Source organism: Akanthomyces muscarius, assembly GCF_028009165.1.
Source record: "Akanthomyces muscarius strain Ve6 chromosome Unknown contig_10, whole genome shotgun sequence".
Lineage (NCBI taxonomy): Eukaryota > Fungi > Ascomycota > Sordariomycetes > Hypocreales > Cordycipitaceae > Akanthomyces > Akanthomyces muscarius.
This window is the reverse complement of record NW_026611616.1, coordinates 1-119,961: the sequence shown is the minus strand read 5'-3', so window position 1 is coordinate 119,961 and position 119,961 is coordinate 1. Positions and strand designations below refer to the sequence as shown.

The 119,961-nt window shown below is 52.3% G+C and overlaps 13 protein-coding genes across 13 annotated transcripts; 10 read left to right on the top strand and 3 right to left on the bottom strand.

Moving 5' to 3' along the window:
• Positions 1 to 24: 24 nt before the first annotated feature.
• On the top strand, positions 25 to 1,245 carry LMH87_007539 (uncharacterized protein; the record flags this gene model as incomplete). The annotated part of the gene is made up of 1 exon (XM_056194740.1): positions 25 to 1,245. The coding sequence occupies one exon, from the start codon at positions 25 to 27 to the stop codon at positions 1,243 to 1,245; it is 1,221 nt and encodes a 406-aa protein (XP_056057585.1).
• Positions 1,246 to 31,471: 30,226 nt separating this feature from the next.
• On the bottom strand, positions 31,472 to 31,971 carry LMH87_007538 (uncharacterized protein; the record flags this gene model as incomplete). The annotated part of the gene is made up of 3 exons (XM_056194246.1): positions 31,472 to 31,492; positions 31,608 to 31,856; positions 31,933 to 31,971. 3 exons carry the CDS (start codon positions 31,969 to 31,971, stop codon positions 31,472 to 31,474), a joined length of 309 nt encoding a protein of 102 aa, XP_056057584.1.
• A 1,367-nt stretch (positions 31,972 to 33,338) lies between these two features.
• LMH87_007537 (uncharacterized protein) lies at positions 33,339 to 34,490 on the top strand (the record flags this gene model as incomplete). The annotated part of the gene is made up of 3 exons (XM_056193068.1): positions 33,339 to 33,469; positions 33,523 to 33,598; positions 33,882 to 34,490. 3 exons carry the CDS (start codon positions 33,339 to 33,341, stop codon positions 34,488 to 34,490), a joined length of 816 nt encoding a protein of 271 aa, XP_056057583.1.
• Positions 34,491 to 35,376: 886 nt separating this feature from the next.
• Positions 35,377 to 36,310, bottom strand: LMH87_007536 (uncharacterized protein; the record flags this gene model as incomplete). The annotated part of the gene is made up of 3 exons (XM_056191904.1): positions 35,377 to 35,382; positions 35,775 to 36,010; positions 36,067 to 36,310. The coding sequence occupies 3 exons, from the start codon at positions 36,308 to 36,310 to the stop codon at positions 35,377 to 35,379; spliced, it is 486 nt and encodes a 161-aa protein (XP_056057582.1).
• A 9,338-nt stretch (positions 36,311 to 45,648) lies between these two features.
• On the top strand, positions 45,649 to 46,410 carry LMH87_007535 (uncharacterized protein; the record flags this gene model as incomplete). The annotated part of the gene is made up of 4 exons (XM_056203702.1): positions 45,649 to 45,801; positions 45,875 to 45,932; positions 46,065 to 46,097; positions 46,166 to 46,410. 4 exons carry the CDS (start codon positions 45,649 to 45,651, stop codon positions 46,408 to 46,410), a joined length of 489 nt encoding a protein of 162 aa, XP_056057581.1.
• Positions 46,411 to 48,286: 1,876 nt separating this feature from the next.
• On the bottom strand, positions 48,287 to 53,632 carry LMH87_007534 (uncharacterized protein; the record flags this gene model as incomplete). The annotated part of the gene is made up of 1 exon (XM_056202528.1): positions 48,287 to 53,632. The coding sequence occupies one exon, from the start codon at positions 53,630 to 53,632 to the stop codon at positions 48,287 to 48,289; it is 5,346 nt and encodes a 1,781-aa protein (XP_056057580.1).
• A 270-nt stretch (positions 53,633 to 53,902) lies between these two features.
• Positions 53,903 to 56,161, top strand: LMH87_007533 (uncharacterized protein; the record flags this gene model as incomplete). Its single annotated transcript, XM_056201359.1, has 1 exon — positions 53,903 to 56,161. The coding sequence occupies one exon, from the start codon at positions 53,903 to 53,905 to the stop codon at positions 56,159 to 56,161; it is 2,259 nt and encodes a 752-aa protein (XP_056057579.1).
• A 3,922-nt stretch (positions 56,162 to 60,083) lies between these two features.
• Positions 60,084 to 61,221, top strand: LMH87_007532 (uncharacterized protein; the record flags this gene model as incomplete). The annotated part of the gene is made up of 2 exons (XM_056200196.1): positions 60,084 to 61,094; positions 61,192 to 61,221. 2 exons carry the CDS (start codon positions 60,084 to 60,086, stop codon positions 61,219 to 61,221), a joined length of 1,041 nt encoding a protein of 346 aa, XP_056057578.1.
• A 1,361-nt stretch (positions 61,222 to 62,582) lies between these two features.
• Positions 62,583 to 63,509, top strand: LMH87_007531 (uncharacterized protein; the record flags this gene model as incomplete). The annotated part of the gene is made up of 4 exons (XM_056199022.1): positions 62,583 to 62,600; positions 62,671 to 62,770; positions 62,863 to 63,025; positions 63,479 to 63,509. 4 exons carry the CDS (start codon positions 62,583 to 62,585, stop codon positions 63,507 to 63,509), a joined length of 312 nt encoding a protein of 103 aa, XP_056057577.1.
• Positions 63,510 to 65,453: 1,944 nt separating this feature from the next.
• LMH87_007530 (uncharacterized protein) lies at positions 65,454 to 66,024 on the top strand (the record flags this gene model as incomplete). Its single annotated transcript, XM_056197853.1, has 2 exons — positions 65,454 to 65,596; positions 65,691 to 66,024. 2 exons carry the CDS (start codon positions 65,454 to 65,456, stop codon positions 66,022 to 66,024), a joined length of 477 nt encoding a protein of 158 aa, XP_056057576.1.
• Positions 66,025 to 72,602: 6,578 nt separating this feature from the next.
• LMH87_007529 (uncharacterized protein) lies at positions 72,603 to 73,617 on the top strand (the record flags this gene model as incomplete). Its single annotated transcript, XM_056196696.1, has 6 exons — positions 72,603 to 72,665; positions 72,725 to 72,935; positions 72,997 to 73,039; positions 73,100 to 73,113; positions 73,451 to 73,464; positions 73,516 to 73,617. The coding sequence occupies 6 exons, from the start codon at positions 72,603 to 72,605 to the stop codon at positions 73,615 to 73,617; spliced, it is 447 nt and encodes a 148-aa protein (XP_056057575.1).
• Positions 73,618 to 79,326: 5,709 nt separating this feature from the next.
• LMH87_007528 (uncharacterized protein) lies at positions 79,327 to 82,937 on the top strand (the record flags this gene model as incomplete). Its single annotated transcript, XM_056195539.1, has 4 exons — positions 79,327 to 79,618; positions 79,685 to 82,078; positions 82,289 to 82,843; positions 82,900 to 82,937. The coding sequence occupies 4 exons, from the start codon at positions 79,327 to 79,329 to the stop codon at positions 82,935 to 82,937; spliced, it is 3,279 nt and encodes a 1,092-aa protein (XP_056057574.1).
• A 2,490-nt stretch (positions 82,938 to 85,427) lies between these two features.
• On the top strand, positions 85,428 to 88,817 carry LMH87_007527 (uncharacterized protein; the record flags this gene model as incomplete). The annotated part of the gene is made up of 3 exons (XM_056191903.1): positions 85,428 to 86,572; positions 86,621 to 87,501; positions 87,658 to 88,817. 3 exons carry the CDS (start codon positions 85,428 to 85,430, stop codon positions 88,815 to 88,817), a joined length of 3,186 nt encoding a protein of 1,061 aa, XP_056057573.1.
• Positions 88,818 to 119,961: the final 31,144 nt, after the last annotated feature.

The window sequence follows — 119,961 nt, the reverse complement described above, 5'->3', positions numbered from 1 at the left end:
CAACCCGGGTGGGCGGCGCATGTGATGGATTCAGGCGCCGAAATCGTCAACGTCCTGGGCGGCACGAGCGACTATCAGGAGTTTTGGGCGTACTGTTGCTTTAACCAAGCTCCCATCTCCGCAACCAAGACGTCGCTCGAATCGATTGCTGGCACCGCGACACAGTTCAGCCAGTACAATCTAGACCAGAGATTTAGCATGGTCTGCCTTTGTGACGTGGACGCGTATTCCATTGAACGTGATCCTTTGTTCTTTGGCAAGCCGGAGCTGGTCTTGAACTACATCGAGATGTATGTGCAAAAGTTTGGTCTGCAGGAACAAGCCAACGAGGCGCTTCAGATCGCCATGCTTTGGCCTAGCCTGCTAGTCGCCGGTGCGACTATTTCGTTGCCCAAACCACTCCATACCGCCGACTGGCTTGGTGCCGAGGTGGAGCGTACATCAACTGAGACTGGGTACGGCCAACTCACCGCGTGTGGGCCATTCATGGCACTGGCTTCGACGCTCGCTAGTGCATGGGCAATGCAGTCGCAGATGTATGACTTTGTGACGCTGCTCGCGGCCGGACGTAGCACGTGGGCGCTTTCGGCTAACACGGTTGCGTCCGCAACGGCCTGGCTCTCCGCCAACCTTGCGGCGCCAGGACTCGGGTGGGAATTTCTGTTCAACTCACAGTTCAGTACATCGGCCTCGTTTTTGTATCTTACTGGCTTGTCAGTCGATGTCGTGCGATGGGACACGCTACTACAGCCCTTCACGTGGAAAGAAAGCCACTTCCCCGCTCACCTACGACTTTTACAGCCATACTGGGTGGAGTCTTCCGTCTGTTGCTGTCTGCCGTGGGAATCAGAGTGGCTTCCGAAGGTGAGTGTGAGCGGCGCCTTTGCGACAGCAAACCCGTCCACCATCATGCGACTGCTTCGTCTCGGCTTGCTCGACACATCCGCGGAAGGTCTCGAACGATCAGCTACCAGCCACGGCATTTTCCCAATCTTGGAGCGGCCCGGGGATGAGACCATTGCTATCAGTCCAGAGAGTACGATGATGCTCTATGTCCTTTTGCAGCATGGTGTAAGAGTACAAGCACGCTTTGCCAGTTCCGCAGTTACGCCAGCGGTGGAACTTTTCGCGCGCGGCGATCCTCTCGACGCAGATGCTACAAGGAAAAGCTGGTCTCTCGGCGCTGCAGCGAAGACGAAGGCATCAGGCAAAGGCTCACGCGGGAGGGTGACCATCGCGGGCTAAGGCATGAGCGTGCGGACTCTTCCAGTTGCGCTGCCCGCTCTCCACCACAGAAGCCAGTCTGCGCCTTGCCAAGCTGCTCTGTTTACGGTCCTGTATCTGTCTTCGTCAGGCTCGAATGCTTGTTCTCGCTCGCCTTTATTTATGTATTTTTATGCTTCTATCTGCACGTCTAGCTGTAATCTTAATGGTATTACTTTGTATGGCCGCCGTTCCACTTCCTGCAGCGTACTGTTCATTGATTTTGTCACGTTCCACGCCTATCTCGGAGTAGTAAGACCTCCACCGTGTCAATAGTGTATGGGACAAAGCCCCTGAAAGATCTGTATTTTGCCTATCACAGACGGTATGGCTGCCTTGTCTGTAGCTAGGAATCAAGCACTATTCTGACTCAACCCTACTCCTGCATTTTGCTGTGACTGTTGTGACTGTTGTGACTATTGTGACAAAACTACTGTCGACCGTCCGTTGCTGTCGACTGGCTGCTTGCAAACGGATGTTGGCGAATGAACGAGCTAACATTGCCTTGATGTTTCAGGACTTCTAAATACTCAATCAACAGGCCAAGAACCTCATCGCTCTCTGCCATGGCTGAGGTTGCATCAAAAGCACTAATCTGCACGAGATTATATGGTTCGCTGGCGGCTTTGCCTGCGTTGTCGTCCACAAGAACGGTGTTTCGTTGTGTCCACCTCTGACCCGGCTGCTTGTTTCTCATCTGGATAAATTCATCCTGCCACACCCATGAGAGATGCTTGAAGATTTGAATTTTCTGTCCATGTAATGCGGTAGGCAGGCGAAGCTTGTCTCGTGCCCAGCAGGCTATCAGTCGCCCATACAGCTCCTTTGACAAAACTTCTCGGGCTATTGCGTTCACCGTGCGAGGTTCTGCAGAGGCCCAGATCATTACGTCATGATTGCGGAAGGCGTAATCCAAAAATTGGGCAAGCCCAGGCCGTGAAGTATACGCTGTCAGGCTCGTAGACTTTTCGCGACATATGAGTGTGTGATTCAAGTCCAAAACCAGCAGAAGCCGCTGTGGTTCTGCAATCGGTTGGGTATCTTCGTACGCTGATTTAAAGTAGAATGGAGATGGCTGTGGTGACGGCAATGCTACCACTCGTCGTTGTTTCTCGCCACGTCTGTTCATTTGTCTTGAAAACGTATGTGTGATTGCAGCTTCGCGGTTAGATCGTCACGTCTGCCATGGATCTAGAGGCGCAGTCACGCTCACTCACAGAGTGTAGCTTGTAGTCACGTGGATGGCTGTCGTCAGGCGCGCCACGTTGGAGGCTAGTTATCTCAGCAAAGAGGCTGGGAGCAGGCTGGCAGGCAGGATTCTTTTGATGCGTATGTTTCTACACGATATCGGGCGATGTATATAGCCCTTTAATAGACGCGATAGAGGCTCAAGTCCTCATTCAAATTGACTCTCGGATGGAAGCGTCATCTGTCTACGAATTCTCCAATTCAACCTTTATTGCCAATTCATGTCAAGTGGGTGGTGATGGTACTTCCTCTCTACCAAAGAATGGCTGCCTCAGGCACCACTTGGTACCTCCCCTCAACTCGTCAAAGGAGCGTAATTGCTTCTTCAGCATGTTGCCCAAGCCCTGCCAGCAAAAATGTCCGGTTCTCAGCACCTTTTCTCGACTATAGACGAGTTGAGCCAGATAATAGTTCAGATAAGAAATCTAATGTGGAGATAACCGAAGTAGTGACAACCGGCGGGCAACCATCTGCGCATCGCTTCTGAGACTTGGCGTGCCCGAGTTGCAAGCGACAGCAACGGGCTTAACGAAGGCTTCTGCAAAATGCCGCTTTGAAACTGCATCGCACTCAAATAGATCAAGTCTGGGACCCCTCATTAATGGCAGGGGATACACATTGCCACTTACCTCACCATAGCTACGTGCCTAATTACGCGTGGATGTGCATCTGGTTGCGAGTGTTGTCCAACTGCTTCGGAAGCTACGCCATAGCAAACAAACCTCAAGAGCCAAAAGGTACCAAGCTCGCGACGTCATATTAGTAGCACAATCAATTATCATCGACGAAAGACAAAAGGTAATTTAGAGACAGCGCAAAGCCCTGCAAACTCTTCAAGAGCTGAAATCGGTTTACGGCGCGGATGGGCTAAGAATGAGTGCTTAGTGTCAACTGATGTGGAGCTGTACGAGGGTGCCCCCCAGATCCTCGAGGTCGGGATAGCATGGACCTCAGGCTCGAGAACACTGAAGCCTGGACAAAACGTCGCTTCGCGCCACTTGGTAAAAGGAGTGAAGATCAGTACCATCTCAGAAGGGGACGATTCGTTCCGGACAACAAAGACAAGTACAACTTCGGACGAAGCGAGGCCATTGCTTTACAAAATCTTCCACGTTGTCTGCATCAAGCATTTTCCAGACTCGGTGCTCTCTATACGGACCTTGGCATCCTCAAATTGCTTGAACAGCATGTCCATGTTCCACAGCACCCGGTCTGTCGATGCCCACTCCATTCGCTGCTCCACGGTCGCTTGGTAGAACTGCTGCAAACTTCATGCGTCGTTTTGAGCTTCTTCCAGCTCGCCGTGGTGCCGGGAAGGAAGATGGATATGGCGGCGTCTTGGCAGATGGCGGCTTCGAGCAGCATGACCAGAAGTTCCATCGTGCAACGTTGTCAAGCCCCAATGCCTTCCCCGTGATGCCAGCCCACGCGCCACTGTGGATAGTTGAGTTGCGAATGAAGACGGCAATGCTGTGCATTTTGCCTAAAGCCCCCCATGCTCAGCCATCCATCAGCATCCAGCCTCCTCTTGGATTGGCTGCGGGGTCTTTGCTACGCACTTCCCGAATGGATGCCGTCCTGCAGCGCACCGGCAATAGTTGCGTCGTTTACCTCGACTTGCCCCTCCTCCGTGGTCGCTTCCGGGGCCCTTTTGCTGCTTGCGAAGAGGAACGCTTGAAGCGAGAGCTTGATTATGTGGTCGGCCCATCGCGTCCCAGAGGCCACTGGATCAAACACAACGCCATGTTCCCGCAGTAGCTCTTCGGCGAGTTGGCGGAAGGCAGGTGTCGATTTTGACATCATTGTCGCCTGTGAGATAGCCGAGCGGGTGGGTGAGATCGAACTTCTGCATGACACCCATCAAGTGAGGCGTCATAGCCGCGCGGGTACGGGACCGGCGGAGTTTGGAGGCCCGAGCAGCGCCTTGCGAGGCAATTACGCTTCGTCGACCCACTGCGCATGGATGGCAATGGATGACTTGCGCTGAGGAGAAGACCACACGTCCATGGAATTATGGACGAGGCTCTGAGCAGACAGCAGCCGCCTCTTGACCGACTGCTCATGCGCGGTGTGTGCGGCCCCCAGGTCAGCGGCGACGGCACCCCCAGAGCCAACCAGAAACCCATCCACCGCGGTATGGATGGACAACAGTAGAGCCTGGTACTCTGGCTACATCGCAAAATTGAGCGGCAAGTGCCTACGTACAGCCATCAGCATCTGAGCTTCTCGGAACGTGTCAGCATTGACTGCCCCACGCAACGCGTTCGTCGCCCTGTCCCCATCTTGCCGTGCCTGTATTGCTGTCGTCCTTGCGTACGCATTTTCGATAGCCAGCTGGCGTTTGCTCTGCGGCACTGACTCCTCTCTTACTACCACGTGATGTGCGTTCTCAAGGTAGTAGCGGGCATTGTCAGATATATGCGTTGGCCAAGGCAGGTTGTGACAACACTTGTTGTGATGCAGTACCTCGCCGGCTTTCTTGTATGGCTCATCTCCTTTGGCTTCCTGAAAATGATCCCATGTTAGAACGGCCCGCAGCTTTCTCCTCTTGGCTGGATGCTGGCATGGGGAAAACTTGGGCTCGCATAGTGAGCTGGCGACCTGCGAAACGCTGTCGGAAGGCAAGAGGGACAAAATTCAAGACGCGGCTGCGCATAGGGACATCGTTATTGGGATATCTAGGCATCCTTCGACGCCGTGCATGCTAGTAACGCTCGCAATTGCATTAGAGCCACTATCTGATCACCAGGTCACCAAATTGTTAGTAAGGCACGCTTCAATATTAGTGGTTCATCATATAGACCCCTCTTGCCACAAATGTTTCAATCATGTTTTCCAGCATATCTTGAAAGAAACACGTGGCTCTGTGGCCCTGAAGCTCTTCCGGTGCACTCGGGGTGTGACTTACCATCTAACAACAACTCAGAATCGTAAGAAGAGCTCCCGGGTCCATTTGATCCGTCGTTCTCGTAGAGAAAAATGACTGTAACCGGCAAGCCGCTTGCGCGGTAGCTGTGCCGCCGAGCTTCTAGAACCTTCCACATGCTCGAAGCTATAGAAGTGCTGTTCTGCTCTCGTATAGTTGATTCATTTTCTTTCCTTTTCATCTTAATAGTAAACAACACAGGAACTGGATACTTGAATCAACTCACTAGTATCTTTTCACAATAACGCTTACAGGCTTTGACGACGTCGACAAGATTGCTCGCGTATGCATTCTCAGAATAATCTAAAGCGACTGCGGGCGACATTTTGACACCGAGCAGACTTTGGATAGCTACCGCCAAGTCTCTCATACTGACCTCGAAAGCTTCTTTAGCGTAAGGGTCTTGGAACATGGCAAAGCTAACTAGCAGCGCCAATACAAATCTGCGGCTTAAGAGGCGTTTCTGTGGGACAATGCAGGCAAAACAGCATTTGAAACGATATCAATAGTACAAGCCTCGCCCAAATAAAAATAACTTTAGGTTAGAGCTGTACACAGTTCACAACACACTTGTGGTTGAACGGTCAGAGAGGCAGGAAACCGAGCTCCTAAAACCACCAGTGGAAGATTTGCACATAGTTTCGAGAAGCACTTTAAAAGCACCCAAAATGCATAAACCACAGTTTCAGCTAGCATCGATTCGAACAACACTTTCTGGGAAACTTGCGCTGCAATACCATTTTGAGGTACGCTTATTATGAAGAGGGTACACAAAACGATGATTTGGACTCCATTCTGCATCAAATGAGTAACATATCTTTGACATCAACTTCAGAGAAGCAAGGTGGCAGTATCGCTGATTTGAAATCGACGAGAAAGCCAAAAGGAACAAGCTTGTTCGTACCGTAAATCTGGTTCCGTTGTACACCATGACTTATTGCCGGGAATACATGGCAGTAGAACATTGCATGTTCAGCATCTTTTCGAACAATGGAAGCCGCAGCAGCAAATGTCACTACAGAATCTGGTAATGAACCGAACGGAAATTAAAGCCACGCTAAGTTTCAACAATGAGCATAGCTCTGTGGCGGTCCACTGAAATGGGCGGGTGAAAAGTCTACGGTCTTTCCAATCAATAAAACATCGATTGAAGTTGTCTGGGGGGCTCTTGCACATTGCACAATCGTGAAAGTCCCAATGATCGAAGTCAACACTGCGGCTTGCCAAGCTTGGACAGAGAGGATGGCGGGGCGGACCGAGCTGCTTCAAAGACCCTCATCTTCAGGTATTTGATTCAAGGAACCTGAAATGACGTCTTATATGGCTTTTTGTATCGAATAACAATCCATACATCTTATTTGCCGGGTTTTAAGGATGATCGTACTCAGCGAGTTTGCCTGCCTGCATCTCGCCCACAATCGACGTGAGTTCTAAAACGGAATGTATGAGACGATGCTACACAGAGAAATCAACCTATTTTGGCAGAAATGGCGGTGCTAAAATTAGCGTCAGGCAGAGCTCTCCAATTCAGCTACTCAAGAAAGTTTGGCAGACTGCATAAGAAAAGACCCTTTCGCATGGACTTAATTCGACTGATGATCGAAATAACAGAACGAGAGCTTCGCGAAATATGTCGTTCTATGAAAACAGTTCAGCAAGTTTTTGATCAGATATGGCGTGAGTTCGAGCTAAGAGAAAGCAGAATGAACGCCAGTTACAGAAGGAAAAGAAATGGGGACAGTATTAACAACGCTACGTCCAAAGTCATAAAATATGAAAGTATGTCCGACATTGCAAAGGATCAGAATTTACAGGCAAACGATATAATTCCCAAGGATAGCTCGCCTACGACGATTCATTGTGCAAACAAGAACGACCCAATTCAGAGCAGTCCACCCGTCACGATGACCCGTTCGCCTCCGCAAGCTCAAAAATGGGCTGAGTTCACAAATCGACATAAAACATCGGTCAATGACAAGCAGCATCATGTCATTGATCCTAGAGGGCTGAGTCGCGACGAGCTTATAGCAGTGCTCAAGAGCTTCAATGAAACCAATCGCTTTCTGTCAAGCGAGGGTGAAAGTAGTATCTTCGCCGCATGGTTTGAAGCAATATTGCAAGAAAAGTATACTTGGCGGGCCGCCAGAAAGCTGATAAGTTTACACGATGTCAAGAAGTTTACGGGAGATGACACAGCGAGGCAGTCGATCACGACATGCTTCTATACTTTGCAAAAGAATTTCCGGCAATATCTCAAAAACGTCTAGAAGGGTGTACATGATACCTAAGAGTAGAATCTACAGAAATTGACTGATGAAAGTTCACAAGGAAGGTGAATTGCGCCAAGAAAGTGTCAGAGATGACGCGGCCAGCACAACGGGGGTGAAGAAATAGTTCGCAGACAACTAGCAGGTTGCTCGCAATAATAGCTGTGTTGTTCACTGGAGAACCTCCCGCTAGGTTCTCGCTTAGGCTCGCTTCTTATTGTGCTATGGCAAAAACACAATGACGTCTTGCTTTGGCGCAAGCGTTTCTAATCAAACTGAAGTACTTTTCTGAAGAGACAAAACATTATCATTATCAAAAAAAGAATTATACACGGATCTTCTGATTTTCTTGCCATCACAAAGAGTCACACGGCCTACTGTAGGTAACATCTACCTCAGCAGGTGTGGAATGGATTTGAGGCGGGTTTTTCAGGGATGATGTGGCTAGCACGAAGAAAGTGAAGACGTAGATCGCGAATAGATAGCTGATAGCTCGCAATAATGATCATATTGTTCACACTGACTAGAAGAGAGTCCCCTCCCGGCCCTCTCGCGGGCCCCTCGCCGTCTTATTGCGATTGTCTAGCACGTGACACGGGATGTGCAGTGGCAGGGTTGATGTTGTGCAGTCAAAGGTAAACCTGTGAATTGCTTTGTTCAACAAAAGCCTGGTCTGCCTAATATTCGATGCAGCTGAGCAAACGTGGCATATTTGGGCACTTATTCAAGTAGGAGTTTAACTATGGCGCCGGTGGCGTGTTGAGCCTCTAGTTGATGACGGTGGGTCGGCGCCGCTCTACAAACTGGGCTATGCTCGGCAAGGAGCAAGGCCTCCCCGCAGGGCTGCAGCATGATTTTAGATTGATAAACTCCTCGAGCCTTTGCATGTAATTATTGCATCGCCCCTCCAAAAGCTGATCGCAAAATGGGTCCTGACATTGTACTGCGGCGTCAAATCGGAACCAAGCAGCAGCTAGGTCGCATTGCCGGCGGCTCTGCGGGCTCTGCGGGCTCTGCGGGGAGGTCCCGTGCCTTGTGGGGGCCATCAATGGTTGCTCAAACATGAATTTTACGAGAAAAGCTCGCGGCTGGGTGCCAAACTTCCACCTGGAAAATCGTTCTCTACTCGGGGTCAAAAACAATACCGCGTTGCGACTGCAGTGGACTGGACGCATGCATTTTCAGGAACCTTCTGATGTTGCTTGTTTCGAATCGGTTTAGGACATCCGATTCGGTTCGGCGTGCGCAAGCAGACACTGGAATCTTTGCTAGGTCTGCGCGTGTCATACAATGCACACCCCGCTTCGATACGTCTTCAAAGCGAAAGTACCAATGGGAGCGACTAGTAGACGAAATTGTAGCGGTTCTATGGCTCTAGAGTGGCTGTGGTGCAAACGGCAATGCGCGTCCATCTCATTGATAGCCCCGTACTTGTAATATGCATATAGATCATCTGCTGTAGTTTGGGAAGGAGGGGCGGACAGAGAGTGAGCTTCAACGTGATAGACCAATCGCGCTCCTGCTCTTGGTTTTCTTTATGTAAAAAAGACTCTGAGCTTTTCGAGAGACGAGAAAAGCTAGCCCGCTAAACCACAGCCGATGCTGCTCAGCAGCATGCTAGCCAAGCAAAAAGCGCCGCCCGACTTCGATCCAGAGTACAATCTCCGCCGGGTCCTCCGTGTCGCCTCCTGGCTCCAGGAAAGGTAAGGCTGAGAGCGTGTTGAGTGTTCTTGCGAACGAAATTTCCGGCGCCGAGCTAAAAGTAAAAGACTCACTCAGCATAAGGTAACAGAAACTACCAGGTTCTTTTACCAGTTGACAGAGCTTTGCCTATTGCTGACATGGCAGATGCACCGGTCTTGGCTGGTGGTAATCGAGGAGTGAATCTGTGGGTCTCACTTAGTCGGTTCTTCCTTGGCAAGCTGGGTCTGGCAGCGAGCTTTTCGTTTTGCTGCAAGGACGCTTTGCTGGGGTGTAGATAGATGGTGGCAACGCTTCATCGTAGATCCTCCCCTGAATTTTTTTTTTGGCGCTTTGACGCAAAGTCGCCGTTGCTCTTCTGCCCGTACAGACTGACAGCGAGTAAGTTTCCATTGCCACGAAAAAGTGATATATGGAGCCTCAAACTAGCGGCAACGCTCTCCGTCGTCTACGTAGTATGGTAAGACACTGCCAATTTTGAGCTAGTTATGGAGGGGGTGTCTAGCAGGGAAGCGTGGGGTTAGGGGCCTCAGCTTGGCTGGCCTCGTTCTTTTCCGCCCATACGGGCATGGCCCAATGTACACCGTGCTATCAATAGTTTTCCCGCGAGGGTTCCCCAAATCCCTTCTAGATTAACAGAAAATATGGTTGGTACGATATGTACTCTGGACGAAATTACACCTGAGACATTCATTCATTCATTGTTTTATTACGTCCGGTGGCTTCCAGCCAATAGGGCTCACTAGCTAATGCCTCGGTACATGTTTGACTGTTTGCATCATCCCTTCCACTTTATCCCTGTCATTCTTTGATCGCCTCCGCGTAATCTTTCCATCCCATCTGCCCACCATCCGCGTTATTTATTATCGGCGACTAACTAGCTTGAGGGCTATTCCCCAAGTGTTCGGAGTCCTATCTACAGCGACCGAAGCGTCGCTAGTCATGCTTGCTGTGAATGTGGCTTCCTGGTATGATGAAAAGCCTGTTGTAGCTATGTTCGTTGTCAGTTATCGAAGCGCCCTGTGGCAAGTGTAACCTGCATCGTCACCCGAACTGCGCCCATGTTTGCTTTCCATCTCGGTCCGTCTAATGCTAACTTTCCTCCATATCGGAAGGACAAATCATTCCACCTCGGAGTCGTGCATACTCATAACTCTTTTCGCTGTTCATCCCATTGCGAGCATAGTAAAAGAAAATGCTCCACCGTTTCTCTCGCATGCATGCGCATTGCTTGGAGGGCACTGCCTTGATACGGTGGAGATAGCCGTTCACTCTTGCCATGTCTGTCCTTAATTGAGCAAGCGTTGAGCGCTCCGCCAATGACCATTCCTGATAAAGCTCACGTGTGTGGCTCCCGGGCAGCGCCACAACAATTTTGTTGGAGAATCGTCCTACCCTTTCGGGTATTTTTCGTTCACCTCTGAGTTTCATTCGTTCGTTGTTCGGCGTTGTAGCCTCCATGCCTGGGAACGGAGCCTCAGGTAGTGCGCCCTTGCTGAGTTGCAGCCTTTGCTTGTCTTTTGGCCGCTTGCAACATCCTGTTCCTGTCCGGCGAGTCCTATCCTACACCAATAGTGTTTGTTTTGCCGGACAGCTCCACTACCGATTCGTAGATGCATTTGATAAATTATTGTCCCGATTGTTGATAGGGCCGACTCAGCGCTGCCACCGCTCTCCGGTTGCGCGAGAAGATGGCGATGTTTTGTCGATTGCTGTCGGGTAGATTTCGTTACGCATATGCTATGGCGGCCAACTCGCCTGAGTTGGGTTCTGTTCTGTCCTTTTCCCAAGCGTAAAAGAGAAAGCCTTCCGCTTCGGCTAGTTGCGTGCCGTATTCTTGCTCTGAATGACTCCACCAACCCTCACCATGCCGTTCCTCGCCGAGCTGGTCACAGCAACAGCTAGCATCCGCCCTGCGCTAGTGGCATTTGACGGCGCAGGCGCCATGCCGTTGGGCGTATGGTCCAAAGATTCGTGCAATTTTTCTGAGATTTATTCCACCATCTTTCTGATCTAGAATCACAAGGTATGGTAAACCCTGTGGTGTAGATGAAAGATGAGAGCGACGCGGGGAGGGACAAATTTGATTTGATTTGATTGGCGCGTGTTTCCACGTAACAAAGGAAATATTACAGATGGTTTTACAAGCAGTTGGAGCTGCTTAGGCGATTCGTTCGTCTCTTAGTCGCCAGCTAAGAGCGCCTTCCGTACCCTAGTATCGCTTGTTGATCTTCGAATAATAGAAGTCAGCAAGCTTTACGTAGGTTTGGAAGGATCTACCTAGGTATCTCCGTATCGCAGCTGCAGGCTCGGGGGTTAGCCGAGGCCTGAGGCTGTGGGGGATCTTCCTGCAGTAGAAAAGATGAGTTGGAGACTTCCGGCGCCCACATGGGCAGTTGATCACGGCGTCTTCGTGATTGAAGCGCTCGTGGTAGTCGGCGAAGTCTCCGTGGTGTGTCCTCGCGGCTAGGAGATATCCTAGCTGCCGTCGTTGAAGTGTCAGCTCGGGGAGCTTCTTCAGTTCCGCTTTCAGTTGGAGTCCGTGATAACTCTCGCGGTCAACTGTGTCCCACCAGCGCTGAAAAGCAATGGGGAGTAATCTTCGCATTTGGCGCTTGCAGTGGGAGACTGTCGGGAGATTGTCTCCTACCGGCATTTTTGCCCCTTCCTTAGCGAGCTGGTCGGCCAGCTCATTACCTTCGATTCCGGTGTGCCCTGGGCACCATCGTACACGAATCATGCCCGGGTGGGCATCGCCTGTCTTCTGGAACTGGCGGAACGCCAATTGTGACGATGGCGGCGCCGTCGCGCCTATGCAGTCGATCACAGAGGTGTTGTCGATGCAAACTGTGATCCCTTCCCCTGGGCGCTGACGCGCAAGAGCAGCGCGGAGGCCTTCCACGGCGCCTTTGATCTCTGCATCAAACACTTCGCCCTTGCCAATCTGGCCACATCCTTGTGCAATGAGCTGCTGCCGCCGGTAGACAACATATCCAAAGCCTGCTGTATCTTGTTCAGTTTTGGAGCCATCACTATAGACAACCATGCCCGTCTGGGTCTGGCTCCATTCCCGAATTCGTTCCGCTTGGCGTTCCTTTGTTGGGCGACGTTCTCTGTCTTCTGTCCAGATGGCGCTGGAGAAACGCTTGGGAATTAGGCGCGGCCGCTCTGCCGCTGGTGCCAGAGCGGCGTTGCGGAAGAGCCTGATGCTTTTCATCGCTGTTCGCCGTGTCGTGGCCGCATCGGGATGTGTGGCATGCTGGATCTCATGCTCTTGCTGCACGATACGGTGGACAAGCGGATGGTTGACGTCAAGACGTGCCCAGCGGTTCGCATTTCGCATCGCAAGCTGCTCAAGCAGTACTTCTGCTGGCGGGATGCCAGCTTCCTTCCACAGTGTAGTCTTCGGCGTTGTCTTCCACGAGGGTAGGATCATTCGGCAGGCCGCTGTTAGTGTTTTCTGGATTATCCCAAGATGGCCCTTTAACACTCGCTCCGAACCTGGATACCAGACGTCCACTCCGTAGAAAAGAGTTGGCATAACCACTGCTAACACGGCTTTTCTCGCTGCAGCGGCTGAGATGCCACGGATGGTGTTGCTCATGCTTCGAAGGTGGTAGATGATGCTCTTAGCTTTCTGTGCCCACTTCGTAATGTGAACCGTGAAGTTCAGGCGCGCGTCGAACCAGATGCCGAGCCATCGCAATGCTGGTTTTGGTAGGACCGTCCGATCTTGATGCTGGATGGGCGGTAGGTTGCCTCGCTTTTCGTTCGCAAAGTGAATCACTTCTGTCTTCTTAACGTCGAAGGCGAAGCCTTCTCTCCTGCCCCATTCCTCCATCGCGGCAATTGCGGCATTCGCTTGGGTGGTAGTTTCGTCCAGCGTGTCTCCAACGAAGAGCATGGCGGTGTCATCGGCATAGCCATATCGTTGCGTAGCGCCAGGGAGCATGTAGAGTGCCGCTGTCGCTAGCAGATATAGGATCGGCGAGAGAGGGGAGCCTTGCGGGATGCCACAAAGGAGCTCCAGTGCTTCCGCGGTGGCGTCCTCAAAGCGGACGCTTGCTAGTCTGTGTGCGAGGAACATCGCAAGCCAGCGGATGAGGAAATCCGGCCAACCTTGCTTGCGTAGCTGTAGTATGAGCCTATGTCGCAGTATGGCGTCAAAAGCCCCTTCTACATCCATTGTCACTAGCGTGGCGACTTTCTTCTGCTTCCTTCTCCGTCGTGCTTGCTCCACGTCATGTGTTAGCGCAGCAGCAATGTCAGTAGCACTCCGTTGGGGCAGAGCGCCCGCTTGGTTCGGGTGTAGTATCTTGTGCTTGATGGCTAGATAAGACATTCGTTTAGCAATAATGCGTTCCATGCCCTTGCCTAAGCAGGAGAGTAGAGAGATCGGTCGCCATGCCGATGGGTCCGTGAGGTCCCGTTTATTCGGTTTTGGTATCATCACCACCTCAGCTGTGCGCCATGCGCTCGGGCAGTAGCCTTGCTGTAAGCACGCATTGTAGATGTTTGTGACGAGATGTCCTATTGTTGGCCAGAGTGTCTGGAGCATGTTCACTGTGATGCCGTCAGCGCCAGGCGAGGTGTTACCGGTGCTGAGGAGCCCAAAACGGGCTTCCTCGTAGGAGATCTGGCGGTCGAATGGGATTGAGGTTTTTGGTGTGACAGGGTGAGACCAAGGGTCTGCAATATCATCGTTAGCTGTACGACGTGCTAGTTTCGCCTGGCCTAGGGCTCGAGCTTTATCCTTGTTGGTTGAGAAGATCTGCCCGTCCACCTGAATCGGAGGTGGGGAAATCCGCTGCCGAGGCTTCAGCCAGCGTGTGACTTTGTAGACGTCACCCGGCGCTGTAATGTTTGCTATAATTCCACGCCAGAAGTCCCGCTGGACACGGCGAACCGTTCTCTTGAAGCAAACGCGCGCGCGCTGCGTCTCCTCGCCCGTAGGGTTCTCAGTCGTGCGCCAGAGCACTCGGAAGTCTAGTAGTGAATTCGCACACTCTTCGTTCCACCAGGGATTCTTGCCAGCCTTGTGGTTACTTTGTCGATGGCCGCAGGTGCGGATCGCCCTCTCGATAATGTTCGAGAGTGCAGATGCTGTTTGTTCGATGCTCTCGTGGCTATCAAGTGATGGGTGGAGTAGGGTGAACGCTGTCTTGACCTGGGTGACAAAGTTCTCCATTTCTTCGCCCAATGAGACTTTGTATCTGCTTATAACGCGCTGGGGGACCTCTGCTGCCAGTACTTCGATACACACGGTGTAGTGTAGTGAGCCTGTTGTTAGATACTCTTCCACTACTGCGGCGGCTTGGTCGATATTCGAGAATGCTAGGTCTATTGTGGTTGCGCATCTGTGTGGTGTTGACCGGGTTGTGTCTGTGTCCGGTTCGTTGAGAAGGAGAAGACCTTGCTCTTCTGCCCATTCAGCGAGTTTTGTGCCGCATCTTGAGCTCGGTCGGTCTGTTCTCCAGTGGAGGTGATGGGCATTCATGTCCCCAGCGACGATAGTGTTCGTAGGGGCGTTCCATTGTGTGATGGCCGTGATAGTTTCGGTGACTTGAGGATCATTGTATACGTTCAAGATAGTAGTGCCGTTTACTACCACCCACAATAGGTCGCGACTGTGGAATACCGTGAGTTGTTCAGGATGTATGTTATGATGCTTCCGGACGTAGGTGAGCACTCGTGGGCGTGTCGCTCGAGAGTTCCAATACGAGACAGGGGAGAAGCAGAGGAATCCAGGGTGATCTGGTACTCGGCAAAGGTCCTTTTTCTCGTTGTAAGAGGAGTGTGGTTCCTGCAGTAGGACCACGTTGTAGTCTTTTTCGTATGCTAGCTGAAGGGCTGCTTGATGTGCAGGTTCGCTCTTGTCAACGTTCGCCTGGAATAGGCGGAGTGATATGGGTTTCTTATGTCCTGGCATGGTTTGACTATTGACTATTACGTCCGTTGGCGCCCTAGGGTAGGCTTTTGGACATGCTATCGAGCCTTCTACGGACTAATGTACTGGGTACAGTCGTACCCGCTAAGTGGGCCCCTAACAGAACGCGTGCCGCGCCCATGTTCTCACTAGTTGCCCCTGGACTACTCTTCCTGTCATCATCCTCCAGCTGTAGCAGTGTCAGGCCGAATGGCTATTGTCTGTCGGGATCGATACCCGTCAGCGGGATCACGATGATGATGGTGCTGGCTGACGCGACCGCGGTTGCCGCCGCGGTCACATCACGCTAACAACTATTGTCGGCTGGTCTTTGTACGGGGACCAGCAGGAGCTAGAGCCCTGCTGTCGGTGGCGTATATCGCCTAGACAAAGGAAAAGGATGAGGGTTTAACGAGTAGCGCTGACTACTCGGGCTGGATACTGTACAGAGCGCGCCAGGCTTGTATGCCCTACGAGGTTGCTACGTGCGCTTGTTGATCTTCGAGTAGTAGAAGTCAGCATGCCTACGAACACCTCGTAGGATCTACCGAGGAACTTCCCTATTGCCATTTCTGGGTCGGGTGTGAGCCGAACCCGGAGATGGCCAGGGATTTTCCTACAGTAGAGGAGATGGGTGGGAGACTTCTGGCGCCCGCAAGGGCACTCCAGCGTCGCCTGTCCAGGATGGAATCTCTCGTGGTATTCCGCAAAGTCGCCGTGTTGTGATCGTGCTGTCAGTAGATAGCCGAGCACACGGCGGGGGAGGCTGAGTTCCGGGAGTTCCTTCAGTTCAGCGCTAAGTCCACACTGCTGGTACTCCGTTTCTCTCCACCGATACCCACCAGGCTCGGTGATCGATCGCTATCTGCCTTTTCAACTGCCTTTTCCTGTACGAGACAGATGGCAGATGCTTGTTCGTGGGGAGCGTAGCACCATGCTTCGCGAGTTGGTCAGCCAGCTCGTTACCGAAGATGCCAGTTTTACCAGGTGACCATTTGACGGAGATCAGGTACGGATGCCTATCACCAATCTTTTGGAATTCTCGGAAGCAAGCCTGCGAAGAATCTGCCGCTGTTGTGCCGATACAGTCGATCACAGACGTGTTGTCCATACAGACTGTAATCGGCTCACAGCGGCTGTTCTGCAGCATGGCCGCTTTTAGTCCTGCAAGCGCGCCGTGTATCTCGGCGTCGAATACTTCTCGTCGTCCCAGTTGTCCGGATCCCAAGTCTAGAAGTTGTCCATGGTGGAAAACGGCGAAGCCGTATCCTGCCGTATCAGCGTCTGTCTTGGAACCGTCGCTGAAGACTAGATAGCCCGCGGGTCGATGGGCGAGCCACTGCTCGAACTCTATTACAGCGTTCTCTTTGGTCTGCCTCTCCGTGGGCCCTTCTACTTGTATGTTGTCACAAAACCTCTGTGGGATGAGTCGTGGTCGCTCGACCTTAGGTGTGCGGAAGGCAGTCCGAAGGAGCCTTGAATGCCGGAAGGCTATTCGTTCTACAACGAGTGGTGTCTCGTTCAGCTCAATCTCCCTCTGCGATTGTCGTAGTCGCTTGCTGATTGGGTGTGCTTTGTCTAGTGTAGCGTATCTGACCGCTACACGCCCTTGGTTGTGGCGGAGTAGGACACTCGCTGGGGGAATGCCTGCTTCTTTCCACAGGAATTCTAGCGGCGTTGTCCTCCACATAGGCAGAATCATCCTGCAGGCAAGATTCAAAACGCGCTGTATCTTGACTAGGTTTGTTTTCGAGATGTGGTTTCTTTTGAGATGGGAGTTGCCTGTATCTAAGCCGGGCAGCCAGGCGTCTAGTCCGTGGAATAGGATTGGCATAGCCACAGCCCAAACGGCTCGGCGGGCCGCTGTTGCTGCCATACCTCGTACGGTGTTATTCATGACTCGCAGGTGATTGATCACCCTGCGGGCCTTCTGCGTCCACTCGTCGATGTGATGGTTGAATGTAAGCTTCTTGTCGAGATAGATGCCGAGCCAACGCATGGATTTTGCCGCCCGTATCTCCTTATCGCCGTGGTTGACGATAGGGGACTCGCTATGGTCTGCTTTGCGTAGAGAGAAGTGCATGATTTCTGTCTTCTTTGGGTCGAAGTGAATTGCCTCGCCTCTTCCCCACGATTCCATGGCCGCAATCGCTTCATTTGCTTGCCTTGTTGTTTCTTCTAGCGAGTCTCCTATGAAGAGCATCGCTGTGTCATCTGCATATCCATATCTCTGGGTTGCGCCCGTGAGGAAATAGATTGCAGCCGTGATCAAGATGTACAGTATTGGGGAGATTGGAGAACCCTGGGGCAGGCCGCAACGCAGTTTTGCGCTTGGTGTGGTCGTGTCCTGGAAGCGCACGCTGGCTAGCCTGTCTAACAAGAAGCTAGCGATCCAGCGGATTAGGAAGTCTGGCCACCCTTGTTGCCGCAGGCAGAGGACCATGGGGTTACGGAGGATTGCGTCGAAGGCGCCCATAACATCTTCTGTGACTAAAGTTGTCACCTTGCCCGCTGCAAGTGCTTCTTCTACGTCATAGATGAGGGACACCACTATATCTACAGCGGACCTTTTCGGCAGCGCTCCAACCTGGTTCGGATGGAGGATGCCGTATTTGATGGCAGCGTGTGCCATTCTTCTTGCAATCACTCGTTCCAGCCGTTTACTAAGGCACGACAGGAGTGAGATAGGGCGCCATGAGGAAACGTCGCTAAGGTTTCGTTTGTTCAGCTTAGGGATCATGACCACTTCCACAGTCTTAAAAGCCGCCAGGGTGATGGCCGAGCTGTAGGCAGGCATTGTACAGTGTCGTAAGTGGTCCGGCGATCTGCGGCCAAGCTGCTTGTAGCATCTTGGTCGTGACCCCGACTGAGCCGGGGGTTGTGTTTCCAGTATGAAGGACAGCCTTCTCGATCTCTTTTGTTGAAATTGTTTTCGCGAACGGGATCCCCATGGCGGGGCTGACCGCTGGCTGCCATGGGTCGGGGATCTCGTCTGATGCACAACAACGACACGCGGGGGCGCGTGTCGTTGTCGTGCCAGGAGTCCACCGGGCTAAAGCACAGGAAGCCTAGGTGGTACTGAGTCCGGCATAACTTTTTCTGCTTGTTGAAGGACGTGCTCGGTTCTTGTAAGATTACAACATTGTATCCCTCCAGGAAGGCAAGCTGGAGAGCGGCGCTGTGAGCTTCCTTCCCTTTCTCGACGTTTGCTTGAAATATTTTGATTGTCGATGATTGTCGATGATTGGAGGTGTGTGTGTGTTCTATTTATCATCTGCCATATGTGCGCATATTTCGTCGTAGTCGTTTCTTTGGTGATTGATCTCGTCGCCGGGTTTCCTGAGGCGGGCTACTTGGGGGGGAGCGTTCGCGGGATGTCCGGACGTTAATCGCTTCGCATACTAAGGGATCGCTCGAGAGGTTTGTGTCATCTGAGGGTATGGTTTGTCGAGCGGTGTGAGTAGTAAGGAATCTCTTTTTGATCGTTGTCATGTGTTGTGCTGGTCTGTCCCGGATGTTGCCAGAATTTTCGCTCGTGATCGCCTCGATTGCTGGGAGCTGCGTGTTGTTGTCCGATTGAAATCGTTATTCTGTGATGGTGTGGTTCTCGGCTTTTTGTCCTGCGCCCTCTTCTTGGCTACTTTTGTCCGAGCTTTGCTGTGTTTCTAACTCGGCGTTACCGTGACAGGCTTCCCCAATTGCATTGGCGTCCGCTTCCGCATCGGGGAGGGACAAAACTCCTCTTCGATTCGATTCTATAGGGTAAGCATCATCCAGTTTGAAGGTGCTTAGTTTTGGTTGGTTGTGGTGTGGAGGTTCCTGAATCTACTACGATGACGGGCTCAACGGGCCGCGTGGTGTGGTCGGGAGGCCCGCTTTCGATGCCGAGGCGATCCCGACACGTCGTGATGGCGAGCTCGAAAGTCTCGACGGCGGAGGCAAACGAGATCAATGTATAAATGCACGATCCGAATCGGTCGAGTCAAAATTTTAACCAGCGCCGGAGAGCCCAAAGCCGCGGAGCAATGGAGAAATAGGTAGAAGCATGTTCAGAAGCTGATGGAGTTGTTGGAAAGGTCGCACGAGGAGATGAGAGAACTTAAGGAAGAAATGAAAGAGCTAAGCAAAAAGTGACGGAACAGAAATTGGCGATTGCTGAACAGGACGAACTGACTGGAGACCTCGACAACACGGCTACACAGCAAGAAAGTTCGATCAAGGAGCTTCAGCACAAGCTTCGTGAAGCGACGGCCGAGCTGACAGAGGTACGAGTGCAACTTGAGACCTTTACTATAGCTGCATCGCGCACCGCAGGTAGCAGTTCGCTAGCGACCTACGCTAAAATCGCGAGTACGCTACCCGGAAGCGCGCCGAGCAACTTTTGAACGCTATCCTCAGGCATGACAACGCCCTCGACCGCGACCGACATGTTCTACCGCACTATCGATTGCTCCTGAGTAGCGGTTGAAGACAGCCTCAGGGTGACCGCCGGTGGGATCCGCCGGACCACGCTTGAACGAGAAATTGAAACCGACTAGGAAGCCGCAACCTGGCGATGCCGCGCCGTTACGAGAGACCCTAAGGGCCCATCACGCATTCGAGTCATGTGCCGAGACGAGAAGGAACAACAAAGGATAAAGCAACTCGCAGAAGCGAAACTTCCCGAAGGTACACGAGTGCTGCGGGACGACCTACACCAAATTCGAGTAGACAAGGTTGCGCGAGACGCAGTGCTTGTTCAAGCGGGAGTGGAACTTCCGAACAAGACGGAATTGCTATCGAGCCAGAATGACACCAGAGTCGCTAAAGTCGCTTGGCTGAGCGACGGATTTCTGAAACAGCATGGCTCTATTGCGGTCTATCTCGAAACAGCAACCGACGCTAAACGATTCCTCGCAGAGGGATGTTTTCGCGCCTGTGAACTGTCCGGGAGGACTGCGCCCTTCAGACGCAGTGAAAGACCGAGCCAATGCTGCAACTGCCAGCAACTGACGGATCACAATGCATACCAGTGCAAGAAGGCGCAGGTGTGTGGCAAATGCGCACAAGAAGGCCATCATCACAGCAGTGACAGCACATGTGCAACTATGAGCCCAAAATGCGTCCCATGTGGACCTTACGAGTCATTCAGCAAAGACTGCAGGAAGATTTACCCTCGTACAAATGACTAAGCCGCTCCGTCTTATTCAGCTAAATGTGCGGAAACGCGGCGAGGCGCATGACAGTTTGATTAATGATGAAGATATTGGAGACGCGGCGGTGATAGCAATTCAGGAACCACAGGCGCGGTTGATAAAGGGCCGGTTACTGACCACCCCGATGAATCTCCACAAATGGACGCAGATGGTACCGTCAATTTGGAAAGACGAAGTCAAGTGGGCGATAAGAAGCATGCCATGGGTAGCAAAGGATTTAGACGCGGAGCAAGTCGCGGTTGAGTCGTCGGACATGACAGCCGCGCTGGTGCCCATCTCGGAGCGGGTTCCCCTGGTAGCCTTTGTGTACGTGGAGAAGCTTGCTGCGCAAGCACTGGCCGACACGTGCGACACGCTTCGCTGCATGATACGGGAGGTGAGGCGGAAGAGAGGAAGCCTGGTGGATGTGGTGATGATGGCGGACTTCAATCGGCAGGATCAATTATGGGGAGGAGACGACGTATCCATGGCGAGGCAGGGTGAAGGGGATGCAATTGTTGATTTGGCGAACGAGCTATTCTTGCACAGTTTGCTGCCGCGGGGCACAAGAACATGGCAAGGCGGGGAACATGAATCCATTATCGACCTGATATTTGCGTCTGATGAATTAGCCGATGGGGGTAGTCCTGTGTGGGCTCTATGAGATAGACCATGGCTTGGACCACCCCACGAGTGGCACGGTTCTTTGACGCGACGGTTGCTGCCATGGAGCAACCCAGGCGTCTCCTGTTCAAAAACGCATCTTGGAAGAAAATTAACGACGGGAGGATCGAGGAGGAACTGAGGAAGGTGCCAACAGAAGGAACGGTGCAAAACATAGACAGACTAATGACCGTTGTACTGGAAGCGGTACATGCGCTAACACCAAGGGCGAAACCGTCTCCGTACGCAAAACGCTGGTGGTGGACGTTGGATTTCACTCAACTGCGCCGAGTATATACACACTGGCGCAACAAAACGAGGTCAGTGAGGCGAGCAGGTTGCAATGCGGAAGAACTCGAAAGAACGACCAAAGCAGCGCCAAAACAGTATCGCGATGCCAACAGACAGCAGAAGAAGACTCACTGAGATGAATTACTGGCGGATAACGACAACATCTGGAAGGCAGCCAAGTACCTAAAATCGGGCGATAAGTCGGCGTTTGGTAAGGTACCACAACTCGTACGGGCTGACAACACAACCATCACCGTCGAGAAACAAGCCGAAGAGCTTCTTTCGTCCTTTCCCACCCTTGCAAGATGCCATCGAGGAGGAAGCAACAGAGTCACAGCGGGTTCCCGTACCCATGCCGGATAACGCGATGGAAGAGGTGGAGAGGCAGTTGTGTAGAGCCAAGCCGTGGAAAGCGCCAGGCGAGGATGCCCTACCGGTGGCGGTGTGGAAGGAAATTTGGCCGTCGGTCAAGCACAGGGTACTCAGTTTTTTCCAAGCGTCTCTCGACGAAGGAGTCCTGCCAGACCAATGTAGACATGCCAATATTATCCCATCGAAGAAACGAGGGAAAGAGAACTACGCGGCAGCAAAGATATGGAGACCAATCTCACTGTTGTGTACGCTGGGGAAAGTATTGGATGCAGTGATTGCAGAGAGGATTTCGTATGCCGTGGAAACGTTTGGCCTACTACCAACCAACCATTTTGGAGCCTGTAAACAACATTCCGCGGAGCAGGTATTGTTACTTTTGCAAGAGCAGATATATAATGCGCGGAGAGGAAGACGGTTGTCAGCTTGATAAGTTTTGACGTGAAAGGAGCGTATAACGGGGTGTGCAAAGAAGGCTTACTGCAAAGGATGAGGGTTAGAAGAATGCCCGAAAAGTTAGCGCGATGGATTGGCTCATTCTGTTCCAGCCGCACAGCCTCGATTCTGGTCAACGGACACTTGTCTAGAACCCGAACGCTACACCAAGCAGGACTACCTCAAGGGTCGCCGCTTTCACCAATCTGCTACATTTTCTTCGATGCCGATCTGGTACAGAGATGCATTGATGCCAATGGCGGAGCCACAGCTTTCGTAGACGACTTCACGGCCTGGGTCACAGGCCCGACGGCACACAGCAACCGAGACAAGATCAAGGCCATTGTGGAAGAGGCGCTGGCCTGGGAAAAGAGAAGCGGCGCGACGTTAGAAACAGACAAGACGGCTGTTATCCACCTTACCCACAACGCACGAAAAGTCGACTCAACCCAGTTATTATCCGGGGGCAGGCAGTAGTGCCAAGAAATCACGTCAAGATTCTGGGCGTAATTTGGACTCGCGCCTTAAGTACAAGCAACAAATCGCACGAGCATCGACAACAGGGCTTAAAACAGTCAGGACCTGAAACGACTGGGAGGACTTTCTTCTGCGACAGCAAGACAACTATTCACATCCACAGAAATTCCGCTGGTCGACTATGCGTCAAGTGCGTGGATGCACGCATATCAGGACAAATTAGTTCAGCCCATCAACCGGGTTCAGAAAGCGGGCGCGCAAGCGATTGTCTGGACATTCCTTACGGTCGCGACTGCAGTGGTAGAGGCGGAGGCCAGTCTAGTGAGCGCTGAAGAGAGACTTTGGAAGAGGGTGATTAAAATGTGGTTGATTATACACTCGTTGCCCGACACCAACCTGTTGCGCCGAGTAACGGCACGCATAAAGAAATTGTACCCCGCGCTCCGATCACCTCTGTGCCAAGTAACGCGCAAGTTGCGAAGTGTGACGGCGAAGGAGCTAGAAAATATTCAACCGCTTACAATCGAGCCATGGAGAGAGCGTATCGGAGCCGTGTCAAATGGTACAGCGGAAGGAGATCCTTTGGTAAGAGAAGCCATTGTGGCCACGAGCAGCTCCGCGCGTAACGGGGTAGTTGGGGAGGGCGGAGTGATTCAATGTTCAAGTACGACACAATGCAATGTGCAATGAGAGACCTTCTCATTTACGCTCGGGCCAAGAGCAGAGCCCATATTCAGGAGCGTTGGCGGCCATGGCATATGTGCTGCGGCATGTACCGAGTGGTTGCAAGCGCGTATCGATTCTGACAAGACATAAAGCTGCGGTGCAATCATTGAAGAATCCACACCAACAGTCGGGACAAGAATTTATTCGTTGCATACACGACTCGATACAGGATCAACAAGAAAATAGAGTTTCCATTTCGGTTACCTGGAAGCCGACAGAGAGCGACGATGAGCTCCTTAACGTAGCGAAGAGAAAAGCGAAGGATGCTACTGGAGAAGGAGCGCGGCCTGAACAACAACTCCCAAAGATGCTCTCCACCACCTTCAATATCGAGAAGAGAAAGCTCAGGGCAGAAAGGCATATCCCAGAGAACGTGGGAAAATACTCGATAAGCATTGACACAGCTTGCCAGGCGAACACACGAGAGCACTGTACGAAGACTTGCCATGGAATGAAAGGACTGTTCTGGCTCAGCTAAGGACCTACATGATCAGGCCGAATGGATACCTCTATCAGATAAGGGCGGTACCGTCAAGCCAATGTGCTTGCGAACTCGAGAGCGAAACACTTCAACACTTCTTCTTCCGTTATCCGTCGAAAGGAAATGACGTAATGCACCGATACACAGCGAGGCAACATTTCGTTCTACATCGGCGGGAGGTCTCCGCCCGATGGAACAAAATGGAAACCCAACATGACAGCAGTCAGGGCTACGATTTGATTTGCGTTGGCCACTGGCCGATTGAGCAACGACTAAGGACACTCCCACTATGTTTACCTCTGTAGCAAAACCACATACAACAATCGTGTCGCTGATAACAGGCGCCGCTTCAGCCGCTGTAGACAGGACACTGAACACTTGGGGAAAAGCCTTCAAAGCCAGCCAGCTAATACAAGCACCGCACGGGACTCAGTGCTACGAAGAGGAAGGAGGATGAGATCAGAAATGGGAGGATGACCGTTAATGGGCTTGGAGAAGGTCTGGAATACCTAGGACATGTAAAAGTAATTTAGCTAGTGAGCCCTATTGGCTGCACAGTCACCGGGAGTAATAAACTTTATAGTATTGTACACCAACAAGCCATGGAGAGAAATCTATCAATCTTCTTTTAGGAAAACAGGCATTTGACTTTGTATGCCCGGGTTATCGTGGACCAAATACGAGAATTGCACCTGGAAGAATTTGAGGAAAAGGCGGCTCTTTCGGCGCCGCCATGTACACCGATTAAACAGCTTTTCGTTGTCGCCTTTTGAGACGCCATGGAATGTGCGATCTGTCGATGTAGCATTCCGATCTATGGAAAATTCTGCTCAAAGTTGTCTGAAGTAATAGACGATACGGATAAATCACGTGAATTTGAATAACAGCTTGACCAGGTTGAAGCTGGCACCACTATTACCACCGTCGAGAAAACACAATTTTCCCAGCGCCTTGAGGATATTTGAAAACAAATAATGCACAAAAGAGCTCGCGAGGCGCGCAGTGGCAAAGGGTATCGTCTCCAGGTTAGAGGAACTTGAAAAAACCTCCTAGGGCCGAATGATGCTCAGAGACAGGGATGAGAAGGCTGCAGAGGCGGCCCGCCGAAAGGTCGAGAAGGCCACTAAGAAGTCAAAAGAATTGGAAAATGCGCGCAAACAAAAGAAAAGAGGAGAGGAGAGGGGAAATATACGCCAATCGCACAGTGCACAGTCTGATTTGTTTTTGATTTTTTTGTTAGATTAATTATATGGGTTTGAAGTTGCTGTGTTGCCGCGGACCTATGCAACGCTAACCAAAGGTGTACGCGTTCTTTCTGGCGGGGATGAGCGAGCACGCAAGAAACTCGCTCGCGCGGAGACCAAGATGCGCTAGTTGCCCTAGACACTAACGTCGGCCACCCACTTCCTGGCCCTACCCACCTCTTGGCCCGACATGCATCTCGCGCACCACTTTCTAACAGCCACATAACAAGTCCAAATAAAACCAAAATAACATAATATATAAACTATTAGATACAAAATTGACTAAGTAATTATTCCTCCGGTTCAATTATCGGAATATCTCTTGTAGTCCCTATCAGTTGCCTTGTAAGTTGGTTGTAAGTTGGCTACGTGTATTTTCAACGTCTATAATTTGAACAAAGACAGAATTAGGATCAGTATTAACTTTCTTTCGTTTTTGGATTGATATCTGATTTGATGCCTTAAGCTTCATATTCTCCTGGTTTGAAAGGACCAACTGGGCTCGTTGGCTATTAAATTGCTTCTCAATTTTGCGTTGTATTAGCTTGATAGTGCGCCGGCTAGTTGCTGGGTTCGTACTATCCGAAAAAAGGCGTCGGAGCTGGTATTTATTAGATAGTGTTTTGACCTCTGGCAAGCCTTTATCAAGTGCTAATTTCGGCTCTGAAGGTGTTGTTTTTGGTGTTGTTGGGACTGGATTAAGCAGCAACTTGTTCATCAGTGGCTTCGCTGATGTAACTGGCCACAAACCAGACCTTCGCCACCCAGCACGAATATTTGAATCTGATAAACCGGACTCTCTGACGATAGCGTAACATTCAAGAAAAACCCTTTCTCCAACAGGCGTAGAATCGTCGTCGCAAGAGCGATTACCAAGCTCCTTACAATAGAAGGCTTTGATCGAGCTAAACACGGCCACATCAAGAGGTTGAAGAACGTGAGAGCTATGAGCTGGCAGGAATAGAAGGTATATGTTATGGCGATAACATTCATATAGAAATTCCATTGTACAATGGCTTCTGTGGCCGTCAACAACGAGAAGGCGGCGCTGGCCTGTCGCTGGTTTTTGTCTCTAGAATAAAGATAGCCTGCAGCCAATAGATCGCGATTTTGTTATTAGTCTAACCTTGGTCTGTTGCCTCGAACTTCCAGTCTCGGAACGGGCCTAATTCCTCAGGAAACCACTGTTCCTGAACGTTCTTACCGTCAAAAAGAACTAGCGGAGTGAGGCTCTTTCCCGTCGCCGAGATACACTCGAAAACAGCGTAGCTCAGACTGTTTTTTCAAGGCAATTCTCTTCTTCGATGACCCTAGCACCAGTCCGTTCTCTCGGAGGCCTATTGCAAGCCCGGTCTCGTCCATATTGTATCGGTTGCTGGGTAGTATCTCTTTGATAGCGCCGATCGTCAGAAGCTTGAAGAAACTCTGTATAATATGAGTTGAAGCACCATTAATCCTTTTAAAATCAAGTCTCTTGCCTCTTAAGGTCTTGATTTCTGGATTTCTTCGAATAAAACCCTGTATCCAGTTCTTGCCGAGAGGTTCTGTGTCACCGTTGAGCTTGACCAATTCAGCCACCATCTACCGGACCTGCTCATGGGTCGGCGGGTTGCCTAGAGCATCCTGAATTAATATCCAGCCTATTAAATCCTTTTACTGTATCGATGGAAGCCTTTGCATGACCTCAAAAGCGTCTTTGCGCGATGTTGTGCCTTTGAGTCGAGCTTGTATTGTTGACCGCGGTACTCCCCATCGCTCCGCTGCGACATAGAGCATCATGCCGCCAATCACGTCCTGAATGGCGTTTTGAAGGGCCTGCTCGGTGTATTTAGGAGGCATTGTTGTATGTAGAAAATTTGAAGTCAAGATAATAGTAATTGCGCGAGAAAACACGGTTCTAAAAAGGTAGGTTGGGTGTTGAGGTGGCTAGGTTGACTGGGCCAAGAGGTGGGTAGAGCCAAGAAGTGGGTGGCCGACGTTAGATGTTGCATTCGGCCGAGCAGCTGCGTGTATTGTACAAGCACAACACAGCTATACGGGCATGGCTCTAAAATTTGATGACACCACGGTGGTTGACCTATAACTGGCTGGTTACTTTGCTATTGAGGTGCGGTGGTTACAAGAGTGAAGATACAAGTGAAACTGACGTGGCGACGCATAAGAACCTTAGAATTATTCAGTTATCGACCCCGCAACCATTACCATATGCTTCAAAGAGAAAGGTGGACAACACGAATGTGGCTCCCCGAGAAAAAGAGGAAGAAGAATAAGAAGAAAAGGCTTCAGACCACAATGCCAGCAGCAGCGCAAGGCCCCATGACCGATTCTGCCACTCGTAGTTTCAAGTTCTCCCATGTCTTGTCCGAAAGACGAATCAGCTCCTCCTCGGTTATACTGTCTGCCATGCTCTCCAGCAGCTCACCGACTACAGATATGTGATTCCCGTGTTTCTTGTCGTGGCGAAAACAAAGGTTTCCATCTTGGTTCATCTTGGGGCGCCAGCAACCCGCCGCATCAAGAAAGCACTCGAGCACGCTATTGTAAGCAAGGGTGCCGAGAGCCAAGATGGCGTTTGATTCACTGGGCGAGAGCTTGAGCTCGGCGAAATGCTGATATCGCCCAGCGCCAAGATGTACGAGCAAAGAAAACTTGTTGTGGTCCTTTCCCGGCAACCTGAATTGCCTTCCGAGCTTAAAGTCAATCGTGGTCTCTCCAGGTGGCTTCCACTTGAACATCGAGTGGTCTGTGCCCGAGCTGTAGGAGGCATGCCTGCTCACAAAGACCAGCCCATCATTGCCGTGGCGCAGCGTGGGGATGATGGCATGAAGGACTGTTCTTGTGCGGTACGCGGGAAGCGCACGCTTCAGGCAAACCTGCAGACCTGACCTGTGATCAGCCAGAGGGAGAAGTGAAGCGAACAGGGGCTTCATTGCGACTCGGCGAGCTGCATGCGGAAGACCAAGTGTTGCTCTGCCGGCAACGGCGAGGCAGTCAAACGCGACAAAGACGTACTGTGGGCGTTGTCCTTCCGTTTCACGCAGCACAGCAGCCTCCCCGTCCAGCAGTGTGCCTTTCTGCCAGAAGTCCTGCAAGGCAAACACGTTCAGCGCGGCCGAAATGTCTTCACCGCGCTTGAGCTGGTAGTAGTCATTTTTGCGACCGATGAGATAGCAGACCGGCTTCGACAACTCAACATCGGCAGTCACGTAAAGCAGACTGCGCACTCCGTCTGTTTTTTCGTATACCATGTATTCAGTGCTCTCAAGCACGGAAAGATGCTTGCGGCACAACGTGACGGGCTGCGATCCCGGGAAGCCAAGGCCTGGGCGGCCGAGCAGCCGCGACACGTCTCCGCGCAGCGCATCGCCGACGACTCTCTCAACCGGATCACCAAATCGATGTAACAGTGAGGAGTAAACCATGGCGCTATGTAGGACAAAAATTGTCGGTGCTGTGATCTCGTGGCTTGTCAGCGACGCGGCGATGTTTATACTTCCCAGGTCATTTCGCTCGCCAGGGCAGCTCATCACAGTGCGCACCCAAGCTTCCGCAAAGCCCCCAATTCGGCCTGCAATGGCCCGTTCCTCCCAACTCGGGCTCCCAGCTCTTTGCGCCTCCCCTCCTCTCCCCTCTCTCCCATTTCTTTGCCATAAAGCGCTCTCCCGTATATGCAGGCGTCATGCGTCACAAATGTAACCAGTCGCAGCGTAGCCCTGGTCGTTTTCAAACCGGATCAGCGATGAACAACACACCCCGGCAGCCTGCTTTGGGACGGTCCAGGTGGCGCCGCTCAGGTCCAACTAGCCTCCACATCTAATCGCTAGTGTATGCCGTTGGATGCTAGTGCTTCCCTTGGGCCCTTGGACGGATGACGATCACTTACTGATCAAGGAAGGTGTGCCGCAACGACAACTACTGAGCCAGCCTTGCCGGACCAATTCCGGTGTGCTCCGCCAAACGTCAGCAGTTCCCAAACTCCCCTTCCTCACTTGCACTTGCTTCCTATCCAACTACCCACCCACTGCTACCAGCGGCAAAGCCGCCGTGGCTGAGGCAGTGACCTGTTTCTGGATAGCATTTGGTCTCTCAGCTCGTCTAATCAATCCATGTGCCAAGACGCAAGCATGCGGGTGCCGAAGCTCTACGAAACGAAGTCTACACCACTCAACATCGGCCATATATCTGCCTCTTTCGCCTGACCTCGACCACAATGTGCAGCAACCATCCCAGAACGACTCTCCTTTCTAACCTTGTCGGCACAATCATGCCTGTTCAGGCCCTACATGCACCGACAGCCCTGCCAACAAAGGACAGTGAGCCGCCGAAGTGGCCAAGCCAGGCGACAGACGCAAAGCAGAATAGCGCCATTTCCCAGCCCAGCACCGCAAAGCCGACCTACGCCGAGATTGTTGGCAAACTGGCGCACAATACGGCGGGTTCCGAGGGCCAAGGCGTTGAACCCGCCCAGCCCAATTTCGTCGGCTTGACTGCCCTGTCCAGCGGGAGCGGGGCGAGCGAGGCGGGCCACCCCCGGCGGCGCCATCATGTCGTGGGCAAGGCCTTGCACCGTGAAATCGAGAGCCGATGCACCCTCTGCGCGAGAATTGCAAAGCACGCCCGATGGTGCCCGAAGGAAAAGCTCCTGGAAAGACCTCGCCCGCAGGAAATGGCGCTGCTTTGGTCGCCACCGTCACTGTCACCCTCTGCTTATGCGCGCTCATCAGCTCCGGGCCAGTCCACCACCCCACCTCCTCCACCACCAACACCGTTGGCCCCGCCATCACACCAATATGACATTCCGCATGCACACCTGCACTTTACTGCCTGCCGTGACTGGTCCTGTCTGATTCACCGGTCGGAGAAGATGTAATCTGATGAGGCTCCGAGTGCCTTGGTTGGCCTTGCCATTGCCTGCTAGTTTCCAACTCTCCCGTGCTGCTACAGTACACTTCCCTTCACTCTGTTTATTACGTCCGGCGACTGTGCAGCCAAGAGGGCTCACGAGAACGGCGTTTCCAGTGTTTCTCTTTTCGCTAATTAACCTTGATTAAAAAATGGGTGGATCTCGCTCTAGCTGATGGAGTCGTGTGGGAGTTTTTTTTTTTTTTTTTTAACTTGGGCAAAAATAAGACTACAGAGGCAGAGACTGACCAAATGCCTTGTCTCTTAGCAAACAAGTCATCATTCTAAGATCAATTCTTTCCTATATTGCCAAAAACTGACTTGTCGTAACAGAGCAATAGTTGGGGTGCAGATATGGCAAATTAACGGGCCGAGTTCAACCGCCTATCCCCCCACTGAAAAGTCTCAGGCTCTCGACAGGTACCTAGCGGCGCCACTCCACAGACTAAAATTGCTGTCACCATTATTCTTGTTTAACCAAAGAAGTGTGACATTCGCTTCGTCCTTCTCTGTACAGCTGAGGTCAAATATATGCAATAATCTGAACAAACCATGGGAATTGTACTTAATGCTCCACTGTGTCTCTGCTTGCCCTGCAGCTGAAACTTTCATGGACGCGACGTACTTCCGGGCAAGTGACTGTGGTGCCGATGGGAGCCCTTGGTACTGCGCCGAAATGCCTAGCCTGTCTAATCTGTACCAACGCGAAGCCGTTGACCGGAAATGAAGCGTTATCTGACGGCCGTATAGTGTGGACTGGCGAGGGGCGGCGCTACAGTAGCCATGGGGTTCACGAACCACCCTGCCCCCCTGCAAGTGGTGGCTTGCTTCTTGCCATGCTGCTGATAACTCGCAGCTAGGCATCTACCTGTGCGCATCCAGTAACGGAGTTTTCTACCAGCAAGTCACCGGGTGCGACAAGGCCCCGAAGGTGAATTGTGAAAATGGCTTAAACTGTCTAGTATAGATACATATCTTTTTCCAGTCCAAGCTCGTTTATCACCTTGTGCTTAATGTCCGCCGCGCTGAGCATCATGTTACGCGAGCCACCAAGCTTGTAAAAGGTGGCCAGCATCGTATTGTACCGCTTTTTCTCAATGTTATTCCAAGCTTCCGCAAGGATCTCCTTCTATGGAAAAATTTCTTAGTAATTGTCATGATGGGTTCTGTTAGTCGCAGCTTACATCCCGCGTAGTCCATTGCATGTATTTGGCACGACCACAAATTAACCTCGTCCTTAGAGATTGTATCGTGCACTTTGTGCCGAAAGCCGCAGCAAAATCCTTCTGAATAGAAGCCCAGAGCTCCTTGTCATCTTTATACCGATGGTTCCAATAACACATCAATATGAATCTCTCCTCCGGGGGACAGTCATCTCTCAACGTTGGTGGTCCTTGCTCTAGACCATCATCAGCCGAGCGGCTCTCGCTAGGCTGTCTTGGCCGGCGTGGGCGACGGCTGGGCCGTCGAGACTTCCCGGACGGCACCGTTGTGCACTCCATGTAAATGCGTACCGTATGGGGTTGCGGGGCGTGAGGCAGAGTCATGCTATTAGCTGTCGGCTGTAAGCCTGGGACTGAGGGATGCGGATAGCAATAGCTGATTTGTGGCGCGTGAACTTCTGCAGGCAGCACAGGCATGGGAGGGCTGTTGGACCAAGGAGCGACCATGTCCAGACTGAAGATTTGAGACATGCCGAGGACGGCCAGGCCGCCCTCACCTCCCGGAGAGAAAGACGCATCGTGTTCGAGGCAAAACGGCAGCTGCACAGTCGCTGTTAGCTTTACTTGGTGCATTCACTCGTACCATGCGGGACTCGAACTCGATTAAACGACTTACTCCGTTATCTCTCGCCTTTGAATTGTCTATATTCGCCATGTGTATGGGTGTCTCCTTGACTGCGGACGTGAGGGGTTACACAAACAGCATGACTTGCTATAGCATAGCGCGCATGTTGGCGGAGCGTTGGCCGAGAGAAACAAGGCGGGACAACAGTTGCGGAACAGGTGCGAACCACCCAGGACAGTGGGTCAACTTCGATTATGTCATCACACCTAGGCGTCCATTTGCCGTGTAAACGAAAACACAACGAAGAAATGCTGCCAGGCAGAGGCACTAGCACCGTCAGCCAGCGGTTTTGCTGTTTGGGTGAGTTCAACATGGTGGGTAGACAAGGTACCAGACAATCAGTGGATAAGAATAACCAACTAATTACTTTCAGCCACAAGCCATCTAAAGGCTATTACCACTATGGCACAATCACTTGTTTAGCGTAAAAATTAATAAATAATAATAATTAAGCAGTAGAGTTACCAGGCATCTTGTTTCTAGTTGCGGGTGGAGAAGAGTCTGCTGGAGCGAAAGGTGCAGCAAGGCAGGAGGAGCCAAGTCTTCAATGCTGAAGTATCCATTAGTTTCAGGGCTCCGCAACGACAAGGCTGGCTTGCATGCAGAGGGATAGTTCGTTTAGCCCCCCACGCTTCTTGAGCAAACCCTGAATACCTGTGACGGGGCGGCCGGGAAAGGGAAAGAGGGGTGCAGGGAAATTGGACAGATTTGGATGTCGGACAGCTGGCTGTCTTTCTTTTCTCCCTGCCTTTCAATACGTATACTATTGACATGACAAATGACTGCCTACATATATGTCCACGGAGTCCACAAGCTGCCCGACCAGAAACCACACTCCCATGTCAAGGAGAAAGCCTGTTAGGCCGCCGGAATCCTCCTCGTCCCCTGTAGCTACCCACTGCATGCGCTAGCAGCTAACTGCATGCGCTAGCAACCAACTGCATGCGCTAGCAACCAACTGCATGCGCTAATTGCATGCAACTCCATCAACTGTATGCAAAAAGAACAACATGTGGTCATAAGATTGTCAAGGTGCGTCAAGGTGCGTTGAGCGGTGCAGCATTGTAGCCTGTGCAGAATGTCCCCCACCGTCAGTATTTATGTGCTTACGTGTCTTTGAAAATTCGCACGGTCAAGTGCAGCCTGACATGTCCCCGCACTCACTCGCGACTCGCAAAACCACAATGACAATCTCTGCGGCCAAACCAACGTGGTCGCATCTGTTTGCTTCCCCTGCATCGCGGAGCCCTCCGGCCAGCACGGCTGTTAGTCAGCAGTGCAGCACTGACGATGCGCCCTGCAGGGCCGTCATTGACAAAGCTTGCCGCTCGCCTTTGGACAAGGCAAAGTCGCCGCCAATCGAGACACCGAAAAAGCCGACGCAGTCCTCAACGGAAATGCGGCGACCACAATCAGAAAATGCCGTCGCGGTGAAGCCGTTGTGGTCACATCTCTTTGCAGCCCCGAATTCGAACAAGACGCGGCTCGCGCAGAGCTTTCGGGCGGAGAAGGTGACCTGCCCTTCAAGGTCCGACGTCGATAGCACGCCCCGCACCATCGACTCAGCTGAATGGTCTTTAGTTCGGGGCCAGCTTGCAGAGGCAGACGAAGCCGCAGAGACCGACTCTTCATCGGCTTCCGACAAGGGCTTTTGCATGTCAGTAACTGGCCTGTCCCGGGCAGACACGGAGTCGTCTGCTCCAGAGACAGAGTTGTCTACTTCAGAAACGGAGTCGTCCGAGTTAGAGGTGGAAACTTTCACCTCCAAACTGCAAGGGTACAGGCGTGAACTTGTTGATGATCACGACAGCCTGCGGCGGCTACTAGACAGCATGTCAAGTCTCCCAACCGCTATGCCCTGCATCTATCTGGATGTCGAGGGGCGTCAGTTGGGTAGTTTTGGCGTTGCCTGCCTCCTAACACTTCATATACGTCCTCAGGCAACCACCTACGTGATAGACATCGTGGCTCTGGGCGATGCCGCTTTCATGACGCCGGGATGCGAGAGCAGCTGGACCATGCAGAGCGTGCTGGAATCCACCGCTGTGCCGAAAGTCGTGTTTGATATTCGCAGCCAGTCCAACGCCCTCTTTACACTTTTCGGCGTGCGGCTCGGCAACATCCACGAAATTCAGCTCATGGAGGTGGCATGCCGCCCGACGTCGAGAGTCTACGTAAGTGGCCTTGTCAAATGTGTGTGGACGTGCCCAGGGCTCGACGACGCCGACAAGCAGCACTGGGTTAGCCGCAAGGCTCACTACCGGGAGCTGTGCAACCCGGCGTACGGCGGCGACGATGCGCTGCTGGAGCGGCGACCAATTGAGCCTGCCGTCGTAAACATGTGTGCGACAAACATCGAAAGTCTACCCATACTGTGGGACACATACAAAGCACAGAACGGTGGCCTGTCAATGAAACGCATCTTGACTGCGACTCGCGAACGCATCGCAGCCTCCCAGGCTTCAGATTACAAGACGCAAGGAAAACACATGACGTTTGCCCCGCCATCTCTCCAAGTCAGACGCGCGAGCTTCGGCAGATACAGATAGCCTCTGGCAAGATGGAAAGTTTGGCTAGCATAATGTAAACATTGCATCGTTGATTATCGTTGTCATGGAGCGCAGTCCTTGCTATCAATCTCAGCCCAACTTGCCACTAGTCGTACAAGAACAAATTTCTCAAATTTCTCAAATGAAGTATTGAATTACAAACATGAAGAAGATTGCCTCTTTTCGACTCGCCGGCGTGAACGCGCGTTTTATTAGCCGTCGCTCTGCCACATTCGACAGCTCATCCATCAGAGTTCAGTTAATGAGATTATTAGTACTAGTTGGGAGCAGTTGAGTCATCGATATTGCTACAAGGAGTATTCGCTATTTGGCCGGTCTTCCTGGTGGGGGGGGGGGTTTACTAATGCCCCGTTGCTCAGGATCGCATTGAATTCAGCCACAATCGGATTAAAAATGATATAGAGGAGAGGCATGGAACAGGATGAATATCAACGCCACGCCGAGGTCTTCGGGCAGATAGTTGGGTAAAGCTTGAGATTTACGATTTGTGGATATAGGGGTAATGATTAGTGGTTCTAGCTGATTGTCTTGTAAACGGCTTGGGAATTACACAAGCAAACAGAATGGACAATGCCTCAATCCACAACGTTCCAGTCGAGGTCTGAGCTAACCTTGCTCTCGCAGATGTTTGCTGCTTATGATAAATCGATTAAGCTTAGTCGACTATTTCTCTTTCCGAGCATTGATATGAATGATATTCCCCATGAACAAATATCAACAAAGCATACATGATATGATGTGTGCGATAGTGTGTACATGGTGTTGAACAATGTAGCCTTTACAATCTGCATATCATTAACCAGCCATGATTCTCGCGCATCTCCATCCAGCACAATATCCCTGTTTTCACGTCGATGTGGCATGTTTAAGCCTATGCATATGTCAGCAGACCGCATTTTTAGTTTGACTAGCGCCGCTTCGCTGTTAATCAAAGAGGTCCCGGATTCGCAAAGGCCACGCAGTTCCATTATGCAGGGCTTGCCATGCTCCGCGATGAATTCGTAGCCCGCCGGCCGCAGCGCCGCCCATTGCAAAACAAGTCCCGCTGTACAACGACGATCGACCGCCTTAAAACAAAATGTTCTCATTTTGCCACTCGAGCGCGCCACGACTGGTGCGGTCAAGAGCATTGCAGAGACTGGCTGTCCCGCATAATAGACACTTCGGAGCCCTCGCGAATGAGACCACAAGAGTTTACCCGTGTAGATCGTTACAGATCTGCATTGTACATGCGAGAAACAGGCTAGGATCATGGAACATTACCAAAGGGTCGGTCGGGCTGACGATGCGAAGCTGTGCCAGTACATGGCGTAAGGCGTCATCGCCGCCGTCCAGATGCACCGCTCCTAAGATAGCCCCCACAGCTATCGCCATCATTTTATCCGAAACGGAAGATGTACCGGCGTCCTTGATGACGCAATGATCTAGCCCGAGAGAGAACCCTGTTTCGGCAAGATAGGTGTTGCTCAAAAACTGGTTACGAATTGACGTCCAGGTAGCTTATCCTCGTAAGTGAAGTTGCACATGGTAGGTTTGGTTGCCAGAGTTACACCACCTTTGCTGGAGCTTTCATGGTACCAGTCTCGGCAGAGCATAGCGGTAGCGACAATATCGCCATACACGGCGAGGCGGTCGTTCTTCGGAAGCGTCGTGAATTTGCCATTGGTGACATAGCCAGAAGCAGTAGGTCCGGCATTGTTCAGTGATTCTGCAGAGAGCAGCTCATTCGTAAATGTATACTGAATTTTATGCCTGCACTGCGTAATGGTGTGTCCAAATCGAGAGTCAAAATCCATCATGTAGCGTTGGCTATAATTCTTAATTAGTGAACCGCGATGTTTGTGGCACTGCAAGCATTCGTTGGCCAAACGCTCGTGTCGAGAGTGAGGGGAAGCTCTTCACGTGATTGCTGCTCTGATATGCAGAGCCTCATGTGGAGCGCCAAGCCGCTCCCTGGTGACTCGCACTAGTATATTGAGGGAATCAGAACCCAAACATGAGGGGTAGCTTTTCAGTTTGCAAATGCTTGGCTATATGTTTGTAATTACCTGTTGTCAGTTCTCTGTTGCCCGTTGCCTGTTGCCCTCTGCTATCTCTCCTTCTTTCCTTATTCGTGGGACGCCAGAGCCATGTTGCACCATCCACCTTATTCCATTTAGAAAACCAATTCATGTCCGGTCTTTATAACTGTGCATGACGTCGAGTTCAGGCGCGTTCCGTAAGGCTAATTGCTGCATTGAACCATTTAAACCCTTCACTCATCAGATGCGTCATGTTTCCGCCACACAGTATACGCTTGAACGAAATCCTCGCTGCGCTGGCCAAAGCTTTCAAAGGTGTTGTTTCAAAAGTATTGTCGAGGAGGCTTCTGCGGGAATATAGGGCTCGGCGGAATAATTGTCAAGGTATCTGATCCTTGGCGTCGTCGATTGAAGGTAGCTCCGTCTCTTCCCCTCGAGATTGAAGATCGCGCTCGTCATCGAGAGCCAGTCTGTGGCAGGTTTCGTGGACATGCTCCACGCCCGTGGAGAGGCTTACCAGCTTGCAAGTGATCGATTGGGGGTTTCAAGTAGTGATGGCATAGTGAATAGTGCTCACCTTCAAACTGCCAGCAGTGGTTCCTGGCCTTTTCACATGGCGGCCAAGCACACCTCATTAGATGTGCCTCGCGAAACAGACGCCACCACTGAGATCGTCCCCTTCTTCAATTTTGCTTTTTTCCCAGGTCAATTGGTTATTGCAGCTTCTGCCAGCTTGCTGCTCTCGATATGCATGCTTTCAAAAGTTATGTTAAGCGCGGTCACATTGCGCTTCTTGCTTCTAACTCATTCCAGTCCTGAATTCGTTTCCAATGACTACCAATTCGGTTTCTAGGTTGTTGTAACGCTTTTGAAACGGCTCAACGCTACGATGAGTTGTAGTGATCAGGATTTCAGTATCGTTCACTAGGCAGGGTTGCTTCTTCTGTAGCTTTCTCCAACTTCGGCAGTAGGCGATACCCCCCAAGCTTGTGTGGCTACATGATAATGCCTGTCTCTGACTTGATTTTAGGATGGCGACGAATTACAGACAATTGCCGCCCGGCATTATAAGGAATTGTAGGCGCGGCTTCGTCCGACAGTTGGCAGTCGCAGCTATTGTTACTCGGACTTTCCCAATAGGTATCAGGCGGCTTCTGGGAGTTGTAGAAGCATTTTTATTCTAATTACCGAATTCTTGCGACTCCGGCACTCACCCACGTGGTTCAAGCAGATTTGAGACTGACTCATGATTACGGCCCTAAGACACAGGGAGTTGCCACGTCGCATCTCGCAGTGACAATTCAAATCCCTGCTCAAGGCTCTGGCAATGTGTCCATGGCACTCTGCCGTCTTCTTTGGCCTACTTCGTGGCTGCCAAGTGAAATTGTATCTCCGTGAGTAGTTACCATCCTGCAGCACCTACAGACGTTCAGTAATAGAGCGATGTCGACATGAAGTTGAATCGAAATCAAATTGAGAATATGAGGGGACAGTAAAAATTTGATCGAGTTGAAATAGATCTTTTCAGGCGCCCATAGGTGCAATATGAGGTTGCCACTGAGTTAACAAAAGTCTAGATACTGAAAAACCCAGTGCACTGTGTGGCCTGTTCGAGGCTCCTGGAAAGCACCCACTTTACACGCCGTTTTCGGCTTTGTACAGTGGGGAAGCAATAATTCCGCTCGATTACTGGCGCGACCCCGTACCTCGCGTCACACCACAAACAACACACTTTTGTAACCGCGATAACTTCTCCCACAATGGATGAAAATACAATTAAAAAACAGTATTCACCTCATAAGCGAACAAGGATTGTTACAAAGTACGATGCAGGTATCAAACCATCGATTATCGCAGCTGAGGAGGGAGTTCCAGTCAACAGCATCCGTGGTATCGCTAAGCGCTATCGGGTTAAAAAAAGTGCAACATCGATGAAGCGCTGCGGCCGCCCAGCAACAATTACAGAGCGTGATAAAAGGGTTTTATTGCGTATAATAGCCAATAATCCATTTATTAAGAACATTGATTTACTCCGGGAGGCAGGTCTAGAGTGCTCAATCTCTACTTTAACTCGGTACCTTAAGAAGCAGGGTATTATGCACACACTCGCGCTTACACGCCCGAAATTATCTGAAATAGTTGCGGCAAAGCACCTACGATTTGCTCAAAGATATATTAATCAAGATTCTAGAGTTTGGGAGCGCTGGATCTTCTCTGACGAGACCACAATTGCACGCGGTGACGGGGCTCGGAGAGAGTGGGTGTTCTGCAAACTAGTACGAACTTCAACACGCGATAACTTCACAGCCTAACATCGTATAGAAAGATAAAAAACACAAAAAGAATTTCCAGCCTCGAAATAAGTCAACCCGTCATTCTCAAATGTTTTGGGCTGGATTTGCCTGTGGTATGCGGACAAACTTAGTGGCCCTTCCAGGCGACCCCAATTCAAAACGAGGCGGCGTTACTAGCCGCCAAATACTCGCCTGCCTGCAGGAAAATTTGCCTACAATTGCAGAACCTGGTTATTTCTTTATTCAAGATAACGCTCCAACTCACACAGCTCGAATAGTTAAAAAATGGCTACGTGAGTGGTCTGGAGAACATGGGATCAACCTGGTGGATTGGCCGCCCTACTCGCCCGATCTTAACCCGATCGAAAACCTATGGAAATTACTCAAAGAACAAGTTTTAAAAAAAGATCCGGCATTAGCAGAGATGCCTTCGAGCATTGCATCTATGGAGAGATTAATTAGAGCATCAGAGGAGGCGTGGGAGGAGTTTAAAGATGAGCTATTAGAAAAGCTTGCCACGTCGATAGTCCGGCGCCTTCAAGCCGTTATCAACGCTGAGGGTTGGTATACGAAGTATTAATTCTGGAAGCGCTAAAATCATATAATTACGATTCTGTATTTAAATTTTTAATTAATTTAGACCACTATTGCATATGTTGTGATGTGCTGCAAATTATGTGCTGTCGGGAGTGACCTATCAAAAAAGCGGACCGAGCGGAACTTTTGCTGACCGACTGTAGCACCAAGCCTAATTCTAAGAAGAGTTGTGGCAGACGCTACTTATGCTCAAAACGATGCAGTAATACAAAAAATCTGTATAGAAGATTGTGTGCAGGCTGTTGAGCAACCTGAAAAGAGCAAATTTTTGGGAACCGGTAGTGAGAGGCACTTGGGGGCGAGGGTTAATTCGAAGAATTTGGTCCGATGCCAAATCTCTGATGATGTTCCAAAAATATAATTATTTCTTCTTCTGCCAGCTTCAGCAGTAAGCTTCTTCCATCAATTGCTCACTGACATTTAATTGGCAGTCTGACGTGGCATGAACGACGAGATGCTCTTTTGCTCGCTATCCAAACTCGTCCATGGTAGTGACGAGTAGGTTAGTGATCTTGCGGTATTCAAGACTGAATAGCTATGACATCCAGCAAGGCAAAGCTGTGTACGAGCGACGGGAGCTCTCGCAACAGCAGGCTAAGCTTTTTGGAGCCATGCAGGCCTCTACGGCAAACCAGGACGCGCCTGACACTGAGATGGCTGAGGCGGGAAACAGCACTCTACCGAGACGGAGCCACAACGCCTCTTCCAGAGGAGGACATCATAGGCCACTTGGACGAACTTCATGTCTCAGAGGGGAGCATGGACATCGAAGTAGAAGCCGAGGAACAAGACAAAGACCACGAAGGTGAAGTGGAAGATCGGGAAATAGAGGCATCCGCCCCACTTGCTCCACCTCACGCTCTCCCCTTCAACAACCATCAACAGAACAAAGCCCTGCTTGCCAGCCCCAAGTCGTGAGAACGACATCAATTTGCCACACCACAGAAAAAGAGTCCAAAATTAAAGCAGCTGTCCCTGGACGGGTGTTGATAAATCCTGCAGGACTTTCAAGTGACACGATAATGGTCGCGCCTTCACCATCTTCACCTTCATGATAATAGCCGCTAAAAAACAACAAGGCACACTCGTGTAAGGTCCAATTCCCGGAAACAACAAACCCATATCAATTCGCTTATACCAGGCCAACGTCGAAAAGAGCGAACCTGCACACCAAGCAGCCCTTCAGCTAGCATTTGAAAGACTATAATATGGGTCTACTCCAAAACCACAGTCGTCATATAACGAAAAGAGAGGCCTCTGCCGGGTGTTAGACCACTTTGGCTTTCTCTGCTTCTCTCCGGTCTCCTACTGGACTCTATAGAGACGCCCATGGGTGCTCACATACGTTCGGAGACGAATCAGATATAGGAACAATCCGCGCACGGCTTCCTGAACGCTCAACCACAACTGACCTAGCCATTTTTTGACACTGGCAACCCTCCGGGCGGTAGAAGAGTACCTGACCATGGGCTCATTTCACTACACACTGTGTATCGAAGTGCTAGCCACAGAAGCCCCTTAGCGAATTCACAGATACAATATCCTTAGGAGACAAAATGGAAGGCTTTGTTGCTCACGTCACAGCACCAGATGACGTCTACAAAGCTATTCGCTGGCGAAAGCTCGACGACGGATATCACCGCCTCCTGTTCAGGCTGGCGGGCAATTTCTTAACGAATAGAGACAAAGCTCAAGCCGTAGGACAGGCCAAACTCACACGACGTATGGCCAGCGACGATATCGAAGACGTCTGATCTCACTCTGTCGCTCCCACAGCCTCGACCCCCTTTAGCCGCACAATCTTGTACGAGGAAGCCGGGTTCGGACTCCTCAGCACTGCCAATACCCCCCCCCCCCGGGGCTGATGGCATCATGGTGAACACACTTCACAAGCTTTGGCCGACGATAGTTCGCCTCATAACAAACCTCTACAATGGCTGCCTACGGCCAGGTTTTCACCCAAGCTCATGGCGCACGGCTTAAGTGGTCATGAGACCAAAACCAAACAAATGGAACCGTACCCAAGCCTAGGCATGGCATCCGATCTCCCTGATCTCCTGCCTAGGTAAGGGCATGGAACGCATCATCACAAGCACATGTTCTACCTAGCCATCAAATGCAAAACCCCCAAAAAAGCACAACCGATATCGCTGTACTACCCACACATGATGTTGAGCAGGCACGCCGGCAAAGAAGCTCGCCACACTAGCGATAACGATTAAAAGGAGTATTTGATGCGATTCTGTGAAACAGTTCAGTTCTCAAGCTACGGAAGCAAGGCTGGCCACAATTTCGTATATGTTGGAGAGCGGCATTCCTTGTGCAACGGCTAGTGAAAGTCCGCTTTGAAGACGCCATCGCGGAGACAATAGGTTTCCGATGTGACATCCCAAAATACTCCTCTCTCTCGTCGATCCTGTGAATGCTGGCGATAGAGGCGCTCTACTTCCTCCCTGGCGCTGCTCATTGATACGGATACCCCGACAACACCGACATTTTCTTTGTCGTAGACACTCGATGAAACCACCGACCAAGCTAAGGCCGCGATTGTGGTAATGGAGGAATGGGGTCGCCAAGATGGTTTTGCTTTCGACATTAAGAAGACCCAAGTGATTAACCTGGCAAACCAAAGACGAAGAGATCTGTCTTCTATCCAGCACCAGTACCAGACCATACAGCCTAAACTCGCAATACGGTGGCTTGGCGTCTGGTTCGACCCACGCCTAAACTTCACCACCCCCAATGGCATCATTTAACATCTAAGAAGTATGAGCAATGCCGTTCGCGTGTTCTCACCTGCTACAGCACGAAAGCGCGTATTGGCAGTGGTTATGCTAGCTCTTTTCTACGGGATAGACGTCTGGTATCAAGCAGCGGGGAGAGCGTTAAAAGGACATCTCAGGCCATCCAAGAAGACTCTAACCGCCGACTGTCGGATGATCTTATCCTCGTTGAGAACAACGTCTAAAACCGCGCTCTGGAATGAAGCCGGCACTTCGCTTACCCGCCGCTTCTTACAGCAGGAACACAAGATGCAAAACGCCGTGGCAAACTCTTAGCGCCATATACGAATCCAACTTGCCATCGCATTTCAGCGGTAGTGGGACGAAGTGAATCGCGAGAGTTATCGTGGTCTCTAACTAAAGGCTGAAGTAGAGAAACTCCCGGAGCTAACATTTCAGTGACGGTAGCTAGGATATCTCCCAGTGTCGAGGACACTACGGAGATTTTACCGACATCATAAGCGCTTAAATCACGAAAACGCCGAACTTGGCTGCCTGTGTGGGTGAAGGAAGTCTCCAATCCACCTCTTCTACTAGAGGAAGATCCCCCGTAGCCTCAGACCTCGATTCACACCCGAGCCTGAAGCTGCGATACGGAGATACCTAGGTAGACCCTTCCAACCTTCGTAAAGCTTGCGGACTTCTATTGTTCGAGGATAAACAAGCGATACTAGGGAACTGGAGGCGCTCTCAGCTGGCGACTGAGAGACGAACACATTACCCAAGCAGCGACAACTGCTTGTAAACCTTCCCCATTAGTTTCTTTGTTATGTGGAAACACGTGTTAACGAGTCTCACAGCATAAGAAAGCTATAACACAGCACACGTATCTCTTCGCTGGCGGAAGCCGCTCCCAGCAAAACTCATAATCGAACAGAAACAGCTCTTTCTCAACTGGCGCATAGCTGCTGCTGTAGGAGGAGATTCGGGTCATGAAGCTGTTACGAAGGCCCTTGGTGATAACGTTCGGCGCGCCTCCAAACGCGCCCCATCATGCCTATCGAAACGACGGCAATATCATCCGTAGAGCATAGACAGCACGTCTCTTTGCTTAACAGTATCATTGGCATTGGACGCTTCCTCAGAACGTCTTGATATCACGGCAAACATTTGTTTAATAATTCTTATGTCAACTGATCCTGTTCTGGGACGTTAGTCAGGTTCCTGCGTTTGAGCAGGTTCCTAAGACCATGAAACCCTATCTCAAGAGTTTCAAGTTTTCCCTTTCATGCGTTTTCTCTCTGGAAAATTCTTGGGTTTCTCCTTCGGGGCGAATATCTCTCTTTGCTCGTGTGCAAAAAATTACTCGATCTGAGAAGCGTCGAGAGATGGCTAATAAGGGAGTCCTCAATCGCAACGAGGCTCATGTCGTTTACGAATCTGCTTACTACAACGTGCGAGATGAATTGTTAGTACCACACAAACTGCATTCTACTGTAGACAACATGTTGTCTTAAAGTAAGCTTCATATCGCCCATCGCAAGGGCGCTTCCAAACCGCCATGTTGGGGTTTGGGCTTCTCTCTGACCTCCAAGCTCGATCGGTTTCGGGCTGAACTTGCGGTCTGGATCTTCGAAACTATACGATCCAAAGACTTTCGAATAAGCTTTGTAATAGCACTTTTGTCCCGGGCTGCTATATCCACTAAACAGTCTCGGTGAGCTGGGCATGTACGAAGTAAGATGCCGGGCGGCCGATTAGAGCATCGCATTGACCCGAGCGTCCATTTCGCCCTTCGAACCAACAATTTTCCTAGCGAATGAGTTTGAGAACCGCGTCTGCAACGGCGTTGGTGGCAATCTGCTAGACTATCAGTCAAGTCTTCTCGGGCGCAACCAGGATCTCCTAGCTAAGTCTTTCGCGATCTTCCCCAAGGCCTGCCCTGCTCGGTGAAGTGATAGGCAGCAATCAGCGGGTTGAAGAGGCCATGGATCTCGCGGCCCTTAGCTAATTGTACGACAATTAGCAGCATCCTCGGTTTGTCAGACTGTAAGATGTGAGTCAAATCGCGAATGGTGCGGTCAGCCTCTTCTTCGTTCTCCGAATCGGCGATTTGCTAAATTTGACCACTCAAGCGCTTCTCTTCCCGAATTCGTGCAGTCAGCTCTGAACCACAGCCCTCAACCTTATATGAAACCTGTCACTCTCTTCTTGGTCGTCGAGACAACTATTATTACGCGTATCACATCACCAACTGCCTGGGCTACCAGAGACGTGTATTCCTCGCCTACTCGCATGAGGTCGCTCAACTGTTGTTTTGGGGTGCCGCGTACCAGGCCGAGCCGATCCGATGTGTGGGTGCAGTCTCGAATGCCGTATTTTACAGTCAATGTGGCTAACAGACAGACCGTCTAACAGACCGTCTGACAGACCGCAGTCAGACCAACCGACGATTTTCATCAGACCGACAGACCGCAACACTCGGCCGGTCTGAGTCGGTCTGGGTTGGTCTGGGTTGGCTAAAGTGGGGCGTTATTTCGGCGTTTTTACTGCTCCGCTACCCATATAACCTTAGTAATTAAAGGGGCATGCTCTACAATCAGTGCCTGAATGCCCCCCGACGCATGCACACGCTACCGCATTATGGCTTCTAGCAGGACCTCAAGCCCGGTGTCCATACCTCAGTCTCTTGTATCCCATCCACCTTCAGTCGTGCCTGATGATGAGAGTCTGCCAGCCACGCCAGCCACTTAACATCGATTGGGAGAACATCTGGCACTGTTGAAAACGGCTGGTGGGCGCCAATCGGCGACCTCGGCACAAACGGGTTGTCGGTACAAAGATCAAAGAATCATGGATTTACAGGCATGGCGCGAATTTAGAGCACAATGGGGTGCGTTGCTGGCTTTGTCGGATCTGTCACGAAAAGAAGAGCTATGCGACAGCTTTTTACGCCTCATCAGGAACATCTCATACTGCTCGGCACCTGCTTCGGCAGCACTAGATCACTGAACTTGGTGAGAGACGTCAAGGCTTGAAGACCCCATTCACCTTGGCAGCATTGTCAGCATCATCCTCGTCGCAATTCTTGCTACGACAGGGCAGACCAGGCCTTCAGCTCACCTCACGCTTTGATGAAACTGCGTGGAAAGCCCGTTTTGTGGACTGGGTCATTCTTGAAGATGTTACACTCCGACAAGCGTCTAGCGAGCGGCTTCGGTGGCTAATAGCGAACGGTGGGGAGCTTGCAAGCCAGATGCTTCCCGAACATCATAGCACGGTCTGTTCGTGGATCCGTCAGACATTCGAAAGTCGACGACAAGTCATATTCAATCTTGTCAAGAACTCGAAGAGCGCTGTTCATTTAAGCTTTGACCTATGGACGACTTCAAATGCGTTCAATTACTTGGGAATCGTCGGGCATTTTGTTGACGTGGAAGACGAGAGACGTAATGTGCTCCTTCGGCTACTGCGTCTTGTCGGCCCACACTCTGGCGAAAACATGGCGACATATGTCAAGGCCGTTATTGATCAATACGAATTGGGCTCCAAGCTTGGATACTTCATGCTCGATAACGCGGAGAGTAACGATACCTGCCTGGAGACGCTTGCTAAGTGGTTTCCAATGGATGTCAGGCGTCGGCACTTGCGCTGCGTTGGTCACGTTATCAACCTGATCGTTTGGGCGGGTAATCTTCGGTTCCAATGTTGCCGCATTTGAGGCACAGCTCCGTGGGGCCACTGCTGAGTTCTATTTTGAACTTTGGGCCAGGAAGGGCGCTATAGGTAGGCTTCGTTACCTTGCTACGTACATTCGTCGGACAGACCAACGACGACAGGCTCTTCGACAATTCCAAACCGAGCTTGCTGGCGACGACGCCATTTTTACCCTGGAGATCATTGTTGACGGCAAAACAGGCTGGAACTCCATTTGCCATATGATTGAATGCGGTAGTTGACCAACACTGTATTACTATAACTACGCTGGCCGCTTGCTAACAAGTTGTTGCGTGTACTAGCATTGGAGATTCGTAGCGCGATCGAGCTGTATCAATACCGGGGGCAAAAGCCCCGGCACGACCCTAACCACCGCGATCTAACCAACGATTTCCTCAACGCCACGGACTGGGCTGAGCTCGAGCGCTTTTACCATTTCCTCAAGCCTTTTTACATCCTAACAAAAACCATGGAAGGTAACGCCAACAAACCGGGGGCAGAAGGAGGCCACGGCGCCGTGTGGGAGACATTGAAGACGATGAACTAGCTGTTCATTAAATTCAAGCAGCCAGCAGAGGAAACACGGCTTGAAGGAGCCTCTCATTTTAAGTCTGGCATCTTGCGGGTGGGCTAAGCTTGAAGACTACTACGCCAAGACCGACAGGACGCCAGTGTACCGAGCAGCACTAGCCCTCCATCCATCTTACGGATACGACTACTTTGAACGTCACTGGAAGAAGGCGATGGGTAAGCCGCAATGGTATAGCGACATGCAGTTGGCTGTTGGTGGACTGTTCGGCGAATATTGACGGCAAGCGGAGGTTGAAACCCAGGCGCAGGCCGGGCTTGGGCAGGACGATGATGACGAAATCGACGCTGACATGAACGAGTACAGCTCGTTTGGGAAGAGATCAATCAGCTCACTGAGCGCACAGCGGAAGAGGGACAAGACAGTTAGTGAGCTCGACTTATTCCAGACACGGCCCATTTATGCCGAGGATCTTGACGTCACGAACCTCTCCAATGGTGGAGCCGACATCAAGCCGAGTACCCGGTCTTGTATCGAATGGCGGCGGATCTATTCTCGATCCCTGGAATGAGCGCCGAATGTGAGCGATCATTTAGCCAAACCGATAAAATGATCACCGATGAACGGAATAGACTATCGCCAGAGACGGTTGAGGCTGGTCAGCTTCAAAAGCAATGGTTGATGAGAGGCTTAGTACTGTAGTCGTAGCAAGAGAACCACGGTCACTGGAGCATGAACCCTAGTAAAGTAGTAGCCTTTGGATATGAGGGTCAGGCCTCCAGACCCAGACCGTCAGACCCAGACTGACCGGCCCCTCGACCCCAGACAGACCTAGACCGACAGACCGCAAGCCCTCGTGAACCCAGACCGACCGACCGGACGGGCCGGTCTAGGTCTGTCGGTCTGTTAGCCACACTGTAATTTTACATCCCGTACAGGACTTGGTAGCTGGGCAGGATCTGGTCCCTAAGAACTGTGCTGCACTTGAACCTCAAGGCCGCCACGCGGCAGTGGGAGAGGACTATAGAATCTCACAAACCCTGCGCGAAGATTTGCTCTCTATAGCATCGTGTTGGATTGGGTGACATCCCGTTCCCCCAACTCTCGACTTTTCAGCACGTGCCAGCCAAGACGAAGTTTTTCCATGAGGTTCTTAGCAAGACGAAAAAAGTAACGCTCCGACTTAGACCCGACGTCCAATGTGTCGGGGCTTTGTCATGAGGGCTAGAGTGCGTAGCCCATCTAGGTCGGCATTTTTGGCCATCAAAGTGACACTGTAGAGCATCCTCGGATTTTGTATCAAGGGTATTATCTGGCGTCCGAAGCCGTTCCGATGGCCTACTTTTACATTTTAATGTTCAGCTACTGAACGTCATCGAAGTACAACTCGTTGAGTTCAGGATCAGATTAACCCCGAGATGAATTTTCTCACTGGCGTCACCAAATACATCAAACAAAATGATCTCATTACCAAAGATGAGAAAAGAGAGTGCCGAGGGCTGAGGGAGGACTATCGCCGTCTCTGTAACCTAGCCTGCGGTGGGGACCTAACGCTCCTCGAGGAGAGAGGCCGTTGAGCCAACCTATCGTGGAAGATCTGCGAGAAATGCGATTTCTCTAGGCGGTTTTTGGGGCAACTATTGCAGGCAACTAACAACCAAAGAGTAAGATGCGATCCTGGCCGAAACGGCGTGCAGAATCTTACAGAAGCCAGGGCCTGCACATGGCGCTCGGCCCGTACACCTGGAGGCGATGAGGCATTAGACGATCAGTGCACATTTGTAGCGAGTTCATAATTTCGATGTTGGTAGTCCGGCAACTGCATTAACGGAAGACGTCCGTTCTGGCGCTATGTCGTGTAAATGCCATACTTATATTACAATATATATCGAACTCAATACAGCATCAGTGATCTTACTGGGACAATTCTCCACAGGCCGTTATCAGCAAACACGACCACTTCCTCATCAATACGAAGATTTGCACCTCCACTGAGGTACACCTCAAGCTCGTTTTCCAACGCTCCGACCTCGGCTGCCGACGGCCGCCCAGCTCGCCTCCAGTCTGCAGCGAGTGCGCCGTCCACCAACAACGCGCTCGTGACGGTGGACTCTGGCATTCCCACTAGAAACGACACAAGCTGCGATTTTGTGTAGCCGCCGAGATTGTCGAGCGAGGACAGAACTGTGTAAAACGCCTTAATGCGCCGCATTGTCGTCGCAAAGAGCTTGTGTTTTTGCATGTGCCGCCCAACGTCTGTGACCAGGACGTGTTTCTCAAATTGGCCTCTCTTTTCCGCTGCTTCTTTCATCCTCTTGCGCAGGGCTACCAACTGAGGCGTCTGCTTCAATTCAATTTGAAGTCTTCTGGGAAATTCAGACCCGTATGTTGACCGTTGCAGCGCCGCCTTGAGTCTGGCATGCATCCCTTCTTGATGCTGAAGTGCCGGCGGAAGTGACGCGACGAGTCGCTTCATGTACGGGTCAGTCACGTTGGCAGGCAAGCTTCTAAACCTGCGTTCAATATCCAGCCTCTCACGCCGCTTGTTCTCAGCGTAGATTGTAAGCGGCATTGCGTTTGCTTCAGCTTGCCTAGCTGTATTGCTAGCCGACTTAGTCAGTTCTCCCCGCTTGAGATGTATTGGGATACTGAGAATCGCGCGTCTAGTCGCTTCAGCCTCGTTTTCTTTGATGGAAACATTCTGCGCGAGAAGCTGGATACACTGCGATAAGAGCTTGCGTGCAAATTCTTCGCGCATCCCTCTGCGACGCAAGACGTCCACAGCAGACATCACCTCTACTACCTGGCTATTTGCCCCAGACGAAGAGTCAGTTTCCCAATTGCCATTGACGAAAGTGGCTACAACACGTGCCAGTGAGCCTCTGATTTTGCCATCAGGGCAGCCCAAGATTCGTAAATATTCGTGATAGCATCTGTCTGTCAAAAGTTTCTTCTCTTGTCCTTTCAGGTTGGCACGCTCAGCTACAGCGTTCCAGCCAATTGCTGCGCCATAGCTGCCGTGTACCGTTATGATGTCGTCTCCGTGACATAGGCGCCATTGTACAGAAGGGTTCAAAGCCATATTGCGGCAGGATGTGTCCACAACTCTCGCATACGCAATATTGAGTACAGTGTTAATCAACGTAGTGTCGCGATTGCCGCTGTAGAGCCCACCGACTGTTTGGATGAACTCGTCCGATTCAGGAAGAAAACAGACTTGCGTAAACGTAGCGTCTTGGAGCCACTTGTATCCTTGAGACACTAGATCCCTTTCATCGCGGTTCATTGCCATGTAGCAGGACGAGGCACGGAAAACGGCGCCGGCTTCCTCGTAAATGATCGACATGTGATAATGCGTGTGCATGGAATTAAAATCGGGGTAATCATAGGAAGAAAAGCATGCAGCCCTATTAGCCTCCTGTGCACGAAGGACCTCCAGCTTCACGAAATCGGCATTGGGCAAGTTGATGTCAATGGCTGGATGCGCAATCGCCTTTTCTAATGGTGCCATCAACCAATTTGAAATGATGTAATGCCATATCGTTACTCCATAAATAGCTCGTGCCTTGCCGCCGGTTTCGTTTAGTTTCTGGTGCAGTTTTGCAACTATTTGTGGCCGCGACAACACTTGCTGTAAGGCATAATCGCGACTTATCGTCTCCATCACCGACCGTTTTGTCGAGCGAGGAATGATGCCGTATTCCTTCCTGAGAAAGGCCTTCAGCTCTGTCTGGTTGAAGGCCGAGGGCATTCCTGCAGGCGTGCCGGGGACGAGCCACTCGAATGCATTGTCCATAAATTCGTCAAATGATTTGACACGCAACCGTTGCAGTGCCGTTTCCAGCACTTCGCGAATGGCAGCCCGGATTAGACCTGTCGCATACGCGGCTGACCACAGCTGACCTGTGAACGCGACAATATCGTCCGGTACTTTTGATTTGTTCGATATCTCTTGCTCCCAGTCCACTTCCACCCCACCACGACCCCAAAGAGATTGCATGTAAAGCAGTTGGGTCCAGCACTGAGGGCAGCTACAGCAGGGCAGCCCGTTTTTCCGCCACAGGTCATGCCATTGCTTCGTGTGGTCTAGCCAAGTATCCTCATTCTTCAGCAAAAGCTCGGTGTTCAATAGCTGAGACCATGCCTTGCTGCACAGGTTGATAGCTGACAGCCAGAGGGCAACAGCCGTGACAAATTCGGCGTGGTTACCAATGTTGCGCTGCAGAAACCACAGAGCCAACAGCTCTTGAGATTTTTCTGGATCGAGGATAAGTAGCAAGCCTGCGGTTGATATATTGTTTTTAGTTGCGGCCTGCGGAGAGCGATGCGGCCAGAGCAAGGCACCGCCGACTTCGTCGCGACCATGTTTCTCTCCAAAATCTTTCAACTTGTTGAAATACTGATGCCCCATTTGTCTGGACAGAAACTCTAATATAAAGACCGTGCTCGCGCTTGCTTCGGTGAAAGACGGCTCGTTCACCGACTCAAAGCCCTTGAGCTCGTCTTCCTTTAAAAACCGCGGAATGCCGACGCCAGGGAAAAGAGCTTGATGCACGACAATGACCTCGTCTGATGTCGACAGATGTTTATCCCAGCGCCGTATCATTTCATCAAGCAGCCTAACTCTGGTTGATAAATTATAGCGCCCAGCATAATGCATTTGCTCGTTGCTCGGCGGGATCATTGACGATGAGGTAAGCGCCGGCTGGTTGGCTGCCGCATTTAGCGGCATGTTGTCAACGCAAGCGCACATGTGCTGCGCAAGAGAGTCTGATGTCATGGCCGAAGGTGCCACAACACGCCAACCTTGGCTGCTCAGTTGTAAGAAATACGGAATCTTTCGATACTGATCTTCAATGCAACTGTACCGAAGGCAAGACAAACTGGAAAAAATGCAAGGTACCGGAAGGTCAAGCGCACAACACGCACCAGCCATCTGCTCAATATCAATAGGGTGATCGGTGACGAAATTCACAGCTGCGCGTATCGCCCGCTTCAGGCTAGCCATACTCTCCATGTTCCCATTTTGGAATCGCCGTAGATAGAGAATGCACCACCACGCACCATCCACTGCTTCCGCATCAACTGGAGCGTAGACGAGAGCATGTGGCCCTGGCGGCTGACTGTTATCGATGTAGTTCGCATAGCCAATCTTGCTCAGCTCAATCGAGCTGTTTATCATCTTTTCGTATGATCTTTTCGCTAAATTCTTTTTGACTTGTTCTAGCCGATCTTGTGCGGCCTTAACAGTAATGGGATTCGCCATCCCTGGCATGTCATAGCACAGCACTTCCGCGGCCATCGCATTTGGTAGCCGGTCGCGAATAGAAAGATGTTGCTGTAATCCACCAATGGGCCATACTGTTTTGCGCCGAATGTTGTCCCATGCTTGTACTTTACCAGTGCCGGAATTTGCTGAACACCCATGGTCATACTCCGCTATGACTCGTATGCCACGCGACAACACTAATTCCAGCGGCAGAAGAGAAGTTTCAGCTACCGTGATAGTCTCCAATCCGCTATGCGATAAGTCGGGATATACCTTTCGTTGAATAGACGGAAGACATCCGTCGGAGGAAAGGAGCCCAAGGCGAATAAGACGCATGATTGTTACGGGCGCCGCAGTGATACACTCGTGCGAAGTGGTTATGTCCGGGTGCCATGTGATCTCCCACGGTAGCTGACCGCATATAGACGTTGCTGTCCAGAACGGCTGCATCAGCCGCAAATGTGCTGGGTATCGCCATTCTTTCACGCTGAACCTCGATATAAGCCTGAACCAAGAGATAGAGTCCGTGCCAAGGCCGGTAAGTTGGAGGAACGACGGCGTTACTTCAAACTGGTGGCGGAATAGCAGATCCCACCCAACGCCGGGTTCTGACGCAACGCTCTGCAGCCACTTTGACGCGCGTTCGAGCTCCGCTTTTGACACATCCCAGCACCCGCGATCCGATATGATGACACCGATGAAGTCATAGAGCTGCGACTGCAAAGCCCACGCACCAGCAAGGGTAGACGCCAGGACGACAGAAGGGTTGGAGGAGACCAATCCCTCATATGGCGTGTCACTTTGGCTGATATTCGTAGCCGGAGCAATGATATCATTAGTGATCCAGTCAGCGGCATGAAGCGCAGCTGGGAGCGCGACGGGGGCATCGGTCTGCAGCAGGCACGGCCAAAGCATGGCGATCTGTAACGCTTCGTTGAGTTGGCTCTGGATGCCGTTAATTTGCGCATAGGTTTCGATGTATGAGATGATCAGGTTCGGTTTTCCGTAAAAATACGGTCCGTTTGGAGATAATTTTAATTCCACGTCGCAAAGGCAGGTCATTTCCATGCCTATGTACTCGTACATGCTGAAGGGCGTTGCATTCGTATGTGCCATTGAATGCGCCGACGCGAAGACAGCGGGCTTGCAAAGGCAGCAGTACGCCCAGAATTCTTGATATCCGCGCGGTTGCCCACACACATTTACCATTTCAGATGAAGGCAAATTGCGGATAACGTTGCTCGAAAATCGTGGGTCAGCTATATTCAGTGTAGACAGCTGCATGATATCGGCATTGTGGCGCATTATAGTGCCGTCTAGAGCTGCAGCAATTGCATCAAAGTATGCCAGGTAGGCCTTGACGAACAGGGCAATGTGGTTATCGCCGGTGCTAGAGGATCTATTTACACAGGCTTGCTCTGCGACTGCGTACTTGGTGTTCGCCTTGCCTGGCTTCCTGGCTGGGCCTGGTGTATCCGCATTCGCGCTGGCCGCGCTGCGCTTGAAAGAGTACAAAGCGGCGGACGGGTGTGCCTTAACCTGCTTGCTATCAATCGGTGCGTAAAATAGCGGATAGCCGGGTACATCCGCCACGCTGCGGGAGCCTTGCCAGAGTAATGGACAGTTTCGGCCATCATTTATCGCCAACCGAATCGGAAAATGTAGATTATGTGTAGCTTTGCAGTTTCCATAGCCATGAAAGTTGCTGGCCGCTTCCACAACCTTGTCGACGGAGCAATTGCTCTGTGCAATGCGGAGGACGGAGAATCTGATGAACGTAGGATAGCTTGGTTGCACCAGGCGCTTGTTGGAGACTGCTAGGCTGTGGAAATTCGGACGTCGCTGTATCTCGCGGATCGACTCGTCGATGATGGCCTTCAAGTCTTCGAGGGTTTCCAAATGGCGACGTTTCGGCAAGAGGTATTGCGCAAGCGTGTCTGGGCGCGTCGATGAATTCATGACATGATACATTTACCCAAGTCATTCGCAGCTGTAAAGCATTCTTGGGTTAGCTATCGCTTGTCGCATCGTTTCATGGACGTCGTACGGCGGTTGTTAAACTGGTGGCTGGAAGACGTCGGCAGGCGCGCGGCTTACGTAAGGCAAGCAGACGCGTAGCTGTTAGTAGCCACGCGTGGCCTTGGATCCAATCTTGCAGCTCACATCAACACAACGTAGGAGTTAGAATTCGTCGAAACGGACACCATATTCCTTTTTTTCTTGTTGTTTTTCTTGCCGACCATGGTTGATACAAGCAGTAGCGAGGAACACGACTTGTCGAGCGCTGAGTCCGAAAATATGCCTCCGAGCCGCCGAGAAGAAACTTCAACGGAAGAGGCTTTCGGCCAGAGACGCACTGGGGCCACGGCACCAACCGAACAGCCTATCAGATCTGCACCTAGAGCCACCGTACAAATCCCGGTTCAAGTCCATATGACCGACGACGTACCGGCACAGTCCGACAATAGAGGAGAATCTCAGCGTGATGACGCACCGATCATCACAGGACCGCACAGCATCTTCTCGACCAATGCACCTCTAGCCGAAAACGAATTTCCCAGCAATGCTCCCCCGCCGGCGAGCGCAAGCGCAGCCAGGTCTGCGCCAAAGCTTCTCAAGTCAGTGGAAAGCCTAGTCCAAGAGATGCGTGGAAGGGCGCACTTTTCCAACTTCGAGGAGGTAGCCACGCCGAGTCGCAACGCGAGTACACCAATCTTTCCGTCCTTGAAGCGCTTTATCACTGCGCGCTTCGGTAAAGCAGAGGTTATCGATAAGAGTATCATTGAGTCAACAAATGTCGTTGCCGGCGCGGCTTACGACTTGTTCTTCCCCGTCAATTTGGTCGTGACAGACAGACGAGGAGTCGCGCTGCCTGGTCTGCCTGTTGAAGGTATCCCTGACTCGCAGGGATATCCCCTTCTCTACGAAATATCTCCCAAAAGAATAATCCGCGCTCGTAGCTCGGGTGCGATGTATCCCGTTAGTATCAGCAGAGGTCTCGCGACGAAGCTGGGCACTTATCCTGACCCGGGCATGCTTCGGGCTTGGTCTCATATGTTTCAGCTGGACGACGACAAGAGCGCGCAGTCCATTCTGCTGGGCCGCGTTCTTGGTGCTTCAGCTGGAGACAACCACATCGCCTTGCTGCTCAAAGCTTACTTTCTATACTTTGACTCCGTAGCTGGGGCGCTAAAGGGTGTGACCATGGCTCGAAACCCCCAGCCTGCGGTGGGTACTGTCATCAACGTCAACACGCAACCCGGGTGGGCGGCGCATGTGATGGATTCAGGCGCCGAAATCGTCAACGTCCTGGGCGGCACGAGCGACTATCAGGAGTTTTGGGCGTACTGTTGCTTTAACCAAGCTCCCATCTCCGCAACCAAGACGTCGCTCGAATCGATTGCTGGCACCGCGACACAGTTCAGCCAGTACAATCTAGACCAGAGATTTAGCATGGTCTGCCTTTGTGACGTGGACGCGTATTCCATTGAACGTGATCCTTTGTTCTTTGGCAAGCCGGAGCTGGTCTTGAACTACATCGAGATGTATGTGCAAAAGTTTGGTCTGCAGGAACAAGCCAACGAGGCGCTTCAGATCGCCATGCTTTGGCCTAGCCTGCTAGTCGCCGGTGCGACTATTTCGTTGCCCAAACCACTCCATACCGCCGACTGGCTTGGTGCCGAGGTGGAGCGTACATCAACTGAGACTGGGTACGGCCAACTCACCGCGTGTGGGCCATTCATGGCACTGGCTTCGACGCTCGCTAGTGCATGGGCAATGCAGTCGCAGATGTATGACTTTGTGACGCTGCTCGCGGCCGGACGTAGCACGTGGGCGCTTTCGGCTAACACGGTTGCGTCCGCAACGGCCTGGCTCTCCGCCAACCTTGCGGCGCCAGGACTCGGGTGGGAATTTCTGTTCAACTCACAGTTCAGTACATCGGCCTCGTTTTTGTATCTTACTGGCTTGTCAGTCGATGTCGTGCGATGGGACACGCTACTACAGCCCTTCACGTGGAAAGAAAGCCACTTCCCCGCTCACCTACGACTTTTACAGCCATACTGGGTGGAGTCTTCCGTCTGTTGCTGTCTGCCGTGGGAATCAGAGTGGCTTCCGAAGGTGAGTGTGAGCGGCGCCTTTGCGACAGCAAACCCGTCCACCATCATGCGACTGCTTCGTCTCGGCTTGCTCGACACATCCGCGGAAGGTCTCGAACGATCAGCTACCAGCCACGGCATTTTCCCAATCTTGGAGCGGCCCGGGGATGAGACCATTGCTATCAGTCCAGAGAGTACGATGATGCTCTATGTCCTTTTGCAGCATGGTGTAAGAGTACAAGCACGCTTTGCCAGTTCCGCAGTTACGCCAGCGGTGGAACTTTTCGCGCGCGGCGATCCTCTCGACGCAGATGCTACAAGGAAAAGCTGGTCTCTCGGCGCTGCAGCGAAGACGAAGGCATCAGGCAAAGGCTCACGCGGGAGGGTGACCATCGCGGGCTAAGGCATGAGCGTGCGGACTCTTCCAGTTGCGCTGCCCGCTCTCCACCACAGAAGCCAGTCTGCGCCTTGCCAAGCTGCTCTGTTTACGGTCCTGTATCTGTCTTCGTCAGGCTCGAATGCTTGTTCTCGCTCGCCTTTATTTATGTATTTTTATGCTTCTATCTGCACGTCTAGCTGTAATCTTAATGGTATTACTTTGTATGGCCGCCGTTCCACTTCCTGCAGCGTACTGTTCATTGATTTTGTCACGTTCCACGCCTATCTCGGAGTAGTAAGACCTCCACCGTGTCAATAGTGTATGGGACAAAGCCCCTGAAAGATCTGTATTTTGCCTATCACAGACGGTATGGCTGCCTTGTCTGTAGCTAGGAATCAAGCACTATTCTGACTCAACCCTACTCCTGCATTTTGCTGTGACTGTTGTGACTGTTGTGACTATTGTGACAAAACTACTGTCGACCGTCCGTTGCTGTCGACTGGCTGCTTGCAAACGGATGTTGGCGAATGAACGAGCTAACATTGCCTTGATGTTTCAGGACTTCTAAATACTCAATCAACAGGCCAAGAACCTCATCGCTCTCTGCCATGGCTGAGGTTGCATCAAAAGCACTAATCTGCACGAGATTATATGGTTCGCTGGCGGCTTTGCCTGCGTTGTCGTCCACAAGAACGGTGTTTCGTTGTGTCCACCTCTGACCCGGCTGCTTGTTTCTCATCTGGATAAATTCATCCTGCCACACCCATGAGAGATGCTTGAAGATTTGAATTTTCTGTCCATGTAATGCGGTAGGCAGGCGAAGCTTGTCTCGTGCCCAGCAGGCTATCAGTCGCCCATACAGCTCCTTTGACAAAACTTCTCGGGCTATTGCGTTCACCGTGCGAGGTTCTGCAGAGGCCCAGATCATTACGTCATGATTGCGGAAGGCGTAATCCAAAAATTGGGCAAGCCCAGGCCGTGAAGTATACGCTGTCAGGCTCGTAGACTTTTCGCGACATATGAGTGTGTGATTCAAGTCCAAAACCAGCAGAAGCCGCTGTGGTTCTGCAATCGGTTGGGTATCTTCGTACGCTGATTTAAAGTAGAATGGAGATGGCTGTGGTGACGGTTGTCTTGAAAACGTATGTGTGATTGCAGCTTCGCGGTTGGACTGTCGCGCAGTGTTGCCCACACTTGTATTGACTCATTTGTGACTAACCGCTGTACAGATATAGATTGTGCATGCGGGGAAAGCGACTAGCATTTGGTCCAGTTCTCGTTTTCTCCCCCAGGAAACTCTGTTTCAGGCTGCTTTTTTTTCACCGATACCGCTTGCATCGTCGATTTTGCCGCATAGTAAGATTTCCGGAATTCCTTGCCGATCGCAAAAGCTCATAAGTGGCAGCAAGTCCCCCGCCAATGGTCTGTTTTTGTAAATGTAGTCAAATGAAATTTGCCACGTGATAAGGATGGAGTTCTTGCTTCGGCGTCTCGACGGCGTTCTCCGCCCTTAAGACTAAGAAGATTGGCTTTTATCTTGTCACTATTGCAGAGATAATCTGGATATTTCCGTAAAGAATATCGGGGACGCCTTTGCACAACGTAGGCCGCTGCTTGAGCGATGGCTAGTGGCATATACTCGAGCGCTGCAGCGAGCTCAATGATGCTCGCTTTATCAGCGCTCTGACCGAGCTTTTTGTGAATAAGTTAAGATGCTTTTTTTTTATTCATCGGTTCAATAGTAATAATATTGGCATACTTTACCAACTCCAAGGCGAAACTTATGCTTCGTGACGTTATAAGGACAGACCTCTATTGGCAATAAGGGATGCACAATACCAGTTCTCTCGATTATACTGGCTTTTGGGTTCTGCCGACTGGCAAACTTTACAGACGTCGCAGTGTCTCGGAAACCCCCTTCGAACCAGACACTATTACTCGCGTAGACCCGGGAGACCCATATAGCGAGATATTGCTTTCGGGTACGATAGCGAACTCGATAGCGAGTTGTGATTTGCCTCAAGTTTAGACTTCTGCAAAATCATGGCGCGTTTGCAACCTACCCTAGACCGTCGAGCCCGACGAGCGCAGACGGCGATCCACTTTCTTGGCACGTCCTGTTAAGAAAGTAGGGCTAATATCACCAATTTTCTTAACACTGCTCTCAACTTCTGTTTTCTGCGCACTGCGCAGCCTCGGCGGCGGCGATGGCACCAGCCACGACCAACCCGTTGAATGCTCCAGATCCCTTTGATCTTGGAGTTCATACTCCCGCGAACTTAGCCCGAGGTGCACGCGCTGCCCTTCTACGCAACAGTGCAGCGATTGTGAATTCTCCCATCGATGCACCACCTAGACGACTCACTCGCGCGACGCACACGCCCTCGTCGCCCCTTTTACCTATCCCATTCGCTGTCGCTAAGGAAGGAGCACAGCACCGCAACCGCTTTGTCACGCCGGAGATCCCATCGCTAACTGCTCCCGAGCCAGTCTCGGTAGCGGAACAAGCCAACAGACTCGAACAGGAACAGGTGAAAGCTTACGAAGCCAAAGTCGCTGTGTTTAGAGCCTGCGTGAGCTCCCTTGAAGAGTCCCTGAAACAATTCACCTCTGGACCGGAACGCCACTTCGCAGAGCACTTCGCGAACAGCTTTATTGAATTCTGGAGCCAAGCACTTCGTGATGCCAAATCCGCCCCCGTCCCAACCGCGCCAACATACAGCAGCATCGTCACCGACAGCGCGACACATCAGCCCTCCGCCTCCGGGGGTCAAAACATTGCGACCCCACTCGTGCCGCCACAGCAAAGTAGTCGCCAGGGACAACGGCCGCACCCGGCCGCACCCAAGGACGACCTCCGAGTATTCATCCGGCTCCCGAATGATGCTTCAGCCAGGAGCCATAGTGGCGTCGCCATCCGCGGCCACGTTGCTAAGAAAGTTGGTATTGACCAGCAAAAGATCCCACGCGTCTCGAAAATAGCCACTGGATGGGCTATTCACCCAACAGATCAAGCCACTCATGACCTACTCATGAAGCGTCATTGCGAATGGTCCGAGGAGCTAGGAGCGACTGCTATTGAAAAGGCACAGAAATGGTTCACGTACATAGTACCAGAGTGTCCTCGTAGACTCACCGACTTACAAGGCAAGGAACTGGACTACGTGACTGCCGCTAGAGAAGACATACTCTGTCAAACAGGGCTTAGTCCAGTCAGAGTTCAGCCTAGCCGCAACGACTCTGGCGACCCTTTCACACAAACCCTCACTGTATCATTCCTCGAACAGCCTAGCAGACCATGGAAGCTCTTTGGGTGCAGCAAGCCAGCCAGGTTCCGGAAGAAATCCAACCCACCTAACCAATGCGAGACATGCTGGGGATACCACCCCCGCCGTGACTGCCAGCGCACACCACGCTGTAAAAGATGCGGCCAACCCGGACACTCCGACGAAGAATGCGTTGCTCCAGAACAATGCATCAACTGCCTCGGGCCCCACGTGGCGGATGTGCCTACATGCCCGGCCCGACCTAAGAGAACGCACGGCATGCTCCGCCGTCTCACCGTGGAGGAGCGATCCCTCGTCAGACGACTCGGAGCACAAATGTACCACCAACAGAACAAACATCAGTCGGGCGCCTCCACGGCGCCCACAACAGCAACAGAAAGTTCAGATGCAGCAGCAGACCCGCAGATGGAACAACAGTCCGCGCCAGTGACACTGGCCCAGGCTGAAACCGGGGACAGCATCGCCCCAGCAGAGACACCACCAGCACCACAAGTGAGACACCAAAAGGAGAAAGAGGTGGATGGGCTCTCCGAGCGCACTACTACCTCAGCACCTAGCCCGGCAGCCTCATACATCATGGTCGCCGCTGAAGATGAAGAACCCATGGTAAGACAAGCTTCGCCTAAGAAGCGCCGCCGACGCGCCACTATCGCTTCTCCATGAGCAGACAACCATACCGGGGAACTAGAAGACAGAGAGGTCTTAGGATCTTTCAGGCAAATGTAGCCAAGATCGCCCCAACCCACGACTGCGCGCTTGCACTAGCCGACGCAGAAAAGTACGACGTGGTTCTACTGCAAGAACCATGGACAGCAATCAGAAACTCACGCTGTCTCACCAAGACACACCCAGCCTACGACACGTTTGCTCCTGTCAGTAGCTGGGAAGCCAACGACACCCGACCTAGGGTTATGACATACGTTCGACGAGACGACTCTCTTCGGGCAGACCAGCAGCGACCTGCGCCAACGCGCGACATCCTCTGGACCACAATTAACGACATAATTATTGTCAACTTCTACCGCCAGCCTAGCACCAATGAAGCACTCAATATACTCCTGTCCTGGCACATCCCGCCTCGATGCCTAGTGGCGGGAGACTTCAATGCCCGGCACCATACCTGGCAGACCGGCAACACCTTGCACGGTGGAAAAGATGTTGCTGCTTGGGCCGAGGCAAACAATCTGGATCTTTTAAACACAATTGATGTCCCGACCAACTCCTATGGCAACACTATCGACCTTGCCTTTACAAACATACCTTTAGCAGACGTCACAGTTGAGGACCATCTTGCCACAAGCTCAGATCACTTCACTCTTAGCATCACGCTACCTGAAGTCTCACCCGTTCCCTTCCAACCGAAGAAGATACGAGTGACTTCTGAAAGCGAGATCAAGCGCTTCACAGAATTAGTTGAGAATGGAATCGCGCTACTTCCTGACGAAGCTTCCACTCCGACCGAGTTGGACAACTTGGCGGACAGTCTCACCAAGCTACTGCAATCCGCCGCCCAAGCCGCAGGACGGGTTTCCCGTAAAGGAACCAAAAATGCGCCTTGGTGGACCGAGGACTGCGCGAAAGCACACCAGGAGTACCGAGCTACTCTACAGCTGTATACTGCTGGCTTTGATCACGAGATACAGACCGCTGAACGCGACTTCCAACGCGTAGTAAGACAGGCAAAGAGGCGGTACTGGCGTACACTCATTGACGGGTTCACCGACAGCGCTTCGGTATACAAGGCCGTACGCTGGCTCAAGTCACCAGGCCAATTTCAAGCACCGCCCCTGCAAGTAGGTGACGTCGTCTACGAATCTCAGCGGGACAAAGCCGACGCCCTACGTCGCGCGACCTTAGAACGCCGCGCCACGTCAGACGACATCGCAGACCCCTGGATTCCCGTCACACCAACTCAATCTATTCCCTTCTCCAAGACAGTCACACTAGAGGAAGCACGGGATTGTACTATCCGGACAGGAAACACCTCACCCGGCGCTGATAACATAACTGTCAAGCTGCTACAGGCAGTGTGGCACGCCATCGGACCATACATCCGTAGACTCTACGAAGGGTGCCTTACCATAGGCCATCACCCAACACCCTTCCGAGAAGCAGAAGTTGTGATGATCCCTAAACCTGGCCGGCGAGATCTGTCGACAGCCAGGGCCTGGAGACCCATTTCACTCCTGTCATGCCTTGGCAAGGGCCTTGAACGGCTTATTGCGCGGCGTCTGGCTTGGGCATCTGTCTACCATGGCGTCCTCCACCCACAACAAGCAGGAGCCCTGCCCAAGAGATCGGCAGTAGACCTGGTGGCTGCACTAATCCATGACATTGAGGAGGCATTTGCCCAAGGAAAAGTAGCCACACTGGTGACGATGGACATACAAGGTGCTTTCGACACAGTCATGCGCAACAGGCTCATCTTGCGACTTCGCCAGCAAGGTTGGCCGGAACACCTCGCACTCTGGGTCGGATCCTTCATGAAGGACAGGTCAGCCCGCGTACGATACCAAGACATCACCACACCTAGCTCACCACTGCAGTGTGGCCTCCCCCAAGGGTCACCGGCGTCGCCCGTTCTCTTCTTACTCTACACAGAGCCCATATACAAGCTACGGAATCAAAGCGGTCGATTCGGCTATGCGGATGACACCGCCATCCTGTGCACAGGACGCTCGATAGAAGAAACATCTTCCGCAGCGTCCGCTTGCGTCGAAGAAATGCTACTGTGGGGAACTGACAATGGCGTCTCCTTCGACCCTGACAAGACAGAAGTCATGCACTTCTCAAAACGCCGCCTGGCAGCACCTCCGCCAGTACAGCACGGAAATGCGGAAAAGTACCCTGACGTCGCCATGCGCTGGCTAGGGATCTGGCTAGACCGCAACCTCAGTTTCAAACCTCATGTCGAAAAATGGGCGGCCAAGGCGCAAGCAGTGGCAAACCACCTTAGACGGCTTACCAACACACAACATGGCCCAACGCCAAGCGCAGTACGAGCAGCCGTCATGGCCTGCGTCGAACCGGTTCTACTGTATGGCGCCGAGACTTGGTACCCAGGCAAGACGCGCCCTAGATGGTCAAGACCAGACCGCACCATCCCAACCAGGATCCAGCACCTACTTCGAAGGATGGCAAAAACCTTGAACAGTGCAATGAGAGCTATCCTGCCGGTATGGAAGACGACACCGGTTGCGATACTGCACCGAGAGAGTGGCATACCTCCAATTAACCTGCTCCTAGAAGCGCGACAACTCAGGTTCGCCGCGCGTCTCAAGGCGCTCGATAAATCACACCCGTTGGTGCAACGCACGACGCGGCTGCCCCATCGACCAATCAATCCGTACGTCAAACGCAGATACCAGCAAGACCTGAGGCAGTTCCCCACAAGACTGCGCAGAACTGATCAACTCCTCCCACGATGCGACCGACCAGTGCTACTAGCACCGCGACTTGAACATCACAAGGGCAACCTACAGACTTCCTCAAAAGAAGAGTCAGCAGCCGAGTTTCGCCGTTGGCTCTGTTCTACACCCCCATCCACGCTAGTCGTCTACTCGGATGGCTCCCTGTCTGAGAGCGGATCAGCAGGCTATGGGTATACTGTCCATAGACAAAACTGCTCCATCATAAGAGGCTCTGGCCGCTTAGGACCTGCCGAAGTGTTCGACGCCGAGGCAGTCGGTGCCCTCGAAGGACTCAAGGCTGCCTTGAACATCGCCGAGGCGGCGACGCAGGAAATCATCGTCTGCTTGGACAATCTTGCAGCTGCAACCTGCCTGCACGGAACCGCGTCAGACTCATCGCAAGCCGTATTTCTTGAATTCCAGGCCCTTGCACTGGCGCACGGTGCAATACAGGTGCGCTGGATACCCGGCCATACGAAGATACCAGGCAATGAGGAGGCCGACGCATTAGCAAAGTCAGGATCCTCTCTGCCTGCGCCTCCAGATGCTACCCCGACCTTGGCATTTCTACGCAAGATCGCGAGACAGCACCCCAAAGACGTGTTTGCCACCTGGTGGCGTGACTCCGTACCAGAACGGTACAGGCAGCTTAACCTTCAGGCATCAAATAAATGACCGCCGGAGCTACAGCTCCCTAGGGCAGCTCTGCATAACCTGCTAGCAGCAAGATCACACCACGGTGACTTTGCTGACTACCATGAGAGATTTCACCACGACGACGCGAGGCTGACCTGCTCATGCGGGCGCCGGAAGACCCCAAGTCACATCTTCTTCTGTAGAAAGATACCACCAGACAAACGGCTAAGACTGGCTCCATCGCCAAACGCGACAATACCACATACCATAGGTCAGGACTTTCGCAAGTTCATCGACCTGGCAGCCACATCCGGCTTCTTCGGCACAATCTGCCGACGCCACTAAACAAACACCTGGAATAGGCGCAGCTAAGTGCCTTCAAACACTCTCTTTTCTCTCCACTCTCTTCTTTCTTCTCTTTCTTCTCTTTCTTTTCTCTCTTTCTCTTGGACCTGACCAGACATAGGATGTAGCAGCATCCTATGACTGGCTGGCTTCTCCCCCTTTTCCGGCCGCCTATGCAGCCCCTGAAGAGGGTTCTCGCCTGGTCCCACCACAAAACCGGCGACTCTTGCGACCCTTTTCGCATATCCCATAGCCCGTTGACAGGCGAAGGGTCTGAACGTGGGTGCCTTTGAGCTGATGCCATGCTGGATGGTGGTTTGTTTACGTTGGAGAGAACGTGATGGGGTTGAGCTAACCCAGGTAGCCCCACCATAACTCTAACCCAACCAATCATATGTAATGTTGATAGATCCATAGACAGACAACTAGCCCAGCACGTCCTGTGCCTCTTATTAGGGGACCTGAGCGGCCTACGGCCGCTGGACGAAAAATACACTACTACTACTACTACTACTGCAGACGGCGATCCAACTCTCCCCTGTAAAAACTCTTCCACTTTTGCAGCTGTTAGCAGCTGTTAGTGGTGGGGCTTTTGCAGGCCTAGAGGCCCGCAGTTTTGATGGCATGGCTAGCAGAGCCATAACAGCCACAAAAAGGAAGAATTTTTGGAGAGTTCATATTCCTCTTGAGCTGCGCGTCTCGCCAATAGACCTCGTCGGGTTTGCCAGGCCTCGATGAGGATGAGGGTCTGCTATTTCAACTCTCCCTTGCCTAGAGTCTCGCGGTTTTGATGGCAAAGGCCGTCGCCGCCGCGGCAGCCACGGCAGCCACAAAAAGGACGAATTTTGGGGAGTTTCTATTCCTCTTGAGCCACGATGTCTTGCCCGGCAGCCTTCTCAGACACGACAGGCTCGACGAGGTCACCACGAGGGGGATTTATCTTTCTCACCTTACTTGGTAGCATGCTACCTTCCGATGACAATAGGGCTCCCGTTGGTCCCCGTATCAAGACCAAGCGACAAAAGTTGTTGACGGACCCGCGGTTGCACACGCGATCATCCGGCCAACATCGTCGTGATCCCGCTGACGGGTAGCGATAACGGACAAACATCCGCCCTCGGGTGGAAACACGCTTCCTGCGAATCATCTCTGGCTTTTGAGGGTTTTCCCGAGCTATACTATAGCATAGGTTTTTTCCCCTCTTCCTGTGAGAGAATTCTAGCTGGAGGAGTCCAGGAAGCACATAGAAAACATCGTCGTGATCCCGCTGACGGGTATCGACTGAGACAGATATATGCCATTGGGCGCGAAACTGCTACAGCTGGAGGACGGTTATATGGAGGAATTCCCCGGAGGTATTCCGTTGAGAGCATGAGCGCGACTTGTCGCGTTCTGTGGAAACCTACTAAGTGGGTGCGGTCATGTAACGACAAGTCTGTTGATAGCTCGATAGCACGTCCAAAAGCCTACACTAGGGCGCCAACGGACGTAATAGTCAAATCAAATCAAATCAAATCAAATCAAGCAGACGGCGATCCCCAACCTTCCTCTTCCATCTACACGGGTACCCACCTTTGTAGATGAAATTTCAGGCCACGCAAACGTATTACCAGTAGAAAGAAGCACCCAGCGAAACATATGGCGATTGTCCAGTCGTCTACGCCCGCGACCGGAGCGAGGGGCCGCCGACAGTTCTTGCAAGGCTTCCATTATGACGCCCAGACAGAGCTCATGAGAGGCGCCGCTCCAGTAGTTAACAATCCGCCCCTTTTTGCACAGCAGTAGCCCAGCGCGACGCCCGACGAGCGCCGCCAGAACTGGCCGCCAACGCCGACACCCCAGGAGAGACACCAACCCTAACGCCAATTATTACAGGATCCTCGCCGACGAAGAAGCCGACGAAGACGGAATTGTCGACACACTCGATGCCTTAGACCTGGAATCCGAGACACGCAGAATTATCGCCAAAGAGAAAGAACGCATGACAACCCGAGCCGATGTGTTACGCACTTTTGCGGAATCCATGGCCGCTTGCGCAAGAAAATTCGACCATAGCTACGCCCACGCCGTTGCCAACGACTTCACCAGGTCCCTGCTCCACCACTGGAATCAGTTCCTCCACTCTGGAGACACTGCAGGATGCAACGATGATCCCCCACTGATGAATCTACCAGTCAGACAGGAGCCAACGGCCAGGCCGCCAATCTGAGAATCAGCTGCTCCGCCCAAAAACAGTGAGCTTCGCAGACGTCACCAAAGCGGCGGCGCGTCAAGCCCCGGGCGATGTGCACACGACGTCGCTCCTGCCCGCAGGCAGCCCACTACCGCCAGCAACTACACAGACCGCCGAATTTTGCTTCGCCTTAAAGAGGGATCCAGCTTCTTCGAGAAGCAACCCTTCCAAACCCGATCTGCCATTTTCGAGAACCTTACGCTCAGTGCCAATGATGTCTAGAACATCACAAAGACAAATACAGGTTGGTCGGTTGTAGCAGCAATAAAGAGATCCAGAAGAAGATACTGGAGTCACAAGAGCGATGGGGACCAAATGTGGACCTTACCATAGCAGAGAAACAAGTGACATGGTTCACATACCTGATCAAAGATTTTCCAAGTGAACTACGCTCATATGATGAGACCATCCTTGACTTCAACTCAACTGTTAGCGAAGAAATTGTAGCCCAGACAGGCCAAACTCCTGTGCAGTGGCGCCGCTCAATCAAACCCAGCAGTGAATCAACAAAGACAACTCTGATTATATCGTTCGACAAGCCCGTACGAGGCACCTTTAGACTCCTTGGCCTAGGAGCGTACGCGTTCCTCATAACAAAGCTCCAACGACTCGTGCAATGCCAGAACTGCTGGCAATTCCACTCGCCCGTGCAGTGCACGGCGACGAAGTCGCGCAGAACCTGCGGCGTCAGCCACACCGAGCACGACACTGAAAACTGCCAGACAATCCCGAGATGTACCAACTGCCACGACCCCCACCACGAAGACTTTGGACAGCGCTACGCACGACCCGAGAGAGTTGGTGACACTTAACACAAACTCTCCAAGTCTCAGAAAAATCCACACGAGGAGACTTGGAGCAGACGGCTATAGTCGACCGAACATAGAAGTGATGACCCAGCCACTGGAAAACCCACAAGTGCACAACAACGAGGCCACAGCAAACAGAAACGTGGACGAAGTCGATACAGAGATGGCGGACACGACCGAGGAAGACGTCACCACGACACCACAGGAGGACTGCCTCCCCGCTCTCGAGGGAGACGAGGATATGAGAGACACCGAACAAGAACAAGCACAGAACAATGAGGGGATTATGGAAGAAGATGCCGAGCCAGGAAGGGCTGAAGGAGTACCGGATAGCCAAGAACAGTTGGGAAGAGGGGAAAATGAAACTGGGAATACTGCGGAACACGAGACAACTGAAGGAGAGTACGAAAGTGAAAGTAGCGTGGACGAGAACGAAGACAACGACGACGACGCAGACACAGAACAGAACCACCCGCATGAGGAGCAGCCCGCTGTCAACCCGAAGAACGTTGCACGCACAACACTCACACAAGGAACGGGAGCCCCAATGACAAAAGGAATCAGGGTGCAGCTTGCATCAAGGCCGACGATTTTAAAAAAAAAAGAAGTACATCAGCGCAGATATGGCCCGACAAATCATCCCTTCCGAGAACCACGAACCCTTCTAGTGATGCTCCGGCAGAACAAGAGATCCTCGTCCGAACATCCCCCCGACACCCTCCCCCGAGCAGCCCACCGCAGGAAGCTCGGCGACGGGACCAGTCGCCACAGAAACGTCGAATGACGACTTGTCCGCGCATGATTAACAAAAGACGAACCAATCCCCAACCGGTGACAATCAAAATCTTTCAGGCAAACGTGGACAAGGGACAAGAACCACACAGCGCCGCCCTGCAGCTTGCGTTTTTGGAGGGCTACAACGTTGTGATCCTACAAGAACCAAGCACGCCATACAACAAGCAGAAAAGCTTTGCCGCACCCAGTATCATTCAGGCTTTCTTTGTATTAGTCCGCTCGACTCTTGGCATAACAACGACACACGCCCCCGCGTGATGAGGTATGTCAAAATTGACCACAAGATCCAAGCTGAACAGATCATACCAACGAAACACAGAGACGTTCTGTTAGTAAGAATGAACAGAATTACTATTCTCAACCTTTACAATAGGCCAGAGGCTGAGAGCACACTGCTAGAGGAATGGTCTCCACCAGAAATCTGTGTAGTTGCCAGCGATGTGAACGCCTTCCACAGATCCTGGCAGGCGGATCGACCAGCTTCACAAGATGGGAATCGCATCCACGAATGGACAGAAAGACACGACCTTCACCTGTTAAACGAACCCGACGAAGCTACAACCATAGGCAAACGTAAGACAAAAGGAAGCACAATCGATCTGGTTTTTTCGAACATACCAGAAGCGTCTGCCACGGTGGAAGTCCATCTCGCGACAAGATCTCTCCACTACACAAGGCTTTTAGAGACCATGTAGGCAAGGCGGTAAATCACTACCTACCGACATAGACTCAGAAGCGCAGATCGAGGACACGGCCAAACGACTCCAAAAGATCCTCCAGAACTCTGCCAAGACATGTGGCAGGCTTAGCCGCGGTCGCCGCGCCCGAAGCTGTCCATGGTGGAACCAGGAGTGCAAAGACGCACACAACGACCTTCGTATTACACGACGCATCCACGCGAACCAAAGAGAAGAGGAAGTGCAACGGACCAGGGTCAGATTCTGCCGTAATAAGACGCACAAGGTAGAGATTCTAGCGCAATACTCGCGATTAAGTAACTACGGCGGAAGGCGTATACAAACTCACCAGATGGATGAGACCGCGACAACGACTCCAACCCCCGCCGACCCAGTTGGGCGACATGACCTGCTCTACTGACGTGGAGAAGACCATGGCGCTACGGAAAGAGAAACTGGAACGCCGCGGCACGTCAGACAACATCGCCGATAGATGGCAACCATCTGTTAACCCTACCAGGGAGATCCCATTTGCAAGAACCATCTCGACCAAGGAGGCCGAGAAGGCTGTCTTACACACAGGAAACACAACGCCCGGCTCAGACGAAATCACGACCAGAATGCTGCAGGCAGCCTGGCCACATATTGCCCGGCCAGTCACGACACTATACAATGCCTGCCTACGGCTCGGTCATCATCCCAGCGTCTTCAAGACTGTGGAGGTTATCATGATCCGAAGCTCAAGAAGCGGACCTCAGTAAGGTGTCCACATGGCAACCGATAACACTCCTTTCCTGCCTCAGCAAAGGTTTAGAACGGGTGATCGCAGGAAGAATGGCATACGCCACCATCAAATATGGCATCCTTCATCCGAACCAGGCTGGCGCGCTCCCGAAGCGGTCCGCCGTAGACATCGTGGTTTCCCCGATCTACGATATAGAGAAAGCCCTCGCAGCCGGCCAAGTGGCAACTCTAGTTACGGAGGATGGCGTGGGCGCTTTCGATGCAATCCTCCGCAACCGCATGATCTTTCGCCTTCGACAACAGGGGTGGCCAGACTTCTTGATCCGATGGATAGCCAGTTTCCTGCTTGATAGATTAGCCAGCGTGCGTTTCCAAGACGCGACCACACCAAGCGCGAGGTTACGATGCGGCCTGCCTCAAGGCTCCCCCATCTCCCCGATACTCTATATCCTGATCACAGCGGCAATCTACTTCCTCTCCGGCGCTGCCCAGAGATACGGATACGCGGACGAAACGGCGACGCTCTTTATCGGAGACTCGCTGGAGGACACTGCGAGGCGAGCAAAGGAGGCCATCGCAGCCATGGAATCCTGGGGAAGTGGAGAGGTAATCTACTTTGACCTAGAAAAGACAGAAGTCATGCATTTTTCTAGACGCAAAGCAGATCACAACTAATCTCCTATCATTTACTACGGCGACAAAGAGATACGGGCAGCGCTATCTACGCGGTGGCTCGGCATCTGGCTAGACAAGAAACTCACCTTCAACCACCATATCTAGGAGTGGACGCAGAAGGCTCGCAGGGTAATAAATCACCTCCGAGCCATGAACAATACCGTGCGAGGCATGGCGGCAATAGCGGCCCGTCGAGTCGCATGGGCTGTGGCTATGCCAATCCTATTCCACGGATTAGACGCCTGGCTGCCCAGCTCTGACACAAGCAATTCACGCTTCAAAAGAAACCACATCTCGAAGACAAACCTCGGCAAGATACAACGCGTGCTAAACCCCGCGTGCAAAATGATTCTACCTACGTGGAAGACTACACCTCTAGAATTTCTCTGGAAAGAAGCCGGCATCCCGCCCGCGAGCGTCCTGCTTCGACATATCCAGGAACGCTTCGCGATACGATAGGTTACACTGGATAAAGCGCACCCAATCAGCAGACGGCTGCGACAGTCGCAGAGAGAAGTCGCGTTGGATGAGAAACCACTCATCGCAGAACGAATGGCGCTGCGGCATTCGAGGCTCCTACGGACTTCATCCCGCACTCCCAAGGTCGAGCGACCAAGACTCATCCCACAGAGGCCCTCTGACAACGTACAAGTAGAAGGACTGGAAAGAGGCTCACCAAAGACAAGGCTGTAACAGTGATCTCAGTCAAATGGCCCCCCGGACACACCCGCATCTTCGGTAACAGTTGTTTCCGAACGGCAGGTGACGTCAGCAGCTCTGATACAGAGGCTGAAGCTACCAAAAGCAATTATCAAGGTATCAAACATCACAATGTATCAGTAGTGTCACAACGCAACAAAAGCAAGCTGCAAGCAGCTTGCTTATACCTATAAAGAGGTCTATCTGATCTCTCTAGATAGAGAAGAAGTACACTTGAAGAATCACATTTTCAACTGTAACGAGCTGGCGGACCAACTTGCAAAGCATAGCGCTACGCTCCCCACAGCAAACACGTGCCATCTGTCTCGTATAGGAAAAGACAGTTTGAAGAAGCGGATAACAATTGATCATCAAGCCTGGTGGGCGTCGGTTTAAAAAACGGAGTATCTGAAGCTCGGCCTTGGCGCTGAGCTGAAGAAACTCCCGAAACTCAGCTTTCCCTGCCGCGTGCTCGGCTATCTCTGACAGCGCGGTCATAGCACGGCGACTTTGCGGAATACCACGAGGGATTCCACCAGGGCAGGCGACGCTGGAGTGTCCTCGCGGGCACCAGAAGTCAGCTATCCACGTTTTCTACTGCAGGAAGATCCCTGGTCATCTCCGGGTTCGGCTAGCACCCGACCCAGAGACGGCGATAGGGAAATTCCTCGGTAGATCCGACAAGGTGTACCCACGTTCTCGCCAGGGGTTTCGCAACAACTCCATGACCCGAGTGAAAGCCCTCCTATAACAGCAGCAGCACATGCATCGAGACAAGACTGTTCTGCTCAGGGAATAGCTTGTGCTGGGAGCGCCGCTTCCGTCGGTGGAGAGCCGCTGTGCTGTGGTGCAGCTTTGTTATCCTGTGAGGCTCGTCCACGGGTTTCCGCGTACAAAAGGAAAGTCCTACAGTGAGGTGGTACGATGTTCAAGCAGTTATCGCTGCTTGGGCCGTTGTTCATCATTCAATCGCCAGCTGAGAGGGCCTCGAGTGCCTGGGTACCGTCCTACTGGTAATAATGGAAAAGTGGGAACAAGAAAACTACGTGGCTGGTGGCTGAGCGATACCCCCGGGGGTATCTGGCTAGATAGCCTAAAGGCCTTGACTCAGGCTTGTTCGGCTTTCGCTACCCCCGAGGGTATGTACGTAGTAGCTATCCAAGCTATATGTGTCTTGGCTCATATGCTGAGGCTGAGGATACCCTTGGGGGTATACCCTTGGGGGTATCTAGCGTGCCAGCCTTGTGTCAGGGTCTGGCTTTGGCTGCCCCCAGGGGTATGTAGCCAGCCAGCACATAATCAAACCCAAACCCGAAGCTCCAACCGACCCGTACAGGCTAGAATACGATCATCCCAGGATGCACTGTATTAGGGACAATATTTAATACGTGGGCAGACTGATTTTTCGGTCCATCAAACGCTTTTCTCTCGCAAGCTCCAATCGTTAAAACATAGTAAATAGCGCATCATTTTATTAACTTGTTAAGCGCAGCCGGATTACCGGGAACGATTGGCCTTACGGCTTCTGAAGGGAAGCCACTAGCCACCTACCAGTTCGAGGGCCACACGAACAAGTGGGAGAAAGGAAGCTGCCATCGGACTAGAAACGGCTAGCTCGGCATGGCAAAGCCCGAAATCCGCTAACGAACGTAGAAGTATCGCCATAGTTTGTAGATTAAGTGAGAGGAAACACAGTTTGCTACTAGTACGGTACCTGTTGCGTCGTTTGTGACGACTGATAGATGCTTTTCGCTGTGCTGACTCTTTGGCCACGAGCTCCTCGACTTCGGACCTATGCCCTGTTTCCACCACTGCCGTAGACTCAACCTGGCTCTGCCTGTCGTCACTGAGTTGGCTGACTTGCAATGTCAAGGCAGACTCGAAGGCAAACTTAAAGCGGACTCCAAGGCGGACTTCAAGGCGGACTTCAAGGCCTATGCAGCCCCACACATTACAGGAGGCTGGCGTGATGCACAGCCTTCTTTCCGCTAGCTACACATGTTCCTTTTGCTGCATACACGTGATGTACCATTGCTCGACGAAGATTAACCGAAATCCTGGCCTATTTTTTTTACACAACTATTTTCTTACCTCGACCTTACCACTTGCCCGTTCTAAGTCGTGCTATCTGGTCCGTTTGTTAGGATCTGTTACCATGGACGGAGCCGAAACTGGGACGGTCCGAAGCGACTCACAGCCGCTCGGGGTGAAGATCCGAGTGAGTTCCTATTTCATGCCACAAAAGATTTCCCATTTTTTAATCTTGACCTCAAACAGTTGCAATACGACAAATTTAGCGACGCTGCCTCTTCGTACGGGAGATCAATTTCCGCATTTCTCCTGGTCAAGGGTTGGAACGCGCGATACGTTTTCATGCTCATCGGCTTGGCGATGCTTAGCAGGGCATTCGTTGCTGCAATCATGGCTGCTCGAACTGGTAGCATTGAAAATGCGCTAACGGCTGGAATCTATGCTTGTGGACTTGGTGGTACACTGATCGCGGTTCTTATTCTACTAAGTACTCTATTTTGACGGCGCCATTGCTGAAGGATTAGACGGACATGGCGAGCTGCATGGCTCTCGAGGTTGCTTGTAGCGTGCCTGTACCAACAGCGCTTGTTTACCACCACAGCTTACTTTTGCCCGCTGTAGTGATGCACTATTCGGTGACAACCATTTAAATAGCCAGGCTCGTCGACCAGGCAGACTTGTGTTGGAACAGTATCATGCTTCGAACAAACAGGTTTCTGGTTAGATCAATACGGACAGCAGCGGCTTCTTCCCTGCCACTGGGGGGGTTTTTGGTAAAGACGATGACACAGTGGTCTGCCGGCGGGCTCGGTTGCTGTGGGTTAGCCTGTTACATCAGATCTCTGCGCTAAAGAGCGTATCCAGTAGAGGCTGCGTGCCCAGTCATAAAAGTAGTGGAAGTTGAGTTGGTGCTGGCAGCCTCGTGTGAAGCCACGCCCACAGCAAGGCAGCCACTTTTTTGGTCTGGGATAGGGGGTGAGGCAAGGGTATTTCGAATACACTAATCCGAAACTGACCTTCTACTAAAACTGTGGCAGGCTATCAGTGGCCGCAACATGATGGTACAGCACAGTACCTCCAATAACGGCACTGTAGCTCGAGTGTCGAGACCTTTGCCATTGCCACGTTTAGTGCTCTGATTCTTGGCCGCCAACTGCCTGGCTCGGCCATGCTCACGACAGACTCACCCGTGCATTGTTGCAAGATGACCTAAAAGCATGGCCTGCACGTAATAGAAGTTGAAGGTGGACATATTGGGCTTTCTTTCAAGCATTCTCGACTCTAACCGTCAACTTTGATTAAAAAGCATAGCAGCCGCGACATTGAATCTGACGGCTTATGCGCTGGTGGTCTGTGCGCATTTGCCTAAAACAATCAGTAGATGGAGCACCCTCGCAGCAACGGACAGGATTCAAGCTACGCAGCTCACGGAGTAAACACACATAGTTATTGTGGAATTTTAATGCCCATGGTACAGTTCACCATTCGTGACCTTCTACCAGTAACTGCTTAGAGACTCTCCCATTTTGTGGAGCTTGACGCGGGTAGATGATGACCTGATCCACCAAAGTCAATGTATCCTTGGGCGAAGAGCAGTCGGTAACAGTCTCGAGGCAGATTGCGGGCTGATCGGTTCGACCTTTGTGGAAGATCCAACCTAATTTCGGGAGGTGATATCACCGCAAATCGAAATGGTTAGGCTACTTTGTCCACGACCATTGTCAGTTGCGCATTCTGCCCAGCCGCTGCAGTTCCGACGCGCCAATAGACTCAATGTTCCCGATTACGCCGGCGAGCTTTAGTCGGACAAGATCTCTGGAAATAAATTGGTTGATGGACTGTAATGGCGAGTGTCTCCCGCATGCCATTTGACGCGGGCATGCGTCGTTGGCGTTCCATCGGTGCTAAAGCCGTGGGTACGTAACTTAGTAGAGAGAGGTGTGGTGAAATGGCAGCTTGTGGAAGCTCTACAGCACTTTCCAGCCATACACAACATGCGCTATGGCAATGAATCTCCATCAGGTAGAGACTTTGGCAGGGCTGTGCCGTCCTGGGACTCTCTGAGCCCGGTAGCGCGGAAAATCCTGGCAGAACCCGAGAGCCATCCCCGGTATATGCGCAGTGAAGAGCAATTTTGGGCATTGTTGGAGGCACTGTGCGAAACAGGCCACTCTGTGCACCTGGGCGGCGTTCATGGGAAACAGCTGGATCTCAAGCGTTGGAACGAGACCGCACCAGCACTGGAATGCCACAAGCAGCTACCAGCACTCCATGATCTCTCTCTCGAGTTTGCCTTCGCGCAGCATGGGCAAGACGAAATTACGCAACTGTCTGACATGATCACGCATGCCCCATCACTGCGAACTCTCCGGCTGTCCTTTGATATTTCTCTTTCGACGATCCGAGAGCGGTGATTTACCTTCCTGACGTCATTAGCGACAGAGCAGAGTTGGGCTGCCTCCGGGCTTTGTCACTGACTGCAGTCAGAACCACCGAGGGCTGTTTGCGAAAGCTCATGCGAAGGCTGTCAAAGACCCTTCAGTCTTTAGAGCTGTCGACCATTCAGTTCAAACAGGCGAGTCCCCCGGATGAGCATGGAAGGGGCTCGTGGATTCTATTTATGAACTTCCTCGAGGAAGAGATGATGTTAGGTCACATTCAATTTAGCGGTTCATTAACGAATGGATGGAGTGAAGCATGGGTGACAGGGGACGCAGGTGATGTTGATATTGGGCTGGATGGCACAGAGACCACAAAAACAATCGCTAAAGACTGTTTAAAGTATCAGATTGAGCGTTATGTTACACACAGAGGACCGTCGCCGTTTGTCGAAAAGACAGGGGATGAATACTATGGATGCTATTCTCTGAATAAGCTGCGCTAGAAGCTCAAGCTGGACAATTCATGGGGATTCGAGGAGCGTTTGCTTGCCTAGTCTTCTCCTTCGAGCGGGGCACTCCGTAGAGCGATAAGCCGGCCGTGTGAGTGGCTACAGTAAATAAGGACGGTTTGCGTTCCGAGGGTTATATAACTTCCTTAGTTTTTACCACTGGCAAGTTTCTTTGTGGTTGAGAAGGGAGCGCTCGTGCGTCATTGAAAAACTTGCTTAGTATTGGGCATAAGAAATTTCTCCATGGATCAATACGTAGAACAAAAACGACTGCGAGAAATTGGTAGGGCGACTCATTTCAGATTTTCGGGATCAGAGACCGCATGGGCACCAGGACGCGGCGCGGATCAGAGTGCAGACCAAGGTACTGTCGACGAGGGCCAGAGCGCGGGTCAGGGTATCGCTACAATGTACAAAGAGGCTAGAAAGAGGAAACAGTAAGGCAGGCGTCCAACTAGAGCTATGGATCGATACATTCACATCAACGGGAGCATAACCTCGTGGTATGCACGGAGTGCTGACAGGCATAAACGCCAGATAAAGGGGCAATCAACTACCTGCGAAACAACTAGCATACCGATTCCAGGTGCAGGGGAGGAAATACGCCAGCCTGCCTCGACAAAAGGGGCGGCTGGGCTGGGCTGGGCTGGGTAAATTAGGTGGCGCACACTACACACCCCCCTGTAGAGGTAATGTAACTTGCGTTGCCACCTATTTTCCAGGGCAATTGAAGTATATATTCATTGCCCTTTATTAGAGGGCAGGCAGATAGACAAATCGACCCCATCCTGATGCGATGACGGCGCCAACGATGCCCATTCATTCGATAACCCAACCGATGCCACAATCGATCGACGCGTACTGCAGTGATTCGCTTTTCCCTCTTTCGCTTATTCGGTTTAGAGCTCGAGCTAAGAGGCTCGCGTGAAATGAATGCGTGTCTTGGCGGGACGCGTGGCCACGTACACACGCGCCCTGACTGTTCGACGTGATAGCTTGGCGCCTCAGCCCATGCCGGCGGTCTGACGCAAATTAGAGAATACTCGGGGGCCCTGCCACGACGCGGCTCGAGAAGTACTACACTCGTACACAAGGCAACTCCAAGACTGGTCCTCTACTCTGTCAGTTGGGCAAAGTATCTTGCCCGATGCGGACACGGCTTCGTAACAGAGTTCAGCCCTCGCCGGTGTTGCTTGGCGGTGGTGCTGGCCGCCTACCACAGCGGCAGCCTTGCATTCAACGTACCCGCACACTGGTTTTCTGTGGCCTTTCGGGCTAGTTATAACCACAATGCTAGGCGGCCCTCCCTATCATCCACTGCATGAGCAACGTAGGCATGCATGTTCGTGCCAGGCAAGTGGACAGACTGGCGGTAGTGTCGACCACCCCGAGTGAGCACCCTTTCACACCGAAAATTTGCTCTTGACAGGGTAAAGAGTCACTCACCACAGAGATAAGTGGATAGCGAAAATTCTGGCTCATCCATTTACATATAAATATTATTAGGGAGAGCGGTCGGTCGGCAGGAAGGGCTTGCAAACAGGCAGATCGAATGGGTCAGCTCTATTGCTCGGCCAGTCACTCATCAGGGCAGGCTGCAGAGGAGGAAGAAGCCCGTGTCATCTGCTAATGATTACTCGATTCCAGCTCGATTGCACGACGCTCGAATGCAAGCACTTAAATCATCGGCATTGTTTGACCGAAGGTATGATGAATACGTCACTGACTTGAGCCTCTGTCACGAATGTTTTGTGTAAGCTCTACGTGCAAGACCACAAGTTGTGAAAAGGCATTACGTCGAAGTAAAAAGGGATTTGACGTTGAGCTCGGGGTCTCGATACGTAGCCTACCTCCCCTGCCTCGCGCGCGATTTGCAGGGCTACCTGTTACCGGAGTCGAATTGGGCGCGGATGCCGGCCAGCTGGCGTCGGCGCCTATGCTGCCAGGTGATCCAGTACCCTGATAGCTCAGCTGCTTCCAGGCAGTAGCCTGCTGTCAGGCCGTATTCGGCATGGCATTGACAATCGAATAACAGCGTGCTCGCAAGACAAGAAGCATGTCACTGCTAGGGCGTAGTCTTTGCATTGGTAGGCGCTAGTCGGAGAAATGGCGTGAATCTATTCTCACAGGATTGTATTCGCTGTCAGAGTGTTATCAACCCTACTCTTGGACGAGCAGGAGCGGAGAGAGACACCAAGACAATCATCAGTAATTAAACCTGACTAGTCAACTACACATGAATCTGAACGGGGCTTCGTGCAACGTTGCCGGGAAAATCGCGGACGGAAGCTTCTAGAAAGCCGTAGAATGTTCGCATAAGATGGATTGCAGCCTTTCGCCTGAGGGCATGCAGTCTGGTCTCTGACCCCAGCGGCAGCGGAGGAGGGAGCGCAACTGGAATTTCAAGGTCGGCGTGGGCGCGGGATTAAATGTTATAAAAATCCCGAACTAGCCTAAATCTAACACGGTCTCTGTCCTACACCCCAACCACTGTAGCGATGTATCGCTTTGACCAGTATGGACACGTAACATAGTTTATGTTAAATTGAATCTGACGTGCGGTTACAGAAATATTTATTCCGGCTACAAGAATAGCTGCCGTGGCTGACGAGTCGGGCAGCAAGTGGTCCCCAAGCACAGGCTAGCCAAGGTTGCTCGACCCTACCCGATTCCCACACCGAGTGGCGGCCGCCACCGAGGTTAGCGCAGGCGATAACACCGTAAACTGCACCTACTTCTCCACAAGGGCGTGCCTCGGAAAAAAGATCATTTCTCGACGAGGGTGGTTATTTCCGTGACAGTATCCGTAATGCAGCAGGCCTTCCAACTCAGTGGAATCCCCGCACACACGAGAAGTGACGGGCACAATCCGAGATCTTGATGCAGCAGCTCGTGACTGCGTAATGAAAACCTGCTACTGTATCAGCTGGGCAGTAGAGCCCTCATTTACTTCCTTTTATTGCTGTGACGCGGAAGAAATCCCTTAACAAATTGGCGCATAGTCTCCTAGAATTGCCACCGAACTCAAGCCCGCGGCTCTCGATGGGTCTTTCTCAGGCGCTTCTTAACCTTTGCAAATATTTTCAGCACGTAGATATCGTGGTACGCCTGTGGGCCCCAGGCGCCTGAAATTAGTGCAGCCTGCGCCGTTTACTTCTGTTCGCTGCATGATGCCGACCGTCAGTTGTGCACTTGGTCACAGGAGCAGGGGACTAGCCATCGCTTGGAACGGATTGATTGTCTCAAAGTGGTATCAAATAATTGGCGAGAAAATATCCTACGGTAATATATGCCATTCAAACTTTCCGCTACCTGCATGGCAAACATTCGCTGAATCTCGCTTGGCTTGAGCTGTGGAACCGCAACTTGGTCTGTCTACTGTAGCCAACCCGGTGTAATCCTCTGCTTCGAGAACGAGAACCGCCGCCGACTAATCCACTCTAATACGTTTCTATTCAGCTTTTTCAGCATGGCCTCCAGCTACTGCATGTTGAAAATGGCCCTTCAGGCTCATACGAAATCACAAAGAAACAGACAGAGTAAGCACGCCTTCGCATCTAGGGTATGCGACATACATCTCCAAGTCGTGAGCAAACTGCAGCACGAACCAGTCACCTCGCCGCACAGAGGGAACTCTGCAGTGATTGACCGTCTGGAGTAGCTTCAGACAAACGCGAGAAAGTTCGTGGCTGCATTCCTGCGTGCGGAGGAGAGCGTTCTGGACTACTTCCTCTCCCACGGCCCACAAGTTGAGGCCTACCAAAATATCACTACATTCCTGCCATTTATTTGCTCACCTTCTGCTCTTCTTGTGCGGTTTGCTAATGATCTTCTAAGAGCATTCTGTTTTATTGCATTGAATAACCCTGCTCCCCTCCCCCAAAAAAAGAAGACAAACCCTAAGGAAAAAAAAAGAAGATTTTGCTACTATTTGCTTCGCCTGCTCCGGGCCACAATAATGCCTCCGACGCCCACCATCTCCAAACAGGGGATTGAGAGCATCATTCACCATGTTTTCCTCCCACCCAAAGTCCCTCAGGCCGCTGAAGACGATGATGAAGTCACCTTCTCAAATGAACTTACCCTTCTCAAGCTGGCTGGCGATGCACTCGCTTCCTTCTCCGCCCATGTCGCGCCTGATGAGACGCCCGCCGTGGAAAAAGCACATCAAGCCGTGCTCCAGCTCTATACCCTCAAAGACCTCTCACAGGAAAAACTTCAACAGGCATTTGGAAATCTATGCAAAGATGGTATACTTTGTCCCCCTCTCGCAAAATCGATACCGTCATTGGGCGTAACTAATGAACTGTTTCTAGGTGGCTATCTTCCTCTTCACGTCCATGCCCAGAACGCTGCCATTCTTGTGAGCCGCGAAGACAAGACTATCGTGTTTGAATTCTTTGAGCTCAGTCCTACCAACCAAGCCGTCATGAGTACCGAAGGCCGTCTCCGACGCCGTTTCCCTGCCTCCGCGGTCTCGTTCGCTCTATCAGTTTTTCACAACGATGACATCCATGCAGCGCTCGCCGCCGCCATTGACAAGATGAATCGGCAGCAGGTCGCCGAAATGAGGCCGCGCGCGAGGAAATCTAGGCATGATCAAATTGAAGAGCGCGACACCAACAATCCCAGCATCGTCACCGACTTCCTTGCCACCATCCTTCGCACAAAGGGTGATGTGGTACAAGTGCCCGTCCTCGCAAAGAACACTCGAGAGCAAGTCAACTGGCAAGATGCGCGGCTGCCCTGGAGACGCTCTCCATCCTGGCTGCTTACACGTGTCGCTATTCAGACTATTCTCTCGCGCCACCATGATGACGCTCTCTACAAACAATTTATGGTCTTCTTCATGGCGCAAATCTTGGCTGCGGCTCTGCCGCGATCACTTCCCCGCGAGGTCATCTACTGTATGGTAGCCAAAATCTCCGGTCGCTTGCAGAAGATGGAGAGGACTTCGAGCAGGCCGTGGTTACAGTCAGTGGAGTCAGTCGTTGCTGCCGCAGTCTTGTCAATGGAGCAGTCATGGGAGGCAACTAACCAGCAGGCGGACCCACCGCAAGACATCAAGCTCATTCCCTCCAAGTTGCTCGACCGCGACACGCGTATCAAGCTTCCCGCTCTGGACAAGTTTATTGAATCCTTGGGCTTGCGTAAACCAATTGTGAATGACGGGTCATTCACGCCAACTTGGTCAGTGCCGGAATGGACATCATCAAGTCTCCCTGATCCTGCTTTTCGTCAGACTGGCGACGGCGCTGTCGTTGACCTTTTCGCTTTTGAAGCCTGGGTTGCCGTCTACTTGGATACATGGACTTCATTGCATTTGGACAAGGAGGCAACTCCATCAGCCTTGTTCAAATTGATGGAAGCATATCACTCTTCCGCACTGAACCATTATTGTCACAGCCCTAGGTCCATCTCTCTGATGGTTCTCACCATTCTGGAACTCTGGGTCGCCTGTGATAAATCCGTCTGCAAATCTCAACCTCTCCTAATGGAATATACACACCAAATGCCAATTGATATCCTTCAGTCGCTCATCTTACCATCTAAGTCCCAGATGGAGCGGCTCCATCGCGCCGAGACGTACATGCAAGACCGTCACAGCTCTGCCCTGCGACGAGCAACGCCTTCGATCTTCCACTCTTTTGGCCAGCCGAAGTCCTTTGGTGTCAAATTCTTTTTATCATCAGCTCATCATCAGAGCGTCAAGACCACTATCGAGGCTCGGGCGCAACGCGAAAGACAAGCCAAAATCGCGGAGTTCCAGCAAAAGAGTGCGCAATACAGGACTCTCATGCAGCAGAGTCAACAGCGCCAATGCGAATATTACACAGGCTACAATCGGAGAAACGGCGTTACATTCACCAATCATGATAACAACTGCCAGAAGTGCAGACTCCGAAAACAAGCCGAAGCCATCAGTATCACCGTGCACGAGTGGCCGCTTCCAGACGCCCCCGAGCTGGCACAGAATGTGGTCTTCGAATTGCACGTTCCTCACGCGTTTAGTATATGGCGTGATGCTACTGCATTTGTCGTCTTGACCGTTTTGCAATTTCAACAGCCCGATTCGACCGAAGCCGCTCCGGAAGAGTACTTGTATAGGTACATGGCCCGCGATTTCACAAGCTCAAGTTCATGCGGCCGATTTACTCTGGCCTCAATAGCCAAATCAAACCAGAGAACTCACAGAAAAATGCAATCACTTCAAACTGTATCAGAAGACGATATTCTACTGGAAAATGGCCTGCGTTATAAATACTACGACCAAATTGCCTCCAAATGGGTGGTCCCGTTTGCTGAGACACAGATCCTGTCCACTGAATGCACATATCAACTTTCGAAGCCATGCAGCAGCCTGCAGCAGTTTATAATCCGTCCGCACCAGAATCCAAATGGCATGACAGCAAATCATGCCATATCGCAACAATCAGAGTGCCCGGAGTATCTCTCACTGGAGGAGTTTAAAGCCTTGGCAGTCTTGCCTTGTGGATATCGTATCCAATGGCTTAACATCTTGGCGCAACTGCACATGCCGATAATCAATTTTACAAACCCCGACGTCGTTCTTATGATACTTCAAGCAAGCCAGCAAGCTGGACCGCCCAGCAAAGATGGTATCTACAGAGCGGGGCACTGGCCGCTCAATGATGAGGCATTTGCTCTTGCTTTTCTGAAGGGCCTTGATGCTTCATTGGGAAGAACAAGTGAGAATTGGGAAGCCTACCATGCGTTGGATTGTCTGGTCCTTTTGGCTTCAAGGCTGCTGTCACTTTCCCCGACGGCTGCCGTCTCTTCAAAAGGCCTTCTATTCTTGGCCGCTTGTCGACAGGTAGCTGCACATTGGCTAGCACTACTGAAGGAAAGGGTAAAAGGCTCAGAGAATGGAGAGCTTCGAAATGCGCTTCTTTCAAAAGTGCTTTCCATTGCACAAATTTGCGTCGCTTCCTTTGACGTTGATGAGTGTCATCTGCACAATATCCTTGAATCTTCGTCACAAGCTGCGGTGCTTCTCGAATCGTCCATTATTGCATATGACGCCTCCGTGGGAGACTCAAGCTCAGATACTGAATCTATCCGCTTGAAAAGAACATTATTCAAGGCGCGTAATCTTCTCAAAAATTCTATTGCTTTAGAGAACAGCCCATCGCTCGATATGGCGCTGCGCAAGACTTGGGCTGGCTACCCTGGTGGTGCAGCTTGGAGCACATGGTCGAGCAAACATGAGCATTGGCTGCTTGCCTCGACTTCAACAAGCGAGGAAGACATTCCGCTACGTGTTCAATACAATCTTCTTACCGGAGAACTGTTGGTGAACGGTCTCCCTTTGTCCCGTTTGCCAACGCCGTACCAGCAACATCCGACTTACGCAACGCTTTTTGGCAAGGCTGCACTGGAGATTCTGCCAACCAACATACCTGGAATGGCCTTCTCGTCGAAAAATCTGCATCATGGATATGCACTATTTTTTGGTTTGAGCAATACCGCGAACAACGACACGCTTGTCGTAGCTAAGTCTGATTCACAGCTATACGATCTCATTCCGGCTCGAGTCTTTACGCATGATCTACCGGATTCTTTCGTGAGCAATCATGTTCACTGGTACTCCAGAAGCTCACAAAGTATTGAGTTTCGTGACAAGAATGCTCCTTGGGGAGCATCACCGGAATGCAACTGGATTCTGCGACGCGAAGGAAGTGACTGGGTTCTTGGACGTAAATATGGACGGGTGCTCATTGGTACTCAAACAGAGTCGGTGAAGTACTTCTCCAGCATGCTGAAGCCCTTGGAAGAGAAGCATCATCTGCATTTCATACTAGACAAGAGGTCAGGCTCTGTCGCTATTGAGATGGCGCGTCTCAAATTGGACTTCTATATGGAGCCTGATTCTACCAAAGTCCAGTCGCGTCAATTCCGTGGGATGTACATCGACTCTACTACCAGAATTAACTGCTTTGTTGGATTGGATAGCAAACTTGTTTTGAAAAGTGACCTCGGTCAACGAAAAGTCCTCATCCCAGATGGCGATCCAACATGGTCTTGGGATGCTGAAACGAAACATACCCGGGTTTTCATACCTCCTGGAACTTCACGGAAAGTTCATTTGTACGAGATCGACACCCTACTGCAGCGTCTGGTAGACAACGGGAGCCTTCAGAGCAAGCTTGTGATTTGCTACCTGCATGCGCTTACCTCTTCGTGCTTACCGGATGGGCTCACGGGACGAACCGGCACAGAGCAGGCGCTGTTTCTTCTTCGCTCCGCTGCTCTTCGATCATTGAGTTTCTCTCATCTTGGGATAGCCTAAAACTGCAAAAAATTGCAAAACTCTCCCCAGCGAGGAAGTTCTATCCTCCGGAGCTAAAATGCATGGAATCTGTTACCTGGGATGAGACGTTGGGTTATTTGTGTCAAGACAACTCGTTTTACGAAGAAGTCCAGGCCATCTTTGGCCAAGCATCCGCGACAGCGTTGTTTTATCCTTCGTCATTCACTAAACTCCCTCAACTAGATCATGTCAATCCTAGACTAGGAAAACGACAGATGATTAGAGCATCCAGCTTTCAGACTTTCGGCTTCGGCGCCGAAAATCGTTTAGCGGAGAATGATGTCATCTACGACAGCCGTGACGCTCTTCAATTTTCGGTCAGATCTGAACGAGTATTCAGCATTGCGCATATGCTGTTTCGACCACAAACCGAACTCCTTGAAACTCTGAGCTTGAACCCTGCGAGCACCCTATGGAATTATCTCCATGGTACTGTTCTTGGGCCAAGCGGAGAAATGACCTCGAATGACTTGGGATACGACTCCAAATGGCTGAAAGACCAGAGCGATATCCTCCAGCGCCACTGGTGTCAGCTGCACCAGTTGTTTACACGGCCGTCGCAAATCAGTTTGTTCCAACTGTTGTTCTTTCTATCCACGCTTGCATACGCTACCTCTGGGAATACCTCAATACTCCAAATTTTGGTTGCCATCTTCAAGAGTAACGTGTCATCTAAACACGAAGAAGGCAGTCAGATCATGGCACTCAAAAATATCAAAATCCCACTCGCGAGTCACTTTAGCCTCCCAGAGGGCTGCACTGTGGATCGATCCTACCTGGTAAACACTGCCGAAGAGAACGGTTACGATTTTGTGGATTGTCCCGAATTCAGCTTGCTTCGTAATGAAGATGAGACTGATGCAGACTTGCACGAAAGGCGGCGCAATCTCTTCATCGCTCGGAGACATTCAGCCATCGGTCACTTCGCAGACGCAATGGCAAGCCAGTGGCTCTGTGAAACACCAGATTTAACAGATGCGGGGGTGTACTTCGACACACGTTCGGCAATTGCTTCGATCCAGCAAAAATGGAAGTTGTGGTTTGAAAACCATTGTTTCTACCAATATTTATGCAATATAGCTGCCGCCCTAGAGTCATATTCAATCACGAAAACCCCATTGCTGACCAAGAGCGCCCCTGCGGAGCCAATCTGGCGGACTCGAAACACACAGCCGTATATTGACACGGGTGATGTATTCTCTCTTTCCGACTTCACGCTCTCTTCTGTTGAAGGGACTACCTTGGACTTGTGCAAGCCCCTTTTCTCGGCTGTATCTGGTGCCAATCTAGGAGCATTGCTCAACCAGCTAAACACCACAGCCAGTTCAGAATACCCATATACACAAAAATATGTGCTGGAGCTAGAAAAGAGCCTGGAGGCTTTGAAAAGACGCTCAGCATCAAGCTCATTGAGACTTGAAATTTCTAGTATGCAGGGACCGTTGGCGGACAACGTACAACGGTGTCAAGACGAAGTGGATAGAATTTATTCCGCCTTGCACACCGGCATTCGCATGAGTCTACAACGACGATATGACGCTGGATCTATGTCTTCGTACGTATTCAAAACTCTAGCTACGTTCATGGCTCCGCGGATGTCTGTTTCGATCGTCTTAGGAAATTTGGCCGTCGCACCATGGCGGCAACTGTCAAATTCATGGCAAAAAGCCCTTGTTTTACAGGGTATTGCCATCACCAAACTTCAGCAGGCTTGTCGATTAGTTCGAATGACTAGTTCTACAGATCTCATCAAGGAACTGTTAAACTCGGGTCACAGCAACTGGAGTCCGCTGGACAGCCCAGAATCTTTGATTCTCGAGATTGAAAGCGGTATTATGATTCGAGAGGTTCAAGAAGAGATTGCTTCGCAGATGCGAGACAGACCATCCGGAGGAAACGCTGTCATGCAGTTGAACATGGGTGAAGGCAAGTCATCTGTGATTGTCCCGATGATTGCGGCGTGTCTTGCGGATGGCTACAAACTCGTACGCGTCATCGTGGCCAAGCCGCAGGCCAAAGAGCTGTCCCGAACCCTGGTCTCAAAACTTGGGGGTCTCTTAAGTCGACGAATTTATTACATACCATTCAATCGGTCTCTGAGATTGACCAGCCATCAAGTAAGAGATCTGGCGAATCTGTACAAGCAGTGTCGGGCGCACGGTGGAGTGGTGCTTTGCCAGCCAGAGCATCTTCTCTCTTTCAAACTCATGGCTATCGAATACCAATCTTTGGAAGATCGCAAAGATGCGGGCGCGGCGCTGCTAGGCTTGTACCACGAATTTGAGTCATGCGCGCGCGATATTGTGGACGAGAGCGATGAAAATTTCAGTCCCAAATTTGAGCTTATATATACAATGGGTGTGCAGCGACCAATTGAGCTGAGCCCAGAGCGCTGGACCACTTTGCAGAGAGTTCTGCGTATTGTCACCTCGATTATGATTTCTGTGCAGAAGCATTCCCCGGAATCCGTGGAGGTTACTCACAATGTTGCTGGCCGTTTCCCCAGAATGCGCATCTTGCGAGACGATGGGGCCATGCTTCTCCTTCGACGTCTTACGCAACAAATTTGCGATACAGGTCTCCCCGGCCTTCCCATCGCACGGCAAGACAGCGTTATGCGGGCAGCAATTTTTGACTATATCTTCTCAGCTGAGCTTTCCGAACATCAGATTTCTGCGGTAGAAGAATCTTGTTTTTTTACTGAGGCAATAAAGGGACCACTTCTTCTTGTTCGAGGCCTGATTGCCGGACGAGTGCTCATGTTCGCGCTGAAGCAAAAGAGGTGGAGAGTCAACTATGGCCTGGACGACAGCCGTCTTCCAAATACGAAACTGGCTGTTCCCTACCGAGCGAAAGACAGCCCGTCACCTAGGTCTGAATTCAGTCATCCCGACGTAGTGATCCTGTTGACTTGTTTCAGTTACTACTACAAAGGCCTGTCAGATGAGGAACTGCTGGCCGCTTTCGACCACTTGATGAGATCCGATCAGGCCGACATTGAGTATCAGGAGTGGGTAAGAGACGCTCCAGAACTACCTGGTGCGTTTCGAAGACTGGGCGGTGTCAATATCAAAGATATCGGCCAGGTCATCCAGCAGGTCTTCCCGCCACTTCGCTATGCCAAAGGTGCTATCGATTACTTTCTCTCACATCTTGTGTTCTCGAAAGAGATGAAAGAATTTTCACACAAGCTTTCGGCGTCGGGCTGGGACCTCGGGCAGCAAAAGCGCTACCCTACCACGGGTTTCAGCGGGACCAATGACTCTCGCCACGTCCTTCCACTCGACGTGAAGCAGCTTGACATCGAAGAGCAGACTCACACAAACGCACTGGTTCTCGAAAACCTGCTACGAGGGGAGAATAAGGTCCACCTACTGAAGTCACCCGCTCACGGGATCACGGCAGGTCGAGATGAGTATTCTTTCATCGACAATTTATTTACTTTTGTGGCGGACATTGAAAACGGAATGCACGTTATTCTTGATGTCGGTGCCCAGGTTCTAGAGCTCACAAACGTTGAAGTTGCGATAAAGTGGCTAGAGCTTCTACCCGAGGGTCATCAGCAAGAGGCCGTTGTTTATTTTAACGATCACGACGACATTTGCGTCATTGATCGGAAAGGAACGGTTGAGAGCCTGTGGACCTCGCCATACGGCGATCAGCTTGATCGATGCCTTGTCTTCCTTGATCAAGCCCATACTCGCGGGACCGACCTTCAGCTTCCCGAATACTACAGGGCCGCAGTCACATTGGGCCCAGGTCTCACAAAGGATGGGCTCGTTCAAGCTTGTATGAGAATGCGTAAGCTTGGAAACGGCCAGTCTGTTGTGTTTTGTCTGTCGCATGAAATGCAGTTACGTGTCAATCAGGCAGTGTGTAACGCGCCAAACGATGAAATTACCGTCGACGAAGTTTTACGGTGGTCCATCTACGAGACACATGCTGACCTGCAACGAGTGATGCCTCTGTGGGCTATTCAGGGGTCCCGATTCGAGCGACAGAAGAAAATATGGGCGAAATGCAAGAATCCCACGGGTATCAACATGTCCCAAGATCAGGCCGAAGAATTTCTTGAGGAAGAAGCGCGGACGATAGAGTACCGATATCAGCCGACTACCCACAACGCTGCAAAACAATCGAAGTTGCAATTTGGGCGATCGAGTTTAGAAAGCGAAGGAAACGAGGCATTGACTGCCATTCAGTCTCGATGTGAAGACTTCGGTGTGTCAAACGCTTATTCGGCCGTTCTTCAAGAAGAACAGGAGAAGAAGTTGGCGCCCGAGATTGAGCAAGAGCGCGAAGTTCAGCGGCCGGAACCAACTGTCCCGGAAAAGCACGAGATCCATCAAGACCTCATCGACTTTATTCGCGACGGCACAATACGCGAAAGGTCACCTTTCTCTCCGGCCTTCCTTGCACTCTCCGATACGAGCGTGGCCGACACGATCAACCTGACCCAGTTTCCTGGCTCTCTCCTCGCAACTACCGATTTTGCACGAACAGTCAAGATGGATGCTTCGCAAAAGAAGTTGCCGGGCGCTGGCGACTCCTACCAACGACCTATTCAATGGGTCCTCACGAGCTCGTGTACTACGGAGGAAACGAGGGCAGTCATCATCAGCCCCCACGAGGCACATGAGCTTGTGCCGCGAATTATGGTATCCAAGACCGTGAATCTGCATATTTATACTCCCCGGGCGAGCTTGGCCTTGAAGCCACTGGACGCTTTGAGGCTGTACACAGTGCCGGAGCTGCCTGCGATCTGGGACCTGCCGGACCACCTGCGACTGCAGCTGAACTTGTTTGCCGGGCAGCTCTACTTTTCGAGCTATGAGGGTTACAAAAACACCTGTGAGATGTTGAGCCTAGCTTGGAGGCCACCGTCGGGAGATGATGTCGCGGAAGCAGATGGCTTTATTCTCTTGGCATCAGCTGAAATAAATGCTGGCAATGATCGCCGGGCAACGTTTAGCAAGAGTCCTGTCAAAAGTCTCAAAACTCTCTTGATGGTTCTGCGTCGCGATTGCCAGGAAATTGACAAGACTCACTGGGGCAGGATCCTTGCCGGGGAGCTACTCACGGAGGCGGATTTTGACGAAACGGGTAAAATAGTATAACCGCAGGCGTTGGGTGCAAGTTCTAAGACTTTTTCTTAATCGATTATTCCGGAAAAGATTTGGTGGTATTCGCTTGGGGTTGGATGATTCTTTGAAAATTTTGTACTACTGGAAATCAATGTGGCGTTTTTGTCATGAGCTTAGGGTTACTTAGATTAGGGGGCGGTTTGGGGTCGGGTTAGACAGTTGGATAGCAAATAGAAAAAAACTTGGCAGAAAAAAAAGTGAAGTGACTAGCAAGAGTAAGAGCAAGAGGTGGGAACAGCGAACGGGCGGTAAGGATGCACGCTCTAAAAAGTTGATAGCTGACTGTAGCAGATTGTAATGGACATTTTGGTCGGCTCTACGAAGATTTTAGACTGCAAATCAGTGGTATTCCGGATTGCGCATGCCATCTTCCTGTTAACGTGCGGTAGGATGGAGCAGAAGCAGATCTGGCTCGAGACGACGCAGATATCAAGCTGCGATACGGCACGGGCCGCAGCGTTACACATCCCGGCTCCTAACGAGCGCGTTTTCCCCACCAAGGGCAAGGCAGCCAATGCAGACCATGGAAATGGATGGTCGGTACCCCTGTCAAAGCCACAGTACCTCCCGTTGGTCGAAATGCTCGGTCGGACCCCTTGTCCATAGCTCAGCCTCGTGTGATTGTGACGGCCATGTGTAAACAAAGAAGAGATGATCTGTTCAACTGCGACGCGTTACCACACTGCACCCGCTCGTTCTTTGTACGGCGAGTGTACAGGCGCAGAATAGGGGGTGGAAAGAGACAACAATGGCCAAGCGGTGGTGTCGTCGCACATTCTTTCCTGTCTGCGCCCAGGGGCTCTACCCTAGATAGAAGGATGCGGTTGCAATAGGACCCAACACAGCTATCTCTATGCTCTCTTGCTATAATAATAACCAAGTTTGAAAATAAAACGTGTATACAGGTACCCAACTACGTGATTTGAAGGATTGCCATGACGCGGCGAAAAGTGAGTCTCACCTCCGAAGAGCAACAACTTCGGCGGGAATTGGAGAGACAGCGGTCACTCCGTCGACGACAAGCCGCCACCCAAGCAAGACGAGACCAAACCATTGCCGAGGTGGCGCAAGAACCTGCCATCAGCATTATAGACACAGTCGATCATGCTGAAGAGCAGATCAGAGACAACGCGGCGTCAACACATGCCGGACAAGACAATGTCCTAGACACCGACGATGGTCAACGGCAAGACCAACAAAGCCGTTCGAAGGATCAACTTCAAAAGTCATGCGAGACATATGGTCTTCATAGTGCTGCTTTAGGCCGCGTTGAAGCACCTGACTTGACGAGGCAGAGTCCACCATGTCTGACAGCACCCGAGCAACGATACAACCTCCGTGAGCGCAAGAGCCCTACGCCGAACGCCTTCCTCTCAGACCAAACAACGAAAGTCTCAAGAGAGCACGAGAAAACAACGGTGAAGAGCGCACCTGTTTGCCTTGCTCTACGGCCTGCTACTGGCAGTGTCTCTATCCCGGATAAGCGAGGTGAAGACGCTCCACCTACACTGTCGGCGACCAAAACATCTTCCTCCACCCGTCGAGTCCAGCAACACAGGGCCAGGCAGCGCATTACGCGCTGGCAGGAGCACATCGACGAGGCAAACACACCCCAGAGTCAAGTGCGTATCCTGTCACCCGCTCCGATTGAACCGCCAGTCGAATCGACAAGTGCGACCTTCCCCACAGCGGCCGACCCGCCCGACCCGGGCGATGAGCACACTGCAGAGGAAGCTAATGGAGCGGACGCCACGCTTGTACGATCGGTGATTGTTGTGTCGACGGGCGAGACCTTTTTTGGTACCACCGCAGAGAATGACGAGGAAGAACGCGACCACCCGTCCGCCGCCGACGAGACGAAAAACGTGAACGAGACGGTCAGCGACTGCGCGGGTGAGCACCAAGACAACCATTCTGAGCCAGAATGCAGTGCGAGAGATGAGTCCGGCTTGTTTGTGTCGGATGAGAGTTGGGATCTCAGTGTGGAGGGGTATGTTGGGGACGATTCTACGCCGTGCGTCGAGACTTTGTCCTCTCCAGACGGACCTCAGCACGCACTACCCACTGAAGCTGGGTCAGCATCATCCGTTGCTCCCCATCCTCTTGATGAGATTGTTGCCGCCATTGAGTCGGCTGAGTCTACCGCCGGTCGTACCTTTCTCTCACGTCAATCCGATGCCTACCTGCGCATATTCCAAGAGATGCTGTCTGGTCGCTGCGCTTGTATGTATCCTCTACATACCAACATATCTGCAGAGCTGACGGAGCATATAGGTCAAGAGCCCCATCAGCAGTCGCCTGATGTAGACCGGGACTGCTTTTCCATACAGGAAATGACACAGTGGATCCGAGATAGGCTCGAGCCTGCACTGGAACCGCAGCACGAGCGAACCGAGTGTAACGATGGCTTATTTACTAAGTCACAGTAGGTCTGTTTCTTAGAGAGTAAGTCAGGCTTGAAGCTACAGGGTAGCACGTTGAGCAGTATCGTAGGCGTTCGTTAAGAGTAGAACTCTCAATAGTGAAACTATTGCTTAGATTGATCAATAGAGATCTAGACTACCTAGCTACTGGAATACCTCCTCCTTAAGTACCCGTCTATCTCTCTATTGTATTCCTTGGATCACTTGGATCACCAGTGATCCTGAGTGATCCATCCGATGAAGATGCTACCTTGGATCGCTGCTGGCTCACCGTGATCCACGGTGATCCAGTCACGTGACTTAGCATCCTAATCGGGCGACCTGCAGGCGCCCGTCTGGTCGCTCCTTGGGCCGCTTCCCCGGTCTGCCTTGCGTGCATTCTGGTTCGTAACACCGAGGGTCGACAATGGCAGTCACTTCTTGCCCAACCACCAGCATCGCTGTCGCTGTCCAAGTCGGAGTGCGACATCCGCATACACGACGTGCGCATCACGAGAGCATGGGATGTGGACAGTATTTGGCTCGGCCCCACAAGCCTCGCCGCCATCCGGCCTGACAACAACTCATTCCGGCTCTCCTTCAACCCGCCCTATACGCGGTCCATCGCGGGGAATCAGATCATCGCGCCGCATGGCGTCGACCTGGGCCACACACGACACACGCTGCTCGGTTCGTTCGTCGCCGGCGGCATTCCTATGGACGTGTTTGTCTTTTTCCCCAACACCAACGATGGCAAGCCGGTAAAGCCACAGCGAGCACGACAGCAACGTGCCGCCAAGTCTCCCTACACCCTGTCGCTCGCGCGCCAGGAGGAACTGGTGAACGGTGCTATCTTGCCAGCCGTCCAGTCCACGCTACCGGCTTTGTTTCGACAAGAAATGCCTTCCACATTTGCCATCGCCAATGCCAAGTGCAAATCCTATCAGGAGAAACCAGCGACGGACCGCTGGTCGGCAGACGACAGCTCTCGTGCCGCCCACTTACGCTACACCGTTCCAGGGCAGTACCTTGGCGAATTTTGGCAGGCCTTCCAGGCAAGATGCGCTCAAATCAGGATTTCCGTCATAAACGGCGCATCTGCATTCGCCTACTTCCAGAACCCCAAACTGTTATTCCAGGTCCATGACACTAAGAACAGCTTTGCGCAGCCGACTCTTGGTCAGTCCTTGGACCTTTTTGTGAGCAATTTGATGCGCGCACTCAACCCGATGTTCCTCGACTTCCGGTCCTGCTGGTTGGATATCGGGCTCCGCGATCTGGCCACGGCGTCCACCACAGAGGGTCGGGACGAAGTCCCCGTCACACTTTTGTGGAAGAAACGATGTCTAGAGAAATTTCACGCTGATCTTCGAGACATTTCGCTAGATATGGGGCTCCAGTCCGAGTACTTTCGCACGTACCACCTTCGTGATGCGGCTACCTACGACGCCAAAGTGCGAAGTGTGGCGGCGCGTGTGCCCCAACCAACCGACCCTGGCCACCCCAGCTGTCCAAAACTAGGTGTCGTCCATGCGAAGGCGTACAACTGTGATAAAGAACGATTCTCTGTCATTGCCAGTGATTACCGGCCGTTTGCCGCGCCTTCGCTTGCAGCCCTGGCACTGACAGACACCATGATGAAAGATGTTTTCACTGCGGGCCATGACCGTGCCAGCGCCATTACCGGGGCGCCACAGAGGCGGAAGCTGGTGGGGGCGTGGGAAGCCAATAAACGCCATCTTGATGCTGTAGCAGACCACGACGCGCCCACGAACGGGTACGCCGTCCGCAAAGAGATCATGTTTCGGCTTGACGCCATTCTCACGATGCTTCATGGTGGTAAGTTTAACCGAGGGGAGCAGGACGGGACTTTAGACCACCAAACTGTAGGTGGTGCCTCTTGTACGTCCGTGGGAGATCTTGAGCATAAGCCTTTTTGGGTGTTGCCAACAGCAGACGTGAATGACTTTGTCTGCACCATGGCGCGCCGGTTTGTCAAACCACTCGACTATATTTTCGCTAAAAGCGGCGAGAAAGACGAGGCATCCTCCCATGCCAAGCGGAGCTCACGGTCACTCGTGTGCTTCTATACCGCCGAGCTTTTTCTGCGACTGCTCGTGTCGTCCTTAAATAGCGATAGGGACTACTTCGCCGACAAATGGATATGGGAGAACCAATGGCGATTGAAGCAGATCAAAGATGGACGGCGTGTCCAGTACACACGACGTGGACTCGGCCTACGCGAAACGGTCTGCGACTTAGGCTTTCTCTGGCTCAGACTAGACCAGCTCGATTGGATGCACGGTCACCTGTCCATTCCGAAGCTGCTGCAATTGTACATACCTCGCAATCCTCTGCACCCGGAATGGGCAGCCCAGTCTAGTGTCCGGGCTTTTGCGTGTAGTAACGTGTCGGCTGCGTACATCATCGAAGACCTAATGCTCAAAGCAGCACATCTACGCGAACACGACCGAGCCAGCTTACACATAGCCATAACGGACGAAAAAACGGCGGTTCACATTGCAGCGCAGGAGGTGGCAAGAGAATACGGGCTCCACATGCTGAGCAAGCTGTTGCTGTATTGGCGTAAGGCATTGGAGGAATACGACCAAGTAAAGAACAGCCAAATACGGCGTAAGTATCCCAATGGACCAAACTCGCTCGCGACAGCTCTCGAGTCCATTCAAACTCCTACTGGGCGCATGGTCACCCCGCATACTATACTGGATATTCTGGACGAGGCGTGGGAGATTCGGCAGCTCGCAGGGACGCCGGACAGCACACCACACCTCCCTACGGGCCTACCAAACTGGATGGCAAAACGGGCTCCCAAAGAGCAGCTATGGAGCAGAAACGTGTTCGACACACTGTTCGAGACGCCGAACAAAGTGACATGGGCCGGGAACGCGTTCCGGGTCTTCTACGAGCGACTACGCGATCTATACAACGCAGCGCGCCACCCGGACGCGGTCCCATTTGGCAACCTGTTTCGGGACACCATTGGTCGCTACATCACCGTCATGTTCAATCCAGACCGGACGAAAGAGATGAGCGTAAGCCACGGACGGAGCTGCTGCTATAACCATCTGCCAACATTCTTTCGCATACAATTCTGGGCTCCCCTCATCAACCCATACCGGTACTTAGCGGACACGTTCGAGGTACGTAGATGGTCATGAGTAGATTCAGCATTATACTAAGACGCGAACGTCTAGATAAAAAAAACGGCTTTCCCTCTTTCACCGAAGTGGAAAAGAGCATATCAGGCGCTTCACTATAGAAATGCAGAGCTCGTCCAAAGTTTCCGCGCGGTGCGCGGACTGTCCATAACAACAGGCTGGGTAGCTCGCCAACCATTGGATACGGTGGTGCGCCTGGCTGGTGATCTTCAAAGGTGCTTTGCATGTCTCTTGCCGGTGGCCGGACCTCGGCACTTGAGCTTGCCAGGGAGTCCACCATCTGGCTTCTGGAACTTCAATGATCCGGATTCGATCGACCTTCAGCTGTGGGAGGTGCCGGTCGAGAGTGGTTCGCCGCATGGGGGGGCGACGCCGACCGTGATCCTGCCCACACTACCTGTCCTGAATTTTCTGCGGCACGCCAGCCGAGCTGCCGTTGGTGCCATGCCTCTGCTCACCGAACCGCCGTCTGCCCAAGCCCGTGGTGAGCTATGCCGTCTCCAAGAATTTGTTAACGTTATTGAGCAGCTCTTTGAGGACCCTTCAGGTAAACGGAGCCTGATTATCACCAAACTTAGACTCTTAGAAGAAATCAAGAGCATGCATAACGGGTCAGGTGATGATAGGCTACTTTTCGAATTTCTAGACCAAGCAGAAGCACCTCAGACGTATAGATATGTTGACGATAGGGCTCTACACGAGGGTGACGAGAGCGCGGACGAAGACGAAGACATAGAGCGCAGCAGTGGGAACAGCACTGCCGGTGCTGAAAGCGACAATAGTGACGCAAGTCTATAGAGCGAAGAACATACGATTTGCTAATACTACTTCCATGTACCGCTACTCCCGCGTGACAAGTTCATGAGGCGTCGCGACTACCGACGCGGCCGACGCGGCCGACGCTGCCGCCGTGACCTCGCCCAGACCAGTCGACTAAGCTGATGTTGGAACCAACGAACCCTTACGTCGACGAGAGGCCGATATTGGTCGGGCTTTTGTTTAGTTGGTTAACTGACGCCCGATGGATGGCCTGTCCACTTGTCTAGCGAATCTGTATGTGGATTCCTCCCGCGAGATTTCCTCCTCGGCATCCTGGATCTGCTCTTTCGTCAAGGCATACCCATAGCTGACCATTTAAAATTCGCCGCTATCTAGGCGGTGAGCAAGGAAAATTGGCCAAACGGCCCTGGTAACCTGGTTCTTGTTTAGTTTGACGGGGACGTGATGTCGACAATGTCGCCGCCTGCTATTGCTTCGGTGTCCTCACTTGCGCCTTATTTGGCCGACCGTACTAGATTCAGACGCGGTCTTCCTCAACACAGGTGGGAGAGGCTGCTAGTCTTCTGGCACTTGCGTGTGAACTTGGCCTGACTTCCACTGTGGCCCCGGGTAGAGGCGGGATATCCTTCGCAGCGTGCAGCGAGCGATGTAAAGCAAGTCAACCATGGACTACTCAAGTATTGTCTACCGGAACGGGGCCCGTTCCCGCTTTTCGCCCAATCAACTACGTGCGTCGACCCCTGCCCAGATCAGTTCGGGAACGGGCCCCGTTTCCCCCAAATGGCCACCCTGGTGCGCGAGACGCGTCCCAAAGCACTCGAAACGGGGCCCGTTCCCAAAACCGTAGGCAGCCAATCAGACGACACCATACAGTGATGCGCAGGCCGCGGAGCGCCCAGGTCGGCCTGCACGCGTACGAGTGTACTCAAACGCGTGTGAAATTAAGATTGCCGTAGAGGTGCTTTATAGTATATGCTACGCGGCCACTGCTTCTCCTTTGCAAATTCCCTTGTTTTACTGTCTGTAAGCTTCTTCTACATGTGGCTCGCTTCTTCCCGCTCCGTCCTGCAAGTAGGCTCGGTCTGCTACTCGCTCGGGGTTCAAGGGAGGAAAGTTAGCGGGCCCCCTCTAGCGCTATGGGGGGACCTGATGTCCCAACGGCGGCGCCCCAGGTATGCGGGTCGCTGCGACCCGAGGACGTGCAACGTATGGCTGCACTCGGCCTCTACTTCAATCAGCCAGAATTAGCGATTATATGCATCGAATGTGGCTTCGCCTTAAAGGCGGACAAAGACCGTGTGTCTCGGCACCTTGGGGAGAAGCATGGTATCCCGAGAAAGGCAAGACACGGCTTGAACAAGCTCATCAACGCGCTGCAGCTCCCTGACCCTCGCCAGCTGCCACCCAGGGAAGATGGCTGTCCGCAGCATCCGCACCTGGCCGTGCAGAAAGCGGCTTCATGCTCTCATTGCCGCTTTCGCTCCACAAGCCTAGACCTCCTCTCCCGACACCTGAAGAAGCAGCATCCTCGCGAGATCACAGCGAGACGTTCGTCCAAACCGTGGCTGCGAGAGCACCTCCAGGAGGGCATCCACTTCCAGAGCTGGCTCCCTGGTGACATCCTTGCCGCTTGGCGTGTGTCTGCCGACCCGACTGCTGGCACAACCGACCTGGCGGCCCTGGCTGTTAAGGACGCCGAGTTGGATAGGCAGGCCGAGGCGATCTGCGACGCTGAGCTGCATCGTCTCACCAGCACATCGCTATCTTCGCCTCTACCGTCGTCTACGCAATCTACTCCTCGAACGGTGCGGGAACAGCCTTCCCTTCTCCTCGTGAGCAACTGGATGCGCCGAACGCAGTGGGAGACGCTCTTCGCGCAGGCGGACCGGCGCCTTCTCATTGCACTGTATCAAACGCCGGCGGCAGACGGACCGTACTATCTTGGTGCGTACGGCTGTGTCCAACTGGAAAGTCCGGCACAAGATGAAGCAAGACTCCAAACTATCATGCACGCGCTCGATAGACTATTTGATCGATGCGCAGATACAGTGGCTCATACCGACACGGCCATACGACGATGGCTGCGTGGTAGGTTTATCGACCGACCATACAAGGCGCCGTTTCAGCTCGTCGTGCATGAGCGCTCCGAGCGCCAGTATCGGCGTCTTCTGAAGCGTTGTCTCTGCATGTGGCTGCGACTATGGCGCATGCCCCGTGCCTCCGCCAAGGCGGTAACGAGACGGAGCATTACCTTTGAGCAGGGCCAGGCTTTACAGAAGCTATGGGAAGATCCGGTGTGGTCAGGGACTGTCGAGTTCACCGGTGGCGTCCGCCGCACACGCGGCCTCCATGGGACCCGAATGGATCCGGGGACTGCCTCCGACCCATGTGTCAACGATACAATGAATTTCTCTCCAGCCGCCGGGGTGGGAGAGCACAATGACATGAACTATGGATTGCTCAGCGGTTCCAGCTCCGAGTCTGAGCACGACTCCGATAGCGATGGCAGCAGTAGGGAAGACTCTGACTTCCAAGACGACAGTGCAGATGACGGCGACGATGAGGAGGAGGCGAATACGCCGCCCTCATCCTACATGGAGTCAGGCCGCGCAAGCCCAGTGAGCGATCCTGACGCGGAGAGTGGCCAGGAGGAGGAGGCTACTACGAAGCCTGCGCAAGATCGACAGCTAGATGTTGTGCTGCGATTCTGTCTTTTCATGGCCATGGAAGAGTTCGACGATGGCCAAGCAAGCTCCACGCTGCTCGTCTACTTTAGCGCTGTGTGTGGCCTTTCTGGCGACAACGGGGCTGAATTTGCACGCCCGGCGACCTATACAACGCACCTCTCAGGCTTCATCTATTGCGCACGCCTCATCATTCTAGAAGGTACCCTGCCTCGTGTGGCCCATGAGTATATTGGCCTGCCGGCGCGGCCGAGACGTGGCCAGCTCGACCTCCTCTGCCGTGTGCGACGTGAGAAGATGTGTGACGGCACCCTCGCGCCTCTTGGTGAGTTTTTCAGCCTCTTGGCGTACGGCATAAGTCTGAGCCGTGCAGATGGCCCTGCGTTTCTCTTTGAGTGGAGCGAGGACGGGGAGGAGATCTCCTGGGATGGGAAGCACCATTTGACCATGGACGGGTTTCGTAACCTCCTGGCTGCAGCGACCGAACGGGTTGCCAAGCAGAGTGAGCACTTGCTATACAGCTGGCAACCTCCTCCACCGCGGGTCCGGGAACTCCGAGACCGAATCTCAGAAAGGTCTGCCGGCTACTCCTTCGTGACAGACCCCGCCAACGGGTTGTCGAGCGCGTACATACAGCTTGTGAAAAGAGCTTGCATCGCGCCAATAGATGGGTTATTACGAAAAGACCGTATTGGGGACGGCACAAGGCGATGGGATCTGCGCGCAGTCATAAGCTACATTGAGAAGCATGATGCGCTTTTAAAAGATTTAATGATAGCCGTCCATGGATATGGTGGCCAGGGCAGCCGCATTTCTGAACTCTTGACGCTTCTTCGCGTCAACACATCTTCTCAGCTTCGAGGTGTGGTTTTCCACCGAGGGTCAGCCTGCTGTATCACTCGTCATGTGAAAAGTCGGCTCAGTACCAATAGCGAGTTTCAAGTAGCGAGATTCCTGCCTACTCGGCTGGGTGAGCTTCTATACCAGTACCTTGTCTATATCCAGCCAACGGTGTCTATGCTACGCCGTGTTTGCCTCCATGCAGACAAAGAGGAAGCACTTCTATTTTCACCAGCGGCTACAGGTTACACATGGAAGACATCCACATTCTCAAAGCACCTCAAGCAGCTCGCTCTGGACTTACCTGCAGTACCACCGGGTATAGGCGCCCAGCTCTACCGGCAGCTGTCTGTAGCCATTGTAGAGAAACACGTTATCGGTGCCACTACTTTTAACCGCTATGACGAGACGGCTTCTAGATGGGATGACAACATTGCGTTCGCGTGGCAGAGCGGCCATCGGCCAATGCAAAGGCACTCGACGTACGGCCTGGATGGCGCATTCCCTGACAAGCTTCAACCTGGGCTTCTTCGCATGTATCATGATGTTTCACGGCAATGGCACGCGTTCCTCCGTGTAGCGGATCCCGTAGCTCCGGATATCGCCATGCGACTGGCCGTCCCCTAGAAGCGTTCTGCGGAGAATATGGAGGATTCGACATTGCCGGTCAGCCCGCAAGCTATCTACACCGCGAACCTATCGCCATACATGGATCAGACCAGTAAAGGCGGAACACAACTGTCCACAGGTAACCTATCACTACTACTGTGGGCAGAGTACTGCGTAAATGCTGAAAAACAACAATTTTACCCGTGCGCACCCGCACTAGCCTTGACGAACCCTGACTAGAACGCAAGGTTCATCCCGCGGCCACTAGTGATTTCCCTTTTAGGCGCATTTTCGTGTTTTCATGAAATTACATACTTTAAGTCCGTGCACAGCCCAACGAGAAAGGGGCATCCCATCAATCGTCACAGTAGACCTAGTAGTACAGTAGTAGAGCCATAATACCACGGTTTCGATCGGATCCAATTCACTTGGCCATCCATTAACAACTTATTACAGTAGATCCAACAAAAGCGGTGGTGGCCGACCGCAGTAGTTCGTTGACGCCAAATAGAGAAATCATGAGCAATCCCCAGCTACGATACCTAAGCGATCTCGCTCTCACCGTGGACTATGACGCCAACGTCCTCCTCTGCTGTCGCGATACCTGCAAGACGGCCTTACCGGTGGAGGGTTCTCGTCCCTCGACGCACCTCCGGGACAAGCACCAGGTCCCGCTACGGCAACGAAGGCACCTAACGAGCATTCTGCGCCAGCTCCAACTCTACAGCCCCGACCCAGCCAATGTGCAGCCCCGACCCGACGGATCGCCACAGCACCCACACCTGCAGGTAGTCGACGGCTACTACTGCACTTCCTGCGGCGAGCGGAACATCAACCTCGGTATCCTGAAGCGCCACTACTCTCGCCTCAACCGCGACCGCGACACCGACCCCGACAGCGATAACCCAAGCACCAAGCCCGTCTGTCCTGCGGCGGCATGCGGACGGCCTCGTCTCGCGGAGATCGACAAGCTCATCGAATACGTTTACCTTCAGACGTGGTGTCGTGGCCCCAGGTCGCAGTACTGGCTGATCAGCCACAACGGCAGCACAGTGCGCCCATTTCACTCTGCAGTCTCGGCAGAGCATCTCCTATCCGTCAGGCAACACGAGGCCAAGGTCATGGCACGGATTGAATCCCTCCAGGACGCCGCCCAGTCTAACGGCACACCAGCACAAGCTAGTGGCCGGAGGATGACCTTTGGCGAAGAGAGCCCGTGGATGGAGAGAACGTGCTGGGAGGCCATGTTCCATGGCCGCGACCGGGCCGCCCTCCTGCAGCTCATATCCCTGCCCGAGCAGCAGGCCAACCAGCGTTTTCGCGCTCTCCCACTCGTCGTCGGCCAAGGCACGCCCGACTGGGAGGGCGGCCTAGTAACCACAGCGGACGACGAGGCTAGAATTGCCTCCATCGTGGCCCTGGTCGATCCTATGATGGAACGGTGCGACGAGACAGCACGAAGAACCAGCCATAATATCCGCCGCTGGCTCAAGAGCGTAAAACCGGACACCGCCGCCCCCAAGCCCTTCAGCCTAGTCAGGCTAGCCACAACGACCCAGCGGTACAGGGTGCTCCAGCGGAAGCTGTTGGCGTTCGTCCTCCGACTTTACCGAATGGTTGCGCCTCTACGGCGACAGCTAACCGGCCTCCGACTCGACAAAGCTACAACGCAACTGATTGATGCGCTCTGGCAGGACACTTACTGGGCAGAGCGTGAAACAGGGGTACAGCATCCTTCCGGCGCCCATATAACTCGTCATGTCTACGATCATGTACAGCACGGTTGCGGAGAGCATAGCGATAATAACGAGGATAAAGAAGAAGAAGAAGAAGAAGAAGAAGAAGAAGAAGAAGAAGAAGAAGAAGAAGAAGAAGAAGAAGAAGAAGAAGAAGAAGAAGAAGAAGAAGAAGAAGAAGAAGAAGAAGAAGAAGAAGAAGAAGAAGAAGAAGAAGAAGGAGAAGGAGACGAAGAAGTGGAAGTGGAAGAAGGTGGTGAGAGCGGGGAAGGGGAGGAGGAGGAGGAGGAAGATATTATTGACACCACGGACGATGACTCTCGTTACGAGACGGACAATTCGATGACGGCAGACTATGAGAACGAGGCACTGAAGAAGTCAGCTATTACGGCGGCTCAAGGAGGATGGACTACTTACCGTCCAACTGCGGACAACAAACAAGGCCCAGACCAGGAAAGACTGCTCGAGCTATTGTTTGGAATTAGCCTTGCGCTCTGCAAGGAAAAGCCACTACACGACAACCCAGCATCGCTGACAATCGTCTTCTTCAGCGGCATCTTGGGGTTCTCGGACGCGCGCCAAAGCTTCCTATCCGCGCGATCATATACACCCTACCTCGCCGCCCAGCTCTACAACCAACGACTATTATTCCTAGAGAGCATACTCCCAATACGGCCGTATAAAGCATTAGCAATCAGCAAAAGACCACATACCGAATCCCTCCAGCTGCTCAATAGCGTCCGACAGCGCTTCATGGTCATGGGAGCCCCATCATCGTTTGACGAGCTATTCAGCCTGATGAACTACGGCCGCGTGATAGCCCGAACAGACGCGCCTCCTGTCCTTCTCTTCTGGAGTGATGACGGCGGCTCGGTGCGCTGGAACGACTCTGCGTGGCTGCCCATGGCACAGTTCCGCCTCGTTGCCCAGTATTATCTTGAGGAGTCAGGCAGACTCTGTGACGAGCTGATGCTAGGGCTAGGACCGGCCGTTGACCTTGCAGGCATCAAGGATATCATAGCAAATACAGCAAGCGGATACTCGTTTGTTACCGAGCCGGCGAACAAGCTGACATCAGCATATCTGCAGCTGGCAGAGCATGCGTGCACTACTCGGCGGACAGGCCTGTCAAAGCGCGGTCGCTGGGATCGGCAAGCGGTTAAAGCATACCTCAAGAAGGAAGAGGCATTCCGCACGTCCGCCGGCGTGGCCATGCAAACCCAGGGTGGCCAGGCCGCGCGATGGACAGAGCTATTAAGCTTGTGGTGTCAAAATACTGAGTATGGCCCACGGGGTCTCTTCGTGTACGGGTCCCAGCTTATGTACATCTCGCGGCACCACAAGGCTAAACGGTCGACCAACCACGAGTTCATCGTCGCCCGCTTCCTCGGGGCCGAACTAAGCATCGCCCTCTTCAAGTATCTAGTATACATACGGCCCTTTATAGACCTTCTCTACCGCGAGGTACACCACATGCCCCTCCTGTCGAGCTCACCTTTGCTCTTTCGGTCGCACCCTATGCCAGACAGCAAGCCGTGGCCATCCGCACGATTCAACAAAACGCTCAAGACCGTTACGGTTGAGAAATGGGGCCAAGTAGTCAATTCGCGCATCTATCGTCAGCTCTCTATCGGCGTCACGGAGAAACACGTCCGGGAGGTGTACGAGCCTTTCAACCAGTACGATGACAAGAGCGCAGCGGCTGACCGGAACATCATCTTCGCCTGGCAAGCGGGCCACCGACCAAGACAACGAGGGTCCACCTACGGGCTGGACGGCGCATTCCCGACCACATTACAGCCACAGTTGCTAAACCTATATCAATGGGCGTCCACACGATGGCATGAGTTTCTCCGTATCCCTAGTAAGGCTGGCTCTCGCCGTGGCACTACAGAAAGTCATCCACAGGCGTCGCTAAAACGAGAGAGGCACAGCCACACCGCGATCAATCACAACAGCAGTGGCAGTGACGACGACGACGCCGCCGCCGCAATTGACGATGACATAGTCCTCCACAACGGCCCGGCTAGTAAGCGTCTTTGCAGGGGGGTGCTACCAGTAGCAGTCGCCGCTCAGACCGAAATTCAGCCACAGCTGGAAGAGTCTCACAGGACGGCAACAGTGGCGTCGGCTAGGGTAGCCGCCCAGCTGTTTCAGAGACGCAGAAGGGCTATACCCCTGACGTTCCCCACGAATAGCGTTCGTGCCTGTCGTAGCGGTGCAGATAACACCCAACAAAGCGACCGCAACCAGATGCATACACCACAACTGCCAGAGACAGCAGCAGATGGCAGCCGTAGACAAGATACCCCCATCTATGTGCATAGGAGCGACGACAGTCTACGTTGGGGTGGTTCAGAGCGGTCGACCACCAGCGCCAAGGGGCAACAGACAGTAGAGCCCACGTTGACCACTCAACAACCTCCAAGCGCGGACAATACAGCACAGGGGGCATTAACAAGCCAGAATGCCCCCCTCAACCCACCTTGGAGCGACACTAGCCTACGATGGGGTGGCTCAGAGCGGTCGATCACTAGCGACGAGGACAACAAGTTAGGCAAGAGCACGTTGACCACTCGACAGCATCCGAGCACAGACTATACAACGCAGGAGGCAACAACGTCGGCTCTTTTCCTAGAGAAACGGAAGGAAGAGTTCCTCTATTGGCAAAAGACTGAGAGGGTTAGAGAAGACGCATGGGTGCGACATATATTCAAGGAGCAGTTACGACATTGGGAGTATAGCTGTATATTCTGCCTGGTCCACAATGAGCCTCACCACTACGCCGACGACGAGGATCCATCAGTCTGTCCCCGGGCGACAGACCGCACCAGTGCAGAGAGGATAATCAACAAAGATATTAAAGCAGTGCAGACATGGCTGAGTGAGGCAGCGCGACGTGGCCGATACTCCGGATGCCAAGAATGCGGGCTACCATTCCAGGTATGTAGCCGCTGGGTTGATATCGGAGAAGATAGTAGGGTGGCTATACGGCGGACCACGGCCACATCGTGCCAATACCCCAACCTACTAGCGCAAGTTTTAGGAACTGCGATGTCTGGTGCAAAGGAAGCCGTGGAGAATATTTTCTCATGGTTAGCAGGGAAAGCGCCCAAGACACCATACCATATACAAGACGTGCTGCGGATCGGGGAAAAGCAGAGGGAAGACTGGGGTGGGATGGAGACGAATAACTTATGCATAGGTATGAGTTTACTCATGGAGTGGTTCAATGAGAAGGATGAAGACAACGCGATACTCTATAGGGCCATTCGGCGCCAGGGCTGATAGATGGATGGTGGGCTAGATAGCTGATTAGCGGTTAAAAAACAGCAATTAACAGCCCACTACTACTATAACACTAATACTGCGACGGGATGTACATTAAGCGGCAGTTGACGCGATGCACCTCAGTATCGAAAGAGTGATAGAAGCAGCCAAGCGGGTATGCCATCGCCGCCACGTCGGGTTAGCGACCATGTTCGAGATCAACCGGAGGGAAGCCAGTAAAAGAGCCAGCCGGCCGTTTGACGCGCGGATGGAAAGCGATTCATGGACACGGTATAAAGAGACGTGGACACATATAATTCGCATTATATACCGCGCCGAGCAGGTGGAGGACGAGAAGCGGCCGCCGTACGTGATGACAGAGGAGCAGGGCGACGCATGGGATGCGTGGGAGAGCAGCGCCCAGGCACGCAGCCAGGCGGCCATCAGCCAGGTCCGACGCCAGGCCCAGGCGAGACAGGATGCGATATATAGGCAGTTGACGCCCGACAAGGCGAGTACGGCCAGTCACGCGAGCAGAGCCAGCACCCCGGCGACCGAGGCGGCCGTGGTCGACGACGCCGAGTTCGACCAGCAGGGGTTAGCAGCCGTGATGCATTTGTTAGACCACGACATTAAAGACGACGAGTACAGCAGTGCCATTATAAGCGCCATGGCCGTGATAGGTATCGAGGGGGAGGACGGTGGTTGGTGCAGCCCGATGAATTACACGCCCAAAATGTCAGCCATCATCAAGGTGGCGCGGATGATGGCAGTGTACAGCGCGCATCAGGCGCGGAAAGAGGACATTCGCCGAGTGATTGCCGCAGACCAGCGGCGCCAGTTGTCCGGGGGGAACGGCGCGGTGGTATTAACAGAGCAAGAAGCCAAGCAGAGGGTGGCGGGCGTGTTCCCGCGCGTGCGCAAGATGGTGCGCCGATTTATGGCGCGGATCGGCGAGGAAAGCGACCAGTACCCGGTGCCGATGGAATGGATGTTGGAGACGCGAACGTACGGAATGCATATCCGGTTTAACACGACAGCGGCGGGGACCGTCGATTGGCAGGGTGAGACGTTGCGTTTCCAGCAGACGAAAGTAGGCATGGCCCAGTTAGCGAGCATGTTCCACGGGATGGTCGATAAGGCGCGCACCATGTTGGAGGAGTTGACGTTAGTGGATCAGGGCGAGATCAGACAGTTGCCGGCGATCCCGTGGGGCAGCATTAAGGACAACAATAGCGAGCAGCGAGATGGGTATTGGTTTTTGGCCGACGAGCATAACGAGTAGGCGCGGACCGGCGAAGGGTATGTGATACATCGTGTCGTGGAGCAGGAGAAGCATCGGCGCGCGTGGATCACGGCCAAGAGCAGTTTGCGAACCCCGTTACGAGAGCAGGCCGTGCGGCGGTACCAGCGGTGTGTCGAACGATTCCGGGAAGTGATGTGGTGTTTAATGCATATGACGTCGGGCCAGCCGGCGCGGGCCAGCGAGTCGTTAGAGATCCGGTTCCGCAACACGCGCAACGGCGGGGCACGCAACATATTCATCAGCCACGAGCAGGTCGGGTTCGTAACGGCATACCACAAGAATTTCCGCCAGACCAACGAGGCGAAGATCATCCATCGTTTTTTGCCCCGTGAAGTGGGGGAGTTATTAGTGTGGTATTTATGGTTGGTGTTGCCGTTTTGGCAAAGGATTCAAGGCATCGTCAAGGGCGCGGGGCGTGTAAGTGCATTTTTGTGGGCGGCGCAGGTGTTGGAGGGCGAGCCCGGGGAGGACGAAGGGTACCACAGCGGGAGCGACAGAGAGAACGACGGGTACGAGAGCGAGTCGGGCCGGTCGATGATATCGTGCGCATCATCATTGCCGACAGATTGGCAAGATTGGATCCGCGAGCGCAAATGGACGACAGACAGGGTACGGCGAGTGATGCAGGGGTACAGCGAGCGGTATGTGGGAAGCCAGGTGTCGATCGCGGGATGGCGGCACATGGCGATCGCGATCGCGCGGCGGTTTTTGGGCGCCAGTGCGGAGAGTTCGGAGGGATACGAGGATAAAGACGGGATCGACGACGACCCGGTGGATTTACAGGCCGGGCACGGGTCACACGTGGCGGGTATGATATACGCCCGTGATATGTTCGAGAACACGAACGGGACGGCGGCGATGCGAGAGAGGTTCCGTTCGGTCAGCGAGCGGTGGCACCGGTTGTTCGGATTTCGGGGCGGGCATACGGTGCAGCCGGGGGCGAAGCGGAAGAGGGAACGATACGATAACGAAAGAAGCGAGGCCAAGCGGCGACGGTTCGAGCGGATACAGCATATCAACACGGCCGGCGCATTGCAGCAAATGGTCGGGGCCGGTGCGAGGTTCCGCGGCCAGCAGGAGCCGGTGGTGCAGTCGATCGTGCAGGGCGATATGGCGGTGTTACAGATTGCGAGTACCGGGGAGGGCAAAAGCGTATCATTCATGTTGCCGGCGTATTGTTCACCAGACAGCACGACAATTGTGATTGTACCGTTGGTGGCATTGCAGGAGGATTTACATACGCGTTGCCAGGCGGCGGGCATCACATCAAGCGTGTGGCAGAGCGGACGTGGCATAGCGCACAGCAGCGTGGTGTTCGTGACGCCAGAGTCAGCATGCACGAAGGGATTTGGCGATTACGTGTACCGGTTACAGAAGCAAGGGGTATTAGACCGCGTGGTGGTGGACGAGTGCCATACGTTATTAGACGCGAGTGCGACGTTTCGACCGAAGATGAGGAAGGTCGGGCAGGTGATTCGGGATTGGGGTATACAGCGGGTGTTTTTGACAGCGACGTTGGGGCCGGCGGAGATAGCGGCGTTTGCCGAAGTGGCGGCGGTGGAGATGCAAAGTTGTCGCGTATTCCGATCGCCGACGACACGTCGAAACATTACGTACAGGGTGGACGTGGTGAAGGGTGGGGACGTGGAGACACAAGCAGACAAGACGACAGGTAAGACGACGGGCAACAAGACGGGTTCAGCCCAGGCCAGGCAGGAGGAAGCCGAGAACAAGCGGGTTCAGCAGGTTATAGAGACATGGCAGGCGGAAGACAGCGGAGGGCGGGCGATTATATACGCAGGGACGGTAGAGCGTGTGCGAACGTTAGCGGCGACGTTAGGATGCAGCGCATATTACAGCAGCGCCGACACGCGAGACGGGAAAAGTCGAATGATGGAGGCGTGGAAGGCGGACGAGCGGGTGATTGTGGCGACAAATGCGTTGGGGATGGGAATCGACGTGCCGGACGTACGGTTGGTGGTGCACGCATGGATGCCGCGACGGATCCGGGATTTAGTGCAGGAGAGCGGGCGGGCCGGGCGGGATGGACGACGGAGCCGGTCGGTAGTGGTGTGTGGGCCGATCACAGACGGGGCAGCGGAGGAGGGCCCGTGGGCACGGGAGGCGGCGACGGTGGAGTACACGAGCAAGAGACAGTGTCGGCGGATCACGTTGGACAGGACGATGGACGGCCAGGTGGACCGGGAGGAATGCGGCGAAGGCGAAGAGGTGTGCGACGTGTGCGGGGAGGCGGCGGCGACCGCAGACAAGGAGGATACAGTGCAGGCGGCGGAGTGGGCATACAGCGAAGCAAGGCCGACAATAGAGCGGCAGGCGGCCGCGGCACGGGTGGCCGAGTGCGCAGCGTTGACAAGGCAGATGGAGGAGGCGCAGACGTGGAGCGAGTTTGAGATCCATTTAGAGGATTGGGCGGCAGGACGATGCGCGGTGTGCCGGTTGATAGGTCGGGCGGACGACCACGACGAAGCCGATTGTGTGAGGATGCAGGCAGGCACATTAAAGCGGCAGGTGACGGAGGCGAGGGCGGCATTAGAGAAGGAGGTATGGACCAAGCAGCGGATGGAACGGTTCAGTGGGTGTTGGGAATGTGGGTTGCCGCAGAAAATATGCGAACAATGGCGGGCGGTAGAGGGCGATAAAGGTCGGTGGCAGAGGTTGGAGGACGGCGTGTGCCAGCACGGCGGGTTGTTAATTCGCGTGTTAGGCGCGACGATTTTCATATATGAGCGGTGGGTTGCCGGCAAGGTCGGCGCAGAGGCAGGCACGGCGGCATTTTATCAATGGATGGGGAGAAGGGTAGAGGGGCGGCAGGGAATGGAGAGCAACCAGATGTGTGTTTTATTCACAAAGATCGATCAGAAGGTTCGGAAACAGCAGAGACAAGGCCGGCCATAGCCAAGGCAGATATAACCATATACAGGCAGAGGGGGGGGAAGTGTGGCAGAAATATAACAGAGTATATTTGGTTTACATTAAAATCGGTAATTTCGGGTATAGTATAAGTGGTGATGCAGTGTCCAGGGTAGGGGAGGTTTACAGTGGTGTGTATAGCAGGCCGTCCGTGTTTAGGAAAGTGAAAGTAACCATTAAGGACGGGTTAGTAGAGGATAAAGCGAAGCGAAAAAGTTTAAGGGTGGAGAAAGGTAATTAGAGAAAGAGTTTATTTATATATTATATTTAAGGTAAAAGGGAAAGGGTTAGTAGAGTAAAGCATTATAGAGAAGAATAGGTGGATAAGGTTAAAAGGTGGCTTAGGTTGTGTGATATAGGGTAGTGGCCGTAGGGTTTAAAAAGAGAATATATAGTTTATTACCCAGATAAAAAGAGGTAAAAGAGAAAAAAGTTATTAATATTATATAGGAGCAGTTTAAAGAGTATAGGAGTAAGAGTATTTTCATTGTAGTAGTAAGGTGTTATATGTTAAATAGGCGGTAGAGATTATAGGGTGGATGTGTCATAGAACAAGGTGGATATAAAATTGAACATAACCCCACGCACCCAACAATTATTCACAGACCCAACCGTCCACCATAATATAGTGTAAGCAGGCGCAGTATCCATAAGAGGAGGTATAGACGTTTATTAAAAAGTCAGACGGATGATAGGTTTGGCGCGGCCAGCGGTTACGAAGAAGACAGGAGAAGCAGGGTTGGACGTGGAGATATACACACAGCCCAGAGAGCAGGAGTTTGCGATTTAGAAGGAGAACGACAAGGTGTTAAGCAATTTATTATTAGCGGATAGTTTCAAGGCGTAGTTAGCGAGTTAGGGTGAGTATTGTGTGTGTTACCGTATTAAGGGTTATAGTACAAGCACGGGACAGTGTGCCCAGTCAAGGAGGACCATCGGAAGAGGACACAGAAGATCAACAGGCATATTTCCACCGTAGAGAGACAGGCGAATAGGGTCAATTACCAAGTACAATGGTTTGGTAGGGGTATGTTTCACCATACCGGTTGTACCATCGGTAGGAGGACATAGTATATAACAGGGGCAAGTTTCAACAGATAGTTGGAGGGGAACCCAGTATTAAGATGTAATAGTAAAGAGAATTAGGAGAGAGTTATTAAGAGTGTATAATATATTATAGTGGGTGTTATTAAGGGTGTCGTTGAGGGTTAGGGGGAGTCGCCGATGGTTAGGGGGAGTCGTTAAGGGTCAGGGGGAGTCGTTGATGGTTAGGGGGAGTCGTTGAGGGTTAGGGGGAGTCGCCGATGGTCAGGGGGAGTCGTTAAGGGTCAGGGGGAGTCGTTGATAGTTAGGGGGAGTCGTTGATAGTTAGGGGGAGTCGTTGAGGGTTAGGGGGAGTCGTTGAGGGTTAGGGGGAGTCGTTGATAGTTAGGGGGAGTTATTAAGTGTTCGGGGAGGCATCACCACATTAACGAGCCAGTATAAGGTCAAGGAAGACACGCAGAAGCCAGGAAGTGTGTGGTGTATCGGAATAAGCGTACAAAAACCCAAGTATAACGTGGTTAAGCCAAATAAGCGTAAAGCAAGTCCCAAGGTAAGTGGTTAAGGCAAACAAACCAGAGGCAGGACAGAGTTATATAGCACCGATAAGCAAGCCGGAAGCAAGGGTTAGGGTTACGCGGAAAACGTAAACGGGCCAGGAACAAACCCAGTATTATGTGGATAGCCCAACCGGGGACGAAACAAGCCCCAAGTACGTAGTTAAGCCGCCGAAGCGTAGAACAAGCGTAGAACAAGCGTAGTATAATGTGGTTAAACGGGATTTACACAAAGAAGCCAAACAAGCAACAGACAGTGCCGAAGTAAGCGTAGTTACCACGAATTACAACCACAACGACCGAAGGTAGACGTAGTTGACCCGTTTAACGTCCAAGTAAACAGAAGTAGGGGTTATACACGCAAAAGAACCGCAAGCAGGCGAAAGTATACGTGGTTCGCCACAACAAAAGCCAGGGTACGGTAGCAAGACAACGCAACGCCAAGCAACGAAGGACAGGCAGTCGACACATGCAGTACGGAAACGCAGGTGGACGGAGTAGGCGCAGATAAGGCCAAGTAAAGGGAGTAAGCCGGAAGAGCGCCAAAAAAGCCGAAGCAAACGTGGTACGCCCCGACAAAGCGCAGATTGGCCAAACAGCGACCAGCAAGAGAGAAAAGCGGTGAGGAAGCGTTGGTAGAGGTAGGTAACCCCGTCCAAGCCGTGGAGAAGCACAGATAGACGTGGTTCACCGGTTTAACGCCAAGTCGACAGTAGTACAGGCCGCAGAACCAAGACAAGGCCAACCGAGCCAACGCGGATGTGGTTAGGCACAGGAGAGCCCAGGGTTACGTCGGAGACCCAAACAAGAAGCGAAAAAAGGGAAATAGACGTGGTACGCCCCAAGAAAGCGACGGTGTGTACAGAGACCGAAAACAGCCGGCAGTACAAGAGAAAGATAACAAAGAAGCATACGTAAACATAGGTAGCCGGTTTACGCGATAACAAGGCATAGGTAGGGGAAGTCGACCCGTTTCAGGGCGCACGTGGCGAGAAAAGGGTCCGTAGTACGGCAAAAGAAAGCACGGTGGGCGAGAGGAAGACGTAGTTCGTGAGAAGACAGGCCAAGGGTTGGTAGGAGGGCAAAGCAGGCAACGCATACAGAGAACAGGCGCACGTCAACCCGGTGCGGCGGAAAGCCAAAACAACCGGCAGCACCGCAAAACACCAGCAGTAGGCCAAAGAGGCACCGATAGGGCAGAGCAAACGTAGTAGACCCAAAGAAAGCCCGAGTACAGGCCGTCGACGCAAGGGAACCGCGAAGAACGGGACGCAGGACGGAGTAGCGGAGCAAAGCAGGAAACGAAGGCGAGGACACGCCCCAAGCAGCCACAAGCGAACGCGAAGAAGACAGGGACCGGCCAGACAGGGCAAGGGTTCCGTACCGAGCGTGGAGAGAGGCCGAGGAAACCCAGGGTTAGGCAGTTCACGCAAAGAGACCCCGGACAGTCGCACGCCGCCGGGGGGGAACGCGAATACGCAGTAAAGACGCCAAGGTTAACATAGCGCGTCCAGAAACGAACCCAGACAGCCCCAAGTGAACGTAGTAGACGTACGTAGCCCAACGAGCCGAGAACAACACAGGGAGCGCAAGCAGCCCAAACAACACAGGCAGTCCAAGCAATCCAAGCAGCCCAAACAAGACAAACAGCCCACACAACACAAGCAGCCCAAGCAGCCCACACAACACAGGGAGCCCAAGCAGCCCACACAACACAGGGAGCCCAAGCAGCCCACACAACACAGGGAGCCCAAGCAGCCCACACAACACAGGGAGCCCAAACAACCCAAGCACGTGCAGAAGTACCCGTCCGCCACGGGGTCCGGGTCCGGGTCCGGGCCCGGGTTAGGGTTAGGGTTAGACACTGTAAATTGAGTTATCTAAGCTAGCTCGCTCGGGAATTTTCTAATAATACATTTAGAGAAAGTAATAGTAAAGAAAGAAAGTAAAAAGGAGAGTGTCCTAAGAAAGAGAGTATAGGGTAGGTAGTATAGGGTAGGAGGTAGTGTAGGGTAGGTGGAGGGAGGGTGCTAGAATATGTGTTCTAGCTGTGGAAGGTGCTAAGATGTGTGTTCTAGCTGATAGAGGCGCTAGAGTGTGTGTTCTAGCTGCTTGAGGCGCTAGAGTGTGTGTTCTAGCTAATAGAGGGCGCTAGAGTGTGTGTTCTAGCTGCTAGAAGGTGCTGGAATGTGTGTTCTAGCTGGTAGAGGGTGTTGGTATGGGTGTTATAGTGGGTGGAGGGGCGTTATAGTGGCTCTTAGTTGCCTAGGAGCTGCTGGGAGGCGGTTGGGGAGCTGGTTGACCGCTGGGAGCGCTGGGGTGGCTGCTGGGAGGCTGTTGTGCAGCGCTGGGAGCGCCGGAGAGGCGGCGGCGGGGAGGGGAGGTCCGGCAGGCCTTTAGCGGCTCTATTCCGGGCCTTCTGGGCGGCTGTCATGGCCCTATATTCCCTCTGGAAGCGCTGGGTTACTTAGGGTTAGGGTTAGACACTGTAAATTGAGTTATCTAAGCTAGCTCGCTCGGGAATTTTCTAATAATACATTTAGAGAAAGTAATAGTAAAGAAAGAAAGTAAAAAGGAGAGTGTCCTAAGAAAGAGAGTATAGGGTAGGTAGTATAGGGTAGGAGGTAGTGTAGGGTAGGTGGAGGGAGGGTGCTAGAATATGTGTTCTAGCTGTGGAAGGTGCTAAGATGTGTGTTCTAGCTGATAGAGGCGCTAGAGTGTGTGTTCTAGCTGCTTGAGGCGCTAGAGTGTGTGTTCTAGCTAATAGAGGGCGCTAGAGTGTGTGTTCTAGCTGCTAGAAGGTGCTGGAATGTGTGTTCTAGCTGGTAGAGGGTGTTGGTATGGGTGTTATAGTGGGTGGAGGGGCGTTATAGTGGCTCTTAGTTGCCTAGGAGCTGCTGGGAGGCGGTTGGGGAGCTGGTTGACCGCTGGGAGCGCTGGGGTGGCTGCTGGGAGGCTGTTGTGCAGCGCTGGGAGCGCCGGAGAGGCGGCGGCGGGGAGGGGAGGTCCGGCAGGCCTTTAGCGGCTCTATTCCGGGCCTTCTGGGCGGCTGTCATGGCCCTATATTCCCTCTGGAAGCGCTGGGACGAGGATTCCGGTGGCTGGGAGCCTTCTAAAGGCGCTGGAGAGCGCTGGGTTCCTTCCAACAGGTGCTGCATGTACCGGGAGGCGCCCGTGGGGCGCTGGGCGGCTGCTGTAGGCTCTGAAGGGCGCTGGGCGGCTGTTGCAGGCTCTGAAGGGCGCCGGGCGGCTGTTGCAGGCTCTGAAGGGCGCCGGGCGGCTGTTGCAGGCTCTGAAGGGCGCCGGGCGGCTGTTGCGGGCTCTGAAGGGCGCCGGGCGGCTGCTGCGGGCACTGAAGGGCGCTGGGCGGCTGCTGCAGGCACTGAAGAGCGCTGGGCGGCTGTTGTAGGCGCTGAAGAGCGCTGGGCGGCTGTTGTAGGCGCTGAAGAGCGCTGAAAGGACCGCTGGACGTGCTGGGGGGGCATGAGGGTCTGTGTGGCAGGTCCTCCCCGGAGCCCTTCGCGTATAGCGGCCCACGAGGTGCTAGGAGGCGGCTGCTTCCTAGCGATAGAGGCGCTAGAGTGTACCCGGGCTTTATAGAGCGCTAAAGAGACCATTGTGTCTAGCCAGGTGGCTGCCACAGGTCCTATAGTGGTCTGTAGGTCCTTATAGGTCTTCGTGGTAGCCTTTTCCATCAGGCCACCGGCAGAGATAATAATCGGGTAAAATTGGGGTCCTAGGGACCTGTATTTAGCCCTTTTAGCGTCTGCAGCCTCCTGTAGGGCCTTCTGGGGGTCCTCTCGTGCTGACGCCTTGTTTATAGCGACAATTTGGACGTCATAGTACCTAACCGAGCCATTTAAGGTTGTGGATAGGTCTGGGCGGAGGTCCTGGTTACCCTGGAGCTTCGGCTCGAGCTTTGGGTCCAGGGTAGCAACGGTTGCGTTAAACAGGGCCCTGACGATGGCGTTATGGCGGATTTGCCAGTGCCTTTCAGCGCCTTTACAGGTATCCTCGTGTCCTATCGTGACTATAGAGCCACAGTAGGTACAGGGTACGTTAAGTGGGCGTACAGGAAGAATAAGACGTACCCTAAGGCCTTCTGTCACTTGGAAGTCTGCTAGTTTGGTTTGTTTTGATGTTGGCAGCACTTCCAGCCACTTCCGGCTAAGGTAGGTCGAATTTTCCAGTAGGGCCCGTTGTCCGTGTAGGGTAAGCTGGTCCTTGACCCTCTGGAGCCTTCCCTGGTTGATGTCCTTTATAGAGGGCTTATCTGGGGGGATTCGGACCTGTCCGGGCCCTTCCGGGGCTTCCAGGGGTACCTGCACGCCCCAGCTAGGCGCTGGGAAGGACGCCAGGTCCGCTGGGAGGTCCGTTGGGAGCGCTATAGGGGCGCTAGAGAGGAGGGGGCCTCTCTGGAAGCCGTCGAGCACTATAGAGGACGCTTTCCGGGCGTGGCTATAGTGTGTGTGAGGCATCTCCGCGTACAGGGTAAGTCCTAGGCCTCCCATACGTGTTGGGAGGGCTAGAAGGTCCTGGTTGGCTTGGATAGGTGCTGAGGGATCTTTCGAGGCGAGCTTTTCGACGGTGTGTAGGGTAAGGCGGTCGATTTCGTAGTATAGGTCTTCCAGGCCACTAGGAGCTAGCTGCCTAAGAAGGTGCCTAAGTAGGAAGGTTATACTTCCTCGTAGGAGAAGGAGAGCATACTGTTTAGGCATATTCTCTAGAGTAGATAAGACTCTCTTAAGAGTCTCTATCTTACCCTGTAGGAAGGCTCTTCTTTGCTCTAGGGGGCCTATATAGGTTCCTAGGGCGTTAAGTCCTTCTTTTCTGACCTCTTCTAGGGTATAAAAGGTGGATTTGTAGGGGTTTAGCTTGATTGGGGACCCGTGGAAGGCCTGGAAGACCTTTTCCCTAGGGTCCTTCTCTCTAGAGATAATATAGGTATCATCTAGGTACGAGATAAAGACGTCCTTTGGCAGGGCCTTCTGTGCAGCCTCTAGGGTAGGGCGGTACGCTAGGGACCAGATAAAGGCGCTAAGAGGGTCTCCCTGGCGTACCCCTGAAGAGCTCGCTATAGTGCTTCCGTCCTCTAGGAAGAGTACCGCGGCGTGGTTATACGCCCACTGTGCTGACCTGTAAAATACAGGGGCATAGAGGCTAACAGCAGCCGCTATAGCCTTCCGAGGGAGGGCGTTAAAGGCGTTTTCGGCGTCTAACGAGCCGATAGAGCGTGCTTTTAGCTTATTCCCCCCTGTAATTGCCTCTGAAAGGAGGAAGATCGCTGGTTCCACGCCTCCCGGGCTTCCAACGCCTAGTTGGTTCGGTAGGAGCATGCCGTCCTGGTATAGGGTAGCTAGGATCGCTTTCGTAGCTACCCTATAGAGTATATCGCCTATCGCGATAGGTCTTATACCCCCGTCCTTCTTCTTCAGGGCAATAAGCCGTGAGGACGTTAGGAGGTCCTTTCCAGGTGCTGTGCCTTGCCGTATCATGTCCGCCAGCAGCCGTAGGAGCTCTAGGACCGCTGAATCCTTCGCTATAGCGATGTCTAGCAGGTACCGGGTCCAGCCGGACGGTCCGGCGGCCTTTTCCCTGCTTATAGAGCTTATAGTGGATAGGATCGCTTCTATAGGGATCTTCTGGCCTGGAGACGGGCTTGTTGGGGCGTTGAAGGGGTCAGAAGGCCCTATAGGGTGTTTCTGACGGAGGGTCTCTAGGGTAGAGGCGTCTATAGGCGCTAGTGGCGAATTGTCCACTATCGTCCTAGACGCTCTTCCTAGGAAACCGGCTTCTAGAAGGTGTGTAGCCTTCTTTTCGGCGGTAGAGAAGGACGTGTCTTCTCGTATAGGGTAGGTAGGGACCTCTAGGGTATCTAGGTTGTCTGGATAGTCCTTTAAGAGCCTAGGGAGGTTTCCCTGCTCTAACCCGAGCCCTAGGATCCTAGGGAGTAGTAGGAAGTGTAGGAGGGTTGTTTCCGAAGGCCTAGCGACGAATTTTACAGCAAGCCGGTTCGCTGCTAGATGGAAGATCCGGGCAGGCCTAGGTCGGAGCTTATAGGTCGGTATAGGTACCTTCATAAAGCGTTGCAGCTGCTGTATAGCTGTTTTGGCGAGTATAGGTGCTAGAATAGCCGCGTGGGCCTCCTGGGCGCTCGGGGAGGATGTGTATAGGGTAGGTCTTTGTGCTGGGGTGGGTGGTTCGAACCAGGCAGCGGCCTGGGATGTGTTGATAGAGCTGTGGAGGCCTGCTAGCCTCTCTGGGGCTCGGATTGTCTCTTCCTGGCTGCTAGGGGCGTCCTTTGCAGGTGGGACGGGTCTTCTAGCAGGTCTAGGACCCTCTGAAGGTCCTGATAGGCGTCTTTTTGTGCCTATTTGGACCTGGATAGCCTGGGAAGGCGCTGGAACGTCGTCTTCGGAGGCGAAAGGGTCGCTAGAGGGCGCTAGAGAGTCTTCCACAGGTACCGAGGAGACCTGGGAGGCCGGCGTACAGCTTCTAGCGTCTCCTAGCTCGATAGAAGGTGCCAGGGAGTCTTCTAGGCTGTCGTAGAGGCCTTCTGAGGGGGTTGGAGAGGGTTCCGGGTACTGTATAGAGCCTTCTAGGTGTACTAGGAGGTCTATAGGGAGGGTCGAGTCGTCTGAAGGCGTGGGGGAGGGCTCTTTGACTTGTACAGGCTGTGTGTGTACCCGTGGAAGTGTAGAGACCTGGGAGGTTCCTTTTACGCCGTGGACCTTGGCTCTGTGGGTTGCCACGCCGTGGCGGCCACGGCAGGCTGTGCCACAGTCAGGGCAGCTAACAAGGCCTGTAATTTGCAACTGACGGTCCGTATAGTGGGCTTGGGGGTGGTTTTTGCGTATATGGTCGAGCAAGTCAGCGTACCAGCCTTTACAGGTCGGGCACCTGTCCTTTGCCATCGTAGCGGCCTTGGGCCAGTGCTGGAGGCTGCTATAGGCGCTGGAAGGCTGCTAGCGGCTTCGGGCGTGTGCTGGCGTGTGCTGGCGTGTGCCGGAAGGCTGCTGGCGGCTTCAGGCGTGTGCTGGAGGCTTTGGGCGTGTGCTGGCGTGTGCCGGAAGGCTGCTGGAGGCTTCGGGCGTGTGCTGGCGTGTGCTGGCGTGTGCCGGAAGGCTGCTGGCGGCTTCAGGCGTGTGCTGGCGTGTGCCAACGTGTGCTGGAAGGGTGCTGGTGGCTGTGGGCGTGTGCCGGAAGGCTGCTAGCGGCTTCGGGCGTGTGCTGGCGTGTGCTGGCGGCTCTGGGCGTGTGCTGGAAGGATTTTTATAGAGAAAAAAGAACCCTTCTAGCTACTAAAAGTACTATATACTTCTTTATCGCTAGAAAGGCGAAGATAGGACGATTTACTAGTAAAAGGCACTTATAAAGTGTATTTTAAAAAGTAGGTAAAAGAGAGGCCACCTACTAGAAAAACTAAGATTCTTCTAGTAGAAAGAGGTATATACTAGAGGGTACTTTTAAAGTGTGCCTCTACTATATATATCTACTAGAAGGACTTCTAAAGTGTGCTTCTAGTAGAGAGATAGGACGTCTATAAAGATACTAGGTATCCTCTATAGAGAGATAGGACATCTAGTAGAAAATATAAAGTATCTTCTAGTAGAGAAAAGTATCTAAAGAGAATAAACGTATTCTCTACTAGAAAGGACCTTATAGTAAGGTAAAGGTAGGTAGGTAAAAGTAAAAAGGTAAAAAGGATAGAGAGTAAAGAGTAGGAAGTAAAGGGTAGAGAGTAAAGAGTAGAGAAGTGCTTAGTAAAAAAGGGAAGATGTGTTTTCTTCGAGAAGAAAGAGGGTAAGTAGAAAGACTACTTAGAAGAGGTAGAAAAACAAAGAAAAGAAGAAGTGTGTGTGTAAGAGAGAGAAGGAAGGAAGAAGGAGGGAAAGAAAGGTATTATATAGCTAGAAAGGCCTCGGAAAGACTCCGACAGGTCTTCTAGGGTGATTCCAGGCCCTTCCAAGTCTTACAAGGCAATTTCACAGCCTTTACACTCTTCCCGGCCTGTTTTCAGCTCTCTACAGGGCTCTCCATGTCTTACAGGGCTACCCACGTAACTAGACCCCTGTTTCCAGCGCCCTAGGACCCCTACCTGTCTCGGAAGGCAACTAGCACTCTTCCCGGCCTGTTTTCAGCTCTCTACAAGGCTCTCCATGTCTTATAGGGCTACCCACGTAGCTAGACCCCTGTTTCTAGCGCCCTAGGACCCCTACCTGTCGTATAAGACACTCCTACCTCTTTTAGGCCTATTTTTCACTCTCTATATTACTTTTTCTTATCTACTATTTCTATTCTTCTTTTTCTATTATACTAGTTTCTTTTTATTTTTTATTCCCCTACCCTATACTAAAAGTACTTTTAATTCTACCTTATTTTCTATACTAGTATATATAAAAAGGACTTTTTTACACTATTATAACTTATCTTATTAAACTATTTACTAAGTATATATTATTATAAAACCTTTTTACTCTATCTTACACTTTATAGTTATTTCTTTTCTTCTTACTATTACGTTTTATTTTCTATAAGACCCTACCCTATACTTTACGCTACTTTCTTCTATGCCTTATAGAAGCCACTCTACGTATAGCCTACCCTAGATCCTACGTTACCTTTAATGCCCCTTAAAGAAGCCACCTTATATCTAACTGTAACCTAGACCCTACGCTACTTTTTATATTTCTTATAGAAGTAACCCTAAGTCCTACCCTAACCTAGACCCTAAGCTATATTTTTAAGATTCTTCTAGAAGCAACCCTAACCTAGACCTAAACCTAGACCCTATATTAGAAAGTACTATAAAGGATTTATATTTTCGTGGTAGCGGAAATAATTCGCGTTAAAAGACATATAACAACTCTACGTCCAACCCTACGTCCAACTCTACACTACGTTTTCCTAACCCTTATAGAAGTAACCCTAACCTAAACCTAAACCTAGACCCTACGCTACTCTTTACATTCCTCCTAGAAGCAACCCTAACCTAAACCCAACCCTAAACCCTACGCTACTTTTTACATTCCTTATAGAAGTAACCCTATATCCGACCCTAACCTAGACCCAAAGCTACTTTTTTAAGTTCCTTATAGAAGAGACCCTAACCTAGACCCAAAGCTACTTTTTTAAGTTCCTTATAGAAGAGACCCTAACCTAGACCCAAACCTCAACCCAAACCTAGACCCTAAGCTATGTTTTCAAGTTCCCTATAGAAGAAGCCCTAACCTAAACCCAAACCTAGACCCTACGTTTAAAAGTACTATAAAGGACTTATATTTTCGCGCTAGCGGAAATAATTCGCGTTAAAAGACACGTTCAAACCCTAACCTAGACCCAAACCTAGACCCTAAGCTTCCTTTTACGTTCCCTATAGAAGAAACCCTAACCTAAACCTAAACCTAAACCCTAAGCTACTTTTTACGTTCCTTATAGAAGAGACCCTAACCTAAACCCAAACCTAGACCCTACGTTTAAAAGTACTATAAAGGACTTATATTTTCGCGCTAGCGGAAATAATTCGCGTTAAAAGACACGTTCAAACCCTAACCTAGACCTAAACCTAGACCCTAAGCTACTTTTTACGTTCCCTATAGAAGAAACCCTAAGTATCTTTTAAAAGCGAAATCTAGGCTTCGCCTAGTAAATACAAAGGTTAGGGTGACCCTCCGGGTCCGGGTTAGGGTCCGGGTCCGGGTCCGGGTTAGGGTTAGGGTTAGGGTTAGGGTTAGGGTTAGGGTTAGGGTTAGGGTTAGGGTTAGGGTTAGGGTTAGGGTTAG